Here is a 124,869-nt window from a genome sequence, read left to right as displayed (position 1 = left end):
GTCTGGCTTTAGAACTTGGCCTCACTGTGTTGCAAACGGCCAAAGGAATGCGCTGTGCGCTATTTCTGTGTGTTTGGTGGAATGGAGTTGCTATGGCTGCAGCTGTGCCACCGGGACAATCCTGGCCAGAGGCGTCGGGATTGGGCCGTCTATCAGGCCACGCCACAGTGAAGGGCAGGGTGAATGTGTCATAAACAACTGTGGGAGCAGATGGTCACAAGTTAATCTTCCTTGTCAATGATGAGTCACGTGTTGCGAATGTGAAATGAGCTGCTGAAGTTCTATATACACACACCCAACTCGGGTTTAAATGAACCAGTGCTCACCAGCACCAGAGGTTTGAAATCAAGCCCTCAACTTGAGGACTTCCCGCAAATACCTCGTCAACATATTTGCCACACTGACTGGATGGTCTGAATCTTTCTCGGGCCGTTACAGGAAATAACCCCCCCCCCTGTGTGATGTGTTTATCATAGAATCTCTGCTCCCATTCCACAGTCAGACTGCCAGGTGCCCCTACAGCCCCAAGTGACCCCACCCAACATGGAGGAGTATCTCACTACCATCCACATGGCACAGTTCACGTCACAGATTAACAAGTTCCGTGTGTACCTGAGTCTGGCCCGTACCCTCGACTACAGCATCTCTGATGAGGTCACCAAGGTGAATGCTACTTTTGATTTTTCAGATTTCCAAACCTTTTATGAACCCAGCTTCTGTGCTGAATGCAATATTGAATAGTTAAGCTCAGTCAAGGTGTTTTGTTTTATGTCGTGGTAAGGTATCAGGTTTACAAGACCTGTGGTTACTCTCTGACCACTCCCTCTATTTTCTATAGAAATGAGCCTAATTTGTTTCTTATTTTTGTTAAATCTTAATCAGTTGCCTTGTTACTGTTTTCCACAGGCAGTTGAGGATGACTTTGTTGACATGCGCAAAGATGACCCCCAGAGCGTCACCGCAGAGGACCTGCATAGGATGCTTGTCGTTGCAAGGTACGTGGGAAGTTATTCAGCCATGCTTGTCCTGACGTCTTAATTCAGCATAACATGCTCAAGTTAAGCAATCATTTTCTGTAGCTAAATCGGCATAACGTTTGTCCCCAGGTTGCTCTCCTTAAGTTTGGGACAGACCACCCTTTCCCGAGATGGATGGATGAGAGCCAAGCACATAGACATGCATCGCAGGAGCAGGACCGAACAACAGAAGAGTCTCAATGGCAACGAGCCTTAATCACAAACACCCCATCCGGTGTGGATATAAAAAAAAAAAACATGTTATGTGGAACATTTTTCATTTTGATACCAGAAGAGCAATTTCTTTTTTGAAAAGTTCAACTTAATAAAACTTATGTACAAAAGTTTTTGTTCTTTTTGCGTAGCACTGGGATTGTAATTTAGCTTTTTTTGCTTCAGTGTTAGATCAGGTTAAGCTTTTTATCAGTTGTCATATTTGCAATTTCTTGATAAGAACATTTTAAAATCCTGGCAAAATAAATGACAGGACTAATTGTTACTGTGGGATGTTTTCAGTGCTTTGTATGTTACTGCCTTGAACTCCATTGAAGTACTGTTTACGTTTGGGATTCAATCCAGGTAAATTTGAACTAACGCAGAATATGCTAAGCCAATGTTGACTTTCCTCCCCTTACTCTAGACCAAATGTTGTAGGTTTTAGATGAACATGTTGGATCTGGTACTGAAAGTATGTGTAAATAGGGCATTGAGATATTTTATTCTCCCCATCTTATGCCTGAAAGTTCTCTGGAGTCAATACATTGATCATGATTTGCCGAATGACCTTCCCCAAAATGTAATTCTTGCTTTATGGGATCAGTTTGTGAATGATTGTTTGACTCATTAAAATATGGATAGCTTGCCATTTGTTATTTTGGGCTAATTATATTTAGGGACACTCTGGAATGCATATCCATTTTACAGTACCAGTCAAAAGTTTGGACACACCTACTATGGTACTTGAGGGATTACTTAAAAAAAAAAAAAACTTTTCTACATTGTAGAATAATAGTGAAGACATCAAAACAACACATGGAATTATGTAACCAAATCTAAATATTGAGATTCTTCAAAGGAGACACGCTTTGCACACTTGTCATTCTCTCAACCAGCTTCATGAGGTAGTAATCTGGAATGTGGAAAATTAAGAACTTTGAACGTTTCAAGTGCAGTTGCAAAAACCAAGCTCTATGATTAAACTGTCTCATGAGGACCGCCACAGGAAAGGAAAACCCATAGTTACCTCTGATGCAGAGGATAAGTTCGTTAGTTACCAGCTACAGAAATTGCAGCCCAAATAAATGTTAACGGACTCACCTCAACATCAACTGTTCATCAGGCCTTCATGGTCAAATTGCCGCCAAGAAACCACCACTACTAAAGAACACCAATAACAAACTTGTTTGGGCCAAGAAATACAAGCAATAGACCGGTAGAAATCGGTCTGAGTCCAAATTAGATTTTTGGTTCTAACCGCAGTGTCTGAGACGCAGTGTAGGTGAACGGCTGATCTCTGCATGTGTGATTCCCACCCTGAAGCATGGAGGAGGTGGTGTGGGGGTGCTTTGCTGGTGACACTGATTTATTTAGAATTCAAAGCACACTTAACCAGCATGGTTACCACAGTATCACTAAGCACAAACCAGATGGGATGCTGTCATTTGTTTTTCAACAGGACAATGACCCAACACACCTCCAGGCAGTGTAAGAGCTATTTGACTAAGGAGAGTAGAGTGCTGCATCAGATGACCCGGCCTTTTCAATCACCCGACCTCAACCCAATTGAGATGGTTTGGGATGAGAGTGAAGGAAAAGCAGCCAACAAGTGCTTAGCATATGTTGGAAAATTATTCCAGGTGAAGCTGGTTGAGAAAATACCAAGAGTGCAAAGCGGTCATCAAGGCAAAAGGTGGCTACTTTGAAGAATCTCAAATATATATTTTTATTTGTGTAACACTTTTTTAGTTACTACAATGTAGAAAATAGTCAAAGAAAAACCCTTGAATGAGTAGGTGTGTCAACCTTTGCCTGGTACTGTAATATGACAGTTGGGTGAACATTTTCACGCTTCAACTCATGAAACAGATTCAGAACAGTTGGACTATGTAAAATAGTTAATACCTTCAATTTACTGAAATTCAAGACTAGCTACAGTATATTTTTCATAAACGGAAAAGGACAACAGAAATATGAATAAATAGGATATTTTAATATTCAATAAGAGTACAACATGAAAACATGACAAGTCAGTTTAAAGAGATGGAAGTACAACCACAGACATGGGACAGTGCAGGAAAATGTACTTAGATGTTGTGCAATTGTGTTGCGTCATCACTCACAATAAATGTAACTACATTTTCTATGGGCAGGATTAGGGTTGCAAACCTAGGCAGGATCCTTACTGGAGCATGTCTGGTATAAAAGTGAGTGTTTCAAGGACCTGGGTTGGGAGTAACCCCAACAGTAAACATTTTTATTGTAACCCCGGACAAGCACACCTGATTCAACATGTCAACTAATCATCAAGCCCTCAATGAGTTGAATGAGGGGTGTTTGTCAAGGGCTACAACAAAACGGTGTACTGTTGGGGGTGCTCGAGGACCAGGGTTTGGAAACACTGGTAAGTGAAGTCAACCATTGAGCGTTTAGTACTATTCTGTACGTAGATCCAAGACTCTCAGTTTAGTACGATGTGTTACATTTGGTATGGTTACACAAGACAGATGGTTACTTAAGGCAAAAAAACAGGGAGGTTGGTGGGTAGATGGGTGGGCGTATAACGCCAACATCTAGCAACCCAAAAGTTGCGAGCTCAAATCTCATCACAGACAACTTTAACATTGTAGCTAATTAGCAACTACTTGCTACTTTGCATGTTAGCTAACCCTTCCGCCTAACCCTAACCCTTTAATCTAACTCCTGAACTTAACCCTAACCCCTAGACTAGCTAACTCTAGCCAAAGAAAAATACCCAATTCCAACACCAAAACCCCATCTCAAAAGGAATGTTTACACTTTAAAGAAACATAATTTTTTACAGTAGGTCCGAGTTGCTCCAGTCCAGTATATGCATTCCTAAATACAATAAAATCACAAATGCAACCCGTAGCCCTGCTTAAAGCCTTATTATATTCCTATTGCATTGCAGTGATCATATTCAAGCTTTGGCAGTGCAAGACAATATCAGCAGGTCTGGTGACTGAGGAGTCAGCACCCACAATTCCCAGGACAGACAACAGACTCACTATATAAAGGCTACACAGAAACATGTACAACCATCCCAGACTCTGGGATACAGCGGGTGAGCAAGCTACACCACTGAATGCTGTGAAGAACAGATTAAATGACAGATTAGTACAGAAACAAACGTTATAAAGGAGACAGTGACCATTTATCTTGGGATATTCCTGCCTGAGGAAGAACAGAAGATACTCATAGTAGAAGCTACCACACCCAGAGGAGTTTAATAAAGAGGTTGAAATGAGTTAGGGGCTGGTCCTAACTAAGTATTCATTCCTTTAGGGCAGGGGTCGACAACTAGATTCAGCCGCGGGCCGATTTGTTTTCTTGAGCTGATGGTCGGGGGGGCCGGAACATAATTGCAAATTAACCGCAAGAAGCCCAAACCGATATAATATTGGAATAAAATGTAATAATTTCAAACCTTGCTTTCATTTGTTTATAATCACGTGTCTATTATTCTTGGAAATACTTGAACAGATTTCTCAAATTAAAATCACTTGAAGCTCATTTCCTGGTGTTTTCTTATATCCAACAAAGACCATTAAACAAACAAAAAAATATTTTAGGGCAAATAAAACCACCCGCCATTTAGGGAACCCTGCTTTAGGGGGTGTCGTCAGTGTTTAAACAGGGCTCTCCAACCCTGTTCCTAGAGCAATACCGTCCTGTAGGTTCACTCCAACCCTAATCTAGCACACCTGACTAATAATTAGCTGTTGAGCTGTATCAGGTTCATTACAACTGGGGTTGGAGCAAAAACCTACAGGAGGGTAGCTCTTCATGAATAGGGTTGGAGAATACTGGTTAAGAATCAGTAACATATTCCAATGGATCACACTAACCAAATGAAAGTAGCGCTGCACTGCCTGGTTCCCAGATGATCTTATGGTTTGGCCCATAAACCACAGGGAAAAGGCCATGGATCAACAGGAAATACCTGCTGGAGCACCCCTCTTTGATTGGGAGTTACGATACTGTTCTGTACAACTTCCATACATAATGTGTTCACAGCAACACCCCATATTATGAGGTTCACAAGCCTTAATAACACAGTCACATTTATTTATTTTTGATTTAACTAGTAGGCAAGTCAGTTAAGAACAAATTATCATTTACAATGATGGCCTACCGGAGAACAGCCTTGTTCAGGGGCAGAACGACTGTTTTTTTTTGTTTTTTTACACATTGTCAGTTCGGAGATTCGATCTAGCAACCTTTCGGTTACTGGCCCAACGCTCTAACCGCTAGGCTACCTGCCGCCCCAGATGGCATATACTAAACACATAACATAAATCATTAGATACAGGGCATAATCATTACATATAAGGAATGTTTCTGTAGGGCCTTCTCGGACTAAAAAAAGCACATCAAATGGATAATCTTCATAAACACTTTTTTTTGTCCAGTATTAGGTTTAACTGGCCAATGCGGTGTACCTGTGTCAAATGCAATTCCATTGACTCAATATGTATGCAAGTTTGTATCCCTCCAAAAGTTTTACATCACAGATATTAGAGTTCTATTTCTACAGAGGGCACACAAAAATACCAGCAGCAGGTGCCTGGGATGCTTTTCTGCACATCTATTGTTACACAATCTCCAGTCTCCCAAGGGACTGGCAATGCAAGATTATTACACAAACATGAGCCACACAAACACACACGAAGCTCATGTCCATGAGTATTCAACACCATTTAAAAGCATAAGCCGGGTGATGGAATATCCCAAGATAAAGATGGCGTTACCCTGAAAAGGATCTCATATACAGTACCAAGATCAAACGAATGATGCTGCAACATGATGGAATAAACTAAACTCTAAAAAGGTGGATTTGCCATAAATACCTGTTATACACAATCTCCCACTTTCATTTCCTGTTAAAGCCCACGCTTTAGACTCAGGAGTGCATAAAGCATTTGAAAAGTGTGTTTTTATAAGGTTTGGACGTGCCACTTTGCATTATTCTATATGCTACTGTACAGTGTCAAACAGACAGACTTTGGGTTTCATAAACCTAATGCACCCTCAGACATCAGGTACACTCATTTAAGTCCTCTCTATCCGCTAATGCTTACAGAATCAAACCAACATTATTTTGTCAGTTGAAAGTGAATATTGGGTATTCTCAAGTAAACACGCTCATTACCCTTCGGAAATGTTCAGTTGCAGTGCATCTTACTCTAACATCAATGTGATCAAAAGCCAAACTGTACTGAGACATACAGTACCAGTCAAAAGCTTGGACACACCTACTCATTCAAGGGTTTCTCTTGATTTTTTACATTGCAGAATAGTGACATCAAAACTATATGAAACAACACATATGGAATCATGCAGTAACCAAAAAAAACACAAAACAAAAAAAAAAAAAGTGTTAAACAAATCAAAATAGATTTCATATTTCAGATTCTTCAAATAGCCACCCTTTGCCTTGATGACAGCTTTGCACACTCTTTGCATTCTCTCAACCAGCTTCATAGTCACCTGGAATGCATTTCAATTAACAGGTGTGCCTTGTTAAAAGTTCATTTGTGGAATTTCTTTCCTTCTTAATGGGTTTGAGCCAATCAGTTGTGTTCTGACAAGGTATGGGTGGTATAGAGAAGATAAGACCTATTTGGTAAAAGACCAAGTCCATATTATGTCAAGAACAGCTCAAATAAGCAGAGAGAAAAAAACAGTCCATTATTACATTAAAACATGAAGGTCTTTCAATACGGAAAATTTCAAAAACGTTGAAAGTTACTTCTAATGCAGTCGCAAAAACCATCAAGCGCTATGATGAAACTGGCTCTCACGAGGACCACCACAGGAAAGGAAGACCCATAGTTACCTCTGGTGCAGAGGATAAGTTCATTAGAGTTACCAGCCTCAGAAATTGCAGCCCAAATAAATGCTCAAGTAACAGACACATCTGAATCGGGCCTTCATGGTTGAATTGCTGCAGAGAAACCACCACTACTAAAGGACACCAATAAGAAGACTTGTTTGAGCCCAGAAACACGAGCAATGGACATTAGACATTAGACCGGTGGAAATCTGTCTTTTGGTCTGAGGAGTCCAAATTTGAGATTTTTTGTTCTAACCGCCGTGTCTGTGATGCGCAGTGTAAGTGAACGGATGATCTCCGCATGTGTGGTTCCCACCCTGAAGCATGGGTGTTTTGCTGGTGACACTGATTTATTTAGAATTCAAGGCACACTTAACCAGCATGGTTACCACAGCATTCCATCTGGTTTGCGCTTAGTGGGACTATCATTTGTTTTTCAACAGGACAATGACCCAACACACATCCAGGTGGTGTAAGGGCTATTTGACCAAGAAGGAGTGATGGAGTGGCTGCATCAGATGACCTGGCCTCCAAAAATCACCTGACCTCAACCCAATTGAGATGGTTTGGGATGAGTTGGACCACAGAGTGAAGGAAAAGCAGCCAACAAGTACTCAGCATATGTGGGAACTCCTTCAAGACTGTTGTAAAAGCATTCCATGTGAAGCTGGTTGAGAGAATGCCAAGAGTGTGCAAAGCTGTCATCAAGGCAAAGAGCTCATTTGAAAAATCTAAAATATATTTTCATTTGTTTAACACCTTTTTGGTTACTACATGATTCCATATGTGTTATTTCATAGTTTTGACATCTTCACTATTATTCTACAATGTAGAAAAAAAAGGAAAAAAAACATTGAATGAGCAGGTGTGTCCAAACTGTTGACTGCTACTATAGTGCTATGACCATCAATATATGTTGGTCAATAGAAAGGTTCTACACATGGAACAAATATATTTAAGTATTCAGTCCCTTGGATTTCTTCACGTTTTGTTGCATTGGAAAGTTGGATTGAAAAATATTGAATTGTTATCTTTTTGTCATTGATCTACACCAGGCATGGGAGAACTCCAGTCCTCAGGGGCCTGATTGACGGCACACTTTTCCCACAGCTAACACCCCTGACTCCAATAATCAACTAATCACGATCTTCAGTTTTCTAATGCAACTAGTTAAATTAGCTTTGTTTGCTAGAGATGGAGCAAAAGTGCGCGGCACCACTCCGGCCCCCCGAGGACTAGAGATGCCCATCCCTGACCTATACAAAAGACTCCATAATGCCAAAGTGAAAACAAATAAATAACTTTTTTTTTAAACAAATGAATACAAATGTAATAACTAAAATATACCTGTTACATAAGTATTCACCCCCTTTGTTTAGCCAAGCCTAAATTAGTTCAGGAGTAACATTTCGCTTAACAAATCAAAATAAGTTACATGGACTTACTGTGTGAAATAATAGGGGATGTCATGATTTTTGTGTGACTACACCTTCCTCTTCCTCTGTCCCCCATACAGTACATACAAGGTCTGTCAGTCAAGTATTGGATTTCAAGCACAGATTGAACTACAAAAGAACAAGGAGAAAGCCCCATAAAGAAGGTCCGTGGTTGGTACAAGGGTTACAATAACAAATCAGACATTGAATATCTCTTTAAGCATGGTCAAGTTAATACTGATGCTGTGGATGATGTGTTAAACCACCCAAACAAATCAAAGATACAGTCATCCTTCTGAACTGAGCTGCAGGACAGGAGGGAAACTGCTCAGGGATCTCACCATTGGTGATTTTAAAACAGCTTCAGAATTCTGGTGATGTGAGAAAACGGATGGATTAATAACATTGTAGTGACTTCACAATAATGACCTAAATGACTGAAAAGAATAATACAAATATTCCAAAACATACATTCTGTAAGCAATAAGGCACTAAAGTAATACTGCAAAAAAACAAACACAGCAAAGGAACACATCTTTTGACCTAAATGCAAAGCCTTATGTTTGGGGCAAATTCAACAACACAACACTGTAACTGCCTCCTTATTTTCAAGCGTGGTGGTGGCTGCATCATGGTATGGGTATGCTTGACATCGGCAAAGACAGAGTTTTTCAGGATAAAAACAAATGGGATTGAGCTCAGCACATGCGAAATCCTAGAGGAAAACCTGGTTCAGTCTGCTTTACACCAGACACTGGGAGAGGAATTCACCTTTCAGCTGAACAATCACCTACAACACAAGGCCAAATCTACACTGGAGTTGCTTACCAAGAAGACAATGAATGTTTCTGCGTGGCCAAGTTACAGTTTGACTTCAATCTGCTTGAAAATCTATAGCAAGACTTGAAATTTGAAGATTTTTGAAAAAAAAATGGAAAAAGAAAATGGGCAAATATTGCACAATCCAGGTGTGCAAAGCTCTTAGAGACTTACCCAAGACACAGCTGTAGAGTGAGTACTTATCAAATCAAGATATATTAGTGCTATATTTTACATTAATCTCAATGGAAATCTTTGACAAAGTATTTTGTGTAGATCGTTGACACTTTTTTTTTTACAATTAAATCCATTTTAATCCCACTTGTGTAACAAAATGTGAAGAAATCCAACAGGGATAAATATGTATGATATGTAAATATTGTACTGTATGTACAGTGCCTATCAAAACAGTATACACTAACCGGAGTTCTTGTACCTTGATTAAGTCCTACCTTGGTACATTTCCAATATCGGTAGGGAAAAACTCGGCAACACTGATTCTACAAGCAGTTTGTGTTCTTATTTAGGGGACTATCTAACATGGAGCTGCCCTTTGAAAATCAAGAGAGAAATTGTCAAAAACTTGTACTTCTTTTGGTAACAGAGCTATAAACTAGGCCTATTATCACAAATGCCAAATTGGTGCACTGCACATATGGGATCACCAAAATGATAAATCCAGAGCTTGCCTCTCAACATACACTGGATATTACCTGCCTTAGTTATTACCAATAGCCTGACATGCAAATATCTAGAAAATCTCTCGAAAAGGAAATGCAACAGGATTAAGGACGCTGTCATATAGAGCTGGAGTATTATACACACACTACACAACACTGGCTGTAAACATGGTCATGTCAACTATAGAGGAAATTGAAGAGTGGGGTTCTAAGCAGAGTCAGCTTACGCTACTGTACTGGAAGTCACATAGAAACTGTACAAAAACCTGCTTTTAGAGGCTACAACTTGGGAAGTGCTAGATCTGTATGATCCTGGTCTGGCACTGTGTAAACATTGCCTTCAGCTCGTTCTCTTGGGTCTCGTTTAGAGTGGCCATTTCTGGCTCTGGGCTCTTCTGCACCTTCGCCACAGCAAAATTGATGCCTTGGGTGAGTCCAGCTTGGGTCAGGCTGGCCACCTGCACCATGGAGCTCTTGATCTTGGCAAAGGGGGAGACTACGCGACTGCCGTTGCTGTCGGCGGGTGAGGGGCCCAGGCTACCCTCCATGTGAGAGCCCAGGCTCCTCTGGGAGCTGCCGGAAGCTGCAGAGATGGGCTTCTGGACAGTCAGGAGATTAGGGCCGGAGGCAACATCTAGCTGGGACGGCCTGGGAGGGAGCTGGAGCTCCTCCTCCTGCTGATCTGAACCTGGGTGTCCGTCTGGGGCCAGGGGGCCTTTAGCATGTGGAGGGACCTGTGGGTTCTGTGTGGGGAGGCTACTACAAGCCACCTGCTCCCCGAACACCTCCACAGGTTTGGTCTGCGCGTCTTGGATGAATTGGTGGCAATAGGCATCAATTGGAGTTCCAAAGTCTATCAGGATGGCCTCCTCAGCCTCCGAGGTTACCCCGGGGGACTGGTCTTCAGGACTGGCTAGAGACGGAGCCTCCTGCTTACTGTTAATGTCGCAGGCAGTGACCCGGATGTTGAGCTCCACGCTGCCTCGACTGCCTAGTCGCGGAGCCGATGCCACGATGCCGCAGCTGGGCAGCACGTAGTCCACATTCTCCAAGGAGCTGGAGCGCAGTTGTTCGTCCGAGTTGTAGGAGTCAGAGTCTGATGACATCTCTGAGTGGTTGTCACAGAGGTCCTTCAGAGCCGGGCAGATGTTGGCCCCGTCCGACATCTCCAAGCTGCTATCAGACTTCCAGAGGGTGACCCCCATGGTGGGTTTCAGAAAGTTCACCTTCACGTCTGGCTTGGTGGAGAAGGTGTTTCCCAGTCTCCCCTTGAAGGAGCCCATGTTGACGTTGGACTTCTTCACCCTCTGGTTGAGGGAGGAGAACTTGTTGAGGAGGAAGCTCTTGCCCTGAGCCAGACCAGAGCTGCCCAGGACCTGGTCTGGGTGTCTGCCCTGGATGCCCATGATGTCCTCGTGAGGTTTACTGTGCCTCCTGAAACAAAATGGTAAAAAAATATATATATAATAATAATCTAATTGACATGCATGATAAACAGAAGACCTGGCTAGAAAATATTTTTATTTAAATGAAAGTTCAACAAAAATGAACACTATACTGTCTTAGTATTTTAGCCAGGGCTTCAGTTTATCATGCACATCCATGACAATGAGATATATTTTTGGAAAACTTGTGTAAAAGGGATAATTTAGACATACTGAACTGCAAGAGAAGAATATTCTGAAGATCTAGATAGAGTGGTAATGTATTCCAACTCACCTCTCCAGTTTCTTTTCAACCACCTGCAGGTCAAGTCCCATGGCTTGCTTAGTTAGGCGAAGCATCTCTGCGATGCACTGCAACGTGTCTGAAATAAAATGAATAATTCCCACAAAGGCTGTCGGGATAAGGATTTCAGGTTGTTTTTGAGATATACGGGCAGTGCACTTCCAATCTACCAGGTTTTATTCACGGTCGACTAGTTTTATGCTGACAGTTTAATGAAATCTTCCCATACCTTTACCATCGTCCTCAGGATTCCTTGTGAGGGCCCTTAGTGTGTGAAAATAACCACTTGCCTCCCCATTATTATAGTGTAGACGCATACAGCAGAATTTGGGCTTCCCGAACAGAGTGGGTTCTGGGCCTACAAAAGAACACATAGGACATGTTGTGAGCTTTATTCATGAGTAACTAAGATGTTTGTGGTAAATTAAAAAAAAATTTAAAAAAAGAAGAGTAGTTGCATCATTCAGAATTTGTGTACAATAATGAAAAACCCATGTCTATAGTGTGTGCTTAGTAGCTTTACAGTGTAAAATAAATCATGAAGCTGTGAAGGACTCAGATCCGGTCTAAATTTTGGAATTTTCACTTGGTGGAGTTGAATTTCTCTAGAAACATTCACCTATTTCAATCTTTTCCAAACCCTCTAAGTTGAGGCGTTGGTACTGATTGACTTTGTCAGCTTCCTCATCATAACTGTAAAAACAAAAGCAAATAAACAGATTTATATAAGGAACAGCTAAAATACATGTAATTGACTCTCTATTACTGTTCTGTATAAAATATAGGCACTTACTATGCAACGTAATATGCACTGTTGGATAGCAGCAGGAGAACATCCACATCCTTGCTGGTTGCATCAATAAGGCTGATGAGGAGAAACATTTGCTTTCCACATTAACAATTTATTGAGGAATAAACACTTTCAAGGTGTTGATTTTGAAGGGTGTCTTAATTACCCCTGAGGGGATAAATAAAGTTCAACTGAACTGTGCTAGCTAACAAAGTGTTGGGAGAACAAACTACGAGAGCAAGCTCTTCGAAAGGATTTCAGTGTTAAAGGTTAGAGTTTTGATTTATAGATTGTTCCAGCACTAACCTCATGTCACAGTCGATAAGGGCCCAGCCTCCATGGAACTTCTCATCGTCGGGCAGCAGCAGCTGCATGTAGGTCTGCAGCAGGAGGCTGACCTGCTCCTGGGTTACTCTCTGGCTCTCCTGCTCCTTCTCCTCATGCTCCTTCTCCTTACTGAAGATAGAGTATAGGTCCTCCGTCACAGGATGCCCCATCATCAGATCTGGAGAGAGAGGAGGTTGAAGAACGAGGACGGTCGAGTCACACTTTTGAGACTAAAACTGATTAGGACTGAGTCATTGTTTTGAGACGGAGGGTGGAATCCATTTTGATAACACTTTACTTACAGCCTGCCGGTATAATGCATTTTAACTTGTTATAATCGTATATGAACCTGTATCTTATAATAAGGCTCATAATATGTTATGTCTTTCCATGTTTTATATTTTTTACTGATTTATCTGGCTATTGATATTTAGTCAGGCTCATTATGAGATATTAAGACATAAGGGGGTCATACATATTCATGTCTTAGAACAAATCCCAACTGCATCATAAAGCATTATAAACGTAGGCTTTAAGTATTACAGGTATTTCCTTACCAATGACTGCTTGTCTGTATGCGTCCCTGAAGCGGTTCAGATAGTAACGGTTGGCTGAGTTCACGCCATCTTTCATCACCCCGGCCAGTTTCCTCTCCCCCGTTCTGGTGAAGTCTCCCTTTATAAATGGATTACAGACAGAGCATGTTAAAAAACAAGCAAGATATTAGAGTCACCGTCTGATCTCTTTTATATTCGTTTTATACTCTTCCTGACTTAGGGCTGTGTCGAGTAAACATTGTTAATTTTTCCCCTTTTCAGTCTGCACAACAATTGTCTTAAAGCCCAATGCAGCCATTTTTATATCAATATAAAACCATTTCTAGGTATCAATATGTGTACTAGTTTTCCATAAAAAAACAGGCAAAAATTGTTTTTTGCTAAAAATATTTAGCTAGGACTGTCTGGGAGTGGTCTGAATGGGAAAGGCCAAACAAAAAAAATGAGCAGTTATTGGCAGAGAGGTTTGGAACTCTTTACTATTGGTCTATTAACCAATTTCCCGCCTGGTTGATGTCCCTACGCATGCCGAGAATTTACGCCCAATCAAACGGGCTAATTAGAAAGTCCCAAGTAGATTTGATTTATTTTCAACCAGCAACTATCAAGAAAATAATACTGATCGAAAAGTCACACTTTTACAGTCTTAGTTTCATCCGCTGTTGTACAATATGATACAAAACATAGGTAAAACCGAATTTTTAGGCCGTCATTGTAAATATGAATTTGTTCTTAAATCTGACCTGCCTACGTAAATAAAAGGTCTAATACATTTTTTTTATTTAGTTTGTTGCAGTATTGTGTTTGGAATTCCAGAAAATGTATGATTTTTTTATGGGATATAGTCTAGGCCTATATGATCAGGACTATTTTCTAAGTAAGAGAACATCACACCTTTAACTTGTCTTCTCTTGAAATTAAAGTATTTTACTGTAAGATATGAATTGACACAATTACTTTTGTTCTTCAAATTATGTATTTTATTAAAACAGAACAGTACGTAGCCCAAATTATCTTGAAAAAATAAAAGGTTACATTTAAAAAAATCAAACAAATTGTGTGATGGGCACTTTTTCAAATGGAGAAATGGGTCTCTAAACCAAAACAGATGTTCAATTAAATTCTGGGTCTACAGTTTAAGTCGGAAGTTTACATACACCTTAGCCAAACACATTCAAACTCAGTTTTTCACAATTCCTGACATTTAATCCTAGTAAAAATTCCCCGTCTTAGGTTCGTTAGGATCACCACTTTATTTTAAGAATGTGAAATGTCAGAATAATAGTAGAGAGAATGATTTCAGCTTTTATTCATTTCACCACAGTCCCAGTGGGTCAGAAGTTTACATGCACTCAATTAGTATTAGGAAGCATTGCCTTTAAAATTGTTTAACTTGGGTCAAACGTTTCAGGTAGCCTTCCACAAGCTTCCCACAATAAGTTGGGTGAATTTTGGCCCATTCCTCCTGACAGAGCTGGTGTAACTGAGTCAGGGTTGTAGGCCTCCTTGCTCGCACACGCTTTTTCAGTTCTGCCCACAAATTTTCCATGGGATTGAGGTCAGAGTGTTGCGATGGCCACTCCAATACCTTAACTTTGTTGTCCTTTAGCCATAACTTTTGAAGTATGCTTGGGGTCATTGTCAATTTGGATGACCCATTTGCGACCAAGCATCAACTTCCTGACTGATGTCTTGAGATGTTGCTTCAATATATCCACATAATCTTCCTCCCTCATGATGCCATCTATTTTGTAAAGTGCACCAGTCCCTCCTGCAGCAAAGCACCCCCACAGCATGATGCTGCCAACCCAGTGCTTCACGGTTGGGATGGTGTTCTTCGGCTTGCAAGGCTTCCCCTTTTTCCTCCAAACATAACGATGGTCATTATGGCCAAACAGTTCTATTTTTGTTTCATCAGACCAGAGGACATTTCTCCAAAAAGTAAAATCTTTGTCCCCATGTGCAGTTGAAAACTAGTCTGGCTTTTTTGGAGCAGTTGCTTCTGCCTTGCAGGTTATGTCGATATAGGACTAGTTTTTACTGTGGATATAGATACTTTTGTACCCGTTTTCTCCAGCATTTTCATAAGGTCCTTTGCTGTTGTTCTGGGATTGATTTGCACTTTTCGCACCAAAGTACATTCATATCTAGGAATGAGTCTCCTTCCTGAGCGGTATGACAGCTGCGTGGTCCCATGGTGTTTATACTTGCGTAATATTGTTTGTTCAGATGAATGTGGTACCTTCAGGTGTTTGGAAATTGCTCCCAAGGAAGAACCAGACTTGTGGAGGTCTACAATTTTTCTTCTGTGGTCTTGGCTGATTTCTTTTGATGTTCCCATGATGTCAGGTAAAGAGGAACTGAGTTCAAAGGTAGGGCTTGAAATACATCCACAGATACACCTCCAATTGACCCAAATTATGTTAATTAGCCTATCAGAAGCTTCTAAAGCACTGACGTAATTTTCTGGATTTTTCCTAGCTGTTTAAAGGCACAGTCAACTTAGTGTATGTAAACTTCTGATCCACTGGAATTGTGATACAGTGAATTATAAGTGAAATGATCTGTCTGTAAACAATTGTTGGAAAAATTACTTGTGTCATGCACACAGTAGATGTCCTAACCGACTTGCCAAAACTATAGTTTGTTAACAAGAAACATGTGGAGTGGTTGAAAAACAAGTTTTAAATGACTCCAACCGAAGTGTATGTAAACGTCTGACTTCAACTGTGTGTTAAGAGATTATACGCCATTAGTTAAATTAGTGAAAGAATTTCCACAAGTGTTTGGAACTCTGAATTGCAGCATGTCATTTATAAAAATTAAAAATAAACACTTGTTTAACAACTGACCCAGATTTCTTCTTAAATAATCTTGTAAGAGTCTGCTGACTTCCACAGACTTCAAGCTTCCTTTTAAAGGAATTCTCTCAGCTATCTGCAATACAGGTATGATTGAAGCAGGTGTTAAAATGAAGCAGGGCTTTGCTACACAGACTTCATATCAAAAATACAAACGAGATCTTTAGTTTATTTGTCCTGATGCGATACCATGGACATATAAACTACTTGGTGTGATTTATGAATGTCAAGGATATACGAGATCGACTTTATTCAGTCAGTTCGAACACCATGTACAAACTAGTCAAGCTTGTTATTCATCAATCAAATCACAGTAAGCCGATATGAACCAGCACTTCGTGACAGCATATGAAACACACAAAAGGAAAATGAATGTGCCAGAAAACAATAGGGTAAGTGGATTTTGATTCATCGTTACCACATTATATGGGACGTGCAAATTGACTCACACAGACTATAAAGGAGCATCCGTGTAAATACATTTGACTGCACACACACCGTACAGTTGAAGTCGGAATACACTCAGCTTGGAGTCATTAAAACTCGTTTTTCAACCACTCCACAAATGTCTTGTTAAACTATAGTTTTGGCAAGTCGGTTAGGACATCTACTTTGTTTACAAACAGAATATTTCACTGTATCAAAATTCCAGTGGGTCAGAAGTTTACATACTTACATACTAAGTTGACTGTGCCTTTAAACAGCTAGGAAAATTCCAGAAAATTATGTCATGGCTTTAGAAGCTTCTGATAGGCTCATTGACATAATTCGAGTCAATTGGAGGTGTACCTGTGGATATATTTCAAGGCCTACCTTCAAACGCAGTGCCTCTTTGCTTGACATCATGGGAAAATCAAAAGAAATCAGCCAAGACCCCAGGAAAAAAAATTGTAGACCTCCACAAGTCTGGTTCATCATTGGAAGCAATTTCCAAACGCCTGAAGGTACCACAAACAATAGCACGCAAGTATAAACACCATGGGACCACCCAGCTGTTATTCCACTTAGGAAGGAGACGTGTTCTATCTCCTAGAGATGAACGTACTTTGGTGCGAAAAGTGCAAATCAATCCCAGAAAAACAGCAAAGGACCTTGTGAAGATGCTGGAGTAAACGGGTACAAAAGTATCTATATCCACAGTAAAACGAGTCCTATATCAACATAACCTGAAAGGCCACTCAGCAAGGAAGAAGCCACTGCTACAAAACCGCCATAAAAAAGCCAGACTACGGTTTACAACTGCACATGGGGACAAAGACCGTACTTTTTGGAGAAATGTCCTCTGGTCTGATGAAACAAAAATAGAACTGTTTGGCCATAATGACCATCCTTATGTTTGGAGGGAAAAGGGGAAGGCTTGCAAGCCGAAGAACACCATCCCAACCGTGAAGCACTGGGGTGGCAGCATCATGTTGCGGGGGTGCATGCTGCAGGACTGGTGCACTTCACAAAATAGATGGCATCACGAGGGAGGAAAATTATGTGGATATATTGAAGTAACATCAAGGCATCAGTTCAAGCTTGGTCGCAAATGACCCCAAAAATACCTCCAAAGTTGTGGCAAAAGGGCTTAAGGACGACAAAGTTAAGGTATTGGAGTGGCCATCACAACACCCTGACCTCAATCCCATGGAAAATTTGTGGGCAGAACTGAAAAAGCGTGTGCGAGCAAGGAGGCCTACAAATCTGACTCAGTTACACCAGCTCTGTCAGGAGGAATGGGCCAAAATTCACCCAACTTATTCTGAGAAGCTTGTGGAAGGCTACCCCAAACGTTTGACCCAAGTTTAGCAATTTACAGGCAATGCTACCAAATACTAATTGAGTGCATGTAAACTTCTGACCCACTGGGAATGTGATGAAAGAAATAAAAGCGGAAATAAATCAATACTATTATTCTGACATTTCACATTCTTAAAATAAAGTGGTGATGCTAACTGACCTAAGAGACTGAATTTTTACTAGGATTAAATGTCAGGAATTGTGAAAAACTGGGTTGAAATGTATTTGGCTAAGGTGTATGTAAACTTCCCACTTCAACTGTGCATAGACACCCAGGTACCGGGAAAGACAGCAGACTGTCAAACCAGCAGTGTTTCCCTGTCATCCCTCACTTTGTGACTGACAGGCACCTGTCCTATCAATAGATCGCTGGAAGATGTATATCTTTCATTCTAGCGGGAGGGGGCTCGGCTGACTTTTTTTATGACTTGCGAATTGAAAAGCCTAGTTAATTCATATCTTTCATTCTAGCTGGAGGGGGCTCGGAATACTTTTTTTCCCCTGACTTCCGAATAAAAATAAAAAAAGTAGTCTAGATAAGTTAGGTGGGAAAAGTATCCGGCAGAGTTTGAGTTTGTAATCGACTGTATAGACGACAGCCAGGGCGCTAGTGGAAAACACTGATCAGACCATTATACAAGAACAAAATGGTGAATTCCATAAATAATGTAGAAAATGTGCTTATCTTCACATGTTATGCCATGGTTATATATCATGCATTACAAGCTAATCTAAGCAGAAGACAAAATAAGAGTCTGGAGGACTATAAATTATTTTCGCCATCCTCCCAATGTACACTACCTTTCAAAGGTTTGGGGTCACTTAGAAATGTCCTTGTTTTTGTCCATTAAAATAACATAAAATTGATCAGAAATACAGTGTAGACAGTGTTAATGTTGTAAATGACTATTGTAGTGGGAAACTGGCTATTTGATCATTAGAAAACCCTTTTGCAATTAAGTTAGCACAGCTGAAAACTGTTCTAATTAAAGAAGAAATAAAACTGGCCTTCTTTAGACTAGTTGAGTATCGGCATTTGTGGGTTCGATTACAGCCTCAAAATTGCCAGAAACAAAGACCTTTCTTCTGAAACTCGTCAGTCTATTCTTGTTCTGAGAAATAAAGGCTATTCCATGCGAGAAATTTCCAAGAAACTGAAGAGCTCATACAATGCTGCGTACTACTGCATTCACAGAACAGCGCAAACTGGCTCTAACCAGAATAGAAAGAGGAGTGGGAGGCCCCAGTGCACAACTGAGCAAGAGGACAAGTACATTAGTGTCTAATTTGAGAAACAGACACCTCACAAATCCTCAACTGGCAGCTTCATTAAATAGTACCCGTAAAAAAACTAGTCTCATTGTGAACAGTGAAGAGGCGACCCGGGGACGCTGGAATTCTTGTGAGGTGTCTGTTTCTCAAACTAAAAAACAAGAACATTTCTAAGTGACCCCAAACTTTTGAACGGTAGTGTACATTTCTCCCTGCAAATTGCAGAGGCCTCATATAATTGGTAGTTAAACAAGACTGGGCAAATATGTTTTATTACTCGATACATTTACCCAGGCAGCGAAGATCTTCTGTGGAGAACCAAGATGGCATACTGTTGCAAGACGCAAACCTAATATTACCTTAAAACACACATGCAAATTATGTTACCTTGAGGGCGGCCGTGCCGGCGTACTGTCTACTGATGGTGTCGCCGTTGTTGGCCCACATGACCTGGTAGATCCTGTAGCACTTGAGGGGCAGAGGCTGCTCAGGGGGCATCACACCCAGTTTCTTCAGCTGAGGGACACAGAGACATACAGTTAACCATTAGTCACCATGGACAGGTTGCCAGAGCACTGCACTTCCACTCAAAAGTAGAGGTTGTTTTTACATTTAGTCTTTCACCTTAATATTTAATCTGATATATATACCATGTGTCTAACCCAGAGACTTTAGTTCAAATCTGTATTAGAGCACTAGGAAATGCAATGTTATGACATCCTCAGCTTTAAGTTGACACGCGTTCAAAGTGAGGAGAAATCTCACCTGTGCCTCCATTACAGCACGAGCGATGGAAGCCTGGACTACATTGGTCCTGTCCAGACAGTCCATGCAGTTCACCCGGAAAATGCCCTCCTGGTGGCAGATGACTCCTGCCTGGTCGACCCTGACAGAGGAGTATACACTGTGATGCATTGCATGGGGATATGGAGCCACATGCGCTATCGATTACTGATTAGTTGAGGATTTTTACTTGCATTAAAAGGAGTCTCTGTTGGGGTTTGGGATGACATACACTCACACACTTACCACCCCCATCTCATGTCTGCAATAATATCGGAGATGGCATCTGTCAGCGTTTGCACATTTTCAAACTTCATACCTCGACTGATGAGACAGAAGACCAATTAAATATATACAGGGGAAGTGCATACTATAATAAATAACAAGTATTGTAGTTTAAGTTATTCTTTCCTCATTTAGATTTACTTATTCGATTAAATTATCTGTGCTGTCAAGATTGTTTCTGTGCAGCAATTTTCTTACCAGTGCTCATGGAAGTCAAAAGAGACATATGTCAGGTTAGGATTGTTGTATAGAAGGACTTGTTTGAGATATGCGTCGCCAATAATCTTCTCCCGCCCACTTTGATCCACTAAGTTAACAATGACCTGTCAAAACAGTTGTAAATTGCATCAACTTCACTATAACGATAAGTCTTTATTTAGATACGTCTAAGTTCAATGAAAACTCAAACTTTGGTATTGATATTAACCCCCTTAGAGTCGATTGATGCATCAACCTAAGTGACATTACAAAAAAATCCCCATCCAAATCCGTTAGTTTAAGCTAGATATATCGTTTTTTCAATCCACCGCATCCGCCAGTATCACACTTCCGCAGCGGTGAAAGGTGGCAGAGCTAGAGCGGTGTTTGTCAGACCATAAGACATGCCGAAAATCGGTCTTCTCATATAAACGTCCGAATGGTTTGACCTACAAAGCTATTATGATCCCTCTATGGAAAGGGGAGACTCTCACCCCGACAAGTATCATGGGACTCATCTGAAAGTAACCGGTAGGGTTTAAAAAACAAAATAAATGAAAGTATGAAGGCCATTTTGTGCCTACCCCCAAAAAAGGGGGTAAATATCTGACACTTCAAAACCTTGTTTATTATTATTATTATCATTTTATTTATTTAAAAGGGGTTCTAAAATTCAAAATCAAAAAGCTAAACGATCCAAAGTATAACCATCTTAAAACAATTCCATGTCAGTTTAGCACACCCCTCCTCCCCCAATGTCTTAGACTAAAGATTTAAAGTAATGCCGATGTTATCTGGCAGATGCGTCTCACCTGCTTCTTGTAAAGGTTGAGCTGTTCATCAAAGTGCGCAGCAAAGTAAGGAATTGTCTCCTTCTCTCCTGACAAATCAGACAGTACATTGTAAGGAAAACAATCCCTGTCATACAGACGACCTAAAAAAAAAAGTAATCTGGAAATTGCACATAAACTCAACAAGTAGTGATGATTATAAAGGGGAAAGTATACGATGACGGGGGGTCACGTGCTTTCGTTTTAGCTTGCCCAGTGTCCTGGATGGGCAGTTAGCACATTTAAGACCATTCCATTAGCTCTGAAAAGAAAACTCCCCCCCCCCCCCCGCAAGGGGGACAGGGCGTGCTTAAAACGAACACACCCATTATTCCCCAATTCTTCTTTTGGATTGGAAATATCCCGCTGACCTTTCTCCAGCCGAGGCCTGGGGTTGTAGCGGTAGCCTGCTTGGCTCCAGAAGACGGGCACCGAGCCGCGACTCTGCACAAAGGACAGCGAGTGGTTGTGCACGTGGATCAGCTGCTCGGTCTCCACAAAGTTAGCCACGTGGCCGTCTGTGTCCACCCCTCTGCGTTTGTACCGCATCCCTTTTGGGAGAAGAAAACTAGGATCATTCATTTCCCCCTCCAATGAGCATAACTGGCTTAAGTTATATGAGAACGTAATGTTTTCTCTGACATTTTAAGTAAGTTGAAGAGAAAATAGTGTTTATTAATCATCAAGTAATTAAAGTTCTATTTAAGAAAAAGGTACAAATCTACTTATCAAACTGTTGCAATTCGAACCTAGCAATTTGGCCATGACCTCTGTATTGTACCTGCACGGTGGCGACTGCGGCGGGAGATGAGGGCCACGGTGAAGCGCGGGTGGATGTCGTCCACGCAGGTGAGCTCCTGGAGCGGCGTGTCGGGGCTGTTCTTCTCCTCATCTGGACTCTCGTTGTAGTTCACCACCAGCTCCTCCACCTGCACAAAGCCCTGGATGATGGGCGTCACCCAGAAGTCCACCTCTGGAACCTGCAACACAACAAGAAAAGTTACAAACTCTATACAGTGATGCCAAATGTAGATGTATAAAGAGGGAATTCAGTAGTGCAGTATATATAATTAACATAGATTTCAATCACTCCAATAATAGCTGCCACTAAGCTTTTCCTTGCTAAAACATTTCCCTATTGTTCAAACAGGGTTTTGCAGAAGTGACTCTGCCACACTAGTGCACTATGACCATCAGCACTCTTATACCTGAACATTGAAAAATGAATATCTCGTCAATCCATTCCTGTCAAAAACAGTCTTGAAATTCATCAAACCTGCAGATCGATGAGCTCCTGGACCATGTGTTTGTTCCAGAAGAATCTGTCATCCACCTTGAAGAGGAAAATAACTTATCAGTCGAGCATAATTGCTTAATTTGACTTGTCGAAGCGCAGTTAAACTACTGATCTTAAAGACAGAAAATGTGTGGTTTAATACTACTGTACTTAAACCAGGCATCTCAAAGTGGCGACCCAATTTAATGCGGCATTTTAGTAAATGTCTCAGTTAATGCGACTTGTGTCCTCAGAGTATAGTAATATCCCTAACCTGCTTCCATAGGGGCAAGTTTGACTTTTCTGTGTCTCCCTGCCGCTGCACAGTGTTGGTGAGGTCATAGGTCATGCTGTAGTAGAAGGAATCGGAGTCCATGAATATCTTGTACAGCTCATCGAGCAGCCGCCTCTCGAGACGCTCCTTTTCTTTGTTTTCTTTGACCTGAAAGGAAGGGGAATACTGGGTGGTGGGCATGGACAGGAATGGTATCAAATTGTCAAAATAAGAAATATGTAAAGGAAAAAATGTTTTAAAAAAATAAATAAAAGTACAAAAAATTGTATACTGTCCAATTTACAAAAAAATGGACTAGTGTAAAAACAGCAATTGTACCAATTCCAAAATGTACAACTGGTGTGTAAGATGATAATACATGGGATATCTGAGCACAGTACTAAACATTATTTTACCTTTTTCTTTGTGGGAGCCCCAACATTAGACTTGATCTGACTCAGAGTTTTCATCAGGAACTTCGACTCATCTGGAGACTGTGCAAGCTTCTCTGGTTTGTCGATCCCAAAGTGATGCTTCTTACAAAGCTGAAAGAGAAGCAAACTTTCTATCCCACTTTCTATGAAATTGTACGTTGTTAAGATACCAGCGTCATCACTCCCTATATCGATACGTAACAGGAATTTAAATATGAACTCTGGGAAATAACTTTTAACCCATTTGAAGGCATTACCATTCATTCAGTTCAGATTAGATTAGGCTAATTGAGCATACCAAAGCATTCTGATATTAAACTCCCTTATAATTGAGTGCATGATGAAAGTATTCCAAATATATGTAAATGTATGTAGAGGGAATGATAGACAATCGGGAATATACTTGTGGACAAATCTAAAAGGTATGGTATCTGTGGGTTAATTGGGTCTCAATGAGTTTTCTAGCTAATTAAATCAATTCAAAGCTACCAAAAAAACAAACAGTCAACAACATCCAAAACTAGTGGTTCATAAAACTCTAAACACAACTTCACAGGGCTACTGAATTCCTATCCTAGACGGGGTGGAATAATCATTCTGTGGTATGGATAGTATGTAGGGCTATATTCTAAAAACATACCAGAGAAACGATTATCCAACACATCCCGTTCTCTGGAAATGTTTCACTTACTTCCTCATCATCTTTATCCGTATATGTATCATCATCATCATCATCCTGGCTCACCTGTAAGACTGGCATCGAAGCAAAATCCCGATTCCTCCGAGATCAAACTAACACTATTGTGATATCAATCTTAAAAAGTGATTCATTGGTAGCGACTCAAGGTATCAATCAAAACAGGGCAATTGAGATACTTTACTAGAAACATGGAAATGCAATCATAAAATGTAAAACAACTAAAGCTAGCCTAGATGATAGCGATGGTTTTCATTACATCTCATGACTGTAGCCTAGATTTAAAAAGGAGACTAAAGTAGCCACTGGTGTGCTATTGTAATGTGTTAACTGCTGCGTGTGTAAACTGCATAAAAAGGCCCAAAACTACTTGAGTGCTCAGAGATCCATAAAAGCGCCCAGATAAAACGGGCCTCATCACAGTCTCTCACCTCCAGCTCCAGATCCAGAGGCTCTTCCTCAGACAGAGGAATGACAGCTATCTTGGTGATCTTGTAGACTTTGTGGTCACCTGGCATCTGGCCAACAAGCACTTTCTGACGGATCAGTATGAGACCCAGAGGAAGATCTGCCAACAGAAAGGGGTAAAGGATATGTCATCACAGGCACAGAATTCCACACATTCCGATAGGTGTGACTACATCGGCTGTTTTCTCCCTCTCACAGTCTCTCAGTCTGCTGTCTCATGTGGTGGTGAAACGCGGCATCTGGCTAAGCGAACTGAAATTTCACCCATGAAAATGCACGGTTTGTTAGAATCAGAAGTATTTGCATGCTGTTCTCTTCTAAAAACCTATGTATTATGTAGGTTTCCGAATACATTTGCTTTGCCTTCTTATGCATTATCTTGGCCAGGTCACAGTTGTAAATGAGAACTTGTTCCCAACTGGCCTACCTGGTTAAATAAAAGGTGAGAAAAAAAAAGAACAAACTTCCAACACTGACTGCTTTAAGCATTATCAAGTCAAACGGACATTTATTTAAGATAATCTGCAAGAACTTGTTTACAGACTCATCGACTGACTCATCTTTCACAGTTATGGCTGTCCTTTTCCTCAAATCATTTAGCACACCTTTGTGAGTGTAAATAAAGACTGCATAAACAACATAAGAAAATACTTGGCATTTCTGAGGACTGAGGCTCTTCCTACAATTAATCCAAAACCTCATTAAGGCAATAGAATGATCCAGTAATCCTAGGTGTTTTCACGATGAGTCGCCCCAAAAGCATCTACCGCACAAACATTACTCATACTAGCCTGTAGCCAAGCCCCAGGACTAGCCTAGGGCTACATTCTAGGGCTTGTTAGGGGGGATTTGTGTTGTGTATTTGAGGACCACTGATGAGGTTTGAAAGCTATAAAACAAAAAGTGCAAGCTAATAAGAACAGAAGGCATGATTTCAGAGAATAAAGGTACAGTTGTGGCCATATTGTGCAAGGGGGCCACACAGCACAACATTTCAAAGCATGCGTACATGTCAAATCACGTCTCAAATGATCCAGTTGTGTCAAATGTTGGCACTTGTAGCACAAGGCCCACACCATTTCACTTACCTGTATGAAGTTGTATTTTCCCGACGAGACCCTCAACCAGGCCTAAACACGTTGGGTTCCAAGCTAACAGCAGGTCTGTTGCTGAAATAACAAAGAGAAGAGACAATCAGAGAAAATAAAGACTTGTGGAGTAGACACAAAGCAAAGACATGTTCTAAGAGAAATTGCTCTACACACTAAGAGCAATGAAGCGGTTTGATGATAGTTGATGGATTGTGGCCTAATAATATTTACATTCCACACATGGCTGTGGACAATTTCCTGCACCTTCCATGCTAGGCTTGGACTGAGGGTTTCTGTGTGTACTGTTAGGAATCATGGAGCAACACTGGTATGCACTCAGTAGCTAGCTACTACTGTCTGCAGCCAAGTTCAGAAGTATTTACTGCATCAAGAGATTATTCACAGAGCTCAAAAAGACATGTGTTATCAATTGGGTAGAATAGTACAAATGATAGAGAATACATGACAATTTCTTTGCCTCTGAAACAGAGGTATGAAAACCAGGTCACAGAGGATCACAGGCCTTGGATGGAAACCTAGCTAGTGTGAGTTTCCATTCTTTAAAAAAATATAGTGTAGTAACATGATGCACTGGGGCATGACGACATCACTGCCAAATGACTACATCACAGCTAGCCTACAAAAGAAACTGACTGATGCTGCTGACTAAAACTGTTTATAACAGAAAACTAGACTTCAACTGCTTGACACACCCTTGACGAGTTGAGTCATGAATGGGCGACAAAGAGGGTGGAGAGTGAAGAACATCAGGCAGCTCAGACAATAACTCTTCCTGTTCCATGGAGCCAGAGAACTCTGTGTACCGGCCTCAGCATTGGAGCCCGGGCAGGGTGGTGGAAAATAAGGGCTGCCCCTACATACCTCTCTCTGTTTGTTCATGATACAGACACGCTACAGTACATTAGGGCGAATCTCAACCATAGATGTTCAGAAGGGTATTGTGGAAATTCCTGGCAGTGCTCGTGTCAACAGGTCCAATGAGGAGTAGAAACTCTTTTCCAATTAAATAATGGAAGAGCGGTGCAACCCAAACCTGTTCGGGCTGGCTGCACACCCATGTGACCTCAGCCAGCCCACAGGGTACTCATTCACATCAATACACAATGGCTGCTCCCTCTCCCAACTGCATTTTTGTTACTACAGAAAGGCAAGCTTCACAGGCTCAGCTGTAGGCTTTGCTCTGAATTTTCCCAGCTTAACTCGTCACAGAGAAGAGGTGTTTTGACAAGACCCTTGGGGTGCAGGCCATGCTGGAGCAGAACAAGTCCAGCAAGGTAGTTTAGTGTGTAGCAGTGAGCAGCTAACTAGTCTGATTATGTGGAATCCAGCATAAGGAAATAAGGAACCACTGGACCTGATGCTTAAGTGGTATTTCAGGAAATGAATGGTTAATCATGTAGCCACATGAATCTGTTAAATAAATCGTATGTAAAACGAAGAATGGGTGGAGGGGAAAATTATGAACCCTAACAGCTGTTTTGTTCAATACTTCACAGTTTAAATATATATATATATATATTAGGGCTACATTAGGGTTCATAAGGAACAATGACATTATCATCTGCTTCCCGAATCATGGCTAGATTTGATTTACTGTCGCCCTCGAGCGTCTTAGCTCTGCACAACATCAGCATCACTTTGTCTGGTTATCCCGAATATCAGGTCAACGGGGCAGCACTCCTCGTGAAAGTAGGGCAATAATAAAGATGTAATAACTTGGCAGATAAGATAGCTAGACAATTACATTACAATCAACAACAAAAAATGGAATGAAACGCACTGGAATTTAAGTACGGTGCGCTGTCCGAGCCACAACTTCCTACAGAGCTGTCATTGTAAACGTGTATAGCAGTGTTAACTTGGATAACAAAGACAACAAGCCAAGATGAAATTATCATGCCGTGGGCTTGACATTGTAACTTAAATTATATAATTACAATGGCTCTGCTGTCCGAAAGATAGCTAACGTTAGATAATGTACGTTAGTTATGAAATAAAAAAATGATATAGATATACACACAATTGACAAACGTATTTTGCTTACCAGGTCTGACATTCATGGTCCCATCTATTCGGCTACACCAAAGAGCATGATCGCCACTCTGGAGAATGTAATGGTCTTTGGCTTGAAACAGCTCCATTTTGATCGTGTATGTCAAAACCTGTAAATATAACTGTGGTCCAACCCGGCTAGCTATCAGAGAAATGTTGCTGGCTGGCTAGCTAGCTAACGTAACGTTGTGTTAGCTAGCTAGCGTTGCTGACAGCACGTTGCCCTAGCAAGTTAGCTAACGTTTGTTTTGGTTATTTGATATCGTAGTTCAAAAAGTAAGCTTAGCGTAATCAGGCGAGAAACTTCTTCAATGTGTGAAAATGTCGGTGGCTAATCATTTCCATTTTGAAGACCGACACTGTCAATTTCCTGCAGAAACAATCACACGTGACCTTATATCGTCATCCGATATTTACTTCCACTGGAGGTTTGTTCAGTTCGATTCAACGTTTGCTACGTTGCGTGGCGAATTGTACTGAACATCGAAACTGGTACTGAACGACACGTTTCCAAAAACGGTGCGAACCGTTGTTCAATAGCTTTGAGGTAAGGTTTCTCCGGTGTGGTGGTTGTGGATCAATATGTGCCATATACAATCTCCATCTGGGTCACCATAATCACACCGTTCTTGAACTGGCCCATGCATATATACTTCTGAGGAGATGGGAAACTCCATTAAAATAGTATTACGGTCAAGATGTACGTTGCCCATGCATCGTAAATGGGCCGCGCGGTACATTCTGACTACTTTGGGGCATGGAAAACTCATTCAATGAGTGAATTGGGCGCTAAATCAAAAACCCAACATTAGCATGAATTTCGTGAACAACAAATATAACGTTACACATGTTTTCTGAGATGTAAGATAACTGCTGTGTTGTCTGTAATATCGTCGATCTTTGGAATCGTGACATTACGTACTTCCGAGGAAAATAGTTTAGTGACTTGAGAAGAGATAGCGCGAAGATTATTTTAGCAACAGCGTGACGCAGCATGACACCTTCAACGCGATTAGTCAACAATGGGATTCCTATCTCCTACTTTCTCTGTTATCTCTGGCCCAGGTTCACTTTATTAACCTTGCCTGGCGCACCTATTGGTGGACGGTTCTTTTCAAGGACTGTTCCAAATAAGATCCACCAACTCGTAACTTTCAGAAATACAAAGAAAAATAGGCCCAGCTTTTGAACCCCCCACCCCCCTTTTGCCCTCCGAACAGTCGGGGGCATGGGCTCCACAAGGTGTCCAAAGCGTCTCACAGGGATGCTGACCCATGTTGACTCCAATGCTTCCCACAGTTGTGTCAAGTTGGCTGGGTATACTTTGGGTGGTGAACCATTCTTGATACATACTGGAAATTGTTGTGTAAAAAAAAAAACAGCAGTGTTGCAGTTCTTGACACAAACTGGTGTGCCTGGCACCTACTACCATACCTCATTCAATAGAACTTTGTGTCTTGACCATTCACCCTCAATGACACACACACAATCCATGTCTCAAGGCTTAAAAATCCTTCTTTAACCTGTCCCCTCCCCTTCATCTACTCTGATTTAGTGGATTTACCAAGTGACATCAAGAAGGGATCATAGCTTCCCCCTGGATTCACCTGGTCAGTCTGTCATAGAAAGAGCAGGTGTTCTTAATATTTGTATACTCAGTGTATCCTCCCATAGTGAAAAACACGCAGTTGCTGGTGAACAGGACATTGAATGGAATGTATTCAAAAAAAATTATAAACACCCCTCGTCAAGTTATTCACTGTATTATTCATTCTCCTAAAGTGTGTCAATTTTACTTTGTTCCACAGGGACGTGTAGATCTACCATGTGTTGCTTGTCTCAAATAAGACATGGAGTTAAGATGTAAGTGATGGTTAAGATACAAGGAGAGGTTTAGATTGGAGTAGGCCACGTAGAACCACTCGATAGCAAGGATAGCAACATATCACAATATATTATAAAATCACTCAATTATAGACCATTTCAAAATAATACATTTTATTTGCAACCATGCCAACGTGACTCCAAGCTGTCAACACTCCAAAGCACAAGCTGTGATAAAAAATGCATACTTTTACATTGACACATTGACCCTTGAATTGTTATTCTTGATTAGCATTTGATGCTGATAGTCTCACATGGCATGTGAGATGAGTCAGCTCACATCCAAAATTTCTCAATGTACTCTTGAATTAATCATTCCTCTCTTTAAATAAAATATATGAATGATATTTGGATGACATTGCAAGTGAACTTACAAATGAACAATTCTTCAAACAATCTAGAAATGTCAAATGTTACACCATAGACTTGAATCAAAGGTCAATGGATGGAATTGTTGTATGTCACATATCAAGATCCTTTCATAAAATGTAAATATAGGCCTATTATAATGGTGAAATAAGTGCCAGGGCCTGCGTGCATAATACACTTGAAGTGTTTCTCATGAGGATTTACCTTAAATGTCCCCTTACCTAAGGGAACTGTTTGGGCATGGCATAGAGCCCCTCAAACGTTTTCCTTAGGTAAGTGCATACTTAAGGGGATTTACAGTAGTTTGAAGGCATGTATGACAGAAAGAGTCTCTGGTTACCAGGGATATGACCTGATTCATTGACTGAACATTAGGCAAAGAGATCACATTTGTTTTGAGAGATAGCAAAATAGAACTTCTACATTCAAGACCGGAGAAACAAATTGATTCAGATAAGCAAGTTTCTATTACTTTCTTGCACATCAAGCCAACTTACAGAGTAGGTAGCTAGCTAGCCATAGAGCGGTGCACAATTGGCCCAGCGTTGCCCAGGTTAGGGTTTGGCCTGGGTATGCCGTCATTGTAAATAAGAACTTGTTCTTAACTGGCTTGCCTAGTTAAAGGTTAACATTTTTTTAAAGCTAGCTAGCCAGCTATCTTTGTAGCCATGGATTGTGCACCTTCCATTGTTTAGCTAAGTAGCTAGCTATCTACAGTGCACTCGGGAAAGTATTCAGACCCCTTGACTTTTTCCACATTTTGTAACATTACAGCCTTATTCTAAAATTGATTCAATTGTTGTTTCCCTCAATCTACACACAATACCCCATAATGACAAAGCAAAAACATGTTTTTAGCCATTTTTGCACATTTATAAAAATAAAAATAAACAGGAAATATCAGTTTCATAAGTATTCTTTACTCAGTACTTTGTTGAAGCACCTTTGGCAGTGATTACAGCCTCGAGTCTTCTTGGTTATGACTCTACAAGCTTGGCACACCTGCTGCAGAGATGGTTGTCCTTCTGGAAGGTTCTCCCATCTCCACAGAGGAACTCTGTCAGAGTGACCATCAGGTTCTTTTTCACCTTCCTGACCAAGGCCCTTCTCCCCCGATTGCTCAGTTTGGCCAGCTCTAGGAACAGTCTCGGTGGTTCCAAACTTCTTCCATTTAAGAATGATGGAGGCCACTGTGTTCTTGGAGACCTTCAATGTTCCCTTCCCCAGATCTGTGCCCCGACATAATCCTGTCTCGGAGCTCTACAGACAATAACTTCGACCTCATGGCTTGGTTTTTGCTCTGACATGCACTGTCAACTGTGGGACCTTATATAGACAGGTGTGTGCCTTTCCAAATCATGTCCAACCAATTGAATTTACCATAGGTGGACTCCAATCAAGCTGGAGAAACATCTCAAGGATTATCAATGGTAACAGGATTCACCTGAGCTAAATTTGGAGTTTCATAGCGAAGGTTATGAATACTTTTTAAATTAAATGTTTAATGTAAAACAAAAGGTGGAAAAAGTCAAGGGGTGTGATTACTTTCCGAATGCACTGTATACACCTAGCTAGCTGGTTGATGTTTTCTTTTTGCAACCAGGGCAGAGGAAAGCAACATTGACCTCCACATTTGCTGTGTACATTGATATGATATCCATAGTAAATTAAGCACAAGGGAACTCATGGGCACCCTTAAGTTTTTCACTTTATTTAAGGGGGAAATTCACCTTAAAATGTTTTATGCAACTGACTTAAAGTTAAGGAAACTTTAAGGGGAAAAGATAAAGGGGAAGATTTCTTATGCAGGCCCAAGACAGCAAAACAGGCAATGCACCTACAGGCTGAAACTAATGAAACCCAAATGAACCATATCAATTGTTAGGTATGTGTGTGAAATAACTTGGTTTTTATTTTTTTTTTTAGAGAAAAAAATACGATTTTTCTCTCAAATAGCTCTGTCATCTGAGGCACAAAAATAAACACTTTTCTATGACTGAGTCATTAACATTTACTAACATTGATTTGTCCCATTTCTTCTGACGGAATCTGAGGTAAATATTGTTTCTCGAAGTAGTGGATTCAAAATAAAAGAGGGAAATATTAAACATCTCTTACAATTTCCACAGAAGCCCTTTCTTATAGAGAAGTTGTCTACTACTCTACATACCAGTGTTCTTCTTATTGAATATGTATTGAATAACTTTAAAAACAACCACATCACATGACCCGAAATTAACTACATACAGGTACATTTTAGTCTTATATATATATATATATATATGGATGGATAAAGGCCTCTTATATAACCTCTATTATGCATGTCTCTTTAACACATTGATCATGAAAATGGTCTTGCAAAAAGACATTGGCACAGCAAAAGGCAACAACAATGGCTTAACATCATTGAATACATGATGCACTCGGATACCACCATCACATATAGAATGTGGTGAATGCCAGACAATACCAACACTGTAAATTAAGTAATACATGCATCGTATAGTTCATATGTGATATCTGCAGTTGAAAGGCGGGTATAGGGAGCATTGAGAGCAGCCCATTTCCACGGTATCTTTGATTACATTTCTCTCCTCTTCACTATAATAAAACTATGGAGTCATTATGAGATCTCTCTGGCCATTTCCACATTCGCTTGGCTGATCATGCTGGGCTGCTCTACTTTCTGTGGCGGGCTGTCACCCTCCATCGGGGACTCATTGACTGAGCCCGATGGCCGCTCATCCAGCATCTCCAGTGCATCCAGTGTGGTTTGGACCCTCCGGACTCCGTCACGTCGCGCCTGTCGCACGTCCACACGTCCCTCTGGGTCCACTGAGTCCAGTGCCAAAAGCTCTTTGGTCAACAGCTCTTCCAGCAGCAAGTACCTCTTATCATTCTTCTTCCCATCAAAGCATTTCACCTCTTGCTCCAGTTTTGCCACTCTCTCCTCTATCTTTTGCACTTTAGCCAAGCCTGGGTGACACTGAGCGGCAGGCTCATTTTCTGATTTTGGGGTCAAGTCCTCCTGTGGAGCAGGAACAGCCACTGGCTCCTGGGCTTCTGGTTTCGGCGACATCTGGACTGTGATGTTTGCTGTCTGTTGTGGCTGCAGTTGCGGCTGTGGCTGGGGTTGTTGTGGAGGTTGTGGTTGTTGCTGGGACTGTTGTGGTTGTTGATACAGCTGTGGTTGTTGGTACTGTTCAGGTTGTTGGTATTGTTGTGGCTGTTGGTACTGTTGTGGTGGTTTTTGGTACTGTTCAGGTTGTTGGTATTGCTGTGGCTGTTGGTACTGTTGTGGTTGTTGGTACTGTTGTGGTTGTTGGTACTGTTCAGGTTGTTGGTACTGTTCAGGTTGTTGGTACTGTTGTGACTGTTGGTACTGTTGTGGCTGTTGGTACTCTTCAGGTTGTTGGTACTGCTGTGGCTGCTGTGATTGTTGTGATTTTTGGTACTGTTCAGGTTGTTGGTATTGTTGTGGTTGTTTTGGCTGTTGGTACTGTTGTGGCTGCTGTGGGAGTTGTGGCTGCTGTGGCTGTTGTTGTGGTTGTTGGTATTGTAGTGGCTGTTGTTGATAATGTTGTTGCTGCTGTGGTTGTTGTGGTCCTTGGTACTGTTGTGGTGGCTGCTGTGGTTGCTGTGAGATCTGTGGCTGTTGACGCTGCTGTGAGTCAGCCTCTCTCTGCGCTGCTTGGGGATACTGAGAGATCTCCTGCTCCTGCTCCATTCTGTGGGGTGATTCTCTCTGTGGCACATGGTGGTGGACCTGGACCTGTGGAAGTAAGAAGGAATTATTCATCCTGAATAAACATTATGTCAAATTTGCCAGACTGGCATTTGTGGCTATGTATATGAGACTTTTTATTTTGAAGAATCCTACTGCTATTGGCTGACTGGCAGTAGGCGTTGTGATGAGTGGGGAAAAAAATGTACCTGTGGTCTCTCTGTAATGACCTGTGCTCTGAGGGGAGACTGGCTCCTTATATGCGGTGGGATATGGATGGCGGCAGTCTCGCGGTGCTGGGGAGGCACGCTCGGGGACGGGGATGCTCGCTCCCGGGAAGAGGGTGTGGCTCCATGATGACTGCTCCAGTCCTCTGGCTGCAGTCGGTGGAAGGAGGGCTGGTGCTCTGAGTAAGCCGGAAAGCGCTGGGTGTAGAGAGCGGGATTGACAGGGGCTTGTTGTGGGTGACCTCCGGCCCTCTCGTGGATCACTGGGATGGGGATGTAACCTGCCTGGAGGCCTGTGCTGCTGGGTCGCGGGGGCTGGTGGAGGGGATGGCCCTAAGGAATGAAAGTCCAGTGTGAATCAGAGGAAGTACAATTGCATACTCAATATTAGAAGTAGTCTAGAAGTAGCTAGAGGTTTTGTTTGATTCCAACATCAAACACGTGTGTAACTAGAACTTTCCCTGCAAATCCTCCAATGACATCAATGTATGGTTTTAGCAAATGGTAAGAGTTCATGCGCAGTAATCTCAATAGATAAAACAATCTCACCTCAGGTCCTTGTAAACTAGGCGAACAGGACATGCAGGGTTCAGGAGTAGAGCTCTCGGAGGAACCCTGCAAAGGAGATCTAGGCCTGCAGTGGAGCGTCGGGGTGGGGGAGGGTGTCCGCCCTTCTGCCCGTATATTTTGCAGAGCAGTCGGCTGGATGTAGGAGAAACACGGGTGTTGCTGACGGAGGTCTGCGCCTTCATGGCAGACTGGGATTGGGATGTAACCCTGGCGGAGGGTGGGGTGCTTCATGTCCTTCACAAAGGCCTTCTGCATCTCCTGAGGACTCGGCTCTGGTGGCACACTTGGGCCATTTTGAGACAACTGGCTGACCTGAACAAGAAAACAAAGTCTGAATTAATACATGAATTAATACAAAATAAGTATGCGAGTGAAACTCTAACCCCAGAGGCATGCAGTTACTGCCAATCCATCCATAAAACATTCAGTTAATGTATTCTACAAGGGAATGGTGTCCAACATCCCAGAAATATTAGTTATTTCTTCCAAACTGAGGAAGAAAGAGCAATTTAATATCTTAGGCTACTGAGATTAAATTGAGATTGATTGAAAAGAGCTGTTTGCTAGAGGCTGAAACAAATGGAATCAATAGAATTCAATAGAATCTGCTCTGGCATCCAGGCTATAAGCAAACATCATTAGGTGCAATGTGAAATATCCCTGGGAGATGTAAAAAGTATCACCTCCCTGGACAATTGGAAGCGGAAACTAGTTCTTATCCAATTGCAAGTATATGCCTGTCATAAGAAGCATGCCATCACTACATGTGGATATGAAGATTATGCATTTGTTGGTTTGCTAGGCAGTATTTGCTATCATAAAACATCAATCCTATTTATCTTATGTCCTCATATGGGTGTCTCACAGTAGAGACAAACTACTCCATGATGCTGCCTTGGTGATCACCAGGAAAACCAATTAAGAGTGAGACACCTGACAGTGACAGTGGAAAATAGTCTCTCTGTGATATCAATACATGACCAGTTTTGCTTTACCATGCAAATCTAATTAGCAATAAAGTATATTTAATTGTGAGTGATTTAAGAATACTCCAATATTTGCTTGCCTTCAGGCTATACATGTGTACTGGAGAGCACAAGCCATACCGCGCATTCCGCGGTCCAACAATAACAGATTCGGTAAGGCCCACAAATACAATGTTCCTCAGCTCAAATATTTAGAAAAAAAATCTAGATATTCTTGTTTGTGGTCAGAATATAACTGGTTCACCAACAATTATAACCTTAATGCTTAAGTCGCTCTGGATAAGAGCGTCTGCTAAATGACTTAAATGTAAATGTTGTTGTCTTTTATTATTATGCTGTCATCTTATGCTTGCTTATATAAAGGACGTCACACTGCTTGCCTAGCAAGTATCGCTTCCTCCTAATTCGGCGCAACACTGTAGGCTCGAACCCAGGACCTCTGCCTTGCTAGCACACGTGACCAGAGGTGTAAAGTGCTTAAGTAAAAAATACTTTAAATTACTACTTAAGTTGTTTTTTGGGGGTATCTGTACTTTACCATTTATATTTTTGCCTACTTTAACTTCACTACATTTCTAAAGAAAATAATGTACTTTTTACTCTGTACATTTTCCCTTACCCAAAAGTACTCATTACATTCTGACAGGAAAATGGTCCAATTCACACACTTATCAAGAGAACATCCCTGGTCATCCCTACTGCCTCTGATCAGGCAGACTCATTAAACACAAATGCTTCATTTGTAAATTATGTCTGGCTATACATATATTTTTTTTTAATGTGATGTCTGGTTTGCTTAATATAAGGAATTTGAAATCATTTACACTTTTACTTTTGATACGTAAGTACATTTGAGCAATTCCATTTACTTTTGATACTTAAGTATATTTAAAACAAAATACTTTTGCTCAAGTAGTATTTTACTGGGTGACTTTCACTTGAGTCATTTTCTATTAAGGTATCTTTACTTTCACTCAAGTATCATAATTGGGTCATTTTTCCACCACTGCACGTGACCACCCTACTGAAGCATCTTACCAGTCAGTGCCAAGCAAAAAGCTAGCTATTCACTCTTGCAAGTGGGAACATTGCAGGCTGAGAAGTAAGCTTCACACATCCCCATGTGCTACACTTACATACTTCAACAAGGTGTGGCTCAAACTAAAATCAAACTGTCCAAACTGGAAGCATGTCCTACAGACAGAGCTGAAACAACAAACTGTATGTGTGGGTAGTGCGTGACAAAGCACCAGACTCCACTGGTACATGATGCAAAATAGCCTAGGTTTAGCCAAGTGGGAGCAACCCACTGAGCAAAAGTCTATATAAGTCCAGTCTACACAGTTTAGCACGACAAAGACAAGTGTCCACAAGACTATGTAGGCCCATTGGACCTACTGCATTGGAACAGTCCCAAGCTCCTCATGACTATTTAATTTGTCTGGTAATAAATCATTCAAATTAATTAATTCAAATGATTAATTATTCAATTCATTTGAAATAAGTACTGTGTGAGGCATAGTGTTGTACTTTTTAATTTACATCATTCCCGTTATGCTTTTTTGATACAACAACAGTAGTTGTGAAACTCTGAACGACCTTTTGCCCTCTGCCATTTTGGCAGGGTCCCTGTACACTGCCAGCATCGCACCAATTTTATCTCCTGACAGCTGTGTCTTTCTAGCAGATTCTTAGTGACACTAACTTTGGACGGCAGCAAGTGTTGATCTTCCTAATGCAAGATGCCAACCTAGGGTCTGCTTCCCCAACCCTTCAACACTTCAAGTTGACACAGTTCTTCAGGACACAGTTTAATGGTGTAAAACCATATCACCAATGTTTGTGATTTGTTAATTTAATGGATTGTAGATTACTTGGAGCTGTTATATATGCGCAGTAGGCTACTGGAGTTGGGTGGGTGATGAGCCCACCTCAAATCCCTTTTAAGGAAAAGTTTTAGTAACGGGTATACGAAATATGAACAAGCGCATTCTACATGGCCTAATAGGCTTTAAATAAACATTATGGAGATGTCCAAACACTCAAAGCCATGGCTTTACATATGACTGCAGTGCGTCATCAACCAACCAGCCACGCTTAGATCATCACACAAGAACATAACCTAACAGCCATTGCCCGTTATTTAACCCGTTATAATGCATGAGGGAGAGGGCTGGAGCCTAAAAGAGACCGCATTCCATTGCGTTGGCGTATGTGAAGTCTAAGCAGATACGAAGTTTGAGCAGTGGCAAGTTGTAACATATGGTTTCTAAATGTTAAAGAAAAGGAGAGAGAAGTTTAGCCTACTATAAATAGAATATGCCCACTCTGTCTTCCTATAATAAAAGCCAGTGCGTATCAGAGGCAGTGACCATAATTAACCACTGAAGCGCTTGGTCGACGGCCATGCCATATACTATATATATATATATATTCCGTGTTGTGTCTGCCATGCTATCAGCAGACATTACATTTTCAATCCAACTTTCTATATCACACTAGCCCTCCCACGCTACACATCATTTTTACTCAATCCATGAGCCTACCTTTTTGACATCGTGTCTGGGGTCATTCCAGCTTGTTGTGCGATTAATGTGATCCACAAAAAAAGGCCATCCTGTCTGTGGGTCAATTTTAATTTCCCATCCTGGGGGTAGAGGGTCGTTGTTATTGGCCATATCTACCATTGGTGACTGTGTCTTCATGCTGCTCAAACTCCTTGATCCTTTATACTGTGCCATGTTATACAGTCAACGGATCCTTTAAAGATTCCGCACGGTGACGTGTGGGAAAGGGGGCTGGAAGTTTCTCGAAATAGCACCGTCAATGTTGGGATTGGGAAAAAATTGCCACCTCCAGTGTCTCGAGATTCAGGGAGAAGGTTCCAGCCTAACAGTGAGGCGATCTGGTATTTACGTTCAGGACAGGAACACCTGTTTGTTTGTATGTATATTTTCCAATTTAACGTTGCGCCATAGATTCCAATAATAGCGCTACTTCACACGTGGTGGTACAATGTATTCAGCTCAGAGCGTGGCTACAGTCATAAATGTATCGTTGGTCAATGGGCGGATTCGATAATGCTGAAACGCCGGGAACCGGTCTATGGCCCGTGACGTGAATTGGCAAAGCTGTGAGGAGGAATGCACCCTTCTCAAATCGAACAGGAATCTGCGCCGCTCGGTCATGTTGTCAACAAGACATCACGGTGCATCATCCAGAAACATAAAGCATTTGTTTTTCATTAAATATACGTCTGTGAAAACACAGACTCCTACTCATTATTCTACGTGTAATTACGTGACTTTTGTTTTGAGCCGATTTCACCGTTGGCTTTGAACGGGCACCTGGCTCACGACCGGGTGGCAGCCCGGTTCCGAAACGAATGCAGTCAACTTTCACCTGATGCAATTACATGCCTACCAGGGCGCTTTAGACAGATTAATCGAATCCCCTCAATGTTTATACAGTATCGCTTTAATTGACATTTTCAAAATAAAAGCCCCCAATTAGGTTTATGACGTTTGACAGATGTTGGCACAACAGGGATTCCACCTTCATCTCGGCTAGCGTATTTTACCGAGATGTTATAGTATAAGACTAGCCTACTCGAGATATCTGATTGATTTTATTTTAGCGCTACCTCAAGTCCCCCTGTAGACTGCATGCGCATGGGCATGAGTCGGCTTCCTGACTCTCCGGTTAGCGCCATTTTCTTCCTCTTAGTTAGCTACCGCATAAATACATTGATTAGGCCATCTTCTTGTTTATTTCAGCATACTCCGTTAGTTAGTCGGCATTCATACCAATCGATTTTTGAACATGGAAGACGAAAGCCACCCCAAAACGCTGTAAGTTGTCAACACAACAGCCACGACTTTGCCTCCTAGCTAGCTTGGCAATGTTAGCTAACTAACTGTTAACTAGCTAGATAACTATCGACCTCAACAGCTTCCTCATTTTAACCTCTCACTAGGCGAATCAGCATACTTTTTTTCTCCCCAGTGAAACAACGGTTACAAGACTATCCAGTAGGCTGATCAAAATATTCGTGAACTTATGCAATATTACATTGCATGGCACATCAGCTCGCTAGCTAAGTTACCCAGCTACATAGATGACTAACGTTAGCTATCTAAATGTTATTGAAATGTCCCCATCATGGCTGGGATAATGTTCTAGGAGTTAGTTAGCTGACGGCTAACTAAGTCATGTCTTTCTTTAGCCGACCCAACTCCACGATTTATGAGTTGCGTTTAATGGACTAGCCTTTCTCTTGTCTGCATACTGAAGTGATGAGGAAAAGGTGTTATTTGAAACGAAGCTTAGCTTCTTAGTTGATATTTCTAGCTAAACTATCTACTTTGGTTGGTCAACAAATAATAGCTACATAATAATTAGGCTATAATGATTTGCAAGAAGAGTGCCTTGGTCATCGTCTTTTGTTGACTAATTAGACCTAATCCTTAAACCAAATAACACGTTCAATCTAACAACATTTTGTCCGATCTAGAGGCTATACACAGACCTTTTGTCTAGTGCCAAAAGGGGTCCCATAGACTCCAAGCCAAAATATGTTCCCTAAATGGACAGATTTTTTTTTTTTTTCTTCCAGAAATGTCTTCATTGGACAGATAGGGGCACACCTTCCCACAGTCATGAGCAAAATCATATTTGTGTGCTTAAAACTAAATGTTTGTGTAGTTAAATTTGATATTCAATAAATAACATTAAAGCCAATATTTGATGCAACGTAACTTATCCTATCCTCGCCTATCCTTAACCAACCTCCTAAGCAGTTGCTTGAAGTACTTAAGTGAAAATACATTAAAGTACTAAATAAGTCGTTTTTTTTTGAGGGGTATCTGTACTTTGCTATTTATATTTTTGACTACTTTTACTTCAATAAAATTATTTTTTACTCCATATACACTTTCCTAGACACACAAAAGTACTCATTACATTAGTAATGCTGAGCAGTACAGGAAAATTGTTCAATTCACACTAATCAAGCAACATCCCTGGTCATCCCTTCTGCCTCTCATCTGATGGACTCACATATCACAAAAGCTTGGTTTGTAAATTATGTTGGCGTGTGCCCCTGGCTATCTGTAAATTTAAAAGATTCGCTTAATTTGAGGAATTTTAAATTATTTTTTTACTTTTGATACGTATGTATATTTTTGCAATTACATTTACTTTTTATACTTAAGAATATTTCAAACCAAATACTTTGAATTTTACTGAAGTAATATTTTACTGGGTGACTTTTTTACGTGAGTCATTTTATATTAAGGTATCATTACTTTTACTCAAGTATGACAATTGGGTACTTTTCCCACCAGTGCTCCTGAGATCACTAATTTGCCCCATCTTTTCCCTAGGTATGTTGGTAACCTGTCCAGAGATGTAACAGAAATTTTGATTCTTCAGCTGTTCACCCAAATTGGACCTTGCAAAAGTTGTAAAATGATCACTGAGGTAAGATGTGTTCTGCTCTATTAGCTATGATGACTTATGGAGACATTTGTGTTGCCGAGTTTCATTATCATGGATTATGCACTAGGTCAAGGAATTCAAGTCAGTAGACAGGGTACTACTGTTTAACCTTTTTGACTGTAACAGTGGTCATTGGCACATACCAGTTTTTCACATAATTCCATCCCTTTTTCCATTAATTTTGAATCAATGTTGCCATTTGGTCTTTATTTTCGCACATAAAACTGAAAAGATTTGCATCATGTTGATAAACACACCATTACATTTACATAATTGCCTTGACATATCAAGGACAGGAAAGGTCATTTGTAATTAGCCTTACCCTTTTATAAAGCATTTTGCCTATATCCTTGCATAACCTAGCATTCATTTTTTATGCAGTTCTTTTTTCAATAATTTCATTGTCACCCAAAATGGGTCAGTTTCAGCACCTCCCCTAAAACCGTCTAATATCCTACTTCTTGCAGTTACCGTAGTTACAGGGGGAGAAGGGTAAACATGATCTACCATGGGCTGTTGATATAATGGTTTCTAGTGGACCTGACCAATAGTTTGTCGACGTCTCCAGCGTAGCTGGGTGAGACGGTATAGGCTACCCTCATATGACCAACAGTGCATTCGGAAAGTATTCAGACACCTTGACTTTTTCCACATTTTGTTACGTTACAGCCTTATTCTAAAATGGATTCAATTAAAAATGTCCCTGATCAATCTATACATAATACTGTATGTAGATAATGATGAAGCGAAAACAGTTTTTAAATACATTTTTGCTAATTTATAGAAATAAATGTATATATAAATAAAAATACCTTTCCGTAAGTATTCAGACGCTTTGCTATGAGACTCAAAATTAAGCTCAGGTGCATCCTGTTTCCATCCTTGAGATGTTTCTGCAACTTTATTGGAGTCCGCCTGTGGTAAATTCAATTGATTGGACATGATTTGGAAAGGCACACCTGTCTATATAAAGTCCCACAGTTGACAGTGCATGTCAGAGGAAACCAAGCCACGAGCTCGAAGGAATGGTCCGTAGCGCTCCGAGACAGGATCGTGTCGAGACACAGATCTGGGGAAGGGTACCAAAAATGTCTGCAGCATTGAAGGTCCCCAAGAACACAGTGGCTGCTATCATTCTTAGTTGGAAGAAGTTTGGAAACACCAAGACTCTTCCAAGAGCTGACCGCCTGGCCGAGGTGACCAAGAACCCGATGGTCACTCTGAAAGAGTTACTCTGTGGAGATGGGAGAACCTTCCAGAAGGACAACCATCTCTGCAGCACTCCACCAATCAGGCCTTTATAGTAGTGGCCAGACTGGAAGCCACAACTCAGTAAAAGGCACATGACAGCCCGCTTGGAATTTGCCAAAAGGCACCTAAAGGACTCTGACCAGGGGAAACAAGATTCTCTGGTCTGATTCTCTTTTTATTTTTTTGTATTTTTTTTTGTATTAAAAAAACAAAATTAACCTTTTTTTAATTTAACGAGGCAAGTCAGTTAAGAACAAATTCTTATTTATAATGACAACCTACCAAACCCAGATGACGCTGGGCCAATTGTACGCTCTCATATGGGGCTCTCCATCACGTCCAGATGTGATAGAGCCTGGAATCGAACCAGGGATTGTAGTGGTGTCTCTTGCACTGAGATGCAGTGCCTTAGACTGCTGCCCAACTCGAGAGCCCAAGATTGAACTATTTGGCCTGAATGCCAAGTATCACTTCTGGAGGAAACGTGGCACCATCCCTACGGTGAAGTGTGGTAGTAGCATCATGCGGTGGAGATTTTCAGCAGCAGGGACTGGGAGACTAGTTAGGATTGAGGCAAAGATGAACAGAGCAAAGTAAAGAGATCATTGAAGAAACCCTGCTCTTGAGTGCTCAGGACCTCAGGCTGGGGCGAAGGTTCACCTTTCAACAGGACAACGACCCTAAGCACACAGCTAAGACAGTACAGGAGTGGCTTCGGGACAAGTCTCAATGTCCTAGAGTGGCTCAGCCTTAGCACGGACTTGAACCCGATCAAACATCTCTGGAGAGACCTGAAAATAGCTGTGCAGCGACGCTCCCCATCCAACCAAACAGAGCTTGAGAGGATCTGCAGAGAAGAATGGGAGAAACTCTCCAAATACAGGTGTGCCAAGCTTGTTGTGTCATATCCAAGAAGACCTGAGGCTGTACTCGTTGCCAAAGGTGCTTCAACAAAGTACTGAGTGAAGGGTCTGAATACTTAGTTAAAGTCGGAAGTTTACATACACTTAGGTTTCAGTCATTAAAACATTTATTTTCAACCACTCTACAAATGTATTGTTAACAAACTATAGTTTTGGCAAGTTGGTTAGGACATCTACTTTGTGCATGACACAAGTACTTTTTCCAACAATTGTTTACAGACAGATTATTTCACTTATAGTTCACTGTATCACAATTCCAAAGGGTCTAGAGTTAACATACACTAAGTTGACTGTGCCTTTAAACAGCTTGGAAATGGCCGAGGCTGCTTATAGGCCAATTGACATCATTTGAGTCAATTGGAGGTGAACCTGTGGATGTATTTCAAGGCCTACCTTCAAACTCAGTGCCTCTTTGCTTGACATCATAGGAAAATCTAAAGAAATCATCCAAGACCTCAGGAAAAAAAATTGTAGACCTTCCCAATCTGGTTCATCCTTGGGGGCAATTTCCAAACGCCTGAAGGTACCACGTTCATCTGTACAAGCAATAGACCGCAAGTATAAACACCATGGGACCACGCAGCGTCATACAGCTCAAGAACAAGACTCGTTTTGTCTCCTAGAGATGAATGCACTTTGATGTGAAAAGTGCAAATCAATCCCAGAACAACCGCAAAGGACCTTGTGAAGATGCTGGAGGAAACCGGTACAAAAGTATCTATATCCACAGTAAAACGAGTCCTATATCGACATAACCTGAAAGGCCGCTCAGCAAGGAAGAAGCCACTGCTCCAAAACCGCAATTAAAAAGCCAGACTACGGTTTACAACTGCACATGTTGACAAAGATCATACTTTTTGGAGAAATGTCCTCTGGTCTGATGACACAAATTAGAACTGTTTGGCCATAATGACCATTGTAATGTTTGGAGGGAAATGGGGAGGCTTGCAAGCCGAAGGACAACATCCCAACCGTGATGCAGATGGCAGCATCATGTTGTGGGGGTGCTTTGCTGAAGGAAGGACTGGTGCACTTCACAAAATAGATGGCATCATGAGGGAGGAAAATTATGTGGATATATTGAAGCATCATCTCAAGACATCAGTCAGGAAGTTAATGCTTGTTTTCAAATGGGTCTTCCAAATGGACAATGACCCCAAGCATACTTCCAAAGATGTGGCAAAATGGCGGAAGGACAACAAAGTCAAGGTACTGGAGTGGCCATCACAAAGCCCTGACCTCAATCCCATGGAAAATTTGTGGGCAGAACTGAAAAAGTGATTGCGAGCAAGGAGGCCTACAAACCTGACTCAGTTGCACCAGCTCTGTCAGGAGGAATGGGCCAAAATTCACCCAACTTTATTGTGGAAGGCTACCTGAAACGTTTGACCCAAGTTAAACAATTTAAAGGCAATGTTACCGAATACTAATTGAGTGTATGTAAACTTCTGACCCACTGGGATTGTGATGAAAGAAATTAAAGCTGAAATAAATCATTCTCTTCTATTTTATTCTGACATTTCACATTCTTAAAATAGTGGTGATCCTAACTGACCTATTTTTACTAGGATTAAATGTCAGGAAATGTGAAACTGAGTTTAAATGTATTTGGCTAAGGTGCATGTAAACCTCCGACTTCAACTGTATGTAAATGTGATATTTCAGTTTTTTATTTGTAATAAATTTCCAAACATTCAAAAACGTTTGGGTTTGTAATAATGGGCTTTTGTGTGTGATTTATTTTCTCAATTTAATCATTTTTGAATAAAGCTGTAAGAAATAAATATGTGGAAAAAGTCTAGGGTTCTGATTACTTTTCGGATGTACTGTAGTTGAGTTGAGACGTGTTAGGTTTGGTGTCTTTTTCTTCCCCTCATGAGTGACTCGTTCAGTCAGATGTTTCAGGTCATGTTTACTAGTCGAAATGGGATGTATTCCATTTCAACAAGTTCTTTCTCCTTTAATAAATGTATGATTCAGCCTAGTTCAGATATAAATTGTGGTGGGTTCTATGTACAGTGGGGCAAAGAAGTATTTAGTCAGCCACCAATTGTGCAAGTTCTCCCACTTAAAAAGATGAGGCCTGTAATTTTCATCATAGGTACACTTCAACTATGACAGACAAAAGGAGAAAAAAAAATTCAGAAAATCACATTGTAGGATTTTTAATGAATTTATTTGCAAATTATGGTGCAAAATAAGTATTTGGTCAATAACAAAAGTTTCTCAATACTTTGTCATTGCCAACAAAGGGTATATAACAGAGGTCAAATGTTTTCTGTAAGTCTTCACAAGGTTTTCACACACTGTTGCTGGTATTTTGGCCCATTCCTCCATGCAGATCTCCTCTAGAGCTGTGATGTTTTGGGTCTGTTGCTGGGCAACACGGACTTTCTACTCCCTCCACAGATTTTCTATGGGGTTGAGATCTGGAGATTGGCTAGGCCACTCTAGGACCTTGACATGCTTCTTACGAAGCCACTCCTTCGTTGCCCGGGCGGTGTGTTTGGGATCATTGTCATGCTGAAAGAGCCAGCCACGTTTCATCTTCAATGGCCTTGTTTTCACTCAAAATCTCACGATACATGGCCCCATTCTTTCCTTTACACGGATCAGTCGTCCTGGTCCCTTTGCAGAAAAACCGCTCCAAAGCATGATGTTTCCACCCCCATGCTTCACAGTAGGTATGGTGTTTGGATGCAACTCGGCATTCTTTGTCCTCCAAACACGACGAGTTGAGTTTTTTCCAAAAAGTTATATTTTGGTTTCATCTAACCATATGACATTCTCCCAATCTTCTTCTGGATCATCCAAATGCTCTCTAGCAAACTTCAGACGGGCTTGGACATGTACTGGCTTAAGCAGGGGGACACGTCTGGCACTGCAGGATTTAAGTCCCTGGCGGCGTAGTGTGTTACTGATGGTAGGCTTTGTTACTTTGGTCCCAGCTCTCTGCAGGTCATTCACTAGGTCCCCCTGTGTGGTTCTGGGATTTTTGCTCACCGTTCTTGTGATCATTTTGCCCCACGGGGTGAGATCTTGCGTGGAGCCCCAGATCGAGGGAGATTATCAGTGGTCTTGTATGTCTTCCATTTCCTAATAATTGCTCCCACAATATATTTCTTCAAACCAAGCTGCTTACCTATTGCAGATTCAGTCCCCCCAGCCTGGTGCAGGTCTACAATTTGGTTTCTGGTGTCCTTTTTGACAGCTCTTTGGTCTTGGCCATAGTGGAGTTTGGAGTGTGACTGTTTGAGGTTGTGGACAGGTGTCTTTTATACTGATAACAAGTTCAAACAGGTGCCATTAATACAGGTAACGAGTGGAGGACAGAGGAGCCTCTTAAAGAAGAAGTTACAGGTCTGTGAGAGCCAGAAATCTTGCTTGTATATAGGTGACCAAATACTTATTTTCCACCATAATCTGCAAATAAATTCATTAAAAATCCTACAATGTTATTTTCTGGATTTTTTTTCTCTCCTTTTGTCTGTCATAGTTGAAGTGTACCTATGATGAAAATTACAGGCCTCTCATCTTTTTAAGTGGGAGAACTTGCACAATTGGTGGCTGACTAAATACTTTTTTGCCCCACTGTACATACTGTGCGATGAATGCAATCAGATTAAATTGCTATTTTTTAAAATCTATTTTTTAAATAAAACAGACTTTGGCTGGTTAACCTTTGGCACACTTGTCCAAAAGAAAGAGGTTAGGGTTATGGAATCCCAGCCTTTTAAATATGATTGACATGATTTGAATTGGATAACATCTGTTGCATATACCAGCACTATTCATGATACATGATAATCACCCAATAGAGTAACATGGTCACTCAGTACTTGCAATTCTATTCCAAATATGTTTGACAATAATATATTCTCCTAATTTATTTTCTTCTCAGCAACCCGATAGCAGGAGGATGAACTCTTCTGTGGGATTTTCTGTTTTGCAGCAGTCAAGCAATGACCCGTATTGCTTTGTGGAGTTCTTTGAACATAGAGATGCTGCTGCTGCCCTAGCAGCCATGAATGGGAGGAAGATATTGGGAAAGGTAATTCTTCCACTCTGCAATGAAATACTCTCTCTGTGGCTTTCTTCCTAAGAATTGCTGGTTCTTACCCTTTCACACTGGCTTTTAGGGACATGGAATGAATGCCTTTGCTCCACTTACATTTGATTGTTCTGTGACATGTTTTATCTTCAGGAGGTCAAAGTAAATTGGGCCACCACTCCAAGTAGCCAGAAGAAAGATACATCAAGTAAGTGTTTACATTTTTAACTTTTTCCTGTTTTGCTCCAAAGTCCGTCGCAACATCAGGGACTAATAGTCATTATTTCTTGGCCGTTTCAGATCACTTCCATGTGTTTGTGGGAGACTTGAGCCCTGAGATCACCACTGAGGATATCAAAGCTGCATTTGCACCTTTTGGGAAAATATCGTAAGTTGCTTTGTGTTTTTAAGAATTTGATTTAGTATGTTTCCTCTGACTTGACATCCTCTGGAGATTGTTTTACTCAGTTATCTGTTTTGATAATTTTAGTAACTTTAGAGTTCTTCTCATAAAAATGTTTTTGTAATGGGTCCATAAACAGAATAGATGTGTAACCAGGTACTATGTAATATATTATACATTGTAGAATAATAGTGAAGACATCAAAACTATGGATTAACACATGGAATCAGGTAGTAACTGAAAATGTTAAACAAATCTAAATATATTTGAGATGCTTCAAAGTAGCCACCCTTGGCTTGATGACAGCTTTGCACACTCTTGGCATTCTCTCAACCAGCTTCACCTGGAATGCTTTCCCAACAGTCTTGAATGAGTTCTTTAGTAGTGGTTCCTTTGCAGCAATTTGACCATGAAGGCCTGATTACACACAGTCTCCTCTGAACAGTTGATGTTGCTGTGAAGCATTTATTTGGGCCTTAATCTGAGATGCAGTTAACAATAATGAACTTATACTCTGCAGCAGAGGTAACTCGGGGTCTTCCTTTCCTGTGGCGGTCCTCATGAGAGCCAGTTTCATCATAGCGCTTGATGGTTTTTGCGACTGCACTTGAAGGAACCTTCAAAGTTCTTGAAATGTTCTGGATTGACCTTCATGTCTTAAAGTAATGATGGACTTGGTCTTTTAACAAATAGCCCTATCTTCTGTATACAACCCCTACCTTGTCACATCATAACTGATTGGCTCAAATGCATTGAAGGAAAGAAATTCCACAAATTAACTTTTAAAAAGGCACACCTGTTTATTGAAATGCCTTCCAGGTGACTACCACATGAAGCTGGTTGAGAGAATGCCAAGAGTATGCAAAGCTGTCATCAAGGCTTGGGTGGCTACTTTGAAGAATCTCAAATATAAAATATATTTTTATTTAACACTTATGGTTACTACATGATTACATATGTGTTATTTCATAGTTTTGATGTCTTCACTATTATTCTACAATGTATAAAATAGTAAAAATAGAGAAAAGCCTCTGTGTAGGTGTGTCAACTTTTCACTGGTGCTGTAGATGTAATTACTTTGACTATTGGTTGAAATGTAATTTTAAAGCACATCACTCCGTCTTGATACATAAATCACTATGCCTTTCATTAGCCATTCAACTGTTTTGATCATTGTGAGAAACAGGATGACAGAAGTGACACAAGCTCTTCTCAATTGTCACGTATAATATGGATTTTGACTTTCAGTCTGTATCACCCCCAACTTTTTTTTTTTTTTTTGAATGTGTCCGCTTTCTATTCTCCCTCATTCTTTTTTGATAAATGTAGGAAATGGTAAGTAGTTTGTGATGACAAATAGGCTTATAGGATTGGACAGGAGCTTGAAGGCTAACCACAAGGAACTGTACACACTGGAAACTCGGATGTAGACCTTTTTTTTCTCATTTTATTATTCCTTTCCATTTGTAATTTTTTGTATTAACATGACCTAGTTTAGAATAACAAACACCAATATTCAATATACAGTGGGGTCTGATATTGACACCCTTGATAAAAGATGAGCAAAAATGACTATAAAATAAATAATTCAAATATCCACCACCATATTTTACCGTAGGTATGGGGTTTCTTTTCTGCTCATGCATACTCATTGTCGCGAAACCCAAGACTGGTGTGCGTGGCCAAAGAGCTCTATTTTCATGTCATCTGATCAAAGCACCGGTTCCAATCTGTGCCATTGCCATTTAGCAAACTCAAGGTGTTTACATTTGTTGGATGACATGAAAATGGAGCTCCTTGGCCACACACACAACAGTGGTGGGCTTGGCATCGAAATGAGAATGCATGAGCAGAAAAGAACCCCGTACCTACTGTAAAATATGGTAGTGGATTTTTTTCATATTCTGGGGGCTATTTTGTTTCCACTGGTCAAGGGGCCCTTAAGATCAACTGCATCATGAACTTTACCTAGTACCAGGACATTTTAGCCAACAACCTGGTTGCCTCTGTCAGGAGGCTAAAACTTTGCTGTAAGTGGATCTTCCAGCAAGACAATAACTCCAAGCACACATCAAAATTAATCCGTAAAGAAATGGTTATTTGGCCACAAAATCAACATTTTGCAATTGCCATCTCAGTCTCCGGACTTGAAACCGATTTTGAAAACCTGTGGTTTGAATTGACGGGGGCAGTCTATAATGCAGATAAAGGATTCTGTTTGTAGGAATGGTCTAAGATCCCTCCCAATGTGTTCTCCAACTCATACAATATTTGAGAAAAAAGCTCAATGCCAAGGTGATGTATTGAAAACAGGGGTGTCTGTAACTTTCACCCATACCTTTTTTTTGGTTGAAAATGTATAACTTGTTAAACAAATTAGAGTATACAATATAGCTCAGTATTTGAATTATTTTATACATTATCAAGGGTGTCCATTTTGAACCAGACCATATATACTTTAGAACATTCTGGATAGCTTAGGATTGTTGATAGTTTTATGCTCCGTTCCTAAAACTCTGAAAAGTAAATATTTTAACATTTGCAGCTCTCCAAACTCCATATTGGTGGTAAAGAATTGACCAGGAAAAATAAAGAAATCTGTTATCGGGCCTTGTATGCTGTTTTAATTCCTTTTTTTGTCTTTGATATTTCTGGTAGAATGAGCACCATCAGCAAATATTAGGAATGCATGGTAATCCATAAGAAGTGTTTATTTTGAGTTTGAGGATTATAATTGGGGTAATATTTGACAGAGAACCCTTAATTAATCTGAAGAAAAAAGCAATTAAAATATCAGCATAGGTCACATGTCTTTGTACTTACATTTTTTTCAAATGCAATATTACCTGTAATCATTTGAGGATTTAAAAAAACAAACAAAAAAGTAAATAAGATATTTATTGGAGAATGTAGTCTATTTGCAGTTCTGTGTGAGTGTGTGTGTGGTTTTTGTTTTATGGATGCTATTGTCTTGTCCTTCCAGGGATGCTCGTGTTGTGAAGGACATGACGACAGGAAAATCTAAGGGGTATGGATTTGTGTCCTTCTATAACAAACTGGTAAGGCTCCAGTGCAGGAACACAAGATGAAGGTTATTTCTGTTTACTATTTTCTATTTTCAGTAGATTTGATCTTTAGATAATTTAAACTTTTAAAAATAAGTACAAAGTAAATGCACATCTCGTGTTCTCTGTTGATCTAATTTTTTACTTAAGTACAAGTTGTAGTTTGTTTGATAGTTCATTATTCCTGTTGAATATCTATTCTAATCCATCCATCTAGTATGTAAAACATGTTATTAATTACACAATAGCACTTAGTTTATAGAATATGTATAGAAGCATGTAGAATCTGGAGAAGGAACTTTGTCTTTTGTTTAAATCGACAGGATGCAGAGAATGCCATCGTGCACATGGGGGGACAGTGGTTAGGAGGACGGCAGATCAGGACCAACTGGGCAACTCGCAAGCCACCCGCCCCCAAAAATGTGCAAGACAGTAAGTATGAGTGAGCTATGACTAATGTGTTTATTGGAGTTGAAATGGGCGTTATGAGGCTGAATGCTCTATTGGCCCAGTTGGCATATAACTGAGGGGGACATATTCCAGAGAGCTATTTTGTCTCCCCCAACTATTTTCATTCCACGGACTGTGTCGCTTAGTTCATAGAACCACAGTTACGTGAGCAACCTCCAAAATATCCCCTAAATGCAATTGTCTCCAACAGAGCGGTTTTTGTTTTCTTCCTACAAATTTGGCTCCAACTTTTGAACAGTTGGGGCTATCAGCTATTATGACCCCGTCCCTGAAAGCCACGACTCTCAGGAACACGTACATTTACATTTCCCTCTACGACCTTCACAAGTTGCGCAGGACACGTTAGAAGCTGTGTTCTCTTGTTATATTAGTCACTGACACACTCACCCATGTCAGCATTTTTTTTTTAGCCTGATGACTCACACTAAATTCTTCCACTGCTCTGTCGTTTCGCTAGATACCCTAGTCTGAGACTGACATCATTAACTTGTTTGTCGTGACGAGGGGTGTTGTACAAAATAAAGTAATCAGCGATTGGATTGTCTCTTAACTGCCGCTTTACCCATGTGTGTTCTGGTTTTGGCCCAACCCATCTGTATCTGGACCAATCAGACGGCCCCTGAATGTGTGAAGAAACTAATGTCTGAGTGTGGCGTAGCGTTTGGCTGGAGCAAGGAGTCTGGGTAGTCAGGCAAAACTAATTTACCAATCTAAAAATGTCTCACCGGCTATCTGAACTTGTAGTACTCATGGTCGAATTACCGCCCGGGGGGCCCCCACTGATTTTTGTTAGTCACTCTCAATCGGATATCATATTAAAAACTGCAAACATTACTCTACATGCCATGGCAAAATGTGTAGGGTTGCAGGAAATTAAGCTTAAAACAAAAAATGTCTCTGTTGTCGAGGGGAGTCTGTTTCCAAAATGTTTCGCTTAGGGCCCCTTGAAAAGGCTATGACTGCATGTGTGAGTGTGGATCTGGGGGCGCGGACACGGGAGCCACTGGCAGAGAGATTTGGAACTCTTTGTTGCTGGTCTATTAACTAATTTACTGCCTGGTGATAGGCCAGGTAGGCCAAAACAGTCAGAAATTTCTGGTGGTCTTTTTAAACAGCTCTTAGGGCATTACCCCCCCCAATGTTCAAATCACACCACTGGAATGCTCATATTCATATTTTTTGTATGTTTATACCAGATGGCTCGAAGCAGCTGAGGTTTGAAGATGTAGTGAACCAATCCAGTCCCCAGAACTGCACCGTGTATTGTGGAGGAATCCAGTCAGGACTGTCAGGCAAGTTAATTTAAACCTGAAAAGATACACACAGATGGTTTAGAATCATTAGATGTTGCTAACAAATACATTTTGGCAAACAAATTTGAGACTGGGTTGGCTGACAAAGGATGAATGTTATATTGAAATCTTTTTCGTTGCAGAGCACCTCATGCGACAGACATTCTCACCCTTTGGACAAATAATGGAAATCCGAGTTTTCCCAGAGAAAGGTTACTCTTTCATTAGGTAATGTTTTGTTCTAAGTGAAGATTCCCTATTTTGTTAATGTACAATTTATTGCCTAATTTTTCCTGTAAATGGCAGTACTGGTACATGACTTAATGATACAGCTTCCAATATGACACCAAAAGCCCCCACAATAATGTCTAGAATCAATCAGATTTAGTTGTGGAAGTAGTTCAATTATTTTATTACAACCTTGTTTGGTTATGCTTTATTGTAAATTTCATGGATAATCCATTTTATAAATGCATATACAGCTTCAATACAGGACTAAGATTTAATCCTACTACACCAACTCTGACGCTTGTCGGATGTGGCAGGGCTTGCAAACTATTACGCACTACAAATGCCTTTTATTTTCGCTTCGAGGCAAGCAACACTGAAGCATGCATGGGAGCACCAGCTGTTCCAGACAACTGTGATCACGCTCTCCGTAGCCGATGTGAGTAAAACCTTTAAACGGGTCAACATTCACAAGGCGCGGGGCCAGACGGATTACCAGGACATGTACTCGAAGCATGCGTGGACCAACTATCAAGTGTCATCACTGACATTTTCAACCTCTCCCTGACCGAGTCTAATACCTACATCTTTCAAGCAGACCAGCATAGTCCCTGTGCCCAAGAAAGCCTAAATGACTTCCGCCCCTAGCACTCATGTCGGTAGCCATGAAGTGCTTTGACAAGCTGGTCATGGCTCACATCAACACCATCATCCCGGAAACCCTAGATCCACTCCAATTCGCATACCGCCCCAACAGATCCACATATGACTCAATCTCAATCGCACTCCACACTGCCCTTTCCCACCTGGACAAAAGGAGAACCTATGTGAAAATGCTGTTCATTGACTACAGCTCAGCGCTCAACACCATAGTGCCCACAAAGCTCATCACTAAGCTAAGGACCCTGGGACTGAACACGTCGCTGCAACTGGATCCTGGACTTCCTGATGGGCTGTCCCCAGGTGGTAAGGGTAGGCAGCAACGCATCTGCCATGGTGATCCACAACATGGGGGCCCCTCAGGGTTGCATGCTTAGTTCCCTCCTGTACTCCCTGTTCACCCACGACTGCATGGCAAAGCACGACTCCAACACCATTAAGTTTTCTGACGACACAACAGTGGTAGGCCTGATCACTGACAACGATGAGACAGCCTATGGGAGGAGTTCGGAGACCTGGCAGTGTGTTATCAGGACAACAACCATTCCCTAAACATGAGCTAGATAAAGGAGCTGATCGTGGACTAGAAGAAAAGGCGGGCCAAACACGCCCCCATTCACATCGACAGGGCTGTAGTGTAGTTGGTCGAGAGTTTCAAGTTCCTTGGTGTCCACATCACCAACAATCTATCATGGTCAAAACACACCAAGACAGCCGTGAAGCTGGCACGACAACACCTTTTCCCCCTCAGGAGACTGGAAAGGTTTGGCTTTTTTTTTTACGTTTATTTAACCAGGCAAGGCATGAGTCCGCTGATCCTCAAACAGTTCTACAGCTGTACCATCGAGAGCATCCCGACCGATTGCATTACCGCCTTGTATGGCAACTGCTCTGCATCCGACCGTAAGGTGCTACAGAGGGTAGTGCGTACGGCCCAGTACATCACTGGGGTCAGGAATCCTGCTTTCCAGGACCTATATACTAGGCGATGCCAGAGGAAGGCCCAAAAAATGGTCAAATACTCCTGTCACCCAAGTCCTAGACTGTTCTTTCTGCTACTGCACGGCAAGCGGTACCGGAGCGTCAAGTCTTGGTCCAAAAGGCTCCTACAGCCACTACCCCCAAGCCACGGTGGCCATTAATCAAATGGCGAACCGGATTTACATTGACAGCCCCCCTTTTTGTTTTTACACTGCTGCTACTCACTGTTTATTATCTATGCATAGTCACTTTACCCCTACCTACATGTACAAATTACCTCCGCTAACCTGTACCCCCGCACATTGACTCTGTACCGGTCCCCCCCTGTCTATAGCCTCGTTATTGTTACTTTTAATTATTTATTTATTTTTCAGTTTATTTAGTAAATATTTTCTTAACTCTATTTCTTGAACTGTATTGTTGGTTAAGGGCTTGTAAGTAAGCATTTCACGGTAAGGTGTTGTATTCGGCGCATGTGACATAAAATGTGATCTGATAATAAAGGAAAAATCCATTAAACTAGCTTTTAGGTATTTTTTTTCCATTAGTCCACTGTTGATACATTCCAAAATGTTTGCATGCCAGCAGTCAAGTTTTCAACGTCTTGGACTTTCAAGAAGCAAAGTGTCACTTGCCAAGTCCAATATTTATTTTTTACTTGACTGCTGACATGCAAAAAAATTGGGGACTGTATCAACAGTGGACTAATTTTTTTTTAAATACCAAGAATTTTTGAGTGGAGTTATAAATTCTCTTGAATTAAATAGTAGTATTTACTCATTATAAATAGTTTTTATTTTGTTCATGAAAGTTATTGTAAAGTGTGTTATTATTTGTGTTCTTGGAACTGTACTTATTACTTTCTTAGTGAACACTACAGGTAACTTCCCAAATTAAAAACATTGTCTTAATAGGCGCTGGGCAACCACAACCCGCCAGAACAGCTTTAATGCACCTTGGCATAGATTCTACAAGTGTCTGGAACTATATTGGAGAGATGAGAAACCATCATTCCACGAGGAAATTCCATCAAACCATTCAGTGCCCTACCTATGCCTTGTGGATGGGAGCATTGTCATCCTGGAAGAGATCACTCCCATCATAATATAAACGCTTCCCCATAGGTTGAAGGTGATCACTCAGAATGGCTGTGTATTTATTGGCGTTTACCTTTCCCTCCTAGGGGTTGAGTGACCATGCAAGATAAATGTACCTTAACACCATAACGTAGCCAGATTTACTCAAGGTTTTTCTTTATTTTTTTACATTTACCTGTATATAAACCACACAACAAAAAAATCATCTTTCATGCGGCAAGTTTTTACTTTGCATTTTCATTAAACTGCTGAAATATATTTCTTGACCAGTCTCTTTACGTTTGTTCTTCTGACAGGTTTTCCTCCCATGAAAGTGCTGCCCATGCAATTGTCTCTGTAAATGGAACGTCCATTGAATGCCACATAGTGAAGTGCTACTGGGGCAAAGAATCCCCCGACATGGCCAAAAGCGTACCACAGGTATCTTGAATTGAGATATTGCTCAAATAAAATCGCTACATTCCCCATTGCACATTTATTTGCTTTACTCATCCAGAAAGAAAAAGGTGTCCTTCTCTGTATTTTTTTTCCTTTTATCTTTCAGGTGGAGTACGGTCAGGGTCAGTGGGGACAGTGGAACCAAATGTATGGGAGCCCCCAGGCCCAGCAGTATGGGCAACAGTACATGGCAAATGGTTGGCAAGTGCCTTCTTATGGAGTGTCTTATGGACAGTCATGGAATCAGCAAGGATTTGGTGTAGAGTAAGTATAAAACATTTTGGACGTTGTGTCCAAAAGGCTCCTACAGCCTTGAAAGGAGTAGTCTTTCCAAAGTTTCTAAACCCATTCAGTTTGCAGCACCTCTTTTGTTATGGAATTCTGTTCTTGCTATCTCCGGTTTTGAACAATGACTGTTCGCCATTGTTTTCGGGCTATACTGTAGGCTTCCTGGTGCGAAATTACACCATAGCACTGTGATTGTTCAAAATAGGCTCACATTGCTGGTTACATTCATAATACTTTTCCCACACTATTTGCTTAACCTATTGTTATTGTCTGAAAAGTTTTTTTTTCTTGACATGGTCTACTTTTTTTCTAATTTGGCACACAGAAACTAGAGGCTATGAGTAACTTAGTAAAAAAAGAAAATGCACCAGTTGGCCTGTGGGGGGCGCTGTTATAATTAGTCTCACTTAAACCCTATCTGTCGCCCCATTGAGCTTTGTCGCCCCATTGAGCTTTCAAAGAGCTAGACAGCGTCCAAGATGGCCAACCGTTGTTTTCAACGTAATCTACTCGCATACAGCGTTTTTGTGGTTGTTGTCATATTTCTAGATCGGGTTTTACTGAACTAGCACTCAGTGCACACTAGACGTGCTCCAGGAATTTTGCCAGAACGTGCCAAGCACGTGGGCAGCTGAACAAACCAACCAGCTCTTCCCCCTGGCCAACAGTCTCGTGACGTCAGAGCATGAAAATGAGCACACTGGACTGACATGCTTATAGCCTTTGCTAGGACTTTCTTAATATGACCATGGATTTTATAACATTGTGCTGTTATTATTTCTATTAATATGATCTATTATTGTTATTAATTTTGTTCCAGACTATTTTCCATGTTATTTGGTTAAACACCCTCATAGATATGCAATAGACCTATGGGACTTTGAATGTGTGAGCGATGGGTGGCAGTATTGAATAATGTTATCATGGGATTGCCCATATTTCCTTTTGGCCTACACCAAGGGTTTGCCTTAGGACGCGAAGGTGCGTCATGAGTCAGGGAGATGGTCTGATGTGACAACAGATCTAGATATGGGGTTGGGGGGGGGGGTATTTGCCTGGCTAAAAAAGGAATATAATATCTACGGTTTACAGGAAACTCGGTCTACAAATATAGATGAGGTTGGGTGTGCAAAGAAACTCAAAAGGGGTGATTTTATATTAATTAGCAACAATTCTGATCAGATTGCGCAAACCGATCCTCAAGGAAGATTAATCTTTTTAAATATGCTATTGGACCAAAAACAGATCTTGCTAACTAATCTATAAAGGCCAAATAATGATCCCCACTTTTTCAAAAATGTGCATTTGGAAAGTTCAGGCTCCTTGACTTTTCACACATTTTGTTATGTTACAGCATTATTCTAAAGTTGATTTTAAATGTTTTTTCCCCCCCTCAATCTACACACAATACCCCATAATGACAAAGCAAAAACAGGTTTTTAGAAAGTTTTGCAAATTTCTTAGAAATAAACGATGGACATATTTGATTTATATAAGTATTCAGACACTTTACTCAGTACTTTGTTGAAGAACCTTTGGCAGTGACTCCTGATCTTTTTGGGTATGACGCTACAAGCTTGGCACACTTGTATTTGGGGAGTTTCTCCCATTCTTCTCTGCAGATCCCCTCAAGCTCTGTTAGGGTGGATGGGGAGTGTCGCTGCACATGTATTTTCAGGTCTCTCCAGAGATGTTCAAGTCCAGGCTCTGGCTGGGCCACTCCATGACATTCAGAGACTTTTCCTGAAGCCACTCCTGCGTTGTCTTGGCTGTGTGCTTAAGGTCTTTGTCCTGTTGGAAGGTGAACCTTTGCACCAGTCTGAGGTCTTGAGTGCTCTGGAGAAGGTTTTCATCAAGGATCTCTCTGTACTTTGCTCCGTTTATCTTTACCTCGTTCCTGACTAGTCTCCCAGTCCCTGCTGCTGAAAAACATCCCCGCAACATGATGCTGCCACCACCATGCTTCACCGTAGGGATGGTACCAGGTTTTTTCCAGGCGGGACGCTTGGCATTCAGGCCAAAGAGTTCAATCTTGGTTTCAACAGACCAGGGAATCTTGTTTGTCATGGTCAGAGTCCTTTAGGTGCCTTTTGGTAAACTCCAAGTGACCTGTCATGTGCTTTTTACTGAGGAGTGGCTTCTGTCTGGCTACTCTCCCATAAAGGACTGATTTGATGGAGTGCTTCAGAGATGGTTGTCCTTCTGGAAGGTTCTCCCATCTCCACAGAGGAGCTCTGTCAGAGTCACCATCGGGTTCTTGGTCACTTCCCTCCAGATTTGCTCTGTTTGGGAGGGCTGCCAGCTCCAGGAAGGGTTTTGGTGGTTCCAAACTACTTCCATTTTAAGAATGATGGAGGCCACTGTGTTCATGGGACTTTCAACGCTGCAGACATTTTGTGGTACCCTTCCCCAGATCTGTGCCACGACACAGTCCTGTCTCGGAGCTCTACAGAAAATTCCTTCGACCTCATGACTTTGTTTTTCCTGGGACCTTATCTAGACAGGTGTGCCTTTCCAAATCATGTCCAATCAATTGAATTTACCACAGGTGGACACCAATCAAGCTGTAGAAACATCTCTAGGATGATCAATGGAAACAGGATGCACGTGAGCTTAATTTTGAGTCTCATAGAAAAGGGTCTGAATACTTACATAAAGGTATTTCTGTTTTCTATTTCAATACATTTGCAAAAATGTATAATAAACAGTTTCATTATGGGATATTGTGTGTAGATTGATACATTTGAGTCAGGCAGTAATGTAACAAAATATGTTTAAAAGGCTAGGGATCTGAATGCACTGTAATAATCTATTGAGCTCACAAGTAATGAATTATGTTGGGAGATTTACAAAAAGTATTTAGTCAGCCACCAATTGTGCAAGTTCTCCCACTTAAAAAGATGAGAGAGGCCTGTAATTTTCATCATAGGTACACTTCAACTATGACAGACAAAATTAGGGGGAAAAATCCAGAAAATGACATTGTAGGATTTTTAATGAATTTATTTGCAAATTATGGTGGAAAATAAGTATTTGGTCAATAACAAAAGTTTCTCAATACTTTGTTATATACCCTTTGTTGGCAATGACAGAGGTCAAATGTTTTCTGTAAGTCTTCACAAGGTTTTCTTCCTCCATGCAGATCTCCTCTAGAGCTGTGATGTTTTGGGGCTGTTGATGGGCAACACGGACTTTAACTCCCTCCAAAGATTTTCTTTGGGGTTGAGATCTGGCGACTGGCTAGGCCACTCCAGGACCTTGAAATGCTTCTTACGAAGCCACTCCTTCGTTGCCGTGCAGTGTGTTTGGGATCATTGTCATGCTGAAAGTCCCAGCCACGTTCCATTTTCAATGCCCTTGCTGATGGAAGGAGGTTTTCACTCAAAATCTCACGATACATGGCCCCATTCTTACCTTTACACGGATCAGTCGTCCTGGTCCCTTTGCAGAAAAACAGCCCCAAAGCATGATGTTTCCACCCCCATGCTTCACAGTAGGTATGGTGTTCTTTGGATGCAACTCAGCATTCTTTGTCCTCCAAACACGAGGAGTTGAGTTTTTACCAAAAAGTTCTATTTTGGTTTCATCTAACCATATGACATTCTCCCAATCTTCTTCTGGATCATCCAAATGCTCTCTAGCAAACTTCAGACGGGCCTGGACATGTGTCCCCCTGCTTAAGCCAGTACGTCTGGCACTTCAGGATTTGAGTCCCTGGCGGCGTAGTGTGTTACTGATGGTAGGCTTTGTTACTTTGGTCCCAGCTCTCTGCAGGTCATTCACTAGGTCCCCCCGTGTGGTTCTGGGATTTTTGCTCACCATTCTTGTGATCATTTTGACCCCACTGGGTGAGATCTTGTGTGGAGCCCCAGATGAGGGAGATTATCAGTGGTCTTGTATGTCTTCCATTTCCTAATAATTGCTCCCACAGTATATTTCTTCAAACCAAGCTGCTTACCTATTGCAGATTCAGTCCCCCCAGCCTGGTGCAGGTCTACAATTTTGTTTCTGGTGTCCTTTTTGACAGCTCTTTGGTCTTGGCCATAGTGGAGTTTGGAGTGTGACTGTTTGAGGTTGTGGACAGGTGTCTTTTATACTGATAACAAGTTCAAACAGGTGCCATTAATACAGGTAACGAGTGGAAGACAGAGGAGCCTCTTAAAGAAGAAGTTACAGGTCTGTGAGAGCCAGAAATCTTGCTTGTTTGGAGGTGACCAAATACTTATTTTCCATCGTAATTTGCAAATTAATTAATTAAAAATCCCTACAATGTGATTTGCTGGATTTTTTTCTCTCCTTTTGTCTGTCATAGTTGAAGTGTACCTATGATGAAAATTACAGGCCTCATCTTTTTAAGTGGGAGAACTTGCACAATTGGTGGCTGACTAAATACTTTTTTACCCCACTGTATATGTACCTCAATGGATCGTGAAGGAAATCTCACTACAAAGTATCAGCCTCGTGCGCTTAAGGAGATTATGGATACATTAGCACTAGTGGATATATGGACGCTGGAAAACCCTGACAGTACCAGTCAAAAGTTTGGACATGTATTCTTTCAAGGGTTTTTCTTGATTTGTACTTTTTTCTACATTGTAGAATGATAGTGAAGACGTCAAAACTATTTGACATAACACATATGGAATCATGTTGTAACCAAAAAAGGGTTAAACAAATAAAAATGTTTGATATTAGAGTTTCTTCAAAGTAGCCGCCCTTTGCCTTGATGACAGCTTTGCATACTCTTGGCATTATCTCAACCAGCCTCATGAGGTAGTCACCTGGAATGCATTTCGATTAACAGGTGTGCTTTGTTAAAAGTTAATTTGTGTAATTTCTTTCCTTAATGCATTTGCTCCAATCAGTTTTGTCTGGAGTCCAAATTTGAGATTTTGATTCCAAGGAGAGTGATGGTGCTGCATCAGATGAGCTGGCCTCCACAATCACCCAACCTCAACCCAATTGAGATGGTTTGGGATGAGTTGGACTGCAGAGTGAAGGAAAAGCAGCCAACTAGTGCTCAGCACTGTTGGAAAAGCATTCCTTGTGAAGCTGGTTGAGAGAATTCCAAGAGTGCCAAGCTGTCATCAAGGCAAAGGGTGGCTGTTTTGAAGAATCTCAAATAAAATATATTTTGATTTGTTTAACACTTTATTTTTTGTTGGTTACTACATGATTCCATATGTGGTGTTTCATAGTTTTGATGTTTTCACTGTTACTCTACAATTTATTAAATTGTAAAAAATAACTTGAATGAGAAGGTGTCTGAACTTTTGGCTAGTACTGTACATGGAGAACGACTGCGATCGGATCACCATATAATTGCTATCCATAGTTCTCTTATACAATTTCCATGTGGATGGGGGTATTGGAAATGGAATCACAGAGAAAATCATTCGTAATTTAATATTTTTTTGCACAACATAGGTACAGCACATCCCCTTATTGTATTTGACACTTTTTTAAATGGACTTTTAGAGGCCGTTCAATGTAATACTCGTCATTACAACAAAAGTAGTTCAGGTCAAAAGAGATTCTACTAGACTAATAAAGAAAATAGAGGAACTGATGGTGCATGTAGATGGTAATGGAAACTACTAAAGAGGCACAAAATGGGTTGGAGGAAAAACTAAATGAATTGGAGGTACTTATTCAAGAAAGTGTCATTTTATTAAATATAAAGGGAATTTGATGGAAAATTGTGAAAATGCACTACATTTTTCTTGAATCTTCCACATAGAAATGCTACCAAAAATAATTTACAGAAACTCATTACAAATTAACCGGACCCAGGTGCTAAGTACACTGCTCAAAAAAATAAAGGGAACACTTAAATAACACAATGTAACTCCAAGTCAATCACACTTCTGTGAAATCAAACTGTCCACTTAGGAAGCAACACTGATTGACAAATTTCACATGCTGTTGTGCAAATGGAATAGACAACAGGTGGAAATTATAGGCAATTAGCAAGACACCCCCAATAAAGGAGTGGTTCTGCAGGTGGTGACCACAGACCACTTCTCAGTTCCTATGCTTCCTGGCTGATGTTTTGGTCACGTTTGAATGCTGGCGGTGCTTTCACTCTAGTGGTAGCATGAGACGGAGTCTACAACCCACACAAGTGGCTCAGGTGGTGCAGCTCATCCAGGATGGCACATCAATGCGAGCTGTGGCAAGAAGATTTGCTGTGTCTGTCAGCGTAGTGTCCAGAGCATGGAGGAGCTACCAGGAGACAGGCCAGTACATCAGGAGATGTGGAGGAGGCCGTAGGAGGGCAACAACCCAGCAGCAGGACCACTACCTCCGCCTTTGTGCAAGGAGGAGCACTGCCAGAGCCCTGCAAAATGACCTCCAGCAGGCCACAAATGTGCATGTGTCTGCTCAAACGGTCAGAAACCGATTCCATGAGGGTGGTATGAGGACCTCAGGAAACTATCCGCCACCTCATCAGGAGCATGCCCAGGCGTTGTAGGGAGGTCATACAGGCACGTGGAGGCCACACACACTACTGAGCCTCATTTTGACTTGTTTTAAGGACATTACATCAAAGTTGGATCAGCCTGTAGTGTGGTTTTCCACTTTCATTTTGAGTGTCACTCCAAATCCAGACCTCCATGGGTTGATAAATTTGATTTCCATTGATAATTTTTGTGCGATTTTGTTGTCAGCACATTCAACTATGTAAAGAAAAAGTATTTAATAAGAATATTTCATTCATTCAGATCTAGGATGTGTTATTTCAGTGTTCCCTTTATTTTTTTGAGCAGTGTATAAAGATCCAGTCCATTTAAAAAAAACTGGAGGCCTTTTACACTTCAATGTAGTGATGTGAAATTCCTGGTGAAATGCATAGCACACAGAAGAGGGGTTTTACCAGATATTGATCATCCTGACCAGACCAGTTTTTGTATTTATTTTTACATGGACGATATATTGGCGATTAATATATGACAATTACTTAACAATTGAACATTATGAAAAATCAAAGATACCAGGCCTGGTCTTCATAGCATATTTCGAAAAGGCGTTTAATAAAGTATGACTAGGATTTATTCATTCATATATACATACATACAAACATACATACATAGTGGGGCAAAACAGTATTTAGTCAGCCACCAATTGTGCAAGTTCTCCCACTTAAAAAGATGAGGCCTGTAATTTTCATCATAGGTACACTTCAACTATGACAGACAAAAGGAGAGAAAAAATCCAGAAAATCACATTGTAGGATTTTTTATGAATTTATTTGCAAATGATGGAAAATAAGTATTTGGTCACCTACATACAAGCAAGATTTCTGGCTCTCACAGACCTGTAACTTCTTCTTTAAGAGGCTCCTCTGTCCTCCACTCGTTACCTGTATTAATGGCACCTGTTTGAACTTGTTATCAGTATAAAAGACACCTGTCCACAACCTCAAACAGTCACACTCCAAACTCCACTATGGCCAAGACCAAAGAGCTGTCAAAAAGGACACCAGAAACAAAATTGTAGACCTGCACCAGGCTGGGGGGACTGAATCTGCAATAGGTAAGCAGCTTGGTTTGAAGAAATATACTGTGGGAGCAATTATTAGGAAATGGTAGACATACAAGACCACTGATAATCTCCCTCGATCTGGGGCGCCACGCAAGATCTCACCCCGTGGGGCAAAATGATCACAAGAACGGTGAGCAAAAATCCCAGAACCACACAGGGGGACCTAGTGAATGACCTGCAGAGAGCTGGGACCAAAGTAACAAAGCCTACCATCAGCAAGGGCATTGAAGATGAAACATGGCTAGTTCTTTCAGCATGACAATGTTCCCAAACACACCGTCCGGGCAACGAAGGAGTGGCTTCGTAAGAAGCATTTCAAGGTCCTGGAGTGGCCTAGCCAGTCTCCAGATCTCAACCCCATAGAAAATCTTTGGAGGGAATTGAAAGTCTGTGTTGCCCAGCAACAGCCCCAAAACATCACTGCTCTAGAGGAGATCTGCATGGAGGAATGGGCCAAAATACCAGCAACGGTGTGAAAACCGTGTGAAGACTTACAGAAAACGTTTGACCTCTGTCATTGCCAACAAAGGGTATATAACAAAGTATTGAGAAACTTTTGTTATTGACCAAATACTTATTTTCCACCATAATTTGCAAATAAATTCATAAAAAATCCTACAATATGATTTTCTGGATTTTTTTCCTTCTCATTTTGTCTGTCATAGTTTAAGTGTACCTATGATGAAAATTACAGGCCTCTCTCACCTTTTTAAGTGGGAGAACTTGCACAATTGGTGGCTGACTAAAAACCTTTTTTGCCCCACTGTATATTTAAATGAATGAATGCCTGGATTGCTTTAATTTTGTTGAGTCTCTTATACAATGGGTAAAAGTTATGTACAGCAACCCCAGGTGTAAAATAGTAAATAATGGGTACTTCTCATAAAGTATTGGGCTTTTAAGAGGAGTAAAAGAAGGCTGTCGCGGAGCGGTGCTCTATTGTCCCTCTGAACTCGGAGGCTACATGACCGTGAACTTGCAAAGTCTACTCAGACGTGTCTGTGCTCTTGGTTATAACAAGCGATGAAATGATTCAATGTATCAACATTGCTCGCTTTGGGCACTGCTCCAATGTAACAAATATACAAATCTAAAAATGGCGTCTCCATCCCTGCTCGCCATTACGGCTCAATTATAAAAACTGACAGAGGAATGGACGCCCATGGAGAGAATCAGGTGTGAGACTAGTGGCTGTTGCTTAAATTCAACTGAATGTATAAACATTTTATAACGGGGACCAGCAGGTTCTTTGGGTCAGTAGGGCCGGAAATAGTTGGTAGTATCATATGAAATGGTACTACGGTATTCTAAAACGTTGGTATCATGATGTTTTGATACTGTGATATTACCTTGGTACTGGTATAGCTTGCAACACTACACTGTACATCTTAACTTATTTTGAGAAATGCTAAGGGAATTGGTCTTGGGGATTGTTGATTTTTCATTAACTCAGCCATCTGATTTTATGTGTCCATTTTTAAACCACTGTAAATCAACTCCGCAGTGGCCTTGCTTTATTCTCGGACTGCTCATGTCTTTTGTGTCATCCTCTGATCCCGTTCATTTCTGCTCGTAGCTATATTTTCAGTATGCAGTTTAAATTTTAACAGCGTGGAAGTTATAAAGTTCATGTGACTTTTACTCCTACTTTTCTGTCAACAATTCTCTCCTGAAAAACAGCAGTTTGGAGGCATTTTAAGGACAGTCCTGATTTTGTTTCTTGTTGACATTTGCTAGCATAGGTTTTCCAGTGTCATAGCAAGCCTGAGGAAATGGTTTGACTCCTGAGCCACACTAAACTATGACATCTTGTTCACAGGGATTCCATTCTGGCCGCAGCAGCACAGAACATTTCAAGGTGACTAACGCACTCGGTGCTTCACAGCCCAAAGCTTTCACTTTACCAGCCTTTTGCATCGTGCTGTGACCCTTGTTGTGTGTACCTTCTCTCTTGCAGACAGTCCCAGTCCCCAGCCTGGGTGGGAGGGTTTGGATCCCCGGCGCCGTCCCAGCCCGGTCCTGTGATGCCCAACCAGGGAAACTTCAACATGGCTGGCTACCAGACACAGTGATCAGGCTCTCACTCTCATCAGTGGGAATCAGTGGACTTTCAGTTAGGAGAACATAAAGTCATTAACATTGTAATCATCTGGAGAGATTGTGTTTTTAAAGCAGAGAAGATCAGGAACAACAATAGTTTACCTCTTTTGAGGAAGCAAATGTTATTTATAAAGACAGGTAGGGAGTTGTTTTTATTGGCTGAAGTTGTGTTGTGTACAAATTAAATGTCAAGAAGAAGTATGGGAGAGAAGAACTCGGACTGAATTTTCACGCTTTTATATAGGGGATATCTTGGTAAAGATTTTTTTGATGAGTTTTAGTTGACCACTTAATGTAGTTAAATACAGACTTAATTTCATTTATATACCCTAGTTTGTCATAGGACATTGCACGGGTACATATAGAAAGAAGTTGTACATTTTCAGAACATAATGCTCTTTAAATTGTTAAGAGTTTCTGATTTTTAAATCACTTTCTGAACATTTGATAGATATGAGTGAACACATTTTCTGTCTCCTGCTTTAAGACGTTTAGCATTTTGGCCCAACAAAGCACGTTAAAAGCACTTTTAGGGTCAAATTTGCTTTAAATCTTCAAAGGCATATGGATTTGTGTGCCATTATGTATATTTACATTTATTTACTTCACATTCTTCATCTCCCGACATTGTACTAGCTGAGTTTCTTGATAATGCGTGTAAATCTCTATGCTATTTTTTTTTTTTTTGCTTATACCTGTAAATGTCACGTATAATGGAGAAGGGTCATGGAAGGCCAAACGTGTATATAACCCTCGAACACCTGATTTGAATTGAGGGTTTCCAAGCATGTACTCTTTAGTATCACAGGAGCTCCACAAACCTAATGTTGTATATACTGTAGATGAGTGTGCAATGCAGGGCTGACATATTGAATCTATTCAATATAATTTACAAAGAAGCCTTAATTTAAATGTCAGTTACTGCATCAGTTTATTTTATTCAAGGAAGCTTCTTAGAAGGTTGAACTCTAGATTTTAGTGATGACTGATGATTTTATCATTTTCAAGTTGTGCCATTTTCAGCTAATAGCAGGAGACAAGTAATGAGCATTTCCTGGAGACATTTTGAGGGTGAATTGCACGTTTTTGAAAATGTATTATCTTGGTTGCTCAAAGTATTGAATGTAAAATGGCAATTGTTTTAATGACGAATAAAGTTCAGCAATTGACAATTCAATTTTCAATGTAAAAGGGTCTCAATAAAAATAATTATTGGAAGAAAATAAGCTGTGTTCAGTGTGTTTACTGTAGTCTACAAGTCTCGAGCTATGTTTGCCTCAATCAGGAGTAAATATTCTAAAACTAATGTGTTATAACAACTTTCAAGATTAAGCACAAGTAACTACTTGAAATACTACACTGCTCAAAAAAATAAAGGGAACACTAAAATAACACATCCTAGATCTGAATGAATGAAATATTCTTATTAAATACTTTTTTCTTTGCATAGTTGAATGTGCTGACAAAAAATCGCACAAAAACGATCAATGGAAATCAAATGTATCAACCCATGGAGGTCTGGATTTGGAGTCACACAAAATTAAAGTGGAAAACCACACTACAGGCTGATCCAACTTTGATGTAATGTCCTTAAAACAAGTCAAAATGAGGCTCAGTAGTGTGTGTGGCCTCCACGTGCCTGTATGACCTCCCTACAACTCCTGGGCATGCTCCTGATGAGGTGGCGGATGGTTCCCTGAGGGATCTCCTCCCAGACCTGGACTAAAGCATCCGCCAACTCCTGGACAGTCTGTGGTGCAACGTGGCGTTGGCGGATGGAGCGAGACATGATGTCCCAGATGTGCTCAATTGGATTCAGGTCTGGGGAACGGGCGGGTCAGTCCATAGCTGCTGACACACTCCAGCCACATGAGGTCTAGCATTAGGAGGAACCCAGGGCCAATCGCACCAGCATATGGTCTCACAAGGGGTCTGAGGATCTCATCTCGGTACCTAATGGCAGTCAGGCTACCTCTGGCGAGCACATGGAGGGCTGTGCGGCCCCCCAAAGAAATGCCACCCCACACCATGACTGACCCACCGCTAAACCGGTCATGCTGGAGGATGTTGCAGGCAGCAGAATGTTCTCCACGGCGTCTCCAGACTTTGTCACGTGCTCAGTGTGAACCTGCTTTCATCTGTGAAGAGCACGGCGCCAGTGGCGAATTTGCCAATCTTGGTGTTCTCTGGCAAATGCCAAACGTCCTGCACGGTGTTGGGCTGTAAGCACAACCCCCACCTGTGGATCTCGGGCTCTCATACGACCCTCATGGAATCTGTTTCTGACCGTTTGAGCAGACACATGCACATTTGTTGCCTGTTGGAGGTCATTTTGCAGGGCTCTGGCAGTGCTCCTCCTGCTCCTCCTTGCACAAAGGCAGCGGTAGCGGTCCTGCTGATGGGTTGTTGCCCTCCTACGGCCTCCTCCACGTCTCCTGATGTACTGGCCTGTCTCCTGGTAGCGCCTCCATGCTCTGGACACTACGCTGACAGACACAGCAAACCTTCTTGCCACAGCTCGCATTGATGTTCCATCCTGGATGAGCTGCACTACCTGAGCCACTTGTGTGGGTTGTAGACTCCGTGTCATGCTACCACTAGAGTGAAAGCACCGCCAGCATTCAAAAGTGACCAAAACATCAGCCAGGAAGCATAGGAACTGAGAAGTGGTCTGTGCTTACCACCTGCAGAACCACTCCTTTATTGGGGGTGTCTTGCTAATTGCCTATAATTTCCACCTGTTGTCTATTCCATTTGCACAACAGCATGTGACATTTATTGTCAATCAGTGTTGCTCCCTAATTGGACAGTTTGATTTCACAGAAGTGTGATTGACTTGGAGTTACATTGTGTTCCCTTTATTTTTTTGAGCAGTGTATATATATGACTTGATACTACTTATAGTGTAAATACAATTAACAAATTAATAAAATAAAAACATTTTAATTTAAAGCATTTTTCTTTATTGACAACATTTAGGACATCAAGCACATAGTCTTGTAACAGATACACAACACCATTGCAGTAGCAAGTAGGCCTACAGAAAATAGAAATCCCATTATTATGCTTGTCACAGTGCCAGACAAATGGAGTATCCATCTTCGTTAAAGCCCTTTTTCTACTTACCCAGAGTCAGATGAACTCATTGGGAGAATCTCCTGTTTTTACTCGCATCCTCAGCTCTTTGAAAAAGGTTAAAGGTATACGAGGTGCGGAGGCAAGTAGAAGAAACGTTGAAACAAATTCACTCTGCTTCACTTGCACGTTATCAGGCAAAAGATGTTGACAGTAGTGGAATCCCAAAATAAAGTGATTAAAAACGAATTGAGCTAGTTGTGCAAGACATTTTGTAGTAATGTTTGCTCAATGGCTGTAAGGTACATCATAGGAAGTCAGGTACAGCATAGCTCCTTTAATAGTCAGGTTACCTGACACAAAAAAAGGTTGAAACAGCTTTAAAGTAGTTCTGTCCTTGAGCTCTGTCTTTGAGCTGTTCTTGTCTATTGATGTTCTGTATTATGTTTTGTGTGGACCCCAGTTGCTGCTTTTGCAACAGCTAATGGGGATCCTAATAAAATACCAATTACCAAAATCAAACCTGCAGAATATTAGTCCCTAGGCTTAGGGTTTTGAAGACAAGGCAGTTTTCCAAACTGATGCAGTTTTTAAAAAAAGAGGCTGAACAGAATTTGCTTGGAAAGGACAACGCATAGGTGACTGAGCGAGCTATGCAAACCTTGTTGTACAAAAGCACTTCATTCAACAGAGACACGACCCGATACCGACCACCAGGACGACCACGATTGTTCTGAACGCCCTCATCTTTGATTGGTCACTCCTACCCCTTCCCCCCCAGCCCTGGACCATTCAGAGATCTCAGAATGGCCAAGCTGCAGAATCACATGATCGTAAAAGCGAGTAGGAACATTCCCTGAAAATGGTTTGGTTGGAAAGGATGGAAAGTACCACGCTTACCACCCCCACCCAGACTAGACTGATTCGCCAGACAACCCCAGGCTCTGCCCACTCGTTCCCGGGGAGCTCTGAGCCTCAGTTAGGGCACAGGATGGACCACAAGCAGGTAGCCCTCCAGGCAGGTACATCAGTGGAACAGAGATCTACCAGATGTGATAAGGCCGTTCTCTACCACGGTGATGACCATCAGTACAACCACATTCAGGTAGTGGCTAATAATTTTGCAGAACATTTCAAAGCTGTTGATTATCTCCATAGCAGCCAGGTTACAGGTGAAGATGTCTGTTGTCGTTGCTTGTGCTGTGGAAACTGTCGGCCTGGTTCCGAACCACAGGACCCAGGTATTGAGGGGCAGGAGGAGGAAGTTGGACAATTAGAACAGCAGTGTAGAAAAGGCCCATGGAGTTGGTGGAATACTCCTTTAATTCATTGCCATTTACTCATCTAAGGGCGCTTTAATTAGGTCAGGTGGAAATGTCCGACAGATCTCAACTCCATAAAAGGAGGAAATTGCCATCGCCTGATCTCGCTGCTTTCTCTTCCTTAACTCCATCTCATCCAGAAGTTATGTGCGTCCATGAATCCACGTAAGTCCACCGACTCTGTTACCTTTCTGAATTATCTGTGGCGATCGGGAGAGTGGGCCATTCAGTTACTGTTAATAGTTATTACCGCGGAGCGCAGCTTCAAACATATTGTGTAATGTGAATTGTCAATGATCACGGCCCTACAGATCCTCATAGGCCAATTATGCAATCGATATGGTTCATGTGTATTGAAATTAATTATATGTACACATGAAGACAATTGAAAGCGTGAAATGAGAAACGTCATTGTTTGCTAACTGATTGACTTTGATCATGGGGATTATAGATTGTATAACCATTCACTGTTTGTATTCTTTCATGATTTATGATAAATAGTTATGAGCCTAAATGACTCGCGGATGATTACTATTGACTTCTTAATGAACTGGACTGTTGACTTCCCTTACTTATGTTAATAATGACTGATATGATTTGATCTTTGATTATGAATTTGATTGGATACATGTTATTTGTTTCCTTTGTGATGCAGCACAGACTACTCAGTAAATATACCACTTTATGGTTAAAGGAATTCCTGCCTCTGTTCACCTTCACTGTCAGTCATCCTACCTGTCCAGCTACCCACACAGATTCCAATAATCTTTCAGTCTGTATTTCGTGATTCCGTGTGGGCGTGCTGTATTTTATAGGGCCCTAGTCCATGAAGTTGTCATAAGTATGAACCTAGGATATGCCCCGCCCCCCCCACAAGAGTGAAATATATGGTCTGGAAATGCAAGCAAGGTTTGAGCTTTTCAGTGTGTGTCACAAGGTGGACATTTCTCTGTCCCCCTAAGAGTAAGCGACACGGTTGACTTTATATAGTGTACCAAGAGATGGTCTTTCGCTTACGGCCATACCAGCCTGAATACGCCCGATCTCGTCCGATCTCGGAAGCTAAGCAGGGTCGGGCCTGGTTAGTACTTGGATGGGAGACCGCCTGGGAATACCAGGTGCTGTAAGCGTTTTGCTCCAGCAGAGGGTTCTCTTGTGTCATGCGTAGAGCAACTCCCTTTTATTTATCACCCTAATAATGTTGTGTCTTTTTATTGGACTAAATGCAGTTTGTTAGTGCTTCCATGCCCTGCCCTGATCAAATCAAATAATGGACAATGCGTTTACCTCAATCTAGGCAGTGCATTCAGCATTTGTTTTTAGGCTAGGAGACTGTCAATGTCTGTAGTCCATTAGGGCCCTGTAAAATCCCCTTCAAAGTTTTGACTGATTCCCCCCCCCCCAAATCCCCCTATTCCTTTTCCCAGTTGACCGTTTGTCCCTGCTTTTGCAGGTTTTCGCTCTCAAAAGTACACCTTTTTAATAGAAATATAACACGATTAGATGTTCTATGTCCACGACAACATTTAAAACCCTAGCAGGAAACTACTTTTGAGGCCTGGGAAAAATGGAAGACATATCGATTTTGGGGTGTAGTTACCCTTTTTAGGCAAGTGTGCGCCAGGAAGAGACCTTTGCTTGGTTAAGCGGTGTTGCTGTAGCGCTCATGTGATTGCGGAGCTTGCACAACAAATGGCCACTGGATTGATGCAAATAATCATGATATAATTCTGCCAGGCTGGCATAGGCTACTTTGCAGTTAACATTTGATTGAGAGGGTTTTTGTGGGAAGCCTTTCCTTCTCTACCACAAGAAGGTTATCATTAGCCTCATCGCTAACGGCTACACAAAGTGTAGACATGCACGCGCTCCGCACGCATGCGCACACGGAAACTGGGCAGTCCTGTGCAGTTTCTGAAAGTTGCGTGGAAATACGAATCACTGATGCATTTTGTTCATGTCTTATGATTCACTTGGGCAAATGAATGGATTTTCTAACAAGTTGAAGGGATTGAGTTGATTTCCTCCTTAGTTCAAAGCATTTTTGAATATTGTTGAATTTCGGTTTAATGTCTGTATTTCGTGATTCCGTGTGGGCACGCTGTATTTTATAGGGCCCTAGTCCATGAAGTTGTCATAAGTATGAACCTAGGATATGCCCTCTTCCCCCCCACAAGAGTGAAATATATGGTCTGGAAATGCAAGCAAGGTTTGAGCTTTTCAGTGTGTGTCACAAGGTGGACATTTCTCTGTCCCCCTAAGAGTAAGCGACACGGTTGACTTTATATAGTGTACCAAGAGATGATGGTCTTTCGCTTACGGCCATACCAGCCTGAATACGCCCGATCTCGTCCGATCTCGGAAGCTAAGCAGGGTCGGGCCTGGTTAGTACTTGGATGGGAGACCGCCTGGGAATACCAGGTGCTGTAAGCGTTTTGCTCCAGCAGAGGGTTCTCTTGTGTCATGCGTAGAGCAACTCCCTTTTATTTATCACCCTAATAATGTTGTGTCTTTTTATTGGACTAAATGCAGTTTGTTAGTGCTTCCATGCCCTGCCCTGATCAAATCAAATAATGGACAATGCGTTTACCTCAATCTAGGCAGTGCATTCAGCATTTGTTTTTAGGCTAGGAGACTGTCAATGTCTGTAGTCCATTAGGGCCCTGTAAAATCCCCTTCAAAGTTTTGACTGATTCCCCCCCCCCCAAATCCCCCTATTCCTTTTCCCAGTTGACCGTTTGTCCCTGCTTTTGCAGGTTTTCGCTCTCAAAAGTACACCTTTTTAATAGAAATATAACACGATTAGATGTTCTATGTCCACGACAACATTTAAAACCCTAGCAGGAAACTACTTTTGAGGCCTGGGAAAAATGGAAGACATATCGATTTTGGGGTGTAGTTACCCTTTTTTAGGCAAGTGTGCGCCAGGAAGAGACCTTTGCTTGGTTAAGCGGTGTTGCTGTAGCGCTCATGTGATTGCGGAGCTTGCACAACAAATGGCCACTGGATTGATGCAAATAATCATGATATAATTCTGCCAGGCTGGCATAGGCTACTTTGCAGTTAACATTTGATTGAGAGGGTTTTTGTGGGAAGCCTTTCCTTCTCTACCACAAGAAGGTTATCATTAGCCTCATCGCTAACGGCTACACAAAGTGTAGACATGCACGCGCTCCGCACGCATGCGCACACGGAAACTGGGCAGTCCTGTGCAGTTTCTGAAAGTTGCGTGGAAATACGAATCACTGATGCATTTTGTTCATGTCTTATGATTCACTTGGGCAAATGAATGGATTTTCTAACAAGTTGAAGGGATTGAGTTGATTTCCTCCTTAGTTCAAAGCATTTTTGAATATTGTTGAATTTCGGTTTAATGTCTGTATTTCGTGATTCCGTGTGGGCACGCTGTATTTTATAGGGCCCTAGTCCATGAAGTTGTCATAAGTATGAACCTAGGATATGCCCTCTTCCCCCCCACAAGAGTGAAATATATGGTCTGGAAATGCAAGCAAGGTTTGAGCTTTTCAGTGTGTGTCACAAGGTGGACATTTCTCTGTCCCCCTAAGAGTAAGCGACACGGTTGACTTTATATAGTGTACCAAGAGATGGTCTTTCGCTTACGGCCATACCAGCCTGAATACGCCCGATCTCGTCCGATCTCGGAAGCTAAGCAGGGTCGGGCCTGGTTAGTACTTGGATGGGAGACCGCCTGGGAATACCAGGTGCTGTAAGCGTTTTGCTCCAGCAGAGGGTTCTCTTGTGTCATGCGTAGAGCAACTCCCTTTTATTTATCACCCTAATAATGTTGTGTCTTTTTATTGGACTAAATGCAGTTTGTTAGTGCTTCCATGCCCTGCCCTGATCAAATCAAATAATGGACAATGCGTTTACCTCAATCTAGGCAGTGCATTCAGCATTTGTTTTTAGGCTAGGAGACTGTCAATGTCTGTAGTCCATTAGGGCCCTGTAAAATCCCCTTCAAAGTTTTGACTGATTCCCCCCCCCCCAAATCCCCCTATTCCTTTTCCCAGTTGACCGTTTGTCCCTGCTTTTGCAGGTTTTCGCTCTCAAAAGTACACCTTTTTAATAGAAATATAACACGATTAGATGTTCTATGTCCACGACAACATTTAAAACCCTAGCAGGAAACTACTTTTGAGGCCTGGGAAAAATGGAAGACATATCGATTTTGGGGTGTAGTTACCCTTTTTTAGGCAAGTGTGCGCCAGGAAGAGACCTTTGCTTGGTTAAGCGGTGTTGCTGTAGCGCTCATGTGATTGCGGAGCTTGCACAACAAATGGCCACTGGATTGATGCAAATAATCATGATATAATTCTGCCAGGCTGGCATAGGCTACTTTGCAGTTAACATTTGATTGAGAGGGTTTTTGTGGGAAGCCTTTCCTTCTCTACCACAAGAAGGTTATCATTAGCCTCATCGCTAACGGCTACACAAAGTGTAGACATGCACGCGCTCCGCACGCATGCGCACACGGAAACTGGGCAGTCCTGTGCAGTTTCTGAAAGTTGCGTGGAAATACGAATCACTGATGCATTTTGTTCATGTCTTATGATTCACTTGGGCAAATGAATGGATTTTCTAACAAGTTGAAGGGATTGAGTTGATTTCCTCCTTAGTTCAAAGCATTTTTGAATATTGTTGAATTTCGGTTTAATGTCTGTATTTCGTGATTCCGTGTGGGCACGCTGTATTTTATAGGGCCCTAGTCCATGAAGTTGTCATAAGTATGAACCTAGGATATGCCCTCTTCCCCCCCACAAGAGTGAAATATATGGTCTGGAAATGCAAGCAAGGTTTGAGCTTTTCAGTGTGTGTCACAAGGTGGACATTTCTCTGTCCCCCTAAGAGTAAGCGACACGGTTGACTTTATATAGTGTACCAAGAGATGGTCTTTCGCTTACGGCCATACCAGCCTGAATACGCCCGATCTCGTCCGATCTCGGAAGCTAAGCAGGGTCGGGCCTGGTTAGTACTTGGATGGGAGACCGCCTGGGAATACCAGGTGCTGTAAGCGTTTTGCTCCAGCAGAGGGTTCTCTTGTGTCATGCGTAGAGCAACTCCCTTTTATTTATCACCCTAATAATGTTGTGTCTTTTTATTGGACTAAATGCAGTTTGTTAGTGCTTCCATGCCCTGCCCTGATCAAATCAAATAATGGACAATGCGTTTACCTCAATCTAGGCAGTGCATTCAGCATTTGTTTTTAGGCTAGGAGACTGTCAATGTCTGTAGTCCATTAGGGCCCTGTAAAATCCCCTTCAAAGTTTTGACTGATTCCCCCAAATCCCCTATTCCTTTTCCCAGTTGACCGTTTGTCCCTGCTTTTGCAGGTTTTCGCTCTCAAAAGTACACCTTTTTAATAGAAATATAACACGATTAGATGTTCTATGTCCACGACAACATTTAAAACCCTAGCAGGAAACTACTTTTGAGGCCTGGGAAAAATGGAAGACATATCGATTTTGGGGTGTAGTTACCCTTTTTAGGCAAGTGTGCGCCAGGAAGAGACCTTTGCTTGGTTAAGCGGTGTTGCTGTAGCGCTCATGTGATTGCGGAGCTTGCACAACAAATGGCCACTGGATTGATGCAAATAATCATGATATAATTCTGCCAGGCTGGCATAGGCTACTTTGCAGTTAACATTTGATTGAGAGGGTTTTTGTGGGAAGCCTTTCCTTCTCTACCACAAGAAGGTTATCATTAGCCTCATCGCTAACGGCTACACAAAGTGTAGACATGCACGCGCTCCGCACGCATGCGCACACGGAAACTGGGCAGTCCTGTGCAGTTTCTGAAAGTTGCGTGGAAATACGAATCACTGATGCATTTTGTTCATGTCTTATGATTCACTTGGGCAAATGAATGGATTTTCTAACAAGTTGAAGGGATTGAGTTGATTTCCTCCTTAGTTCAAAGCATTTTTGAATATTGTTGAATTTCGGTTTAATGTCTGTATTTCGTGATTCCGTGTGGGCACGCTGTATTTTATAGGGCCCTAGTCCATGAAGTTGTCATAAGTATGAACCTAGGATATGCCCTCTTCCCCCCCCCACAAGAGTGAAATATATGGTCTGGAAATGCAAGCAAGGTTTGAGCTTTTCAGTGTGTGTCACAAGGTGGACATTTCTCTGTCCCCCTAAGAGTAAGCGACACGGTTGACTTTATATAGTGTACCAAGAGATGGTCTTTCGCTTACGGCCATACCAGCCTGAATACGCCCGATCTCGTCCGATCTCGGAAGCTAAGCAGGGTCGGGCCTGGTTAGTACTTGGATGGGAGACCGCCTGGGAATACCAGGTGCTGTAAGCGTTTTGCTCCAGCAGAGGGTTCTCTTGTGTCATGCGTAGAGCAACTCCCTTTTATTTATCACCCTAATAATGTTGTGTCTTTTTATTGGACTAAATGCAGTTTGTTAGTGCTTCCATGCCCTGCCCTGATCAAATCAAATAATGGACAATGCGTTTACCTCAATCTAGGCAGTGCATTCAGCATTTGTTTTTAGGCTAGGAGACTGTCAATGTCTGTAGTCCATTAGGGCCCTGTAAAATCCCCTTCAAAGTTTTGACTGATTCCCCCCCCCCCAAAACCCCCTATTCCTTTTCCCAGTTGACCGTTTGTCCCTGCTTTTGCAGGTTTTCGCTCTCAAAAGTACACCTTTTTAATAGAAATATAACACGATTAGATGTTCTATGTCCACGACAACATTTAAAACCCTAGCAGGAAACTACTTTTGAGGCCTGGGAAAAATGGAAGACATATCGATTTTGGGGTGTAGTTACCCTTTTTTAGGCAAGTGTGCGCCAGGAAGAGACCTTTGCTTGGTTAAGCGGTGTTGCTGTAGCGCTCATGTGATTGCGGAGCTTGCACAACAAATGGCCACTGGATTGATGCAAATAATCATGATATAATTCTGCCAGGCTGGCATAGGCTACTTTGCAGTTAACATTTGATTGAGAGGGTTTTTGTGGGAAGCCTTTCCTTCTCTACCACAAGAAGGTTATCATTAGCCTCATCGCTAACGGCTACACAAAGTGTAGACATGCACGCGCTCCGCACGCATGCGCACACGGAAACTGGGCAGTCCTGTGCAGTTTCTGAAAGTTGCGTGGAAATACGAATCACTGATGCATTTTGTTCATGTCTTATGATTCACTTGGGCAAATGAATGGATTTTCTAACAAGTTGAAGGGATTGAGTTGATTTCCTCCTTAGTTCAAAGCATTTTTGAATATTGTTGAATTTCGGTTTAATGTCTGTATTTCGTGATTCCGTGTGGGCACGCTGTATTTTATAGGGCCCTAGTCCATGAAGTTGTCATAAGTATGAACCTAGGATATGCCCTCTTCCCCCCCCCACAAGAGTGAAATATATGGTCTGGAAATGCAAGCAAGGTTTGAGCTTTTCAGTGTGTGTCACAAGGTGGACATTTCTCTGTCCCCCTAAGAGTAAGCGACACGGTTGACTTTATATAGTGTACCAAGAGATGGTCTTTCGCTTACGGCCATACCAGCCTGAATACGCCCGATCTCGTCCGATCTCGGAAGCTAAGCAGGGTCGGGCCTGGTTAGTACTTGATGGGAGACCGCCTGGGAATACCAGGTGCTGTAAGCGTTTTGCTCCAGCAGAGGGTTCTCTTGTGTCATGCGTAGAGCAACTCCCTTTTATTTATCACCCTAATAATGTTGTGTCTTTTTATTGGACTAAATGCAGTTTGTTAGTGCTTCCATGCCCTGCCCTGATCAAATCAAATAATGGACAATGCGTTTACCTCAATCTAGGCAGTGCATTCAGCATTTGTTTTTAGGCTAGGAGACTGTCAATGTCTGTAGTCCATTAGGGCCCTGTAAAATCCCCTTCAAAGTTTTGACTGATTCCCCCAAATCCCCTATTCCTTTTCCCAGTTGACCGTTTGTCCCTGCTTTTGCAGGTTTTCGCTCTCAAAAGTACACCTTTTTAATAGAAATATAACACGATTAGATGTTCTATGTCCACGACAACATTTAAAACCCTAGCAGGAAACTACTTTTGAGGCCTGGGAAAAATGGAAGACATATCGATTTTGGGGTGTAGTTACCCTTTTTAGGCAAGTGTGCGCCAGGAAGAGACCTTTGCTTGGTTAAGCGGTGTTGCTGTAGCGCTCATGTGATTGCGGAGCTTGCACAACAAATGGCCACTGGATTGATGCAAATAATCATGATATAATTCTGCCAGGCTGGCATAGGCTACTTTGCAGTTAACATTTGATTGAGAGGGTTTTTGTGGGAAGCCTTTCCTTCTCTACCACAAGAAGGTTATCATTAGCCTCATCGCTAACGGCTACACAAAGTGTAGACATGCACGCGCTCCGCACGCATGCGCACACGGAAACTGGGCAGTCCTGTGCAGTTTCTGAAAGTTGCGTGGAAATACGAATCACTGATGCATTTTGTTCATGTCTTATGATTCACTTGGGCAAATGAATGGATTTTCTAACAAGTTGAAGGGATTGAGTTGATTTCCTCCTTAGTTCAAAGCATTTTTGAATATTGTTGAATTTCGGTTTAATGTCTGTATTTCGTGATTCCGTGTGGGCACGCTGTATTTTATAGGGCCCTAGTCCATGAAGTTGTCATAAGTATGAACCTAGGATATGCCCTCTTCCCCCCCACAAGAGTGAAATATATGGTCTGGAAATGCAAGCAAGGTTTGAGCTTTTCAGTGTGTGTCACAAGGTGGACATTTCTCTGTCCCCCTAAGAGTAAGCGACACGGTTGACTTTATATAGTGTACCAAGAGATGGTCTTTCGCTTACGGCCATACCAGCCTGAATACGCCCGATCTCGTCCGATCTCGGAAGCTAAGCAGGGTCGGGCCTGGTTAGTACTTGGATGGGAGACCGCCTGGGAATACCAGGTGCTGTAAGCGTTTTGCTCCAGCAGAGGGTTCTCTTGTGTCATGCGTAGAGCAACTCCCTTTTATTTATCACCCTAATAATGTTGTGTCTTTTTATTGGACTAAATGCAGTTTGTTAGTGCTTCCATGCCCTGCCCTGATCAAATCAAATAATGGACAATGCGTTTACCTCAATCTAGGCAGTGCATTCAGCATTTGTTTTTAGGCTAGGAGACTGTCAATGTCTGTAGTCCATTAGGGCCCTGTAAAATCCCCTTCAAAGTTTTGACTGATTCCCCCCCAAATCCCCTATTCCTTTTCCCAGTTGACCGTTTGTCCCTGCTTTTGCAGGTTTTCGCTCTCAAAAGTACACCTTTTTAATAGAAATATAACACGATTAGATGTTCTATGTCCACGACAACATTTAAAACCCTAGCAGGAAACTACTTTTGAGGCCTGGGAAAAATGGAAGACATATCGATTTTGGGGTGTAGTTACCCTTTTTTAGGCAAGTGTGCGCCAGGAAGAGACCTTTGCTTGGTTAAGCGGTGTTGCTGTAGCGCTCATGTGATTGCGGAGCTTGCACAACAAATGGCCACTGGATTGATGCAAATAATCATGATATAATTCTGCCAGGCTGGCATAGGCTACTTTGCAGTTAACATTTGATTGAGAGGGTTTTTGTGGGAAGCCTTTCCTTCTCTACCACAAGAAGGTTATCATTAGCCTCATCGCTAACGGCTACACAAAGTGTAGACATGCACGCGCTCCGCACGCATGCGCACACGGAAACTGGGCAGTCCTGTGCAGTTTCTGAAAGTTGCGTGGAAATACGAATCACTGATGCATTTTGTTCATGTCTTATGATTCACTTGGGCAAATGAATGGATTTTCTAAAGTGTTGAAGGGATTGAGTTGATTTCCTCCTTAATTTAAAGCATTTTTGAATATTGTTGAATTTCGGTATAATGTCTGTATTTCGTGATTCCGTGTGGGTGCGCTGTATTTTATAGGGCCCTAGTCCATGAAGTTGTCATAAGTATGAACCTAGGATATGCCCTCTTCCCCCCCCCCCCCCCCCCCACAAGAGTGAAATATATGGTCTGGAAATGCAAGCAAGGTTTGAGCTTTTCAGTGTGTGTCACAAGGTGGACATTTCTCTGTCCCCCTAAGAGTAAGCGACACGGTTGACTTTATATAGTGTACCAAGAGATGGTCTTTCGCTTACGGCCATACCAGCCTGAATACGCCCGATCTCGTCCGATCTCGGAAGCTAAGCAGGGTCGGGCCTGGTTAGTACTTGGATGGGAGACCGCCTGGGAATACCAGGTGCTGTAAGCGTTTTGCTCCAGCAGAGGGTTCTCTTGTGTCATGCGTAGAGCAACTCCCTTTTATTTATCACCCTAATAATGTTGTGTCTTTTTATTGGACTAAATGCAGTTTGTTAGTGCTTCCATGCCCTGCCCTGATCAAATCAAATAATGGACAATGCGTTTACCTCAATCTAGGCAGTGCATTCAGCATTTGTTTTTAGGCTAGGAGACTGTCAATGTCTGTAGTCCATTAGGGCCCTGTAAAATCCCCTTCAAAGTTTTGACTGATTCCCCCCCCCCCAAATCCCCCTATTCCTTTTCCCAGTTGACCGTTTGTCCCTGCTTTTGCAGGTTTCGCTCTCAAAAGTACACCTTTTTAATAGAAATATAACACGATTAGATGTTCTATGTCCACGACAACATTTAAAACCCTAGCAGGAAACTACTTTTGAGGCCTGGGAAAAATGGAAGACATATCGATTTTGGGGTGTAGTTACCCTTTTTTAGGCAAGTGTGCGCCAGGAAGAGACCTTTGCTTGGTTAAGCGGTGTTGCTGTAGCGCTCATGTGATTGCGGAGCTTGCACAACAAATGGCCACTGGATTGATGCAAATAATCATGATATAATTCTGCCAGGCTGGCATAGGCTACTTTGCAGTTAACATTTGATTGAGAGGGTTTTTGTGGGAAGCCTTTCCTTCTCTACCACAAGAAGGTTATCATTAGCCTCATCGCTAACGGCTACACAAAGTGTAGACATGCACGCGCTCCGCACGCATGCGCACACGGAAACTGGGCAGTCCTGTGCAGTTTCTGAAAGTTGCGTGGAAATACGAATCACTGATGCATTTTGTTCATGTCTTATGATTCACTTGGGCAAATGAATGGATTTTCTAACAAGTTGAAGGGATTGAGTTGATTTCCTCCTTAGTTCAAAGCATTTTTGAATATTGTTGAATTTCGGTTTAATGTCTGTATTTCGTGATTCCGTGTGGGCGCGCTGTATTTTATAGGGCCCTAGTCCATGAAGTTGTATAAACATTTTCCGAAAAGATGTCAAAGAAAAGCTCTCTCACACACACACACACACACACACACATACACACATACACACACACACACACACACACACACACACACACACACACACACACACACACACAGCAAGGATGGAGTGACAAAGTGCGGTGCTTAAAGACACACAGAGCCTGCAATGGCATTTCCATATTCTCAAGGCCGTGCCGAGTTCAAAGAGATGCCCTGCTTGACCGTAGCTCGCTCTGAGTGCAGCGACCGTGAAAAATGTAGGCCCAAAATTAAGCCTGGCCCAAAATGTAATTTGCTTTTGGGTGACAGTGAGAGAACCGTTAGGGTGAGAAGCACAATTTGACATCAGGTACATTCCTGAGGTCCTCTCGAGCTGTGCAAGCCTAACCTTGATCGTGTGGTACTAACCCTTAACAGTAAATCAGGGTTTTTTGGTCTCACAGATTACAATGACATCTCTCCTTATAGGAATACATTTCCTGCTCCCCTAAATTCAACCTAGAGCCTATGTGGGTTAATATTGCCTTATGAACCTGTCTTCGATGACAATCCATCAGGCCACTATGAGGTCTACCTGTGTTGATTCTAAGCTTCCTGTAGCAACCGAAAGTGATTAAATTCAGCCTAAAAGTGTTTTGATAAACATAACCTGCAATTTTGAAAATCACTGCATTCAACCCTGTGTAGATCAGTCAATTCTAAACATAGACTTGAAACTCAGGATTCCGTAAGAGCCTACCCCAATGAGGATATGTTCACGTTCAGCTTCCTGTGCCAACCGGAAGTGCATTAAAATGGTGTCATAGGTGCTGTTTTGAAGGGTTAAAAAGGTCAGATCTTTTTAAAACTTCATATGTGTGATTAAACAACCCTCATGAACTGTAAATCAGTCATTTTTCCCAACAGATGTCAAAGAAAAGCTCACACACACACACACACACACACACACACACACACACACACACACACACACACACACACACACACACAGCAAGGGTTGAGTGACAAAGTGCGGTGCTTAAAGACACACAGAGCCTGCAATGGCATTTCCATATTCTCAAGGCCGTGCCAAGTTCAACGAGATGCCCCGCTTGACCGTAGGTCGCTCTGAGTGCAGCGACCGTGAAAAAAGTAGGCCCAAAATTAAGCCTGGCCCTAAATGTAATTTGCTTTTGGGTGACAGTGAGAGAACCGTTAGGGTGAGAAGCACAATTTGACCTCAGGTATATTCCTGAGGTCCTCCCGATCTGTGCAAGCCTAACCTTGACCGTGTGGCACTAACCCTTAACAGTAAATCAGGGTTTTTTGGTATAGAACTCGAGAGAGCTCACCGAGCACTGAGGCCCCCACCAGCAGCCAGACAACCACCGCGCCCAATCACCATACGTTTCCTGAGATTCACCGACAAGGAACGAGTCCTACAGGCGGCGAAAAACAACACCATCACAGTGGGAAACGCCAAACTCGCTTTACACCAGTATACGCCGAAAGCGCTGAGAATTTGACGAAGTGAAGAAATACTCCATTGACCGAGGCATCTTCAGGGGATTCAAATACCCAAACGAGCTCAGGATTCTTCACCAAGGAGCCTTGCGACACTTCAAAACTCCCGAAGAGGCAAAACGTTTTTTGAAAGACAATCCTGGCCAATGAGAAACAGACCAATGACTAAATGCGATTAATGCCATTACTAAAGGAGGTAAGACGACATATAGCCGATATCCAGAGACCCACCCCCTAAATGTCATTACAGCCGTCCAATTTATATTTATTTTCCTTTAACTGAGAGGGATGGGCTGTATAGCCTAACCTAGGCCTACTAATGTTTCAGCCTACTTTCATTTCCCTGTTTTTTTTTGTTGTTGCTATTATTACCTGGGGTTCCCTATGTCCCTTGGGGGAGGTATATGTAGGCTGGGCTATTGATTTGATTTTTCTCCCCTCTTTTACTGAGGTCTGGACGAGGGCAACTGTGTTATTTACTCAATGCGGGGTGGAGAGGATGAGGCATTTCTTTGGTGGGGAGAGGGAGATGTTGTGCGTTGCTAACTGTTCCCGGTTTTTGTTTTATTCGGAACACAGAATTGAGACTGAGCGGGGGTAATAGATCCAACGGGATGTGTCGAGTTGTTTGGGAACTCGGCTGGGGTGTTCAGAGATTATTATTTTATGTACACCATTTATTTTCCTTTTATGTGAACGCAGCTGTAATTACTATCCACTTTTACCCAGCGATGACTTGCACTAAAGCTCGATTACTGCTCGATGACGATGACTAGTACCTTAAATCTATTGACATGGAACTGCCATGGTCTAGGGCATGCAATAAAACGGAAAAAGATACTATGTGCTCTAAAAAAGGAAAAAGCAGACATTGCGCTATTACAAGAGACACACCTCTGTGATGCTGAACATGCCAAACTCCGCAGAGCTTGGGTGGGACAGGTGTATTTCTCATCTTTCAAATCAAACAGTAGAGGCACAGCCATACTTATCCATAAAAATGTTCCATTCATAATAGACAAAAACATATCTGATCCGGAGGGGAGATTTATTTTGATAACTGGGTCACTATATGGTCAACCAATTACTATATTAAACATATACGCCCCTAACACAGATACTCCTGCCTTCATGTCAAAAATTATAACCCTGTTCAATGAGCATTGTGTCTCCTTTGGTGTGGTGGCCGGAGATTTTAATTGTACCCTTAACCCAACCCTAGACAAATCATCTCAAGTCCCCACCACAAATCCTAGATCTGCAAAGATGTTGAACTCTCTTACTAAAGAGATGGGGCTGATAGATATCTGGAGAGAGAATAATAGCTCATCTATGGACTATACATACTACTCTAATGTCCATAACACCTACTCCCGTATAGATTACATTTTTATCCCAAAGAGTTTCATAAATTCAGCCACTTGTACAATCGGACCCATATAGCACTTTCAGATCACGCCTTTGTCTACCTCCGCTTTGACCTCTGCAAAAACATCCCGAGGTCAAAGAGCTGGAAATTCAACACCTCCATGCTATCAAATGACGAGTTCCATACATTAGTAACTACATGGATAGACAACTACACACAAGACAATAAAGATTCCTCTGTTTCTCCGGCCACAATGTGGGACGCTGCTAAAGCCACACTAAGAGGTCATCTAATTGCATATGCTTCCTCTAAGAAAAAAGCAATGGAAGCACACAGGCTAGATCTTGAGAGGGAGCTGGAATGCTGTGAAAAAATACATAAACAATCCCTAGACAGCACTTCCTGGAGTCATCTTAAAGCAGCCAAAGCCAAACTGAATTTGGACTACACTCGGGAGATAAAAAAAAAGTTTTCTTTACTAAACAGAAATACCATGAGTATAGCAATAGGCCCAGTAGATTGCTTGCTTACCAATTAAAAAAGGAGCAGTCAGAGCGTACAATCATGGCTATCCGAACAGCAGAGGACGAGGTCACATATGACCCAAAAAAGATCCATTTAACTTTTCATGATTTTTACTGCAAACTATATACCTCTGAGAGAAAACACACGGAGGCAGAACTCCACTCTTTCCTAGAGGGAATCTCGCTACCTAAACTATCAGAGACCGACCAGGAAGATCTCAACTCCCCTTCACTCCTGAGGAGATCCTGGAGGCAATTACCTCCATGCCACCTAATAAGTCCCCAGGCCCAGATGGATTCCCCAGAGAGTTCTATAAAGCTTTTTGGCCCCAGCTCAGCCCTATCTTCATGCCAATGCTGGAGGATTTTTGCAAAAACTGAGTTCTCCCAGACTCAATGCACACAGCTCGCATTACAGTGTTGCTAAAAAAGGACAAGGACCCCTATCCTGCTCGTCCTTCCGGCCCATAAGCTTGTTGGATTTCGACTATAAAATAATTACCAAATTGCTCGCCATAAGACTAAACACTCTTCTTCCCAAAATAATAAAAGCGGACCAAACTGGATTTATTAGAGACAGATACTCTTCTGATAACATTCGCCGTCTTTTTGATATTATTGATCAAGTAAACGCACAAAAGACCCCTGTCCTGCTGGCTTCACTGGATGCTGAGAAGGCGTTTGACAGGATGGAGTGGAGCTTTCTGTTTTCAGTCTTAGAAAAGTTCAATATGGGCCCAAATTTTATTAAATGGATCAAATCACTATACTCTCATCCAAATGCCATGGTGACTACTAATGGACTGAACTCTGACAGATTCCCTCTGGAGCGGGGCACAAGACAAGGGTGCTCGCTGTCCCCGCTGCTCTACTTGTTGGGGGCGGAGCCTCTGGCAGAGCTGATAAGGAGCAATCCAAGTATTATGGGTGTTTCTGCAGGTGGCCTGCAGCACAAGATTTCGCTTTACGCGGATGATGTCTTGCTCTACATATCCAACCCTGAGAAATCCCTCCCTCTCATTTTAGACACAATTGCCCAGTATGGCAAGTTTTCAGGTTATAAGATCAATTTTAACAAATCCACTGTCTGCCCTCTCAATATTACACTCACCAGCTCTATGAAGACACTTTGTCCTTTCCAATGGAAAACACAGGGGTTTCAATACCTCGGGATCTTCATAACACCAGATCTGAATAGCCTTTTAAGGAAAATTATCTTCCACTCCTGGATCGAATCAAGAACAATCTCCAAACCTGGATCTCCCTCCCAATTAGCTTAGTAGGAAGAATTAATGTAATCCGTATGAACGTCCTCCCTAGACTGAACTACTTATTTCAGATGCTCCCATGCTATCTCCCAGTTTCCTTCTTCAAAACAACTAACCAAAGCATCACCAAATTTATATGGGGCAATAAAAAACCTAGGATCAAGTTTTCCACTTTATCAAAACCCGAATCTAAAGGTGGCCTTGCCCTTCCCTCCCTTCAATTGTACTACTGGTCTGCCCAAATCCGCAACATGCTAACATGGATCACAAACAGACAAGAGTCAACGTGGATTCAGATAGAAGCCCAATCCTGTGGTTCATTGCCCTTAAGCTCAATTATATTCATTAATAACTTTAGTGAAGTGGGCAACATAGCCAAATCCTTTGTGATTTACAGCACCCTACTAGCGTGGAGGGACTGTAAGAAATACCTGGGCATTTCCTCCCAAATATGTTCTCACTCGCCTATAGTAGGCAACCCAGACTTGCCAAAAGCCCCGAGGGATGCCAACTTTAATCTCTGGCATACTCTAGGAATCAGGACCTTTCAGACCTATTTCATCAGAAAACCACTACACTGAAATCCTTTCAAGAGCTCTGCAGAGAATTCGACGTGCCAAGATCCCATTTTTTTAAATATCTTCAAATTAGACATGTAATTTCCTCATTTACCTCCAAGAGGAGGTTTAGAACTCAGTTGAACGAAGTTGAAACCCTTCTTGTTACAGCACAATCGATTAAAGGCAAAATATCTTTCATCTATAGACTCCTTTCTGAGAAAGGAAGCTCCTCCTTTACTCCTTTGAAAATAATCTGGGAAAAGGACCTTGGTCTGACTATTAGTGATGAGTTATGGGCGGAGGTTTGCGACAAGGTATACTGCTCCTCTACCAGTGTAAAAATGAAAGAATCTAATTACAAATTTTTGTACAAATTTTATTATACTCCTTTGAGACTCCATAGAATGAAAACAGATATGTCTCCTAACTGTAAAAGATGTACCTCTGAATGTGGAACCTATATGCATGTATTTTGGAGCTGTAGGGAGATTGCCAGATTCTGGCAATCTGTACATACCGCTGCACAGAAAATACTAGAGGTACAGTTTGATATGACCCCATGTATCTATCTTCTTAATGCCCAGCAGGACTTTGTTCTTGATCCTGACAGAGAAAATTTGCTTTATGACTATTACATACTTTGCTAAGAAATGTATTCTTCTATTGTGGGCCTCTAATACCCCCCCTACATTTAAAATGTGGATTGACCAGATTGTTGACTTTCTTCCTCTTGAAAAGCTCACTTATGACCTCCACAAGAGACAGCCCAAGTTTGATAGACTCTGGTCCCCACTATTCAACTATATTTCAAACTGGACAGAGTGAATGGGGTGACTAGGGAAATGCGCAGATACATTTTGTGTAAGGTACTGTAAAACCTAAAAACGAATTATTGGCCCATCGTCTCAGCGAATGCTTGAAATAGCTGATAACAACCTTGATAGTGCTGCTGCAAGTGGTATGTTTTTTTTTTGTGTGTGTGTTTTTATTTTAATTTAGTTTTTGAGTACGTGTGCGTATGTGTGTGTGTATGTATATGTGCGTATGTATGTATGTATGTATATGTATGTATGTATGTATGTATGTATGTATGTATGTATATACATGTACCAAGGAAAATATATAGATTAAGAAAAATAAATGCTTTTATTTGACTTTATCATTCATTTTAATTGTATTTTAATTTTTTCAAATGTATTATTATTTTTTGACTTTTTATTTTTTTAAAGCCTGTCACATCTGTGAATGTGGAATGTGTTTTGTTGGTTGATTGAAAAACAAGAACTTAATAAAACTTTAAATTGAAAAAAAACTCAGGATTCCGTAAGAGCCTACCCCAATGAGGATATGTGTTCACGTTCAGCTTCCTGTGCCAGACGGAAGTGCCTTAAAATGGTGTCATAGGTGCTGTTTTGAAGGGTTAAAAAGGTCAGATCTTTTTTAAACTTCATATGTGTGATTAAACAACCCTCATGAACTGTAAATCAGTCATTTTTCCCAACAGATGTCAAAGAAAAGCTCTCTCACACACACACAAACACACACACACACACACACACACACACACACACACACACACACACACACACACACAGCAAGGGTTGAGTGACAAAGTGCGGTGCTTAAAGACACACAGAGCCTGCAATGGCATTTCCATATTCTCAAGGCCGTGCCGAGTTCAACGAGATGCCCCGCTTGACCGTAGCTCGCTCTGAGTGCAGCGACCGTGAAAAAAGTAGGCCCAAAATTAAGCCTGGCCCTAACTGTAATTTGCTTTTGGGTGACAGTGAGAGAGCCGTTAGGGTGAGAAGCACAATTCGACCTCAGGTACATTCCTGAGGTCCTCCCGATCTGTGCAAGCCTAACCTTGACCGTGTGGCACTAACCCTTAACAGTAAATCAGGGTTTTTTGGTCTCACAGATTACAATGACATCTCTCCTTATAGGAATACATTGCCTGCTCCCTAAATTCAACCTAGAGCCTATGTGGGTTAATATTGCCTTATGAACCTGTCTTCGATGACAATCCATCAGGCCACTATGAGGTCTACCTGTGTTGATTCTAAGCTTCCTGAAGCAACCGGAAGTGATTAAATTCAGCCTAAAAGTGTTTTGATATACATAACCTGCAATTTTGAAAATCACTGCATTCAACCCTGTGTAGATCAGTCAATTCTAAACATAAAGACTTCAAACTCAGGATTCCGTAAGAGCCTACCCCAATGAGGATATGTGTTCACGTTCAGCTTCCTGTGCCAGACGGAAGTGCCTTAAAATGGTGTCATAGGTGCTGTTTTGAAGGGTTAAAAAGGTCAGATCTTTTTTAAACTTCATATGTGTGATTAAACAACCCTCATGAACTGTAAATCAGTCATTTTTCCCAAAAGATGTCAAAGAAAAGCTCTCTCGCACACACACACACACACACACACAGCAAGGATGGAGTGACAAAGCGCGGTGCTTAAAGACACACAGAGCCTGCAATGGCATTTCCATATTCTCAAGGCCGTGCCGAGTTCAACGAGATGCCCCGCTTGACCGTAGCTCGCTCTGAGTGCAGCGACCGTGAAAAATGTAGCCCCAAAATTAAGCCTGGCCCAAAATGTAATTTGCTTTTGGGTGACAGTGAGAGAACCGTTAGGGTGAGAAGCACAATTTGACCTCAGGTACATTCCTGAGGTCCTCCCGATCTGTGCAAGCCTAACCTTGATCGTGTGGCACTAACCCTTAACAGTAAATCAGGGTTTTTTGGTCTCACAGACTACAATGACATCTCTCCTTATAGGAATACATTGCCTGCTCCCCTAAATTCAACCTAGAGCCTATGTGGGTTAATATTGCCTTATGAACCTGTCTTCGATGACAATCCATCAGGCCACTATGAGGTCTACCTGTGTTGATTCTAAGCTTCCTGAAGCAACCGGAAGTGATTAAATTCAGCCTAAAAGTGTTTTGATATACATAACCTGCAATTTTGAAAATCACTGCATTCAACCCTGTGTAGATCAGTCAATTCTAAACATAAAGACTTGAAACTCAAGATTCCGTAAGAGCCTACCCCAATGAGGATATGTTCACGTTCAGCTTCCTGTGCCAACCGGAAGTGCCTTAAAATGGTGTCATAGGTGCTGTTTTGAAGGGTTAAAAAGGTCAGATCTTTTTTAAACTTCATATGTGTGATTAAACAACCCTCATGAACTGTAAATCAGTCATTTTTCCAAAAAAATGTCAAAGAAAAGCTCTCTCGCACACACACACACACACACACACACAGCAAGGATGGAGTGACAAAGTGCGGTGCTTAAAGACACACAGAGCCTGCAATGGCATTTCCATATTCTCAAGGCCGTGCCGAGTTCAACGAGATGCCCCGCTTGACCGTAGCTCGCTCTGAGTGCAGCGACCGTGAAAAATGTAGCCCCAAAATTAAGCCTGGCCCAAAATGTAATTTGCTTTTGGGTGACAGTGAGAGAACCGTTAGGGTGAGAAGCACAATTTGACCTCAGGTACATTCCTGAGGTCCTCCCAATCTGTGCAAGCCTAACCTTGATCGTGTGGTACTAACCCTTAACAGTAAATCAGGGTTTTTTGGTCTCACAGACTACAATGACATCTCTCCTTATAGGAATACATTGCCTGCTCCCCTAAATTCAACCTAGAGCCTATGTGGGTTAATATTGCCTTATGAACCTGTCTTCGATGACAATCCATCAGGCCACTATGAGGTCTACCTGTGTTGATTCTAAGCTTCCTGAAGCAACCGGAAGTGATTAAATTCAGCCTAAAAGTGTTTTGATATACATAACCTGCAATTTTGAAAATCACTGCATTTAACCCTGTGTAGATCAGTCAATTCTAAACATAAAGACTTGAAACTCAAGATTCCGTAAGAGCCTACCCCAATGAGGATATGTTCACGTTCAGCTTCCTGTGCCAACCGGAAGTGCCTTAAAATGGTGTCATAGGTGCTGTTTTGAAGGGTTAAAAAGGTCAGATCTTTTTTAAACTTCATATGTGTGATTAAACAACCCTCATGAACTGTAAATCAGTCATTTTTCCCAAAAGATGTCAAAGAAAAGCTCTCTCGCACACACACACACACACACACACACAGCAAGGATGGAGTGACAAAGCGCGGTGCTTAAAGACACACAGAGCCTGCAATGGCATTTCCATATTCTCAAGGCCGTGCCGAGTTCAACGAGATGCCCCGCTTGACCGTAGCTCGCTCTGAGTGCAGCGACCGTGAAAAATGTAGCCCCAAAATTAAGCCTGGCCCAAAATGTAATTTGCTTTTGGGTGACAGTGAGAGAACCGTTAGGGTGAGAAGCACAATTTGACCTCAGGTACATTCCTGAGGTCCTCCCGATCTGTGCAAGCCTAACCTTGATCGTGTGGCACTAACCCTTAACAGTAAATCAGGGTTTTTGGTCTCACAGACTACAATGACATCTCTCCTTATAGGAATACATTGCCTGCTCCCCTAAATTCAACCTAGAGCCTATGTGGGTTAATATTGCCTTATGAACCTGTCTTCGATGACAATCCATCAGGCCACTATGAGGTCTACCTGTGTTGATTCTAAGCTTCCTGAAGCAACCGGAAGTGATTAAATTCAGCCTAAAAGTGTTTTGATATACATAACCTGCAATTTTGAAAATCACTGCATTCAACCCTGTGTAGATCAGTCAATTCTAAACATAAAGACTTCAAACTCAGGATTCCGTAAGAGCCTACCCCAATGAGGATATGTGTTCACGTTCAGCTTCCTGTGCCAGACGGAAGTGCCTTAAAATGGTGTCATAGGTGCTGTTTTGAAGGGTTAAAAAGGTCAGATCTTTTTTAAACTTCATATGTGTGATTAAACAACCCTCATGAACTGTAAATCTGTCATTTTTCCCAAAAGATGTCAAAGAAAAGCTCTCTCTCACACACACATCTCACACACACACACACACACACACACACACACACACACACACACACACACACAGCAAGGATGGAGTGACAAAGTGCGGTGCTTAAAGACACACAGAGCCTGCAATGGCATTTCCATATTCTCAAGGCCGTGCCGAGTTCAACGAGATGCCCCGCTTGACCGTAGCTCGCTCTGAGTGCAGCGACCGTGAAAAATGTAGGCCCAAAATTAATCCTGGCCCAAAATGTAATTTGCTTTTGGGTGACAGTGAGAGAACCGTTAGGGTGAGAAGCACAATTTGACCTCAGGTACATTCCTGAGGTCCTCCCGATCTGTGCAAGCCTAAACGTGATCGTGTGGCACTAACCCTTAACAGTAAATCAGGGTTTTTTGGTCTCACAGATTACAATGACATCTCTCCTTATAGGAATACATTGCCTGCTCCCCTAAATTCAACCTAGAGCCTATGTGGGTTAATATTGCCTTATGAACCTGTCTTCGATGACAATCCATCAGGCCACTATGAGGTCTACCTGTGTTGATTCTAAGCTTCCTGAAGCAACCGGAAGTGATTAAATTCAGCCTAAAAGTGTTTTGATATACATAACCTGCAATTTTGAAAATCACTGCATTCAACCCTGTGTAGATCAGTCAATTCTAAACATAAAGACTTCAAACTCAGGATTCCGTAAGAGCCTACCCCAATGAGGATATGTGTTCAAGTTCAGCTTCCTGTGCCAACCGGAAGTGCCTTAAAATGGTGTCATAGGTGCTGTTTTGAAGGGTTAAAAAGGTCAGATCTTTTTAAAACTTCATATGTGTGATTAAACAACCCTCATGAACTGTAAATCTGTCATTTTTCCCAAAAGATGTCAAAGAAAAGCTCTCTCTCACACACACATCACACACACACACACACACACACACACACACACAGCAAGGATGGAGTGACAAAGTGCGGTGCTTAAAGACACACAGAGCCTGCAATGGCATTTCCATATTCTCAAGGCCGTGCCGAGTTCAACGAGATGCCCCGCTTGACCGTAGCTCGCTCTGAGTGCAGCGACCGTGAAAAATGTAGCCCCAAAATTAAGCCTGGCCCAAAATGTAATTTGCTTTTGGGTGACAGTGAGAGAACCGTTAGGGTGAGAAGCACAATTTGACCTCAGGTACATTCCTGAGGTCCTCCCGATCTGTGCAAGCCTAACCTTGATCGTGTGGCACTAACCCTTAACAGTAAATCAGGGTTTTTTGGTCTCACAGACTACAATGACATCTCTCCTTATAGGAATACATTGCCTGCTCCCCTAAATTCAACCTAGAGCCTATGTGGGTTAATATTGCCTTATGAACCTGTCTTCGATGACAATCCATCAGGCCACTATGAGGTCTACCTGTGTTGATTCTAAGCTTCCTGAAGCAACCGGAAGTGATTAAATTCAGCCTAAAAGTGTTTTGATATACATAACCTGCAATTTTGAAAATCACTGCATTCAACCCTGTGTAGATCAGTCAATTCTAAACATAAAGACTTCAAACTCAGGATTCCGTAAGAGCCTACCCCAATGAGGATATGTGTTCACGTTCAGCTTCCTGTGCCAGACGGAAGTGCCTTAAAATGGTGTCATAGGTGCTGTTTTGAAGGGTTAAAAAGGTCAGATCTTTTTTAAACTTCATATGTGTGATTAAACAACCCTCATGAACTGTAAATCTGTCATTTTTCCCAAAAGATGTCAAAGAAAAGCTCTCTCACACACACATCTCACACACACACACACACACACACACACACACACACACACACACACAGCAAGGATGGAGTGACAAAGTGCGGTGCTTAAAGACACACAGAGCCTGCAATGGCATTTCCATATTCTCAAGGCCGTGCCGAGTTCAACGAGATGCCCCGCTTGACCGTAGCTCGCTCTGAGTGCAGCGACCGTGAAAAATGTAGCCCCAAAAATAAGCCTGGCCCAAAATGTAATTTGCTTTTGGGTGACAGTGAGAGAACCGTTAGGGTGAGAAGCACAATTTGACCTCAGGTACATTCCTGAGGTCCTCCCGATCTGTGCAAGCCTAACCTTGATCGTGTGGTACTAACCCTTAACAGTAAATCAGGGTTTTTTGGTCTCACAGATTACAATGACATCTCTCCTTATAGGAATACATTGCCTGCTCCCCTAAATTCAACCTAGAGCCTATGTGGGTTAATATTGCCTTATGAACCTGTCTTCGATGACAATCCATCAGGCCACTATGAGGTCTACCTGTGTTGATTCTAAGCTTCCTGAAGCAATCGGAAGTGATTAAATTCAGCCTAAAAGTGTTTTGATATACATTACCTGCAATTTTGAAAATCACTGCATTCAACACTGTGTAGATCAGTCAATTCTAAACATAAAGACTTCAAACTCAGGATTCCGTAAGAGCCTACCCCAATGAGGATATGTGTTCACGTTCAGCTTCCTGTGCCAGACGGAAGTGCCTTAAAATGGTGTCATAGGTGCTGTTTTGAAGGGTTAAAAAGGTCAGATTTTTAAAAACTTCATATGTGTGATTAAACAACCCTCATGAACTGTAAATCAGTCATTTTTCCCAACAGATGTCAAAGAAAAGCTCTCTCGCACACACACACACACACAGCAAGGATGGAGTGACAAAGTGCGGTGCTTAAAGACACACAGAGCCTGCAATGGCATTTCCATATTCTCAAGGCCGTGCCGAGTTCAACGAGATGCCCCGCTTGAACGTAGCTCGCTCTGAGTGCAGCGACCGTGAAAAAATGTAGCCCCAAAATTAAGCCTGGCCCAAAATGTAATATGCTTTTGGGTGACAGTGAGAGAACCGTTAGGGTGAGAAGCACAATTTGACCTCAGGTACATTCCTGAGGTCCTCCCGATCTGTGCAAGCCTAACCTTGATCGTGTGGTACTAACCCTTAACAGTAAATCAGGGTTTTTTGGTCTCACAGACTACAATGACATCTCTCCTTATAGGAATACATTGCCTGCTCCTCTAAATTCAACCTAGAGCCTATGTGGGTTAATATTGCCTTATGAACCTGTCTTCGATGACAATCCATCAGGCCACTATGAGGTCTACCTGTGTTGATTCTAAGCTTCCTGAAGCAATCGGAAGTGATTAAATTCAGCCTAAAAGTGTTTTGATATACATTACCTGCAATTTTGAAAATCACTGCATTCAACACTGTGTAGTTCAGTCAATTCTAAACATAAAGACTTCAAACTCAGGATTCCGTAAGAGCCTACCCCAATGAGGATATGTGTTCACGTTCAGCTTCCTGTGCCAACCGGAAGTGCCTTAAAATGGTGTCATAGTTGCTGTTTTGAAGGGTTAAAAGGTCAGATCTTTTAAAACTTCATATGTGTGATTAAACAACCCTCATGAACTGTAAATCAGTCATTTTTCCAAAAAAATGTCAAAGAAAAGCTCTCTCGCACACACACACACACACACACACAGCAAGGATGGAGTGACAAAGTGCGGTGCTTAAAGACACACAGAGCCTGCAATGGCATTTCCATATTCTCAAGGCCGTGCCGAGTTCAACGAGATGCCCCGCTTGACCGTAGCTCGCTCTGAGTGCAGCGACCGTGAAAAATGTAGCCCCAAAATTAAGCCTGGCCCAAAATGTAATTTGCTTTTGGGTGACAGTGAGAGAACCGTTAGGGTGAGAAGCACAATTTGACCTCAGGTACATTCCTGAGGTCCTCCCAATCTGTGCAAGCCTAACCTTGATCGTGTGGTACTAACCCTTAACAGTAAATCAGGGTTTTTTGGTCTCACAGACTACAATGACATCTCTCCTTATAGGAATACATTGCCTGCTCCCTAAATTCAACCTAGAGCCTATGTGGGTTAATATTGCCTTATGAACCTGTCTTCGATGACAATCCATCAGGCCACTATGAGGTCTACCTGTGTTGATTCTAAGCTTCCTGAAGCAACCGGAAGTGATTAAATTCAGCCTAAAAGTGTTTTGATATACATAACCTGCAATTTTGAAAATCACTGCATTCAACCCTGTGTAGATCAGTCAATTCTAAACATAAAGACTTGAAACTCAAGATTCCGTAAGAGCCTACCCCAATGAGGATATGTTCACGTTCAGCTTCCTGTGCCAACCGGAAGTGCCTTAAAATGGTGTCATAGGTGCTGTTTTGAAGGGTTAAAAAGGTCAGATCTTTTTAAACTTCATATGTGTGATTAAACAACCCTCATGAACTGTAAATCAGTCATTTTTCCCAAAAGATGTCAAAGAAAAGCTCTCTCGCACACACACACACACACACACACACACACACAGCAAGGATGGAGTGACAAAGTGCGGTGCTTAAAGACACACAGAGCCTGCAATGGCATTTCCATATTCTCAAGGCCGTGCCGAGTTCAACGAGATGCCCCGCTTGACCGTAGCTCGCTCTGAGTGCAGCGACCGTGAAAAATGTAGCCCCAAAAATAAGCCTGGCCCAAAATGTAATTTGCTTTTGGGTGACAGTGAGAGAACCGTTAGGGTGAGAAGCACAATTTGACCTCAGGTACATTCCTGAGGTCCTCCCGATCTGTGCAAGCCTAACCTTGATCGTGTGGTACTAACCCTTAACAGTAAATCAGGGTTTTTTGGTCTCACAGATTACAATGACATCTCTCCTTATAGGAATACATTGCCTGCTCCCCTAAATTCAACCTAGAGCCTATGTGGGTTAATATTGCCTTATGAACCTGTCTTCGATGACAATCCATCAGGCCACTATGAGGTCTACCTGTGTTGATTCTAAGCTTCCTGAAGCAATCGGAAGTGATTAAATTCAGCCTAAAAGTGTTTTGATATACATTACCTGCAATTTTGAAAATCACTGCATTCAACCCTGTGTAGATCAGTCAATTCTAAACATAAAGACTTCAAACTCAGGATTCCGTAAGAGCCTACCCCAATGAGGATATGTGTTCACGTTCAGCTTCCTGTGCCAGACGGAAGTGCCTTAAAATGGTGTCATAGGTGCTGTTTTGAAGGGTTAAAAAGGTCAGATCTTTTTTAAACTTCATATGTGTGATTAAACAACCCTCATGAACTGTAAATCTGTCATTTTTCCCAAAAGATGTCAAAGAAAAGCTCTCTCTCACACACACATCTCACACACACACACACACACACACACACACACACACACACAGCAAGGATGGAGTGACAAAGTGCGGTGCTTAAAGACACACAGAGCCTGCAATGGCATTTCCATATTCTCAAGGCCGTGCCGAGTTCAACGAGATGCCCCGCTTGACCGTAGCTCGCTCTGAGTGCAGCGACCGTGAAAAATGTAGCCCCAAAAATAAGCCTGGCCCAAAATGTAATTTGCTTTTGGGTGACAGTGAGAGAACCGTTAGGGTGAGAAGCACAATTTGACCTCAGGTACATTCCTGAGGTCCTCCCGATCTGTGCAAGCCTAACCTTGATCGTGTGGTACTAACCCTTAACAGTAAATCAGGGTTTTTTGGTCTCACAGATTACAATGACATCTCTCCTTATAGGAATACATTGCCTGCTCCCCTAAATTCAACCTAGAGCCTATGTGGGTTAATATTGCCTTATGAACCTGTCTTCGATGACAATCCATCAGGCCACTATGAGGTCTACCTGTGTTGATTCTAAGCTTCCTGAAGCAATCGGAAGTGATTAAATTCAGCCTAAAAGTGTTTTGATATACATTACCTGCAATTTTGAAAATCACTGCATTCAACACTGTGTAGATCAGTCAATTCTAAACATAAAGACTTCAAACTCAGGATTCCGTAAGAGCCTACCCCAATGAGGATATGTGTTCACGTTCAGCTTCCTGTGCCAGACGGAAGTGCCTTAAAATGGTGTCATAGGTGCTGTTTTGAAGGGTTAAAAAGGTCAGATTTTTTAAAAACTTCATATGTGTGATTAAACAACCCTCATGAACTGTAAATCAGTCATTTTTCCCAACAGATGTCAAAGAAAAGCTCTCTCGCACACACACACACACACAGCAAGGATGGAGTGACAAAGTGCGGTGCTTAAAGACACACAGAGCCTGCAATGGCATTTCCATATTCTCAAGGCCGTGCCGAGTTCAACGAGATGCCCCGCTTGACCGTAGCTCGCTCTGAGTGCAGCGACCGTGAAAAAAGTAGGCCCAAAATTAAGCCTGGCCCTAAATGTAATTTGCTTTTGGGTGACAGTGAGAGAACCGTTAGGGTGAGAAGCACAATTTGACCTCAGGTACATTCCTGAGGTCCTCCCGATCTGTGCAAGCCTAAACGTGATCGTGTGGCACTAACCCTTAACAGTAAATCAGGGTTTTTTGGTCTCACAGACTACAATGACATCTCTCCTTATAGGAATACATTGCCTGCTCCTCTAAATTCAACCTAGAGCCTATGTGGGTTAATATTGCCTTATGAACCTGTCTTCGATGACAATCCATCAGGCCACTATGAGGTCTACCTGTGTTGATTCTAAGCTTCCTGAAGCAACCGGAAGTGATTAAATTCAGCCTAAAAGTGTTTTGATATACATTACCTGCAATTTTGAAAATCACTGCATTCAACCCTGTGTAGATCAGTCAATTCTAAACATAATGACTTCAAACTCAGGATTCCGTAAGAGCCTACCCCAATGAGGATATGTGTTCACGTTCAGCTTCCTGTGCCAACCGGAAGTGCCTTAAAATGGTGTCATAGGTGCTGTTTTGAAGGGTTAAAAAGGTCAGATCTTTTTAAAACTTCATATGTGTGATTAAACAACCCTCATGAACTGTAAATCAGTCATTTTTCCAAAAAAATGTCAAAGAAAAGCTCTCTCGCACACACACACACACACACACACAGCAAGGATGGAGTGACAAAGTGCGGTGCTTAAAGACACACAGAGCCTGCAATGGCATTTCCATATTCTCAAGGCCGTGCCGAGTTCAACGAGATGCCCCGCTTGACCGTAGCTCGCTCTGAGTGCAGCGACCGTGAAAAATGTAGCCCCAAAATTAAGCCTGGCCCAAAATGTAATTTGCTTTTGGGTGACAGTGAGAGAACCGTTAGGGTGAGAAGCACAATTTGACCTCAGGTACATTCCTGAGGTCCTCCCAATCTGTGCAAGCCTAACCTTGATCGTGTGGTACTAACCCTTAACAGTAAATCAGGGTTTTTTGGTCTCACAGACTACAATGACATCTCTCCTTATAGGAATACATTGCCTGCTCCCTAAATTCAACCTAGAGCCTATGTGGGTTAATATTGCCTTATGAACCTGTCTTCGATGACAATCCATCAGGCCACTATGAGGTCTACCTGTGTTGATTCTAAGCTTCCTGAAGCAACCGGAAGTGATTAAATTCAGCCTAAAAGTGTTTTGATATACATAACCTGCAATTTTGAAAATCACTGCATTCAACCCTGTGTAGATCAGTCAATTCTAAACATAAAGACTTGAAACTCAAGATTCCGTAAGAGCCTACCCCAATGAGGATATGTTCACGTTCAGCTTCCTGTGCCAACCGGAAGTGCCTTAAAATGGTGTCATAGGTGCTGTTTTGAAGGGTTAAAAAGGTCAGATCTTTTTTAAACTTCATATGTGTGATTAAACAACCCTCATGAACTGTAAATCAGTCATTTTTCCCAAAAGATGTCAAAGAAAAGCTCTCTCGCACACACACACACACACACACACACACACACACAGCAAGGATGGAGTGACAAAGTGCGGTGCTTAAAGACACACAGAGCCTGCAATGGCATTTCCATATTCTCAAGGCCGTGCCGAGTTCAACGAGATGCCCCGCTTGACCGTAGCTCGCTCTGAGTGCAGCGACCGTGAAAAATGTAGCCCCAAAAATAAGCCTGGCCCAAAATGTAATTTGCTTTTGGGTGACAGTGAGAGAACCGTTAGGGTGAGAAGCACAATTTGACCTCAGGTACATTCCTGAGGTCCTCCCGATCTGTGCAAGCCTAACCTTGATCGTGTGGTACTAACCCTTAACAGTAAATCAGGGTTTTTTGGTCTCACAGATTACAATGACATCTCTCCTTATAGGAATACATTGCCTGCTCCCCTAAATTCAACCTAGAGCCTATGTGGGTTAATATTGCCTTATGAACCTGTCTTCGATGACAATCCATCAGGCCACTATGAGGTCTACCTGTGTTGATTCTAAGCTTCCTGAAGCAATCGGAAGTGATTAAATTCAGCCTAAAAGTGTTTTGATATACATTACCTGCAATTTTGAAAATCACTGCATTCAACACTGTGTAGATCAGTCAATTCTAAACATAAAGACTTCAAACTCAGGATTCCGTAAGAGCCTACCCCAATGAGGATATGTGTTCACGTTCAGCTTCCTGTGCCAGACGGAAGTGCCTTAAAATGGTGTCATAGGTGCTGTTTTGAAGGGTTAAAAAGGTCAGATTTTTAAAAACTTCATATGTGTGATTAAACAACCCTCATGAACTGTAAATCAGTCATTTTTCCCAACAGATGTCAAAGAAAAGCTCTCTCGCACACACACACACACACAGCAAGGATGGAGTGACAAAGTGCGGTGCTTAAAGACACACAGAGCCTGCAATGGCATTTCCATATTCTCAAGGCCGTGCCGAGTTCAACGAGATGCCCCGCTTGACCGTAGCTCGCTCTGAGTGCAGCGACCGTGAAAAATGTAGGCCCAAAATTAAGCCTGGCCCTAAATGTAATTTGCTTTTGGGTGACAGTGAGAGAACCGTTAGGGTGAGAAGCACAATTTGACCTCAGGTACATTCCTGAGGTCCTCCCGATCTGTGCAAGCCTAACCTTGATCGTGTGGCACTAACCCTTAACAGTAAATCAGGGTTTTTTGGTCTCACAGACTACAATGACATCTCTCCTTATAGGAATACATTGCCTGCTCCCCTAAATTCAACCTAGAGCCTATGTGGGTTAATATTGCCTTATGAACCTGTCTTCGATGACAATCCATCAGGCCACTATGAGGTCTACCTGTGTTGATTCTAAGCTTCCTGAAGCAACCGGAAGTGATTAAATTCAGCCTAAAAGTGTTTTGACATACATAACCTGCAATTTTGAAAATCACTGCATTCAACCCTGTGTAGATCAGTCAATTCTAAACATAAAGACTTCAAACTCAGGATTTACCTCAATCTAGGCAGTGCATTCAGCATTTGTTTTTAGGCTAGGAGACTGTCAATGTCTGTAGTCCATTAGGGCCCTGTAAAATCCCCTTCAAAGTTTTGACTGATCCCCCCCCCCCCCCAAATCCCCCTATTCCTTTTCCCAGTTGACCGTTTGTCCCTGCTTCTGCAGGTTTTCGCTCTCAAAAGTACACCTTTTTAATAGAAATATAACACCATTAGATGTTCTATGTCCACGACAACATTTAAAACCCTAGCAGGAAACTACTTTTGAGGCCTGGGAAAAATGGAAGACATATCGATTTTGGGGTGTAGTTACCCTTTTTTAGGCAAGTGTGCGCCAGGAAGAGACCTTTGCTTGGTTAAGCGGTGTTGCTGTAGTGCTCATGTGATTGCGGAGCTTGCAAAACAAATGGCCACTGGATTGATGCAAATAATCATGATATAATTCTGCCAGGCTGGCATAGGCTACTTTGCAGTTAACATTTGATTGAGAAGGTTTTTGTGGGAAGCCTTTCCTTCTCTACCACAAGAAGGTTATCATTAGCCTCATCGCTAACGGCTACACAAAGTGTAGACATGCACGCGCTCCGCACGCATGCGCACACGGAAACTGGGCAGTCCTGTGCAGTTTCTGAAAGTTGCATGGAAATACGAATCACTGATGCATTTTGTTCATGTCTTATGATTCACTTGGGCAAATGAATGGATTTTCTAACAAGTTGAAGGGATTGAGTTGATTTCCTCCTTAGTTCAAAGCATTTTTGAATATTGTTGAATTTCGGTTTAATGTCTGTATTTCGTGATTCCGTGTGGGCACGCTGTATTTTATAGGGCCCTAGTCCATGAAGTTGTCATAAGTATGAACCTAGGATATGCCCTCTTCCCCCCCACAAGAGTGAAATATATGGTCTGGAAATGCAAGCAAGGTTTGAGCTTTTCAGTGTGTGTCACAAGGTGGACATTTCTCTGTCCCCCTAAGAGTAAGCGACACGGTTGACTTTATATAGTGTACCAAGAGGTGGTCTTTCGCTTACGGCCATACCAGCCTGAATACGCCCGATCTCGTCCGATCTCGGAAGTTAAGCAGGGTTGGGCCTGGTTAGTACTTGGATGGGAGACCGCCTGGGAATACCAGGTGCTGTAAGCGTTTTGCTCCAGCAGAGGGTTCTCTTGTGTCATGCGTAGAGCAACTCCCTTTTATTTATCACCCTAATAATGTTGTGTCTTTTTATTGGACTAAATGCAGTTTGTTAGTGCTTCCATGCCCTGCCCTGATCAAATCAAATAATGGACAATGCGTTTACCTCAATCTAGGCAGTGCATTCAGCATTTGTTTTTAGGCTAGGAGACTGTCAATGTCTGTAGTCCATTAGGGCCCTGTAAAATCCCCTTCAAAGTTTTGACTGATTCCCCCAAATCCCCCTATTCCTTTTCCCAGTTGACCGTTTGTCCCTGCTTCTGCAGGTTTTCGCTCTCAAAAGTACACCTTTTTAATAGAAATATAACACCATTAGATGTTCTATGTCCACGACAACATTTAAAACCCTAGCAGGAAACTACTTTTGAGGCCTGGGAAAAATGGAAGACATATCGATTTTGGGGTGTAGTTACCCTTTTTTAGGCAAGTGTGCGCCAGGAAGAGACCTTTGCTTGGTTAAGCGGTGTTGCTGTAGTGCTCATGTGATTGCGGAGCTTGCAAAACAAATGGCCACTGGATTGATGCAAATAATCATGATATAATTCTGCCAGGCTGGCATAGGCTACTTTGCAGTTAACATTTGATTGAGAAGGTTTTTGTGGGAAGCCTTTCCTTCTCTACCACAAGAAGGTTATCATTAGCCTCATCGCTAACGGCTACACAAAGTGTAGACATGCACGCGCTCCGCACGCATGCGCACACGGAAACTGGGCAGTCCTGTGCAGTTTCTGAAAGTTGCGTGGAAATACGAATCACTGATGCATTTTGTTCATGTCTTATGATTCACTTGGGCAAATGAATGGATTTTCTAACAAGTTGAAGGGATTGAGTTGATTTCCTCCTTAGTTCAAAGCATTTTTGAATATTGTTGAATTTCGTTTTAATGTCTGTATTTCGTGATTCCGTGTGGGCGCGCTGTATTTTATAGGGCCCTAGTCCATGAAGTTGTATAAACATTTTCCGAAAAGATGTCAAAGAAAAGCTCTCTCTCACACACACACACACACACACACACACACACACACACACACACACACACACACACACACACACACACACACACAGCAAGGATGGAGTGACAAAGTGCGGTGCTTAAAGACACACAGAGCCTGCAATGGCATTTCCATATTCTCAAGGCCGTGCCGAGTTCAAAGAGATGCCCTGCTTGACCGTAGCTCGCTCTGAGTGCAGCGACCGTGAAAAATGTAGGCCCAAAATTAAGCCTGGCCCAAAATGTAATTTGCTTTTGGGTGACAGTGAGAGAACCGTTAGGGTGAGAAGCACAATTTGACCTCAGGTACATTCCTGAGGTCCTCTCGAGCTGTGCAAGCCTAACCTTGATCGTGTGGTACTAACCCTTAACAGTAAATCAGGGTTTTTTGGTCTCACAGATTACAATGACATCTCTCCTTATAGGAATACATTTCCTGCTCCCCTAAATTCAACCTAGAGCCTATGTGGGTTAATATTGCCTTATGAACCTGTCTTCGATGACAATCCATCAGGCCACTATGAGGTCTACCTGTGTTGATTCTAAGCTTCCTGTAGCAACCGAAAGTGATTAAATTCAGCCTAAAAGTGTTTTGATAAACATAACCTGCAATTTTGAAAATCACTGCATTCAACCCTGTGTAGATCAGTCAATTCTAAACATAGACTTGAAACTCAGGATTCCGTAAGAGCCTACCCCAATGAGGATATGTTCACGTTCAGCTTCCTGTGCCAACCGGAAGTGCATTAAAATGGTGTCATAGGTGCTGTTTTGAAGGGTTAAAAAGGTCAGATCTTTTTAAAACTTCATATGTGTGATTAAACAACCCTCATGAACTGTAAATCAGTCATTTTTCCCAACAGATGTCAAAGAAAAGCTCACACACACACACACACACACACACACACACACACACACACACACACACACACAGCAAGGGTTGAGTGACAAAGTGCGGTGCTTAAAGACACACAGAGCCTGCAATGGCATTTCCATATTCTCAAGGCCGTGCCAAGTTCAACGAGATGCCCCGCTTGACCGTAGGTCGCTCTGAGTGCAGCGACCGTGAAAAAAGTAGGCCCAAAATTAAGCCTGGCCCTAAATGTAATTTGCTTTTGGGTGACAGTGAGAGAACCGTTAGGGTGAGAAGCACAATTTGACCTCAGGTATATTCCTGAGGTCCTCCCGATCTGTGCAAGCCTAACCTTGACCGTGTGGCACTAACCCTTAACAGTAAATCAGGGTTTTTTGGTATAGAACTCGAGAGAGCTCACCGAGCACTGAGGCCCCCACCAGCAGCCAGACAACCACCGCGCCCAATCACCATACGTTTCCTGAGATTCACCGACAAGGAACGAGTCCTACAGGCGGCGAAAAACAACACCATCACAGTGGGAAACGCCAAACTCGCTTTACACCAGTATACGCCGAAAGCGCTGAGAATTTGACGAAGTGAAGAAATACTCCATTGACCGAGGCATCTTCAGGGGATTCAAATACCCAAACGAGCTCAGGATTCTTCACCAAGGAGCCTTGCGACACTTCAAAACTCCCGAAGAGGCAAAACGTTTTTTGAAAGACAATCCTGGCCAATGAGAAACAGACCAATGACTAAATGCGATTAATGCCATTACTAAAGGAGGTAAGACGACATATAGCCGATATCCAGAGACCCACCCCCTAAATGTCATTACAGCCGTCCAATTTATATTTATTTTCCTTTAACTGAGAGGGATGGGCTGTATAGCCTAACCTAGGCCTACTAATGTTTCAGCCTACTTTCATTTCCCTGTTTTTTTTGTTGTTGCTATTATTACCTGGGGTTCCCTATGTCCCTTGGGGAGGTATATGTAGGCTGGGCTATTGATTTGATTTTTCTCCCCTCTTTTACTGAGGTCTGGACGAGGGCAACTGTGTTATTTACTCAATGCGGGGTGGAGAGGATGAGGCATTTCTTTGGTGGGGAGAGGGAGATGTTGTGCGTTGCTAACTGTTCCCGGTTTTTGTTTTATTCGGAACACAGAATTGAGACTGAGCGGGGGTAATAGATCCAACGGGATGTGTCGAGTTGTTTGGGAACTCGGCTGGGGTGTTCAGAGATTATTATTTTATGTACACCATTTATTTTCCTTTTATGTGAACGCAGCTGTAATTACTATCCACTTTTACCCAGCGATGACTTGCACTAAAGCTCGATTACTGCTCGATGACGATGACTAGTACCTTAAATCTATTGACATGGAACTGCCATGGTCTAGGGCATGCAATAAAACGGAAAAAGATACTATGTGCTCTAAAAAGGAAAAAGCAGACATTGCGCTATTACAAGAGACACACCTCTGTGATGCTGAACATGCCAAACTCCGCAGAGCTTGGGTGGGACAGGTGTATTTCTCATCTTTCAAATCAAACAGTAGAGGCACAGCCATACTTATCCATAAAAATGTTCCATTCATAATAGACAAAAACATATCTGATCCGGAGGGAGATTTATTTTGATAACTGGGTCACTATATGGTCAACCAATTACTATATTAAACATATACGCCCTAACACAGATACTCCTGCCTTCATGTCAAAAATTATAACCCTGTTCAATGAGCATTGTGTCTCCTTTGGTGTGGTGGCCGGAGATTTTAATTGTACCCTTAACCCAACCCTAGACAAATCATCTCAAGTCCCCACCACAAATCCTAGATCTGCAAAGATGTTGAACTCTCTTACTAAAGAGATGGGGCTGATAGATATCTGGAGAGAGAATAATAGCTCATCTATGGACTATACATACTACTCTAATGTCCATAACACCTACTCCCGTATAGATTACATTTTTATCCCAAAGAGTTTCATAAATTCAGCCACTTGTACAATCGGACCCATATAGCACTTTCAGATCACGCCTTTGTCTACCTCCGCTTTGACCTCTGCAAAAACATCCCGAGGTCAAAGAGCTGGAAATTCAACACCTCCATGCTATCAAATGACGAGTTCCATACATTAGTAACTACATGGATAGACAACTACACACAAGACAATAAAGATTCCCCTGTTTCTCCGGCCACAATGTGGGACGCTGCTAAAGCCACACTAAGAGGTCATCTAATTGCATATGCTTCCTCTAAGAAAAAAGCAATGGAAGCACACAGGCTAGATCTTGAGAGGGAGCTGGAATGCTGTGAAAAATACATAAACAATCCCTAGACAGCACTTCCTGGAGTCATCTTAAAGCAGCCAAAGCCAAACTGAATTTGGACTACACTCGGGAGATAAAAAAAAGTTTTCTTTACTAAACAGAAATACCATGAGTATAGCAATAGGCCCAGTAGATTGCTTGCTTACCAATTAAAAAGGAGCAGTCAGAGCGTACAATCATGGCTATCCGAACAGCAGAGGACGAGGTCACATATGACCCAAAAAAGATCCATTTAACTTTTCATGATTTTTACTGCAAACTATATACCTCTGAGAGAAAACACACGGAGGCAGAACTCCACTCTTTCCTAGAGGGAATCTCGCTACCTAAACTATCAGAGACCGACCAGGAAGATCTCAACTCCCCTTCACTCCTGAGGAGATCCTGGAGGCAATTACCTCCATGCCACCTAATAAGTCCCCAGGCCCAGATGGATTCCCCAGAGAGTTCTATAAAGCTTTTTGGCCCCAGCTCAGCCCTATCTTCATGCCAATGCTGGAGGATTTTTGCAAAAACTGAGTTCTCCCAGACTCAATGCACACAGCTCGCATTACAGTGTTGCTAAAAAGGACAAGGACCCCTATCCTGCTCGTCCTTCCGGCCCATAAGCTTGTTGGATTTCGACTATAAAATAATTACCAAATTGCTCGCCATAAGACTAAACACTCTTCTTCCCAAAATAATAAAAGCGGACCAAACTGGATTTATTAGAGACAGATACTCTTCTGATAACATTCGCCGTCTTTTTGATATTATTGATCAAGTAAACGCACAAAAGACCCCTGTCCTGCTGGCTTCACTGGATGCTGAGAAGGCGTTTGACAGGATGGAGTGGAGCTTTCTGTTTTCAGTCTTAGAAAAGTTCAATATGGGCCCAAATTTTATTAAATGGATCAAATCACTATACTCTCATCCAAATGCCATGGTGACTACTAATGGACTGAACTCTGACAGATTCCCTCTGGAGCGGGGCACAAGACAAGGGTGCTCGCTGTCCCCGCTGCTCTACTTGTTGGGGCGGAGCCTCTGGCAGAGCTGATAAGGAGCAATCCAAGTATTATGGGTGTTTCTGCAGGTGGCCTGCAGCACAAGATTTCGCTTTACGCGGATGATGTCTTGCTCTACATATCCAACCCTGAGAAATCCCTCCCTCTCATTTTAGACACAATTGCCCAGTATGGCAAGTTTTCAGGTTATAAGATCAATTTTAACAAATCCACTGTCTGCCCTCTCAATATTACACTCACCAGCTCTATGAAGACACTTTGTCCTTTCCAATGGAAAACACAGGGGTTTCAATACCTCGGGATCTTCATAACACCAGATCTGAATAGCCTTTTTAAGGAAAATTATCTTCCACTCCTGGATCGAATCAAGAACAATCTCCAAACCTGGATCTCCCTCCCAATTAGCTTAGTAGGAAGAATTAATGTAATCCGTATGAACGTCCTCCCTAGACTGAACTACTTATTTCAGATGCTCCCATGCTATCTCCCAGTTTCCTTCTTCAAAACAACTAACCAAAGCATCACCAAATTTATATGGGGCAATAAAAAACCTAGGATCAAGTTTTCCACTTTATCAAAACCCGAATCTAAAGGTGGCCTTGCCCTTCCCTCCCTTCAATTGTACTACTGGTCTGCCCAAATCCGCAACATGCTAACATGGATCACAAACAGACAAGAGTCAACGTGGATTCAGATAGAAGCCCAATCCTGTGGTTCATTGCCCTTAAGCTCAATTATATTCATTAATAACTTTAGTGAAGTGGGCAACATAGCCAAATCCTTTGTGATTTACAGCACCCTACTAGCGTGGAGGGACTGTAAGAAATACCTGGGCATTTCCTCCCAAATATGTTCTCACTCGCCTATAGTAGGCAACCCAGACTTGCCAAAAGCCCCGAGGGATGCCAACTTTAATCTCTGGCATACTCTAGGAATCAGGACCTTTCAGACCTATTTCATCAGAAAACCACTACACTGAAATCCTTTCAAGAGCTCTGCAGAGAATTCGACGTGCCAAGATCCCATTTTTTTAAATATCTTCAAATTAGACATGTAATTTCCTCATTTACCTCCAAGAGGAGGTTTAGAACTCAGTTGAACGAAGTTGAAACCCTTCTTGTTACAGCACAATCGATTAAAGGCAAAATATCTTTCATCTATAGACTCCTTTCTGAGAAAGGAAGCTCCTCCTTTACTCCTTTGAAAATAATCTGGGAAAAGGACCTTGGTCTGACTATTAGTGATGAGTTATGGGCGGAGGTTTGCGACAAGGTATACTGCTCCTCTACCAGTGTAAAAATGAAAGAATCTAATTACAAATTTTTGTACAAATTTTATTATACTCCTTTGAGACTCCATAGAATGAAAACAGATATGTCTCCTAACTGTAAAAGATGTACCTCTGAATGTGGAACCTATATGCATGTATTTTGGAGCTGTAGGGAGATTGCCAGATTCTGGCAATCTGTACATACCGCTGCACAGAAAATACTAGAGGTACAGTTTGATATGACCCCATGTATCTATCTTCTTAATGCCCAGCAGGACTTTGTTCTTGATCCTGACAGAGAAAATTTGCTTTATGACTATTACATACTTTGCTAAGAAATGTATTCTTCTATTGTGGGCCTCTAATACCCCCCCTACATTTAAAATGTGGATTGACCAGATTGTTGACTTTCTTCCTCTTGAAAAGCTCACTTATGACCTCCACAAGAGACAGCCCAAGTTTGATAGACTCTGGTCCCCACTATTCAACTATATTTCAAACTGGACAGAGTGAATGGGGTGACTAGGGAAATGCGCAGATACATTTTGTGTAAGGTACTGTAAAACCTAAAAACGAATTATTGGCCCATCGTCTCAGCGAATGCTTGAAATAGCTGATAACAACCTTGATAGTGCTGCTGCAAGTGGTATGTTTTTTTTTTGTGTGTGTGTTTTTATTTTAATTTAGTTTTTGAGTACGTGTGCGTATGTGTGTGTGTATGTATGTATGTATGTATGTATGTATGTATGTATGTATATATATACAGGTACCAAGGAAAATATATAGATTAAGAAAAATAAATGCTTTTATTTGACTTTATCATTCATTTTAATTGTATTTTAATTTTTTCAAATGTATTATTATTTTTTGACTTTTTATTTTTTTAAAGCCTGTCACATCTGTGAATGTGGAATGTGTTTTGTTGGTTGATTGAAAAACAAGAACTTAATAAAACTTTAAATTGAAAAAAAACTCAGGATTCCGTAAGAGCCTACCCCAATGAGGATATGTGTTCACGTTCAGCTTCCTGTGCCAGACGGAAGTGCCTTAAAATGGTGTCATAGGTGCTGTTTTGAAGGGTTAAAAAGGTCAGATCTTTTTTAAACTTCATATGTGTGATTAAACAACCCTCATGAACTGTAAATCAGTCATTTTTCCCAACAGATGTCAAAGAAAAGCTCTCTCACACACACACACAAACACACACACACACACACACACACACACACACACACACACACACACACACACACACACACACAGCAAGGGTTGAGTGACAAAGTGCGGTGCTTAAAGACACACAGAGCCTGCAATGGCATTTCCATATTCTCAAGGCCGTGCCGAGTTCAACGAGATGCCCCGCTTGACCGTAGCTCGCTCTGAGTGCAGCGACCGTGAAAAAAGTAGGCCCAAAATTAAGCCTGGCCCTAAATGTAATTTGCTTTTGGGTGACAGTGAGAGAGCCGTTAGGGTGAGAAGCACAATTCGACCTCAGGTACATTCCTGAGGTCCTCCCGATCTGTGCAAGCCTAACCTTGACCGTGTGGCACTAACCCTTAACAGTAAATCAGGGTTTTTTGGTCTCACAGATTACAATGACATCTCTCCTTATAGGAATACATTGCCTGCTCCCCTAAATTCAACCTAGAGCCTATGTGGGTTAATATTGCCTTATGAACCTGTCTTCGATGACAATCCATCAGGCCACTATGAGGTCTACCTGTGTTGATTCTAAGCTTCCTGAAGCAACCGGAAGTGATTAAATTCAGCCTAAAAGTGTTTTGATATACATAACCTGCAATTTTGAAAATCACTGCATTCAACCCTGTGTAGATCAGTCAATTCTAAACATAAAGACTTCAAACTCAGGATTCCGTAAGAGCCTACCCCAATGAGGATATGTGTTCACGTTCAGCTTCCTGTGCCAGACGGAAGTGCCTTAAAATGGTGTCATAGGTGCTGTTTTGAAGGGTTAAAAAGGTCAGATCTTTTTAAACTTCATATGTGTGATTAAACAACCCTCATGAACTGTAAATCAGTCATTTTTCCCAAAAGATGTCAAAGAAAAGCTCTCTCGCACACACACACACACACACACACACACACAGCAAGGATGGAGTGACAAAGTGCGGTGCTTAAAGACACACAGAGCCTGCAATGGCATTTCCATATTCTCAAGGCCGTGCCGAGTTCAACGAGATGCCCCGCTTGACCGTAGCTCGCTCTGAGTGCAGCGACCGTGAAAAATGTAGCCCCAAAATTAAGCCTGGCCCAAAATGTAATTTGCTTTTGGGTGACAGTGAGAGAACCGTTAGGGTGAGAAGCACAATTTGACCTCAGGTACATTCCTGAGGTCCTCCCGATCTGTGCAAGCCTAACCTTGATCGTGTGGCACTAACCCTTAACAGTAAATCAGGGTTTTTTGGTCTCACAGACTACAATGACATCTCTCCTTATAGGAATACATTGCCTGCTCCCCTAAATTCAACCTAGAGCCTATGTGGGTTAATATTGCCTTATGAACCTGTCTTCGATGACAATCCATCAGGCCACTATGAGGTCTACCTGTGTTGATTCTAAGCTTCCTGAAGCAACCGGAAGTGATTAAATTCAGCCTAAAAGTGTTTTGATATACATAACCTGCAATTTTGAAAATCACTGCATTCAACCCTGTGTAGATCAGTCAATTCTAAACATAAAGACTTGAAACTCAAGATTCCGTAAGAGCCTACCCCAATGAGGATATGTTCACGTTCAGCTTCCTGTGCCAACCGGAAGTGCCTTAAAATGGTGTCATAGGTGCTGTTTTGAAGGGTTAAAAAGGTCAGATCTTTTTTAAACTTCATATGTGTGATTAAACAACCCTCATGAACTGTAAATCAGTCATTTTTCCAAAAAAATGTCAAAGAAAAGCTCTCTCGCACACACACACACACACACACACACACACACACACACACACACACACACACACACACACACACACACACACACACACACACACACACACACACACACACACACAGCAAGGATGGAGTGACAAAGTGCGGTGCTTAAAGACACACAGAGCCTGCAATGGCATTTCCATATTCTCAAGGCCGTGCCGAGTTCAACGAGATGCCCCGCTTGACCGTAGCTCGCTCTGAGTGCAGCGACCGTGAAAAATGTAGCCCCAAAATTAAGCCTGGCCCAAAATGTAATTTGCTTTTGGGTGACAGTGAGAGAACCGTTAGGGTGAGAAGCACAATTTGACCTCAGGTACATTCCTGAGGTCCTCCCAATCTGTGCAAGCCTAACCTTGATCGTGTGGTACTAACCCTTAACAGTAAATCAGGGTTTTTTGGTCTCACAGACTACAATGACATCTCTCCTTATAGGAATACATTGCCTGCTCCCCTAAATTCAACCTAGAGCCTATGTGGGTTAATATTGCCTTATGAACCTGTCTTCGATGACAATCCATCAGGCCACTATGAGGTCTACCTGTGTTGATTCTAAGCTTCCTGAAGCAACCGGAAGTGATTAAATTCAGCCTAAAAGTGTTTTGATATACATAACCTGCAATTTTGAAAATCACTGCATTTAACCCTGTGTAGATCAGTCAATTCTAAACATAAAGACTTCAAACTCAAGATTCCGTAAGAGCCTACCCCAATGAGGATATGTTCACGTTCAGCTTCCTGTGCCAGACGGAAGTGCCTTAAAATGGTGTCATAGGTGCTGTTTTGAAGGGTTAAAAAGGTCAGATCTTTTTAAACTTCATATGTGTGATTAAACAACCCTCATGAACTGTAAATCAGTCATTTTTCCCAAAAAAGATGTCAAAGAAAAGCTCTCTCGCACACACACACACACACACACACACACAGCAAGGATGGAGTGACAAAGCGCGGTGCTTAAAGACACACAGAGCCTGCAATGGCATTTCCATATTCTCAAGGCCGTGCCGAGTTCAAAGAGATGCCCGCTTGACCGTAGCTCGCTCTGAGTGCAGCGACCGTGAAAAATGTAGCCCCAAAATTAAGCCTGGCCCAAAATGTAATTTGCTTTTGGGTGACAGTGAGAGAACCGTTAGGGTGAGAAGCACAATTTGACCTCAGGTACATTCCTGAGGTCCTCCCGATCTGTGCAAGCCTAACCTTGATCGTGTGGCACTAACCCTTAACAGTAAATCAGGGTTTTTGGTCTCACAGACTACAATGACATCTCTCCTTATAGGAATACATTGCCTGCTCCCCTAAATTCAACCTAGAGCCTATGTGGGTTAATATTGCCTTATGAACCTGTCTTCGATGACAATCCATCAGGCCACTATGAGGTCTACCTGTGTTGATTCTAAGCTTCCTGAAGCAACCGGAAGTGATTAAATTCAGCCTAAAAGTGTTTTGATATACATAACCTGCAATTTTGAAAATCACTGCATTCAACCCTGTGTAGATCAGTCAATTCTAAACATAAAGACTTCAAACTCAGGATTCCGTAAGAGCCTACCCCAATGAGGATATGTGTTCACGTTCAGCTTCCTGTGCCAGACGGAAGTGCCTTAAAATGGTGTCATAGGTGCTGTTTTGAAGGGTTAAAAGGTCAGATCTTTTTAAACTTCATATGTGTGATTAAACAACCCTCATGAACTGTAAATCTGTCATTTTTCCCAAAAGATGTCAAAGAAAAGCTCTCTCGCACACACACACACACACACACACACACACACACACACACACACACACACACACACACACACAGCAAGGATGGAGTGACAAAGTGCGGTGCTTAAAGACACACAGAGCCTGCAATGGCATTTCCATATTCTCAAGGCCGTGCCGAGTTCAACGAGATGCCCCGCTTGACCGTAGCTCGCTCTGAGTGCAGCGACCGTGAAAAATGTAGGCCCAAAATTAATCCTGGCCCAAAATGTAATTTGCTTTTGGGTGACAGTGAGAGAACCGTTAGGGTGAGAAGCACAATTTGACCTCAGGTACATTCCTGAGGTCCTCCCGATCTGTGCAAGCCTAACCGTGATCGTGTGGCACTAACCCTTAACAGTAAATCAGGGTTTTTGGTCTCACAGATTACAATGACATCTCTCCTTATAGGAATACATTGCCTGCTCCCCTAAATTCAACCTAGAGCCTATGTGGGTTAATATTGCCTTATGAACCTGTCTTCGATGACAATCCATCAGGCCACTATGAGGTCTACCTGTGTTGATTCTAAGCTTCCTGAAGCAACCGGAAGTGATTAAATTCAGCCTAAAAGTGTTTTGATATACATAACCTGCAATTTTGAAAATCACTGCATTCAACCCTGTGTAGATCAGTCAATTCTAAACATAAAGACTTCAAACTCAGGATTCCGTAAGAGCCTACCCCAATGAGGATATGTTCACGTTCAGCTTCCTGTGCCAACCGGAAGTGCCTTAAAATGGTGTCATAGGTGCTGTTTTGAAGGGTTAAAAAGGTCAGATCTTTTTAAAACTTCATATGTGTGATTAAACAACCCTCATGAACTGTAAATCTGTCATTTTTCCCAAAAGATGTCAAAGAAAAGCTCTCTCTCACACACACATCTCACACACACACACACACACACACACACACACACACACACACACACAGCAAGGATGGAGTGACAAAGTGCGGTGCTTAAAGACACACAGAGCCTGCAATGGCATTTCCATATTCTCAAGGCCGTGCCGAGTTCAACGAGATGCCCCGCTTGACCGTAGCTCGCTCTGAGTGCAGCGACCGTGAAAAATGTAGCCCCAAAATTAAGCCTGGCCCAAAATGTAATTTGCTTTTGGGTGACAGTGAGAGAACCGTTAGGGTGAGAAGCACAATTTGACCTCAGGTACATTCCTGAGGTCCTCCCGATCTGTGCAAGCCTAACCTTGATCGTGTGGCACTAACCCTTAACAGTAAATCAGGGTTTTTTGGTCTCACAGACTACAATGACATCTCTCCTTATAGGAATACATTGCCTGCTCCCTAAATTCAACCTAGAGCCTATGTGGGTTAATATTGCCTTATGAACCTGTCTTCGATGACAATCCATCAGGCCACTATGAGGTCTACCTGTGTTGATTCTAAGCTTCCTGAAGCAACCGGAAGTGATTAAATTCAGCCTAAAAGTGTTTTGATATACATAACCTGCAATTTTGAAAATCACTGCATTCAACCCTGTGTAGATCAGTCAATTCTAAACATAAAGACTTCAAACTCAGGATTCCGTAAGAGCCTACCCCAATGAGGATATGTGTTCACGTTCAGCTTCCTGTGCCAGACGGAAGTGCCTTAAAATGGTGTCATAGGTGCTGTTTTGAAGGGTTAAAAAGGTCAGATCTTTTTAAAACTTCATATGTGTGATTAAACAACCCTCATGAACTGTAAATCTGTCATTTTTCCCAAAAGATGTCAAAGAAAAGCTCTCTCTCACACACACATCTCACACACACACACACACACACACACACACACACACACACACACACACACACACACACACACACACACACACACACACACAGCAAGGATGGAGTGACAAAGTGCGGTGCTTAAAGACACACAGAGCCTGCAATGGCATTTCCATATTCTCAAGGCCGTGCCGAGTTCAACGAGATGCCCCGCTTGACCGTAGCTCGCTCTGAGTGCAGCGACCGTGAAAAATGTAGCCCCAAAAATAAGCCTGGCCCAAAATGTAATTTGCTTTTGGGTGACAGTGAGAGAACCGTTAGGGTGAGAAGCACAATTTGACCTCAGGTACATTCCTGAGGTCCTCCCGATCTGTGCAAGCCTAACCTTGATCGTGTGGTACTAACCCTTAACAGTAAATCAGGGTTTTTTGGTCTCACAGATTACAATGACATCTCTCCTTATAGGAATACATTGCCTGCTCCCCTAAATTCAACCTAGAGCCTATGTGGGTTAATATTGCCTTATGAACCTGTCTTCGATGACAATCCATCAGGCCACTATGAGGTCTACCTGTGTTGATTCTAAGCTTCCTGAAGCAATCGGAAGTGATTAAATTCAGCCTAAAAGTGTTTTGATATACATTACCTGCAATTTTGAAAATCACTGCATTCAACACTGTGTAGATCAGTCAATTCTAAACATAAAGACTTCAAACTCAGGATTCCGTAAGAGCCTACCCCAATGAGGATATGTGTTCACGTTCAGCTTCCTGTGCCAGACGGAAGTGCCTTAAAATGGTGTCATAGGTGCTGTTTTGAAGGGTTAAAAAGGTCAGATCTTTTTAAAACTTCATATGTGTGATTAAACAACCCTCATGAACTGTAAATCTGTCATTTTTCCCAAAAGATGTCAAAGAAAAGCTCTCTCACACACACACACACACACACACACACACAGCAAGGATGGAGTGACAAAGTGCGGTGCTTAAAGACACACAGAGCCTGCAATGGCATTTCCATATTCTCAAGGCCGTGCCGAGTTCAACGAGATGCCCCGCTTGACCGTAGCTCGCTCTGAGTGCAGCGACCGTGAAAAAAGTAGGCCCAAAATTAAGCCTGGCCCTAAATGTAATTTGCTTTTGGGTGACAGTGAGAGAACCGTTAGGGTGAGAAGCACAATTTGACCTCAGGTACATTCCTGAGGTCCTCCCGATCTGTGCAAGCCTAACCGTGATCGTGTGGCACTAACCCTTAACAGTAAATCAGGGTTTTTTGGTCTCACAGACTACAATGACATCTCTCCTTATAGGAATACATTGCCTGCTCCTCTAAATTCAACCTAGAGCCTATGTGGGTTAATATTGCCTTATGAACCTGTCTTCGATGACAATCCATCAGGCCACTATGAGGTCTACCTGTGTTGATTCTAAGCTTCCTGAAGCAACCGGAAGTGATTAAATTCAGCCTAAAAGTGTTTTGATATACATTACCTGCAATTTTGAAAATCACTGCATTCAACCCTGTGTAGATCAGTCAATTCTAAACATAATGACTTCAAACTCAGGATTCCGTAAGAGCCTACCCCAATGAGGATATGTGTTCACGTTCAGCTTCCTGTGCCAACCGGAAGTGCCTTAAAATGGTGTCATAGGTGCTGTTTTGAAGGGTTAAAAAGGTCAGATCTTTTTAAAACTTCATATGTGTGATTAAACAACCCTCATGAACTGTAAATCAGTCATTTTTCCAAAAAAATGTCAAAGAAAAGCTCTCTCGCACACACACACACACACACACACAGCAAGGATGGAGTGACAAAGTGCGGTGCTTAAAGACACACAGAGCCTGCAATGGCATTTCCATATTCTCAAGGCCGTGCCGAGTTCAACGAGATGCCCGCTTGACCGTAGCTCGCTCTGAGTGCAGCGACCGTGAAAAATGTAGCCCCAAAATTAAGCCTGGCCCAAAATGTAATTTGCTTTTGGGTGACAGTGAGAGAACCGTTAGGGTGAGAAGCACAATTTGACCTCAGGTACATTCCTGAGGTCCTCCCAATCTGTGCAAGCCTAACCTTGATCGTGTGGTACTAACCCTTAACAGTAAATCAGGGTTTTTTGGTCTCACAGACTACAATGACATCTCTCCTTATAGGAATACATTGCCTGCTCCCCTAAATTCAACCTAGAGCCTATGTGGGTTAATATTGCCTTATGAACCTGTCTTCGATGACAATCCATCAGGCCACTATGAGGTCTACCTGTGTTGATTCTAAGCTTCCTGAAGCAACCGGAAGTGATTAAATTCAGCCTAAAAGTGTTTTGATATACATAACCTGCAATTTTGAAAATCACTGCATTCAACCCTGTGTAGATCAGTCAATTCTAAACATAAAGACTTGAAACTCAGGATTCCGTAAGAGCCTACCCCAATGAGGATATGTTCACGTTCAGCTTCCTGTGCCAACTGGAAGTGCCTTAAAATGGTGTCATAGGTGCTGTTTTGAAGGGTTAAAAAGGTCAGATCTTTTAAAACTTCATATGTGTGATTAATCAACCCTTATGAACTGTAAATCAGTCATTTTTCCCAACAGATGTCAAAGAAAAGCTCTCTCTCACACACACACACACACACACACACACACACACAGCAAGGGTTGAGTGACAAAGTGCGGTGCTTAAAGACACACAGAGCCTGCAATGGCATTTCCATATTCTCAAGGCCGTGCCGAGTTCACGAGATGCCCCGCTTGACCGTAGCTCGCTCTGAGTGCAGCGACCGTGAAAAATGTAGCCCCAAAAATAAGCCTGGCCCAAAATGTAATTTGCTTTTGGGTGACAGTGAGAGAACCGTTAGGGTGAGAAGCACAATTTGACCTCAGGTACATTCCTGAGGTCCTCCCGATCTGTGCAAGCCTAACCTTGATCGTGTGGTACTAACCCTTAACAGTAAATCAGGGTTTTTTGGTCTCACAGATTACAATGACATCTCTCCTTATAGGAATACATTGCCTGCTCCCCTAAATTCAACCTAGAGCCTATGTGGGTTAATATTGCCTTATGAACCTGTCTTCGATGACAATCCATCAGGCCACTATGAGGTCTACCTGTGTTGATTCTAAGCTTCCTGAAGCAATCGGAAGTGATTAAATTCAGCCTAAAAGTGTTTTGATATACATTACCTGCAATTTTGAAAATCACTGCATTCAACCCTGTGTAGATCAGTCAATTCTAAACATAAAGACTTCAAACTCAGGATTCCGTAAGAGCCTACCCCAATGAGGATATGTGTTCACGTTCAGCTTCCTGTGCCAGACGGAAGTGCCTTAAAATGGTGTCATAGGTGCTGTTTTGAAGGGTTAAAAAGGTCAGATCTTTTTTAAACTTCATATGTGTGATTAAACAACCCTCATGAACTGTAAATCTGTCATTTTTCCCAAAAGATGTCAAAGAAAAGCTCTCTCTCACACACACATCTCACACACACACACACACACACACACACACACACACACACACACAGCAAGGATGGAGTGACAAAGTGCGGTGCTTAAAGACACACAGAGCCTGCAATGGCATTTCCATATTCTCAAGGCCGTGCCGAGTTCAACGAGATGCCCGCTTGACCGTAGCTCGCTCTGAGTGCAGCGACCGTGAAAAATGTAGCCCCAAAAATAAGCCTGGCCCAAAATGTAATTTGCTTTTGGGTGACAGTGAGAGAACCGTTAGGGTGAGAAGCACAATTTGACCTCAGGTACATTCCTGAGGTCCTCCCGATCTGTGCAAGCCTAACCTTGATCGTGTGGTACTAACCCTTAACAGTAAATCAGGGTTTTTTGGTCTCACAGATTACAATGACATCTCTCCTTATAGGAATACATTGCCTGCTCCTCTAAATTCAACCTAGAGCCTATGTGGGTTAATATTGCCTTATGAACCTGTCTTCGATGACAATCCATCAGGCCACTATGAGGTCTACCTGTGTTGATTCTAAGCTTCCTGAAGCAATCGGAAGTGATTAAATTCAGCCTAAAAGTGTTTTGATATACATTACCTGCAATTTTGAAAATCACTGCATTCAACCCTGTGTAGATCAGTCAATTCTAAACATAATGACTTCAAACTCAGGATTCCGTAAGAGCCTACCCCAATGAGGATATGTGTTCACGTTCAGCTTCCTGTGCCAGACGGAAGTGCCTTAAAATGGTGTCATAGGTGCTGTTTTGAAGGGTTAAAAAGGTCAGATCTTTTTAAAACTTCATATGTGTGATTAAACAACCCTCATGAACTGTAAATCAGTCATTTTTCCAAAAAAATGTCAAAGAAAAGCTCTCTCGCACACACACACACACACACACACAGCAAGGATGGAGTGACAAAGTGCGGTGCTTAAAGACACACAGAGCCTGCAATGGCATTTCCATATTCTCAAGGCCGTGCCGAGTTCAACGAGATGCCCGCTTGACCGTAGCTCGCTCTGAGTGCAGCGACCGTGAAAAATGTAGCCCCAAAATTAAGCCTGGCCCAAAAATGTAATTTGCTTTTGGGTGACAGTGAGAGAACCGTTAGGGTGAGAAGCACAATTTGACCTCAGGTACATTCCTGAGGTCCTCCCAATCTGTGCAAGCCTAACCTTGATCGTGTGGTACTAACCCTTAACAGTAAATCAGGGTTTTTTGGTCTCACAGACTACAATGACATCTCTCCTTATAGGAATACATTGCCTGCTCCCTAAATTCAACCTAGAGCCTATGTGGGTTAATATTGCCTTATGAACCTGTCTTCGATGACAATCCATCAGGCCACTATGAGGTCTACCTGTGTTGATTCTAAGCTTCCTGAAGCAACTGGAAGTGATTAAATTCAGCCTAAAAGTGTTTTGATATACATAACCTGCAATTTTGAAAATCACTGCATTCAACCCTGTGTAGATCAGTCAATTCTAAACATAAAGACTTGAAACTCAAGATTCCGTAAGAGCCTACCCCAATGAGGATATGTTCACGTTCAGCTTCCTGTGCCAACCGGAAGTGCCTTAAAATGGTGTCATAGGTGCTGTTTTGAAGGGTTAAAAAGGTCAGATCTTTTTTAAACTTCATATGTGTGATTAAACAACCCTCATGAACTGTAAATCAGTCATTTTTCCCAAAAGATGTCAAAGAAAAGCTCTCTCGCACACACACACACACACACACACACACACACACACACAGCAAGGATGGAGTGACAAAGTGCGGTGCTTAAAGACACACAGAGCCTGCAATGGCATTTCCATATTCTCAAGGCCGTGCCGAGTTCAACGAGATGCCCCGCTTGACCGTAGCTCGCTCTGAGTGCAGCGACCGTGAAAATGTAGCCCCAAAAATAAGCCTGGCCCAAAATGTAATTTGCTTTTGGGTGACAGTGAGAGAACCGTTAGGGTGAGAAGCACAATTTGACCTCAGGTACATTCCTGAGGTCCTCCCGATCTGTGCAAGCCTAACCTTGATCGTGTGGTACTAACCCTTAACAGTAAATCAGGGTTTTTTGGTCTCACAGACTACAATGACATCTCTCCTTATAGGAATACATTGCCTGCTCCCCTAAATTCAACCTAGAGCCTATGTGGGTTAATATTGCCTTATGAACCTGTCTTCGATGACAATCCATCAGGCCACTATGAGGTCTACCTGTGTTGATTCTAAGCTTCCTGAAGCAATCGGAAGTGATTAAATTCAGCCTAAAAGTGTTTTGATATACATTACCTGCAATTTTGAAAATCACTGCATTCAACACTGTGTAGTTCAGTCAATTCTAAACATAAAGACTTCAAACTCAGGATTCCGTAAGAGCCTACCCCAATGAGGATATGTGTTCACGTTCAGCTTCCTGTGCCAGACGGAAGTGCCTTAAAATGGTGTCATAGGTGCTGTTTTGAAGGGTTAAAAAGGTCAGATTTTTTAAAAACTTCATATGTGTGATTAAACAACCCTCATGAACTGTAAATCAGTCATTTTTCCCAACAGATGTCAAAGAAAAGCTCTCTCGCACACACACACACACACAGCAAGGATGGAGTGACAAAGTGCGGTGCTTAAAGACACACAGAGCCTGCAATGGCATTTCCATATTCTCAAGGCCGTGCCGAGTTCAACGAGATGCCCGCTTGACCGTAGCTCGCTCTGAGTGCAGCGACCGTGAAAAATGTAGGCCCAAAATTAAGCCTGGCCCTAAATGTAATTTGCTTTTGGGTGACAGTGAGAGAACCGTTAGGGTGAGAAGCACAATTTGACCTCAGGTACATTCCTGAGGTCCTCCCGATCTGTGCAAGCCTAACCTTGATCGTGTGGCACTAACCCTTAACAGTAAATCAGGGTTTTTTGGTCTCACAGACTACAATGACATCTCTCCTTATAGGAATACATTGCCTGCTCCCCTAAATTCAACCTAGAGCCTATGTGGGTTAATATTGCCTTATGAACCTGTCTTCGATGACAATCCATCAGGCCACTATGAGGTCTACCTGTGTTGATTCTAAGCTTCCTGAAGCAACCGGAAGTGATTAAATTCAGCCTAAAAGTGTTTTGACATACATAACCTGCAATTTTGAAAATCACTGCATTCAACCCTGTGTAGATCAGTCAATTCTAAACATAAAGACTTCAAACTCAGGATTTACCTCAATCTAGGCAGTGCATTCAGCATTTGTTTTTAGGCTAGGAGACTGTCAATGTCTGTAGTCCATTAGGGCCCTGTAAAATCCCCTTCAAAGTTTTGACTGATCCCCCCCCAAATCCCCTATTCCTTTTCCCAGTTGACCGTTTGTCCCTGCTTCTGCAGGTTTTCGCTCTCAAAAGTACACCTTTTAATAGAAATATAACACCATTAGATGTTCTATGTCCACGACAACATTTAAAACCCTAGCAGGAAACTACTTTTGAGGCCTGGGAAAAATGGAAGACATATCGATTTTGGGGTGTAGTTACCCTTTTTTAGGCAAGTGTGCGCCAGGAAGAGACCTTTGCTTGGTTAGCGGTGTTGCTGTAGTGCTCATGTGATTGCGGAGCTTGCAAAACAAATGGCCACTGGATTGATGCAAATAATCATGATATAATTCTGCCAGGCTGGCATAGGCTACTTTGCAGTTAACATTTGATTGAGAAGGTTTTTGTGGGAAGCCTTTCCTTCTCTACCACAAGAAGGTTATCATTAGCCTCATCGCTAACGGCTACACAAAGTGTAGACATGCACGCGCTCCGCACGCATGCGCACACGGAAACTGGGCAGTCCTGTGCAGTTTCTGAAAGTTGCATGGAAATACGAATCACTGATGCATTTTGTTCATGTCTTATGATTCACTTGGGCAAATGAATGGATTTTCTAACAAGTTGAAGGGATTGAGTTGATTTCCTCCTTAGTTCAAAGCATTTTTGAATATTGTTGAATTTCGGTTTAATGTCTGTATTTCGTGATTCCGTGTGGGCACGCATTTTATAGGGCCTAGTCCATGAAGTTGTCATAAGTATGAACCTAGGATATGCCCTCTTCCCCCCACAAGAGTGAAATATATGGTCTGGAAATGCAAGCAAGGTTTGAGCTTTTCAGTGTGTGTCACAAGGTGGACATTTCTCTGTCCCCTAAGAGTAAGCGACACGGTTGACTTTATATAGTGTACCAAGAGGTGGTCTTTCGACGGCCATACCAGCCTGAATACGCCTGATCTCGTCCGATCTCGGAAGTTAAGCAGGGTTGGGCCTGGTTAGTACTTGGATGGGAGACCGCCTGGGAATACCAGGTGCTGTAAGCGTTTGCTCCAGCAGAGGGTTCTCTTGTGTCATGCGTAGAGCAACTCCCTTTTATTTATCACCTAATAATGTTGTGTCTTTTTATTGGACTAAATGCAGTTTGTTAGTGCTTCCATGCCTGCCCTGATCAAATCAAATAATGGACAATGCGTTTACACCTCAATCTAGGCAGTGCATTCAGCATTTGTTTTTAGGCTAGGAGACTGTCAATGTCTGTAGTCCATTAGGGCCCTGTAAAAATCCCCTTCAAAGTTTTGACTGATTCCCCCCCCAAATCCCCCTATTCCTTTTCCCAGTTGACCGTTTGTCCCTGCTTCTGCAGGTTTTCGCTCTCAAAAGTACACCTTTTTAATAGAAATATAACACCATTAGATGTTCTATGTCCACGACAACATTTAAAACCCTAGCAGGAAACTACTTTTGAGGCCTGGGAAAAATGGAAGACATATCGATTTTTGGGGTGTAGTTACCCTTTTTTAGGCAAGTGTGCGCCAGGAAGAGACCTTTGCAGTAAAGCGGTGTTGCTGTAGTGCTCATGTGATTGCGGAGCTTGCAAAACAAATGGCCACTGGATTGATGCAAATAATCATGATATAATTCTGCCAGGCTGGCATAGGCTACTTTGCAGTTAACATTTGATTGAGAAGGTTTTTGTGGGAAGCCTTTCCTTCTCTACCACAAGAAGGTTATCATTAGCCTCATCGCTAACGGCTACACAAAGTGTAGACATGCACACCACTCCGCACGCATGCAGCCTACACGGAAACTGGGCAGTCCTGTGCAGTTTCTGAAAGTTGCGTGGAAATACGAATCACTGATGCATTTTGTTCATGTCTTATGATTCACTTGGGCAAATGAATGGATTTTCTAACAAGTTGAAGGATTGAGTTGATTTCCTCCTTAGTTCAAAGCATTTTTTGAATATTGTTGAATTTCGTTTTAATGTCTGTATTTCGTGATTCCGTGTGGGCGCGCTGTATTTTAAGGGCCCTAGTCCATGAAGTTGTATAAACATTTTCGAAAAGATGTCAAAGAAAAGCTCTCTCACACACACACACACACACACACACACACACACACACACACACACACACACACACACACACACACACACACACAGCAAGGATGGAGTGACAAAGTGCGGTGCTTAAAGACACACAGAGCCTGCAATGGCATTTCCATATTCTCAAGGCCGTGCCGAGGATTCAAAAGAGATGCCCTGCTTGACCGTAGCTCGCTCTGAGTGCAGCGACCGTGAAAAATGTAGGCCCAAAATTAAGCCTGGCCCAAAATGTAATTTGCTTTTGGGTGACAGTGAGGAGAACCGTTAGGGTGAGAAGCACAATTTGACCTCAGGTACATTCCTGAGGTCCTCTCGATCTGTGCAAAGCCTAACCTTGATCGTGTGGTACTAACCCTTAACAGTAAATCAGGGTTTTTGGTCTCACAGATTACAATGACATCTCTCCTTATAGGAATACATTTCCTGCTCCCTAAATTCAACCTAGAGCCTATGTGGGTTAATATTGCCTTATGAACCTGTCTTCGATGACAATCCATCAGGCCACTATGAGGTCTACCTGTGTTGATTCTAAGCTTCCTGAAGCAACCGAAAGTGATTAAATTCAGCCTAAAAGTGTTTTGATAAACATAACCTGCAATTTTGAAAATCACTGCATTCAACCCTGTGTAGATCAGTCAATTCTAAACATAGACTTGAAACTCAGGATTCCGTAGAGCCTACCCCAATGAGGATATGTTCACGTTCAGCTTCCTGTGCCAACCGGAAGTGCATTAAAATGGTGTCATAGGTGCTGTTTTGAAGGGTTAAAAGGTCAGATCTTTTAAAACTTCATATGTGTGATTAAACAACCCTCATGAACTGTAAATCAGTCATTTTTCCCAACAGATGTCAAAGAAAAGCTCACACACACACACACACACACACACACACACACACACACACACACACACACAGCAAGGGTTGAGTGACAAAGTGCGGTGTAAAGACACACAGAGCCTGCAATGGCATTTCCATATTCTCAAGGCCGTGCCAAGTTCAACGAGATGCCCGCTTGACCGTAGGTCGCTCTGAGTGCAGCGACCGTGAAAAAGTAGGCCCAAAATTAAGCCTGGCCCTAAATGTAATTTGCTTTTGGGTGACAGTGAGAGAACCGTTAGGGTGAGAAGCACAATTTGACCTCAGGTATATTCCTGAGGTCCTCCCGATCTGTGCAAGCCTAACCTTGACCGTGTGGCACTAACCCTTAA

General features: G+C 42.1%; 4 protein-coding genes and 10 non-coding genes across 17 annotated transcripts; 12 read left to right on the top strand and 2 right to left on the bottom strand.

The window, feature by feature from the left end:
- The first annotated feature begins 37 nt into the window (after window positions 1-37).
- On the top strand, window positions 38-1,881 carry LOC135568820 (mini-chromosome maintenance complex-binding protein-like). The gene is made up of 3 exons (XM_065015591.1): window positions 38-663; window positions 907-995; window positions 1,107-1,881. Exons 1-3 carry the CDS (start codon window positions 544-546, stop codon window positions 1,231-1,233), a joined length of 336 nt encoding a protein of 111 aa, XP_064871663.1. The 5' UTR covers window positions 38-543; the 3' UTR covers window positions 1,234-1,881.
- Window positions 1,882-3,204: 1,323 nt separating this feature from the next.
- LOC115135312 (phosphatidylinositide phosphatase SAC2-like) lies at window positions 3,205-28,112 on the bottom strand. Its single transcript, XM_029669871.2, has 20 exons — window positions 27,743-28,112; window positions 25,675-25,755; window positions 24,550-24,686; window positions 23,404-23,532; window positions 22,988-23,155; window positions 22,714-22,770; window positions 22,219-22,417; window positions 21,809-21,988; window positions 21,420-21,487; window positions 20,608-20,732; window positions 20,371-20,448; window positions 20,107-20,227; window positions 19,729-19,857; window positions 13,427-13,544; window positions 12,849-13,047; window positions 12,546-12,617; window positions 12,372-12,445; window positions 11,982-12,110; window positions 11,744-11,831; window positions 3,205-11,458 (listed from the first exon to the last, which is right to left on the bottom strand). The coding sequence occupies exons 1-20, from the start codon at window positions 27,837-27,839 to the stop codon at window positions 10,321-10,323; spliced, it is 3,387 nt and encodes a 1,128-aa protein (XP_029525731.1). The 5' UTR covers window positions 27,840-28,112; the 3' UTR covers window positions 3,205-10,320.
- A 1,619-nt stretch (window positions 28,113-29,731) lies between these two features.
- LOC115135314 (BAG family molecular chaperone regulator 3-like) lies at window positions 29,732-38,353 on the bottom strand. The gene is made up of 4 exons (XM_029669872.2): window positions 38,057-38,353; window positions 34,504-34,836; window positions 33,937-34,287; window positions 29,732-33,775 (listed from the first exon to the last, which is right to left on the bottom strand). The coding sequence occupies exons 1-4, from the start codon at window positions 38,249-38,251 to the stop codon at window positions 32,627-32,629; spliced, it is 2,028 nt and encodes a 675-aa protein (XP_029525732.2). The 5' UTR covers window positions 38,252-38,353; the 3' UTR covers window positions 29,732-32,626.
- A 17-nt stretch (window positions 38,354-38,370) lies between these two features.
- Window positions 38,371-67,028, top strand: LOC115135315 (nucleolysin TIAR-like). Of its 4 annotated transcripts, none has more exons than XM_029669877.2 (13): window positions 38,371-38,453; window positions 40,895-40,991; window positions 47,085-47,234; window positions 47,388-47,442; window positions 47,535-47,622; window positions 50,621-50,696; window positions 51,026-51,134; window positions 52,370-52,465; window positions 52,609-52,693; window positions 55,728-55,851; window positions 55,976-56,133; window positions 65,522-65,560; window positions 65,660-67,028. In XM_029669877.2, the coding sequence occupies exons 2-13, from the start codon at window positions 40,980-40,982 to the stop codon at window positions 65,772-65,774; spliced, it is 1,107 nt and encodes a 368-aa protein (XP_029525737.1). In that variant the 5' UTR covers window positions 38,371-38,453; window positions 40,895-40,979; the 3' UTR covers window positions 65,775-67,028. The 4 variants fall into 4 exon arrangements, with proteins under 4 accessions (XP_029525737.1, XP_029525735.1, XP_029525733.1 ...); XM_029669875.2 differs by lacking the exon at window positions 38,371-38,453 and adding an exon at window positions 39,199-39,361 and having other exon boundaries at window positions 47,136-47,234; XM_029669873.2 differs by lacking the exon at window positions 38,371-38,453 and adding an exon at window positions 39,199-39,361.
- Window positions 67,029-71,210: 4,182 nt separating this feature from the next.
- On the top strand, window positions 71,211-71,329 carry LOC135568824 (5S ribosomal RNA). Its single transcript, XR_010462738.1, has one exon. It is a non-coding gene; the product is annotated as a 5S ribosomal RNA (ribosomal RNA).
- A 1,184-nt stretch (window positions 71,330-72,513) lies between these two features.
- Window positions 72,514-72,632, top strand: LOC135568823 (5S ribosomal RNA). The gene has a single exon (XR_010462737.1). It is a non-coding gene; the product is annotated as a 5S ribosomal RNA (ribosomal RNA).
- A 1,182-nt stretch (window positions 72,633-73,814) lies between these two features.
- On the top strand, window positions 73,815-73,933 carry LOC135568822 (5S ribosomal RNA). The gene has a single exon (XR_010462736.1). It is a non-coding gene; the product is annotated as a 5S ribosomal RNA (ribosomal RNA).
- Window positions 73,934-75,115: 1,182 nt separating this feature from the next.
- On the top strand, window positions 75,116-75,234 carry LOC135568829 (5S ribosomal RNA). Its single transcript, XR_010462744.1, has one exon. It is a non-coding gene; the product is annotated as a 5S ribosomal RNA (ribosomal RNA).
- Window positions 75,235-76,410: 1,176 nt separating this feature from the next.
- Window positions 76,411-76,529, top strand: LOC135568828 (5S ribosomal RNA). The gene has a single exon (XR_010462743.1). It is a non-coding gene; the product is annotated as a 5S ribosomal RNA (ribosomal RNA).
- A 1,184-nt stretch (window positions 76,530-77,713) lies between these two features.
- Window positions 77,714-77,831, top strand: LOC135568825 (5S ribosomal RNA). The gene has a single exon (XR_010462739.1). It is a non-coding gene; the product is annotated as a 5S ribosomal RNA (ribosomal RNA).
- Window positions 77,832-79,005: 1,174 nt separating this feature from the next.
- On the top strand, window positions 79,006-79,124 carry LOC135568827 (5S ribosomal RNA). Its single transcript, XR_010462742.1, has one exon. It is a non-coding gene; the product is annotated as a 5S ribosomal RNA (ribosomal RNA).
- Window positions 79,125-80,313: 1,189 nt separating this feature from the next.
- LOC135568826 (5S ribosomal RNA) lies at window positions 80,314-80,432 on the top strand. The gene has a single exon (XR_010462741.1). It is a non-coding gene; the product is annotated as a 5S ribosomal RNA (ribosomal RNA).
- Window positions 80,433-101,781: 21,349 nt separating this feature from the next.
- Window positions 101,782-101,900, top strand: LOC135568821 (5S ribosomal RNA). The gene has a single exon (XR_010462735.1). It is a non-coding gene; the product is annotated as a 5S ribosomal RNA (ribosomal RNA).
- Window positions 101,901-122,481: 20,581 nt separating this feature from the next.
- LOC115127876 (5S ribosomal RNA) lies at window positions 122,482-122,600 on the top strand. Its single transcript, XR_010462740.1, has one exon. It is a non-coding gene; the product is annotated as a 5S ribosomal RNA (ribosomal RNA).
- Window positions 122,601-124,869: the final 2,269 nt, after the last annotated feature.

The sequence above is a fragment of the Oncorhynchus nerka genome, unplaced genomic scaffold, assembly GCF_034236695.1.
Source record: "Oncorhynchus nerka isolate Pitt River unplaced genomic scaffold, Oner_Uvic_2.0 unplaced_scaffold_3___fragment_4___debris, whole genome shotgun sequence".
NCBI lineage: Eukaryota > Metazoa > Chordata > Actinopteri > Salmoniformes > Salmonidae > Oncorhynchus > Oncorhynchus nerka.
This window is presented reverse-complemented; position numbering and strand designations above follow the sequence as displayed.

Coding starts and splice junctions, on each gene's coding strand:
- LOC135568820 (XM_065015591.1), top strand. CDS start 544: ATGGAGGAGTATCTCACTACCATCCACATGGCACAGTTCACGTCACAG. Junction 664..906: donor TCTCTGATGAGGTCACCAAG/GTGAATGCTACT, acceptor TGTTTTCCACAG/GCAGTTGAGGATGACTTTGT. Junction 996..1,106: donor AGGATGCTTGTCGTTGCAAG/GTACGTGGGAAG, acceptor GTTTGTCCCCAG/GTTGCTCTCCTTAAGTTTGG.
- LOC115135312 (XM_029669871.2), bottom strand. CDS start 27,839: ATGGAGCTGTTTCAAGCCAAAGACCATTACATTCTCCAGAGTGGCGAT. Junction 21,989..22,218: donor CCGCAGTCGCCACCGTGCAG/GTACAATACAGA, acceptor TTCTCCCAAAAG/GGATGCGGTACAAACGCAGA. Junction 21,488..21,808: donor CAGGCCTCGGCTGGAGAAAG/GTCAGCGGGATA, acceptor CTGATTTGTCAG/GAGAGAAGGAGACAATTCCT.
- LOC115135314 (XM_029669872.2), bottom strand. CDS start 38,251: ATGGCACAGTATAAAGGATCAAGGAGTTTGAGCAGCATGAAGACACAG. Junction 34,837..38,056: donor CCAGACACGATGTCAAAAAG/GTAGGCTCATGG, acceptor TTTCTTGTTCAG/GTCAGCCAGTTGTCTCAAAA. Junction 34,288..34,503: donor CTAGTTTACAAGGACCTGAG/GTGAGATTGTTT, acceptor TTCATTCCTTAG/GGCCATCCCCTCCACCAGCC.
- LOC115135315 (XM_029669873.2), top strand. CDS start 39,333: ATGGAAGACGAAAGCCACCCCAAAACGCT. Junction 40,992..47,084: donor GTTGTAAAATGATCACTGAG/GTAAGATGTGTT, acceptor TTTTCTTCTCAG/CAACCCGATAGCAGGAGGAT. Junction 47,235..47,387: donor GGAGGAAGATATTGGGAAAG/GTAATTCTTCCA, acceptor TTTTATCTTCAG/GAGGTCAAAGTAAATTGGGC.